We start from the raw sequence: 144,179 nt of genomic DNA on the forward strand, positions 1-144,179 counted from the left end.
TATTCATTGATGATATCCTGGTATACTCTCGTAGTCAGGAGGAGCATGCCCAATATTTGCGAAATATGTTGCAGCGATTGAGGGAGGAGAAGCTTTATACTAAGTTCTCCAAGTGTGCATTTTGGCTTAGTTCAGTGGCGTTCTTGGGGCACGTGGTGTCTAGTGAGGGTATTCAGGTGTATCTGAAGAAGATAGAGGCGATCTAGAGTTGGCCCAAACCGTCGTCAGCCATTAAGATTCGTAGCTTTCTTGGTTTGGCGGGTTATTATTGCTAGTTCGTTCAGGGTTTTTCCTCTATTGCATCACCCTTGACCAAATTGACCCAAAAAGGTGCTCTTTTCAAGTGGTCGGATGAGTGTGAGGAGAGCTTTCAGAAGCTCAAGACTGCCATGACCACAGCTCCAATGTTAGTTCTACTGTCAGCTTCTGGTCTTATTCAATATATTGTGATGCCTCTCGGATCGGTATCAGGTGTGTTTTGATGTAGGAGGATAGAGTGATTGCTTATGATTCGTGTCAGTTTAAGCCCCATGAGAAGAACTACCTTGTTCATGATTTGGAGTTGGCTGCCATTGTTCACGTGTTGAAGATTTGGAGGCATTATCTCTATGGTATGTCATGTGAGGTGTTTACTGATCATCGTAGCCTCCAGCATTGTTCAAAAAGAAGGATCTTAATTTGAGGTAGCGGAGATGGTTGGAGCTTCTAAAAGACTATGATATTACCATTTTGTACCATCCGGGAAAGGCCAATGCGGTGGCCGATGCCTTGAGTAGGAAGGCAGTGACTATGGGTAGTCTTGCACCCCTGCATGTTGGGGAGAGACCTCTTGTAATTGATGTTCAGAATTTGGCCAATCGGTTTGTGAGATTGGATAATCCAGAGCCCAGTCGAGTCCTAGCTTGTGTGGTTTCTCGGTCTTCCTTGTTTGATCATATCAGGGAGCACCAGTATGATGATCCTCATTTGCTTGTCCTCAAGGAAAAGGTTCTACATGATGATGCCAGAGATATGACTATTGGTGATGATGAGGTATTGAGGATGCAGGGTCCGATATGTGTTCCCAATGTGGATGGGCTATGGGAGTTGATTCTAGAGGAGGCCCATAGTTCGCGGTATTCCATCCATCTAGGTGTCGCGAAGATGTATCAGGATTTGAGACAACACTATTAGTGTAGAAGAATGAAGAAACATATAGTTGGGTTAGTAGCTCGGTGTCTCAACTGTCATCAGGTGAAATATGAGCATCAGAGGCCGGTTGGCTTGCTTCAACAGATAGAGATTCCAGAGTAGAAGTGGGAGCAGATCGCCATGAATTTCATAGTTGGGATCCCACGGACTGCGAGGAAGTTTGATGCTATTTGTGTGATTGTGGATCGGCTGACCAAGTCCGTGCACTTCATTCCTGTGAGCACTACCTATTCTTCAGAGCGGTTGGCTAAGATTTACATTAGAGAGATTGTTCGCCTGCACGGTGTGCTAGTTTCCATCATTTCAGACCGAGGCACATAGTTTACATCGCAGTTCTGGGGGGCTATGCAGCGAGAGTTGGGCACTAAGGTTGAGTTGAGCATAGCATTTCATCCTCAGACGGATGGACAGTCCGAGCGCACTATTTAGATATTGGAGGACATCTACGTGCTTGTGTCATTGATTTTGGGGGTTCATGAGACTAGTTTTTGCCGCTCACGGAGTTTGCTTACAATAATATCTATCAATCGAGTATTCAGATGGCTCTGTACGAGGCTTTATATGGGAGGCAGTGTATATCTCCAAGGGGTTAGTTTGAGCCAGGTGAGGCTAGGGTTTTGGGCACAAACTTAGTTCAGGATGTATTGGATAAGGTGGAATTGATTCAGGAGCGGCTTCGCACGACGCAGTCAAGACAAAAGAATTATGCCGACAGGAAGGACCGTGATGTGTCTTACATGGTTGGGGAGAAGGTTTACTGATGGTTTCACCCGTGAAGGGTGTTATGAGATTTGGGAAGAAGGGCAAGCTGAGTCCTCAGTTTATTGGGCCGTTCGAGGTGCTTCGGAGGATTGGGGAGGTGGCCTATGATCTTGCTTTGCCACCTAGCTTGTCGGGTGTGCATACGATATTTTATGTTTCTATGATTCAAAAGTATATCGGTGATCCATCTCATGTTTTGAATTTCAGCACAGTTCAATTGGAAGGTGATTTGACTTATGATGTGGAGCCAATGGTTATTTTGGAGCATCAGGTCTGAAAGTTGAGAACAAAGGACATGGCTTCAGTAAAAGGGCAGTGGAGAGGTCAGCCCGTGGAGGAGGCTACTTGGGAGAATAAGCAGGAGATGCAAGGCAGATATCCACACCTATTTGACACTTCAAGTATGTTTCTATACCCGTTTGAGGACGAACGTTTGTTTAAGAGGGGGAGGATGTAACGACACAGCCGGTCATTTCAGAGTTATAGCCTCGTTTCCCCATTTCCTGCTCTTTTGTGTTGTTCAGCTATATTTTGACTTACCGGGTTAGTTGGTTCGGGTCCGGAGTGGATTTGGAGTGAATTGAGACACTTAGTCTCTTATGAGTAGGTTTAAGTTGGAAGAGTTGACCGGATGTTGACTTATGTGTAAATGACCTCGGATTTGGATTTGGATGGTTCTGTTAGCTCCATTAGGCGATTCTGGACTTAGGAGCGCATCCGGGATGTGATTTAGAGGTCCGTAGTAGAATTATGCTTGAATTGGCAAAAGTTGGAATGTTGGCAATTTTGGTCGGTAGTAAAAATTTTGATATTAGGGTTAGATTGGATTTCTGGAAATTGGAGTAGGTTCATGGTGTCATTTTTGACTTGTGTGTAAAATTTGGAGTCAGTCGGACGTGATGTGATAGGTTCGACACTCTAATATTGATTGGATGCTCTTGGGAGTGCGGACCGCACCAAAATGGTGCAGACCGCAGGAGAGGAGTGCGGCCGCAGTAGCATTGTGTGGAGCGCAGTGGAGGAAGGCTAAGGAGATGAGGCCGCAATAGAATTTTGCGACCACATATATTGGCAGAGTGCACCCGCAACAGAATTATGCGGATCGCACAGTGGAGGTTCAGAGGGCACTATATAAGCAAGGCTTAGGGTTTTATTTCACCTCTTGGACTTTGGGAGCTCGGTGTGTGGCGATTCTCAAGGGTTTTTAAATAAATTTATCAGAGTAAGTGATTCTAACTCGGATTTGGCTAATATACGTGAATATATCATTGATTTTATCATCCGATTAGTGATTTGAGATGGAAATTTTGGGGAAATTGTGGGAATTTCATAAAATGAATTTTTGGGATTTGAATGTCGATTCGAAGTCGGATTTGAGTGAAACTAGTATGACTGATCTCATAATCGAATGGGTTGTCACATTTTATGAGTTTGTTGGATTTTGAGACGTGGGCCCGGGGCCCAACTTTTGAGTTGACTTTCTGACTTTTGAGCTAAAGCTTAGTATTTGCTTATGGAATTGATTCCTTTAGCTCGTGTTGATTGTATCAAATTGTTTGTGGCTAGATTCGAGGCATTCAGAGGCCGATTTGAGAGGCAAAGGCATTGCGGAGTAGGAGTTTGCATGGTTTGAGGTAAGTAACCCTTTCAAACTTGGTTCTGAGGGTTCGAAACCCCGAACTACGTGTTATAAGGTTAGTATTGAGGTGACGCACATGCCAAGTGACGGGCGTGCGGGAGTGCACCGTGAGAATAGTTTGGACTTATTACTTACTGAGTTGGTGTACTCACGTTACCCCCAGCACGTTGTGTGCAGATCCAGGCACTTTTGATCCTAGTGGCAGTCGTTGATCGAGGCTTTAGGTGACTATCGAGGTATCTGCATGGCGTTCGTAGGCCTTGACTCTCCATCTGTATCTCTATATGTATTTTAGTTTGTTTCCTTGAACGTTATAATAGACAATGTTTTCCTTTAGACGCTTATGCACTCAGTGACACCCTAGTTTTGGGCTGGATTTTATCTTATCTTGGAATTTCTTATGTTCAAACAGTTTCTTTAAATGTTAAAGGCTTCCGTTAAACATTTTTAAAATTATTGTTATTGTGTTGGTGTGTTGAGTTTAGGCTGGCCTAGTTCCACGATAGGCACCATCACGACGGGTTGAGTTTTGGGTCGTGACACCTTCAACCATCCAAACCCTAAAAATATGAAAATGATGACACGCAATACAGTAGCAAGCAAAGAACAAGCCACGAAGTTGAATGAGAAATTGAGAGCTAGTCAAGCAGAAGAACCTCAAAAATCTGTTGATTCTTTCCGGTCTGTGACTGAGGGGGGAGAACCAGTTTCATCTAAAACTGAAAAAGTAACTTCTGGGTTAAAATCTTCTACTGTTGGTTCTGAAAGTGTAGAAAATCTTGAGACTAGGTTTGTGTTGGTTGGTTCTATTACTGGTGTAGAAATCATTCGTACTAAAAATATTGGTGGTAAAAATGAAAAAGAAAAAGAAAAAGAGAGTGAGAGTGTTGAAGTAGATATGATGGGAAGGGAAGAAGAAAAAGTGACTGGATTTGATTCATCCTATTAGGTATGGATGACATAAGGAGACAGGTGCAATGGTGGTCTGGAGTGAAGAGATTAGTGATAATGAGGAGACCATGGATGAAAGAATAGGGATAGAATCACAACAGATAGGTGATGGTTCTGGTGATAGAAATGCAACAGAGGGGCTGGTTAGGTTAAGGAAATGGTTTCATGAACCAGTTTCTTCTTTTACTAAAATTAGATAAGAGCCCCTTTATGACCTGCTGTAAAGGTGTCAGATAGTTACAATCCAAAGAAGAAGAGCAAAATTGGAAAGACTCTAGGAAAGGGCATGGGTGGAACTAATAGATAGGCTGCTCCTTCTATCCCTATACCAAATCCTCCCACAAGAGGAAGAATTACAAAGAGCCAGAAGAACTAGAGTGAGGTCAATATAAAAACGACATTAGCTGAGAGTGTCAAGAAAGTCACTTCAAAAGGAAAGAAAGGGCTGATAAGCCAAGTGGAGTAGTCCAGATTGAGGAGATGAACCTGGTTCTTGAAGATGTAGATAAAGATGTGGAAGTACCCCCACCTAGTGCCAAAAAGATAAAGACTTCTCAAAAAATTCTCAAGAAATAGAGGCTGAGGAAGAGGGCTCGGTTGTGTCTAAAAGAACCAAGTCTGCCAAAAGGATCAAGAAGGATCAAATAGTGAAAAAATTAGTGAAAGATGTTGAGATTGAGAAGCTATAGAAAAGGCTTGTTGAAGTAGAAGCTGAAAAGGAATGTCTCAAGGCCGAGTTAGAAAGAAAGAATGAGAAGAATGATGAAATATTTCAAGATATGCAAAAACTGCTTCAAGCCAAGAACCAAGAACATGGTCCTTCCCAATCTTAAACCCTTCATATCCAAGTAGTAACTAGTTCTTTCTAAGACCCAAGTGGGATATTTTTCTATTTTGCTCATGGTTTTATGTTTTTATTTCTTTTCATGCTTTGTGATAGGATCTTTTTATTGATCAATGAAATTTACTGCTTTTGCCCTAATTGTTTGTTAGTATTTCTTAGATGGCTAATATTCTTAGATTAAAAAAGAAAAAATTGAATCCATGATTACATTTGAAGTAGCCCCAGTAGCCATGAGTGATATCTTTTAATATCTGGTTACTTAACTTAATTATGCAACTTTTCAATGATGCCAAAAGGGAGAAGATAAGGTGTACTTTTGCTTTGGACTATGATGTTTATAACCTAATGAACCTGGTCTTTGAAAATTTGTGACTTTAAATGGATAGTGTTCTGACAGTGTGTTTGATGTTGAGCTGAGTTGAAACAGGTTCCATGTTTCCATGCTTTTGAAAAGTATAGAGTTTGTCGTCATCAAAAGGGGGTAATTTATTAACTTGAGCAGCTTTGATTTTGATGATTGGCAAAATAACACAAGCATGAACCAAGTCTATGGACAGTGTACTATAACGACTCGACCGGTCGTTTCATGAGTTACAGGCCCGTTTCCCCCATTTCTACTTCTTTATGTGTTGTCCAGCTGTGTTGCATAGTATCAAGTTGATTGGCTCGGGTTCAGAGTGGTTTTGGAGAGGAATGAGACACTTAGTCTCTTATTTAGAAGCTTAAGTTGGAAAAGTCAACCGGATGTTGACTTATGAGTAGATGATCTCGGATGTGAATTCTAATAGTTTGGTTAGCTCTGTTAGGTAATTTTGGACTTAGGAGCATGTTCGGAATGTAATTCGGAGGTTCATGGTAGATTTAGGCTTGAATTGGCGAAATTGAAATTTTGGCGTTTCTCGGCCGACTGTGAAAATTTTGATATCGGGGTTAAAATAAAATTCTAGAAATTAGAGGTCTATAGGGTCATTTGAGACGTGTGTGCTAAATTTTAGGTCATTCGGACGAAGTTTGATAGGTTTCGGCATCGTTTGCAGAATTCAAAAGTTATGGAGCTCTTATGCTTGAATCCGATGGTGATTTGGTGTTTTGATGTTGTTTGGAGTGTTCCGAAGGTTTGAATAAGTTTGAATAGTGGTATATGACTTGTTGGTATTTTTGGTTGAGGTCCCGAGGGCATCGGAATGAATTCGGACAGATAACGGAAGGATTGGAACTTGGTTTGAGCAGCTGAAGCTGTTGCTTCTATCATTTCCGCACCTGCGGATTGGGGACCGCAAGTGCGATGTCACAGATTCAAGAGGGAGGCCGCAGGTGCGCACAAGTGACCTCACCTGGGATACCGCAAATGCGGGTGTTTGACTGCAGAAGTGGGATCTTGAGTTTAAGTGAAAACCGCACCTGCGAGGGACTTTTCGCTTACGGCATCACAGAAGCGACATGGTGACTGCAGATGCAGAAAATGATGGGTTGAAAGTATAAAAGGTTTCCTTCACGAATTTTGCCTAATTCCTCCATTTTTAAAGATGGGTTTTGAGCTTTGGGCAGTGATTCTCAAGAGGAATCAAGGATTTTCAGTTGGGTAAGCTACTTGGACCTTATATTTTGTGCTTGTGATAATTTTTTCACTGTTTAATCATGGAATTTGTGGGAAATTGGAGAGAAGTTGAAGGGGTTAGGCTTGAGTTTTGGAGAGTTTTGATTAAGGATTTGAGGGACCATTTGAGGTCGGATTTTGATAATTTTGGTATGTATAGACTCGGGAGTGAAAGGAGTTTCTAGTTTTTTAATTTTTGTCGGATTCCGAAACGTGGGCTCGGGGGCCGGGTTTGGGTGAATTTCAGGATTTTGGGTTGAATTGCTAGTTTTTCATTTGGAATTGATTCCTTGGCCTATATTGATTGCATTGTATTGCTTTTGGTTAGATTCGGGACGTGTGGAGGCCGATTCCAAAGGCAAAGGCATAGCGGAGTAGGATTTGGCATGGTTTGAGGTAAGTAATGCTTCCAAATTTTGTTCTAAGGGTTCGAAACCCCGAGCGATGTGTTATGTGATTAATATTGAGGTGACGCAAATGCCAAGTGACGGGCGCGTGGGCATGCACCGTGAAAATTGTGGCCTAGTTCATTCCAAGGCACCACTTAGTGACTCTTTCTTGTTGATATCTATGTTGTGATTATATGATTAAGGAAATGAACTGTAAATCATGCTAATTATCATGGTAGAGCTTCACTCCAACACTATTGAGACCCGAGTGGTCGTTTCTTGTTTTCATCTTATTAATTTCATTGATATTCTGTACTCAGTCTTGTTCATGCATAACATGTCATGTCTCAGCCTCGATTATTAATATTTGACACATTATATTATTGTTTCGGGATAGTTTCATGGCATTGTGAGCCCGTGTGTGTGATACTAGAGAGTGATGACTGAGTGAGGTCGAGAGCCTGATTATGAGTAACAATTATGGGTTTGGCCTGCACGCCGCAGCAGGTTGTTGATTATGCCTTCGTTGGCTTGTTATAGTGATTGGACTGAAAGGAGCCCCTCCGAAGTATATACACCCCCAGTGAGCGTGGATGATATTATTGAGGGATGGATTTCCCTGGACATGGATTTGTCCAAAGTATTGATACCTGGAGATGGATTTCTCCTCAGGGTTGGATTACCCTTCTTCCTCGGTACTGGTTGACTTGAAGTCAGTGTTATATATATTCTGGGATGGATTTCCTTGGGCCGGATGGCCATATGCGGTACCGAGTGGTTGATCACTCGAGAGTGGGAGCACATGGTGCATTGTCATACATTTTTGGCATTTACATGTAGAGATTTACTGAGCTTTATACTTCACATTGTTCGGATTGGTGTTTTGCTTTACTGTTGAGTTGAATAATTAAACTGCCAGCATGCCTATTTTACTATTCCATTTAAATGTGTTATAACTGTTGAGGTTTAGTTCGTCGCTACCTATCAGTCCATAGTTTGGACTTGTTACTTACTGAGTTGGTGTACTCATGTTACCCCCTGCACCTTGTGTGCAGATTCAGGTACGTTTGGATCTAGTAGCGATTGTTGATCAAGACTTCAGGCTTAGGAGATCTTTGAGGTATCTGTATGGCATTCGTAGGCCCTGGCTCTCCTTTTATTCTTTAGTTGTATTTCAATTGCTAATTTAGCCATTATAAAATATTATGTATTTTCCCTAGATGCTCATGCACTAAGCGACACCCTGGTTTTGGGCTGGGTGTATCTGTTCTTGGAATTTCGTATGTTTCAAATAGTTTTTATAACTGTTAAAGGCTCCCGTTAATGTTTTCAAACTTATTGTTATTCTGTTGGTTGTTCAATTGAGGCTGGCCTAGTTCCACGATATGCGCCATCACGATGGGTCGGGTTTTAGGTCGTGACAAGTTGGTATCATAGCCTAGGTTACATAGGTCTCACGAGTCATAAGCGGGTTTAGTAGAGTCTTGCGAATAAGTACGGAGATGTCTGTACTTATCTTCGAGAGGCTGCAGAACCTTTAGGAAAAACTTCACATTCATGAATTCTTGTCGTGCAAATCTGTTGATTCTAGTACTAAACTTCTGTTATCCCATTCTCTCACAGATGGTGAGGACACATGCTACTGGTCAGGACGAACGGCCACCAGTACCACCAGTTGGGCCACTAGAGGTCGAGGTCGCAGTCAAGGCCGTGGTAGGGGCAGAGGTGTAGCCCGCACAGCAGCTAGGGCAGCACCTGCAAATATACCAGCCGCCTCAGTTCATGATCAGGTCCCAATTGTGGACGCTCCATCAGGATAAGCTCAGGCACCGGCTGCACCGATTGTTATCCCAGGTCTTCAGAAGACCTTAGCTCAGATCTTGACCGTGTGCACCAGCCTTGCTCAGGCGGTCGTTCTTTCTACTACAGCAGCTACTTCTCAGGCCGAGGGAGGCACTCAGACTTCTGCGGCTTGATACCCGAGCAGGTTGCTTAGGGACTTCAGACATCGAAGGCACCAACAGCCCAACCGATTGCACCTGCTCAGGATTTTGTGGTACCAGTCATGCTTGATAACAAACAGCGTCAATTGGAGAGGTTTGGTAGACTTCAGCTTCCGACTTTCAGTAGTGCAAAGGACGAGGATGCCCAGGGTTTCTTGGACAAGTGTCAGAGGATTCTACGTACAACGGGTATTCTGGAGACCAGTGGAGTCTCATTTACTACATTTCAGTTTTCTGGAGCTGCCTTCACTTGGTGGGAGGCTTATGAAAGGCGTGGGCCTGTTGGTATAGTTCCCCTTACCTGGCATTAGTTCTCCATTCTCTTTCTGGAGAAGTATGTACCCCATTCCCGTAGAGAGGAGTTGCGCAGGCAGTTCGAGCAGTTGCGTCAGAGGGATATAACCATGACGCAGTATGAGATGAAGTTCTCTGAGTTGGCCCATCATGTTATTTGGATAGTTCCCATAGATAGAGAGAGGATCAAGAGTTTCGTTGATGGCCTCACTTATCAGCTACAGATTTTTCTGACCAGAGAGAGAGTATCTGGCACTTCTTTTGAGAAGGTAGTGGACATTGCCAGAGAGATAGAGTCAGTTCGCCGCCAAGAGAGAGTTGAGAAGGAGGCTAAGAGGCCTCTGGGATCTCGCAGCTTTGGTGGTGTTCCTTCTGGAGGTCAGTTCCAACATGGCAGAGGCCGTCCATTTCGACATGCTCAACTAGCTCATTCGGGTCACCGTGGTGGATCATCTAGCTATGGTTCTCATAGTTCACATCGGGGTCACTCATCTCTCAGTGCCCTTCCAGCTCAGAGTTCGACTCATGCACCATCGGTTCAGGGTTCATCTATGCCTGGTTCTTCTAGTAGGTATCCCAGTGCTCGGGGCTTCCTTCAGTCCCCGTTGCTAGTAGCCGATAGAGGTTTCTTTGAGTGTGGAGATTTGGGTCATATAAAGAGGTTTTTTCCCTATCTAACGGGAGGTTCATCCTAACAGAGGAGTCAGCCTACGACTTTAGCACCAGTTACTTCCCCACCCGCCCAGCCAGCTCGGGATGGAGGTCAGTCAGCTAGGGTTTGCCCTAGAGGGGGAGGTCGATCAGGTGGTGATCAGTCCCGTTTCTATGCACTCCCAGCCAGACCAGATGTTATTGCTTCAGATGCTGTGATTACATGTTGTGATTACATGCTGTGATTACAGGTATTGTTTCAGTATGCCATAGAGATACCTCTGTATTATTTGACCCTAGTTCCACTTTTTCATATGTGTCATTATATTTTGCTCATTATTTGGATACACCTCGCAAGTCTCTTGTTCATTTCTTTGTGTATCTACTCCGGTAGGTGATACTATTGTTGTGGACTGCATATATCGATCGTGTGTGGTGACTATTGAGGGTTTGGATACCTGAGTGGATCTCTTGTTGCTTAGTATGGTTGATTTTGATGTGATATTGGTCATGGATTGGTTATCTCTATGTCGTGATATTTTTTACTATCATGCTAAGACTGTAACGTTGGCTATGCCGGGGGTGCCATGGATTGAGTGGCGAGGTTCGACAGATTATGTTCCCAGTAGGGTGATTTCATACTTGAAGGCCCAGCGGATGGTTAGGAATGGTTGTCTTTTTTATTTGGCCTTTGTAAGGGATGTCAGTGCAGAGACTCCTAGTATCGATTCAGTTCTGGTTGTAAGGGACTTCCCGAATATGCTTCCTACAGACCTGCTAGGCATGCCACCGGATAGGGATATTGAATTTAGTATTGATTTGGTGTCGGGCACTCAGCCCATTTCTATTCTACTGTGTCGTATGGCACCGGCAGAGTTGAAGGAGTTGAAGGAGCAGCTTCTCCTTGAAAAGGGGTTTATTTGGCCTAGTGTGTCGCCTTGGGGTGTGTCTGTCCTATTTGTGAAGAAGAAAGATGGTACGATGAGGATGTGAATTGATTACAAGCAGTTGAACAAAGTCACAATCAAGAACAAGTATCATTTGCCTCGTATTGAAGATTTATTTGACCAGCTTTATGGAGCGAGAATGTTCTCCAAGATTGATCTCCGGTCAGGGAATCACCAGTTGAAGATTAGGGACTCAAACATCCTTAAGACATCTTTTACGACCCGATATAGTCATTATGAGTTCCTTGTGATGTCTTTCGGGCTGACAGTGCCCCAGCAGCGTTCATGCATTTGATGAACAGCATGTTTCGGCCTTATCTCGACTCGTTTGTGATTGTATTCATTGATGATATTCTAGTGTACTCGCGTAGTAAGGAGGAGCACGATGAGCATTTGAGAGTTGTGTTGCAGTGGTTGAGGGAGGAGAATCTTTATGCAAAGTTCTCCAAGTGTGAGTTTTGGCTCAGTTTAGTGGCGTTCTTGGGGCACGTGGTGTCCAGTGAGGGTATTCAGGTTGATCCGAAGAAGATATAGGCAGTCTAGAGTTAGCCCAGTCCGTCCTCAGCCACAGAAATTCGTAGTTTTCTTGGTTTGGCGGGTTATTACCATCGGTTCGTTCAGAGATTTTCATCTATTGCATCACCCTTGACTAAGTTTAATCAAAAGGGTGCTCCTTTTAGGTGGTCGGATGAGTGTGAGGCGAGCTTTCAGAAGCTCATGACTGCCTTGACCACAGCTCCAGGTTAGTTTTGCCATTAGCTTCAGGTTCATATATAGTATATTGCGATGCTTCTAGAGTTTGTATTGGGTGTGTGTTGATGGAGGAGGGTAGAGTGATTGCTTATGATTCTCGCCAATTGAAGCCCCATGAGAAGAACTACCATGTTCATGATTTGGAGTTGGCTACCATTGTTCACACATTGAAGATTTGGAGGCATTATCTCTATGGTGTGTTTTGTAAGGTGTTTACTGATCATCGTAGCCTCCAGCACTTGTTCAAGCAGAAGGATCTCAAATTGAGGCAGTGGAGGTGGTTAGAGCTGCTAAAGGACTGTGATATTACTATCGTGTACCATCCGGGAAAGGCCAATGTAGTGGTCGATACTTTGAGTAGGAAGGCGGTGAGTATGGGCAGTCTTGCACTCATACCTATTGGGGAGAGACCTATTGCAATTGATGTTCAGGCCTTGGGCAATCGGTTTGTAAGGTTGGATATTTTTTAGCCCGGTCGGGTCTTAGCTTGTATGGTTTCTTGGTCTTCCTTGTTTGATCGCATCAGAGAGTGCCAGTATGATGATCCTCACTTGCCTGTCCTCAAGGACAGAGTTTAGCACGGCGATGCTAGAGATGTGACTATTGGTGATGATGGGGTATTGAGGATGCAGGGCCGGATATGTGTGCCCGATGTAGACGAACTTTGGGAGTTGATTCTTGAGGAGGCCCATAGCTTACGGTATTCCATCCATCCGGGTGGCGCAAAGATGTATCAGGATTTGAGACAGCACTATTGGTGGAGGAGAATAAAGAAGGATATATTGGGATTTGTAGCTCGGTGTCTCAATTGCCAGCAGGTAAAATATAAGCATCAGAGACTGGGTGGCTTGCTTTAGCAGATGGATATTCCAAAGTGGAAGTGGGAGCACATCACCATGGATTTCGTAGTTGGGCTCCCACGGACTTTGAGAAAGTTCAATGCTATTTGGGTGATTATGGATCAGCTGACCAAGTCCGCAAACTTCATTCCTTTGTGTGCTACCTATTCTTCAGAGTGGCTAGCTGAGATTTATATCCGAGAGATTGTTCGCCTGCATGGTGTCCCAGTTTCCATCATTTCAGATAGAGGTACTCAATTTACATTGCAGTTTTGGAGAGCCGTGAAGCGAGAGTTGGGTACTCAGGTTGAGTTGAGCACAAATTTTCACCCTCAGACGGACGGGCAGTGCAAGCGCACTATTCAAATATTGGAGGACATGTTACGCGCTTGTGTCATTGATTTTAGGGGTTTATGGGATCAGTTTCTACCGCTCGCAGAGTTTGCTTACAACAACAGTTATCAGTCGAGTATTCAGATGGCTCCATATGAGGCTTTATATGGGAGGTGGCGTAGATCTTCAGTAAGATGATTTGAGTCGGGCGAGGCTAGGATTTTGGATACATACTTGGTACAGGATGCTTTGGACAAGGTGAAAGTGATTTTGGAGCGGTTTCGTACGGCGCAGACAAGACAGAAGAGTTATGCTGACAGGAAGGTCCGTGATGTGTCTTACATGGTTGGGGAGAAGGTTCTACTTAAGGTCTCACCCATGAAGGGTGTTATGAGATTTGGGAAGAAGGGAAAATTGAGCCCTCGGTTCATTGGGCTTTTTAAGGTACTTCAAAGGATTGGAGAGGTGGCTTAAGAGCTCGCTTTGCCACCTAGCTTGTCGGGTGTGCATCCAGTATTTCATGTTTATATGATCTGGAAGTATATTGGTGATTCGTCTCATGTTTTGGATCTTAGCACAGTTCAGTTAGACGGTGATTTGACTTATGATGTGGAGCCAGTGGCTATTTTGGAGCGGCAGATCCGAAAGTTGAGATCAAGGGATATAGCTTCAGAGAAGGTGCAGTGAAGAGGTCGACCCATGAAGGAGGCTACTTGGGAGACCGAGCGGGAGATGCGGAGCAGATATCCACACCTGTTTGAGGCTTCAGGTATGTTTCTTGACTTGTTCGAGGATGAACGTTTGTTTAAGAGGGGGAGGATGTAACGACCCGGCCGGTTGTTTCGTGAGTTACAACCTCATTTCCCCCATTTCTGCTACTTTATATGTTGTTATGCTATATTACGTAGTATCGAGTTGGTTGGCTTGGGTTCAAAATGATTTTGGAGAGAAATGAGACACTTAGAGCCTGTTTGGATTGGCTTAAAAAAGTAGCTTTTAAGCACAAGTGCTTAAAAGTACTTTTTAAGTGCTGGAGCTGATTTTATAAATAAGCAGTTATGCGTTTGGATAAAAGTGATAGAGCTGGAAAAAAAGCTGTTGAAATGTTTTCAAGATTGGGTTGGTGTTCCGATAAGCGAGAGGTGTAAGCACCGCGAGGTGTGAAGCCAGATCGTACTAAAGACAATGAAAAAATTTAGAAAATGAGAGATTTAAAAAAAATAAGTAAAAGCAGAATGAAAGACAGTCCTATATTGACAAGGACGAGCTTTTTCACGAAGAAAACTTCGCCTTCGGGTAGCACCACTAGATCTTCAACAAGGTGGAAATTCTCGTATTCCGTATGTACATGTTCCTACGGCTCGGATGAGTATTCTTGTTTATATCGCTTCCCTCTCCCCTTCACTTATTAATTAAGTGGAAAATAGTCGTCCGCATTCTATAAGCGACTTGACCGAGTCTACGAAGCTTTGCTTTTCTTGTAGTCGGCCCGTAATGCCTCCCTTCATTTTCTTGCCTCCTTTCAGCTCAGAATGCCTAATGCCTATTATTTAGTGCTAGAAGCTAACCGCCATAAGCTCGCCCTTCGGGTCTCGCTACCAGCGCAGGAGGCCAAATAAAGAAAAAGAAGAAGGCCCTCTATATTATTATATATTAAGGCTGTGTAAGGGTGTGTCTATTTTCTTTCTCTTAACTCAGAAGTTCTTTTTTTTTAGTAAGATAGTAGTGGATCGAGAAAGCAAAGCTTAAAAGGCGAAAGTGCTCTACCTACCCTCTCTTGTTTCAGGTATTCCACTCGTTCTCAAAGTATATAGCTCTAGTAGTCCTTTCTGCCTATTACACTCCTTCGCTCTAGTGATCGCTTCGTATACTACGCTTCTTATCCAGCGTATTGAACTCGTTTATTCCACTCGCTCCCTAACTCTAAGAGCAACTCCTCTTTTTAGAATTGTTGAAGAAACTACTAACTCTAACTATCTAACTGCACTGATTGAGGTCGATCTCACTGACCCCTTGCTTCACCACGCCCAAGCCGGAGGCTAAGGAGAGCAGAATAAGGTGAAGGTGGATACCGCTCATCAAGAGGGAGCCCCTTTGCTTGCTTTTTGGGACATGTAAGATAGCCTAGCAGATCCTTTTGAATGTCCATCAAAGGCGAGGTGGGAAATGCCCCGCACGAACTATCTGATCAAGTTTTCTTTTTCCTATCACAGGCAGCTGGCAAAGCCGTGTTTGATCGTCGCGTACATGCTCCATTACAGCTTCGTTTATGAGCCAATCAATTGACAGTGAAGCAGAGAAGGAAGAGTTTTGATCACCGTGTGGGTAATCTCTATTAGGGTTTCCGTTTCATGTGCACTAAAAAGGAAGGAAGACTGGTGTGACTATAGTAATGCCAAGCATACGAGCAAAGGACTCTACCTACTCCATACTGACGAATGAAAGACCAATCCAGGGGCTAAGGGACCCAATTCTTAAGACTCAAGATGCAACTTACGGCAGTCTTTGATCTAGCTATAAGGCTTCGAGTTGGCTCAGAATACCAGGCTTTAGATCTTGATGCAGTCAAACTTGACCCTATTTCAAGGTTGCCGCTAAGCAACATTTTCTGATGATGGTGAAGCGCAGAAGCTGCACGAAGTTGCTTCTTAGGGCATATCCGTTTTCTTGCTCATTAGCGCTTGACTAATTTCCTATCTAACTAATAAGAGGAAAGGGGCAAGCCAAAACTGACTCCTAACAAGTTGCTGGCTCTTTAAGATCACATCTTTGGAATAAAATCCAGTTAGAAAAGGAAATTCAATTAGAGAGAACTGTCTCACGACATTCTAAACCCAACTCACGTACCACTTGAATCGGCGAACAACCGAACCCTTGGGACCTTCTTCAACCCCAGGATGTGATGAGTCGACATCGAGGTGCCAAACGACTCTGTCGATAAGAGTTCTTGGGAGTCATCAACCTGTTATCCCCGACGAACCTTTGATCCATTGAGCGAGAGCCCTTCCACACGGGACTCCTGGATCACTATGGCCGACTTTCGTCTCTGTTCGACCAGTCGGTCTCACAGTCAGGCAGGCTTATACCATTACGCTCACGAGCAGAATCTTAGCTTGAGCCTACCTTCGCTGATGGGTTAAGTGAAGAGAAAATGGTACTCATACCAGAGTAGTGATCAATAGCACCGCTATCAATGATACACTGTCCACTACTCGAGGCTAGAAGGGTGGAATCTTTTCTACCTCTTTGCACAAAAAGAGACTGAGATGACGAAGTGGATGCGCCTTGATTTCCTCCAACTCCTTACTTAATGCCGCAATGGAGTCCTCACCCCTGCCTTTAGAAGATCCTCTTTTCGAATAGGAATTGATTCAATCTTATTATTAGAATATGAAGATTCAACTGAATATACTGTTTTTCAAGAAGGAATCGCCATCACCAGTGGAAGTTGAACTCGGCGATCTCTTCCTCCTGAAGTATGGAAAAGGAAGAAAAAGCAGTCAACCACAGGGAAGGAAGGAGGTATAGCTCGGCTTTTTAGGAAGAACATTGTTTGCAAGATCCGGTCTTAGTGAGAGAATTGGGATTGAGCTTTCACTAATACTAATAGAAGAATTTTTAGTAAAGGGAGGAAAGAGCTAGGTCTCGTATAGAAGAAGGGGTTTTTTCGCCCCGCGATTGGTAATGGCACAACCAGAAGAGAGTAGGGGAGGTTCGGCATCTGCTTGAGCAGGAAGAAGAAAGGTTTGATCCGCTCGGTTTAGATAATTTCCATGGGCCAATAAGACGGTGTCTAGGATGGCAGCCAACTATCTTTCCGTAGGGATTATCATTTCCAGTCTGGCTCTCGAAGACTCAATATCAGAGGAAGGTTTTTTGCAAATTAGTCCTGTTTAGTTGCCTTAAGGCTTGTCTTTCTTTCAGAACCTTGTTACTTTTAAGCTGTCTTTTCGCCTGAGGCTTTCGGACAAGACTACTTACTCCAATAGGTTAGTAAGCTACCTCTTCCGCTTTCAGGCAAGGGTAGCTCTGAAGGGAGATTTGAGCGGAACCACTTCTGGATAGAGTATAAAATAAAGTGGTAGGAGATGAAAGCATTCTTATCCAGTGGAGGGCGGCTTATTTTGCAAACATGTTCTTTTCTCGATGCCTATACACCTTCTTGCAGGTATTCCAGTTTCAAAGGGAGTTCTTGACCAGTTGGAAAAAATGTTAGCTAACTTTTGGTGAGGCGGGTTCCGAGACGGAGCTTAACCTAAGTCTCGGTTAAGAACGGCGATGATATACGTTTCACACGGCGCACGATTCCATGGATAGTTTCATTCGAGATCGCGATGGAGGACATAGCTTACGATCATCGGCTTTGATCATGCCACTAGGCATTTGAGTAAGACATTGCACAATGATCTGAACACTTTGTCGCATCTCTTCGATACGAATACAGTAACGATCATAGCGATCTCCTCTGGTACCTACATCATAGAGGGATCAGCGTGTAAACTTGAAGGGCTAGGGAACTCCTTTAGCTCAATAATGAAAGTTAGGGCCGATCGGAGGAGGCCTTACCTCTTAGATGACCCAAGCAAGTCATTAAGCTATTGGATGGATCCACCGAATATAAAAAACCTTAGAGCTGCCTAACATGCTGACATCCCGGCGAAGAGAGTCATTATTTATGTTACATCTTCAAATTCGAGAGAGGGCTTTCCTCTTACTCTCAAATTATAGGCATTGAAGCGATCGAGAGAAAGTAAGAAAACTATTGCACACGCCCCCCATTCGCGTACTAGCCCTATAACGGAGTCATACCCAACCACACTCTCTTAGTATAAAGCGGAGCAGGACCGTTGGCCTGATCTGACTCCCCACCCAACCGCCCTGGTGTATGTTTCCGAATCAACTGCATCTTTCCTAGAGCTTGCAGCCATTATCTTCGCTTTTCAGATATGGTGACATAACTTGTATGGGGGGAAGTGCCAGATCTTTACGGATCATAAGAGCTTGAGGTACTTGATGACACAGAAGGAGTTGAACCTTCGCCAGGATGGCACACTTCTATTCCTGGGACGAGTATGTGTTCCTCAGGACAGTGACCTGTGTCATGATATCTTGGAGGCAGCTACTACCAATTCCAGCTTGCTTTTGTTCCTGCTTACACTCCTAAGCCAATACTCTGAAACCTCTTATTCTGGCTTTCCCAAAGTGGCGAGGGGGATGAGCAGAAAAAGAATTCTGCTCTTTTGCTTAGCCTCACTTGGGGACTTCTTACTCCAGCTGTTCCAAGAGTCTCCGCTAGTTGAACCGCGTCCAGTAGACTCCCTATTCCGCTCATCCCCTTCGTCAGCTCTTTGATCGGGATCGCGACTGTTGTATTTTAGTCGGTCAGGTGAAGCGGTAGCTTCATGCTCCGCTTCTCTCGCGCTTGCTTGCGTGAAGGCTTAGAGCCCTTTTCGCTAGGTCCAAAAGCTTCCCAAAAGATCTGATCCAACAGAAATCCCGCATTGAGCGTAGCTGATATGCGGCTACGGCTAGCCGATCATATCATTCCTTAAAAAAAATCTCATAAAAAGCATACCGCGAGTAGGAAGTGGAATTAATACAATGGATTCAAAAGCATCAAACCTCTCTTGTTCGAAAGAATTGAAACACATCGAAATGGTACCAGCCGTACTTAATAATAGAAGGATTTGGTAGAAATATGTAACATTGTCCCTCCTAAAAAGATTATTCCAGAATAAATGGGCAATAGTTAGGAGAGGTGCGCCAGCGGCCAGAGAGAAGGGCTCATTCAACTAATCAGTGATCCCTGGGCCTACCTAACACAGATGTCCCTTAAATAGGGGATTGGTTGATCGGAAAGCTCAGGCAGGAGTAGGACATTCCATACAAATCTTTCTGATCTGCTAGCTGATGGTCCTCTCCTTAGAGTCAAGTGGATTTCAGCTCCTCTCAAATCCCATTTTTTCATTGACAGGTAGGGTGATCAGACTCGTTAGTTCCGCAGCTGGGGGAGAAAGTTCCATAATTCAATTCAAGATAGATAGAAGGGAGAATGCCGCTTTAGAAAAAAAGAAAAGTCATAAGGAAACATTATGAAAAGAAAAATCTATCTAAAGAGAGAAGTATATTAGATAATTAATAAAGAAAAGAGAGCCAAAGAAGGAAGAGAGATTCCAAAGCTGGAATTCGAATTAGAACAGAAAATAAATTGAAATGATGATGATAAAAAGTGAAAAGAGGAGTGGATAGCTAGTGCAAGGAAATGGCAAAGGGATATCCGCTTGAGAGAACCATGTCGAAGGAACTCGGCAATATGACCCCGTAACTTCGGGAGAAGGGGTGCTCTCCTATCTTTTGATTAGGAAAGCGGCACATACCAGGGGGTAGCGACTGTTTATTAAAAACACAGGACTCTGCTAAGTGGTAACATGATGTATAGAGTCTGACACCTACCCGGTGCTGGAAGGTCGGAAGGAGAAGAATTATAAGCTTTGAATGGAAGCCCCGGTAAACGGCGGCAGTAACTCTAACTGTCCTAGGTAGCCTCTTCTTCCCATTCGGGTTGGGTTGACCCAGAAGTACAGTAAGAAGGAATGGAACCACTGGAGAGTCGTCTGCAATTCACACTTGGTCAAAGACGACTGACTTTGGAAGCGGAACACGAACCTATTTCCGCTATTCCAGGTTCTTATTGAGCGTAGCGAAATCAACGTTGAACGCTTTTATTTTTGCTCCGCGAGCAAGGAGCGAGCTAAGTAAATCTTACCTGAAAATGAGTGAGATTCGATTATTTTTCCTTTGTAGTTTTTGTTTTGTCATTTTTTTTTCCTTCTTCTCTATGATCCCAAAACTTCACATAATACGTATCATTAAATTCTCGTCTCGATTTTTTTTTCAATTTCTAAACAACTATCGTTTGTGAATGTAGGTTGTGTCGGGGATATACTGTGTCGAAGTGAAATCCCCTAGTATTATTGAACGTAAATCTGTGTACGAGCCTATGCAAACAGGGTTAAAAGCGGTAGATAGCATGGTTCCTATAGGTCGTGGTCAACGAGAACTTATAATCGGGGACCGACAAACTGGAAAAACTGCTATTGTTGTTCAAGCATTGACAAACCCACCTTCCTTCTATCTTCAGGATGGAGACTCTTTCTGCTTTTGTCGAACTGCCTTGACGCCTTGGCAGGCTTTGACCTGCTTTCCTTCGCTTACCGAAGAGCGGATGCTCGGTACTTTAAGGTGGGGAAACCAATCCTCCTTGCTCGTTCCTAGGTCTTTTCTTTCATTTTTTATCGCCTTATTTCATTCACTGATTTCTTTAATTCATTTCTCTTTTATGAATAGTTGGTTGTGTTGGATGATTGATGGGTAGTTTGAAGGACGAATGCTGGAGGGCAGCTTTTCAGAACGGGCAAGGGAAAGAAAGGGTAAGACTTTGGTCAGGCAATTGTTGCAGTTTCTCATTTCGTAGATCATCCAATCCTTCTTCTTGAGCCTTTTAGAGGGCTTTCGGATAGTTCGATACCGGCTATCGGTAAAGGAAGCATATGCCTCTAACTCAGTTCATTCCCTATATGGTAATGGTAGGTACGCTGGTACCCCTTTTTTGGTTCAACCAAGGTAGGCTCGTGCCCGGGTTCACTCGTGAAAGGAAGGTTCTAGCGGTAAAGTAAAGAAAATCCGGAGTTATCCGGGGCTTCTTCCTCGAGTCCTATCATGATCGCGCACTCGACGAAAGAGCTTTACAAGCGGCATTGCCCTTCTTCACTCACGTGATATTGCTGGATCGGGATTTCGTCCATTGTCCAAGATTCCCTACTGCTGCCCCCTGTGGGAGGCTATTTTTGGGCTATTTGGATAGATTAAGATCCTTTCATGTAGGAGAGTCTTTGATGGACTCAGATCCTTTGCATGATTTCATGTGAGGAGCCACCTTTGACAGGCTTTGAATTTGGACAGATCCAGCGGGCCTTCTTGCATGGACTTGGGCTTGCTTTGATGATGGGTAGAAAAAATTCCTGATTTTCTTTCCTCGGTGAATGAAGTTTCTGCCCTTGTTGAGTGAGTAAGGCCCGATCAAGCTTATGTGCTTGCCAGGTCTTTCACCATCTGCTTTTCCTGGAGAATGTGAGACTAAAAACGAAATAAGAAATGGATTCTTAAACCTATGTAGTGAGTCGTGTAGGTGGCGTGTTTAAATTAGGACCATACATTGGGATTCTTTTCTCCTCATCGCTATCCAGTCGGGATGCTATCTCTCTTCTCCTTCGTCACTCAACCATCAAAATATGGTATATAATTAACAAACTCTTTTTTGATATTTACTTAAAACTATACTGAACCACCTATCTATTCGTTTTTTGGCGTTGTCCCAACACTGATGAGCATCACTTAGGCCGTGACATTTTTTACCCAAAACAAAGGCGCTACCAAACTGCGCTACATCCCTTTCAATTGGTCTACAACAGTGTCATTGTAGAGAATCCCTGCCCACTACTCTCCCTGTAGGTCGAGCCTCTTTTTCAGTCGCCCTCTACATCGTTATTTTATCCATAGATATCTAATTTATCATGCCATTTATTATTTTTTGGTCTTTATTGATTTATATGCTCATCATCATCCCGCCGCTCCTACCAACGCTTACTTACAACTAAGCAAAAAAAAGGGTTCTAAATAAGAAGCAGGTGCACGATTTAGTTTGCACGTTCCATCCTTCAGCCCTTCGCCTATCGGCTTGGCAGGCAAGCTACCTTGATCCGTCTTCAGCTTCGATTCGTTACGCTCAGAAGCTCCAACAAGCCCTAAAGTCTCTTGTCGCCTAAAACTCTGCCAAGAGAGCGCTGCTTTACGTTTGATCCTATGGGTTCTTTCCCAAGCATCTGGTAATTCTGGTTGCCTTTCCACTCCTCACTTCTGCCTCTTGTGCTCTTATATAATCTTTGGCCTCTCTCTGCTTCTCGACTTTACCGATCTTTTTGACATTCCATATAAGGACCTTCATGTGGAACTATTGTTATTTTTACATTCCCCTCGCACCTTAGCGCTACCTCTGGTTTTTCGTCTTGTGTCAAGTGGAGAAACGGATTCGTCCAGTTCTACTACTACTATAATTATAAGATCATCCCATACAAATTCACTTCCAGTAAGGCCTCTACCAGTCTCTCCTTTTTTTTATTCCATCAAAGGCCAGTTCTAATTTCTCCTGAGAGATTTCATCCATAAGCCTTTTATAAAGCAAGCTCCGGTGGGTCCCCTGGTTCTCTATTTGCTTAAGGTGGTCCAAGTACGTATCCAATGAGAATGCCCTACCAAAAGGATAGAAGAGCATCCAAACTTCTTTGTTCTTTCTAAGTCTTCTTCGCCCGCCCCCTTATGTTATAGAAGAATTGAGATTATTGCTGGGCTGGTTATTCATAGCCAGCAATTGGCTGTCGGATTTCGTCCCGCAACTAGAAGAAGATCGCTTCGGGGTCTGAACCCATTGAGATGACCCAAGAATTTCTCTATTTCGATTTTGCTAGTCCTCGGGAACAGTGTAGTGACGGATAATTCAGAATCAGAATAGGTCCATTCCAGGGGACAAATCAATAGGAAATGCTATTTGCTTCATAAGAATAAGAATTCACTTCTATGAAATGAAAGAGTTTCACGGGAATTGTCTTGATCGTCAGATATCATTGAGAAAGAAATAGGAAGAAGTGTTATCAAACGATTTCCTGTAATTCTTCCCAGTATGGAATGAGACTGGTTAAGGCTAAGCACCAGAGACCAGCAGGACCCTTACAGCCAGTTCAGATACCACAGTGGAAGTGGGACGAGATAGCCATGGACTTTGTCTCTAGATTGCCGAAGACTGCGAGGCAACATGACGCCATTTGGGTGATTATTGATCGGCTGACCAAGTCAGCTCACTTCCTACGCCCGAATGAATTAGTTGGTACTAGAAATGTTAGAAAAAGTGAACGAAAGTAGTAATAAGAAGTGAAAAGGACAGAGACGCCCAACATGATCACGAATGAAGACAGAGAATTGTGTAGATAGGAGGACGAAACGAACCACTTGTCCTGATCGGAACGATTGAACAAAGAAAGAGAATGGTGGCTCCTTTTGCCCAGGGGACATCGTCGGAGAACAATGTCGGGGACAGGGTGAGAACCTTCCGTTGGTTACGCCCTTGTTGTGTCGGTTCTTCCATATTTAGATATGGATATAGATCCATATAGAGATCTGACTCTTTATTCTCATGACCTCAAAGTGATTGACTACATTCAATATAAAGGAGAAAAAAGGATTTATCCCCCCATTCAACTACCCATCTGTAGACGCTTCTCCAGCTCTCGCAAGAATTGTATGGGAGTCGCCCTCGGAGGGACTTCCCGAATGACCGTCCTGTCTATTCAAGCCTTGCATCAGTCTAAAATCTATTGGTAATTGATATTTAGGAAGAAGCCCCGTTAAAGCCTAAGTGTAATTCAAAGTAAAGGCTGAACATCTCGCTAGAACCTTCCTTTCACGAGTGAACCCGGGCACGAGCCTACCTTGGTTGAACCAAAAAAGGGGTACCGGCGTACCTACCATTACCATATAGGGAATGAACTGAGTTAGAGGCATATGCTTCCTTTACCGATAGCCGGTACCGAACTATCCGAAAGCCCTCTAAAAGGCTCAAGAAGAAGGATTGGATGATCTGCGGAATGAGAAACTGCAACAATTGCCTGACCAAAGTCTTACCCTTTCTTTCCCTTTCGACTGGCATTATCACACCGCCATCACCAGATTCAATAGCTGCTCCTAGCCTGATTCCAAGACCTGACCAGGTTTGAAAGTTCAAGCAGCCTTGATCAACTATAGGAAAGTACCAGTTTTCCACAGTGACAAGGACTTCGCGCGAAAGCATTGATTTCCGGTCTCATGGTGGCAAAGAAAAAGAAAGAGGAAGCGCTCTTGTTCTTGTTGCGTCAGGGAGGCTTTATCCCAGCAAATAGAAGATACTCAGCTCCGCACAACATAGGGATTAGCACACTTTCGGGAAGAACATAGAATAGTAGAAGATCCAGCATGCAGAACACGGCGATCATTATAAATTCAGGAATTAGAAATGCTGTAATATACTCTTTCCCATAACTTCTCATACCAGACCAACCCACTAAAATGCAAATAGGGATCAGAAATGTGGTCAATATCACAAAGAATAAAGAGATACCGTCTATACCCGTCTTCATGGGGCCTCAACGATCCCGGTGGCGATGTCCAAAGCGTGACGGACCGGGTCAAATTGGCGGGGGTGACTAACCGTGGTTCGGCTGTCGCCCTAAGGTTACGATCCGTTGGGTTGGGAAACCAACCTGGATCCACTTTCCTCCAAGATCCATACCGATTGAGAAGGAGATAAAGTTGAAAACAACCGAGATCGGATCTCTCACGGAAATTGTGAGGCCCCAATGTGGTCATTACTGATGTCTTTATCATTGGGTCAATAATGCTAATCCCTCTTTTTGTGCTACTCCTAGGGCGGGAAGAAGATAAGAAAACGCGAAGCGTTCTCTTGCTTTCCCAACCTGTTGTTTCTAAAGACTGCCCTCTCTCGGCTGGATCTTGGTCCAGCCTACTACGAGGATCCCGAAGGAACTCGGAAAAATGACCCCGTAACTTTGGGAGAAGTAAGCTGCTAGGTGAATCCCTAAAGTAGATTAGTTCCGCCCCTTGTCCCCGAATATGGGGAACATGTTCTCATAAAATATTGCTCCAATCTGACCTAGCTGGCGAGCGATCCCAGTTCGCGACAGAGAACAAGACAGCAAGCGAGCGTACTTTTGTTCGCTTCTTCTCCACCAAGCACAGAAGTTTAAGAATAACTGTAGGTCGGTGGCTGGTAAACAAGTGTTGGTAAGACTTCGCATGTATATCAGTTTTATTAATTTATACATTTTTTTATAAAGATTTACAGATGATTATTATATAAATAAATGTTTAATCATTTTTATACTAATATTTAGGACTATTTTTCCTTCCTTTTAGGTTTAGGAGTCCTATTTCCTATCTCATGTTTTAATTATTTAGTAAGAAAACTTCATTAGGTAAATGTCGTATTCACCTTTCAAAGCAAAGCTAAACTTCAAAGTAAGTTCACGTTATGACAAATTTTAAAAGTTTGAGTTGGATATTATAATTATTTCAAAAGTTTGTGAAGGACACTTTTGGAATAATAAATATTATTAGGGACAAGAGGGTAAAATACTTGGTCAAAGATAGTTGGTTTTTAAGCTGGAAAAAAAAAGTTGGGATCAGCCAACTTGTGGCTTTTAGCTTTTTTTAAGCCAGTTTTAACTTTTTTTAAGTTGTTTTCTTTTTTCCCAAACACTCCCAACATCTAAAAATGGCTTAAAAGCTGGTCAATCCAAACAGGCTCTTAGTCTCTTATTTAGAAGCTTATGTTGGAAAAGTCAACCGGATGTTGACTTGTGAGTAGATGATCTCGGATGTGAATTCAGACGGTTTGGTTAGCTCTATTAGGTGATTTTGGATTTAGGAGCGTTTCAGAATGTAATTCGGAGTTTCGTGATAGATTTAGGCTTGAATTGGCGAAATTGGAATTTTGGCGTTTCTCCGTTAGCAGTGAAAATTTTGATATCAGGGTCGGAATGAAATTCTAGAAATTGGAGTAGGTTCATAGTGTCATTTGAGACGTGTGTACAAAATTTCAGGTCATTCGGACGAGGTTTGATAGGTTTCGGCATTGTTTGCGGAATTCGGAAGTTTAGGAGTTCTTAGGCTTGAATCCGAGGGTGATTTGGTGTTTGATGTTGTTTGGAGTGTTCCGAAGGTTTGACTAAGTTTGAATAGTGGTATATGACTTATTGGTATTTTTGGTTGAGGTCTCAAGGGACTCGGGATGAATTCGGACGGATAACGGAAAGATTGGAACTTGGTTTGAGCAGCTGAAGCTACTACTTCTGTCATTTTCGCACATGCGGATTAGGGACCACAGGTGCGATATCATAGATGCGAGAGGGAGGCCGCAGATGCTGAGAATTGGGAAGATGAGGAAGGCCACAGGTGCGCACAAGGGACCGCACCTGCGATACTGTAGATGCGGGTGTTTGACCGTAGATGCGGGATCTGGAGTTTAAGTAAAAACCACACCTGCGAGGGACTTTCCGCAGGTGTGGCATCACAGAAGCGACATGGTGATCCCAGATGCGGAAAATGCTGGGAAGAAAGTATAAAAGGTTTCCTTCGCGAATTTTGCCTAATTCCTCCATATTTGAAGATGGGTTTTGAGCTTTGGGCAATGATTCTCAAGAGGAATCAAGGATTTTCAGTTGGGTAAGCTACTTGGGCCATAAATTTTGTTTTGTGATAATTTTTCACTGTTTAATCATGGAATTTGTGGGAAATTGGAGAGAAGTTGAAGGGGTTAGGGCTTGAGTTTTGGAGAGTTTTGATTGAGGATTTGAGGGACCATTTGAGGTCGGATTTTGATGAATTTGGTATGTATAGACTCAGGAGTGAAAGGAGTTTCTAGTTTTCTTATTTTTGTCGAATTCCGAGATGTGGGCCCGGGGGCCGGGTTTTAGTGAATTTCGGGATTTTGGGTTGAATTGCTAGTTTTTCATTTGGAATTGATTCCTTGGCCCATATTGATTGCATTGTATTGATTATGGCTAGATTCGGGACGTGTGGAGGCCGATTCCAGAGGCAAAGGCGTAGCGGAGTAGGATTTGGCTTGGTTTGAGGTAAGTAACGCTTCCAAACTTGGTTCTGAGGGTTCGAAACCCCGAATGATGTGTTATGTGATTAATATTGAGGTGATGCAAATACCAAGTGACGGGCGCGTGGGCGTGCACCATGAAAATTGTGGCCTGGTTCATTTCAGGGTGCCGCTTAGTGACTCTTTCTTGTTGATATCTGTGTTGTGATTATATGATTAAAGAATTGAACTGTAAATCATGCTAATTATCATGTTAGGGCTTCACGCCAATACTGTTGAGACCCGAGTGGCCGTTTCTTGCTGTCATCTTATTAGTTTCATTGATATTCTGTACGCAGTCTTGTTCATGCATAACATGTCATGTCTCAGTCTCGGTTGTTGTTATTTGACACATTATATCATTGTTTCGGGCTAGTTTCATGGCATTGTGAGCCCGTGTGTGTGAAACTAGAGAGTGATGACTGAGTGAGGCCGAGAGCCTGATTATGAGTGATAGTTGTGAGTTCGGGCTGCACGCCACAGCAGGTTATTGATTATGCCTTCGTTGGTTTATTATAGCACTCGAGCTGAAAGGAGCCCTTCCGGAGTCTATACCCCCCCCCCCCCTCCCCAGTGAGCGCGGATAATATTATTGAGGGGTGGATTTCCCTAGACATGGAATTGTCCGAAGTATTGATACTTGAAGATGGATTTCTCCTTAGGGTTGGATTACCTTTGTTCCTCGGTATCGGTTAGCTTGAAGTCAGTGTTATATATATATATTCTGGGATGGATTTCCCTAGGCCAGATGGCCATATGCGGTACCGAGTGGTTAAGCATTCGAGAGTGGGAGCACATGGTGCATTGTCATACATTTTTGGCATTTACATGTAGAGATTTACTGAGCTTTATACTTCACATTGTTCGGATTGGTGTTTTGCTTTACTGTTGAGTTGAATAATTAAACTGCTAGCATGCCTACTTTACTATTCCATTTAAATGTGTTATAATTGTTGAGGTTTAGTTCATCGCTACCTATTAGTCCATAGTTTGGACTTGTTACTTACTGAGTTGGTGTACTCACGTTACCTCCTGCACCTTATGTGTAGATTTAGGCACTTTTGGATCCAGTGGCGGCTGTTGATCGAGACTTCAGGCTTAGGAGATCTTTGAGGTATTTGCACAGCGTTCGCAGGCCCTGGTTGTCCTTCTTATTCTTCAGTTGTATTTCAGTTGCTTCTTTAGACATTATAAAAGACTATGTATTTCCCTAGATGCCCATGCACTCAGCGACACCCTGGTTTTGGGCTGGGTTATATTTGTTCTTGGAATTTCTTATGTTTCAAATAGTTTCTATAACTGTTAAAGTCTTTCGTTTATGTCTTCAAACTTATTGTTATTGTGTTTGTTGTTGAGTTAAGGCCAGCCTAGTTTCACGATAGGCGCCATCACGACGGGTCGGGTTTTGGGTCGTGACATGTAAATAAGTCACATTCAAATTCAAGCAAAAGGCATGCACGTAAAAGGGATAAGTGTAAGTGGTTATGTCTGATAATTCGTGAACGAAAAGATTGCATATTTGGTTAGTAGCAGGACTCCTTACTTGAAGAGAACTCTATCAAAGATAAGGAAATAGTTAGAAGTTGAAGTTAAGTAGTTAATTAGAACTCTTCCACCAAGAAAGAGTAAAGTCTTAGACTTTTAGTTAATCCTTATTCTACTAACTCTATAAATATCAGTTTTGTTCTCTTTTACAGGTGACACACATGTAGAAGTAAAAGTAAGAATTGAAAGCAAAATAACAAGGCATTTTGTGAGCAATTCCTGTGAGATTCAAGAGTGTGATCCTGAAGCTACACGAACCAGATTGAAGAATCAGTCCCATAAAGAGTTTTATGTGTCTTTCTTTATTTCTGGTTTAAAGTGTAGTAGGCGTTTTGAGTTATACCTTTCAGCTTTTCTTAGAAGCAAATTGTATTAGGTACTTCAGTTATATTGTTCAAGTTAGAGTTAACTTGAGTCAGTTGCAACAGCTTGTGGTTTGTTGCTACAAGGGTTAGAGTTAATCCTTAGGTTTGCAAGATGTTGTAAACGTGTGTTGTATCTTTCAAGTTAGAGTTAACTTGGAGTAGTCGCAACAACTTGGGGCGTGTTACTACAAGGGTTAGAGTTAATCCTTAGGTTTGCAAGAGTTTGTAAACTTTATTGTTGGCTCAGAGTTGTAGTAAAGCTTTTGGGAAAAATCCTACTAGGTAGTAGGTCATGATTTTTTCACCTTTTGAGCCGGATGTTTTCCACGTAAAAATCTCTTTATTTTCTATATTATTTATTCTGCAAGTATAATGTAAGGAACGCATAGAAGACCCAGGTCCCTCAATAATCTAGTGCACGCAAGAATTGGGTACCACACAAATTCTTCCCTCCCCTCCCCCCTCCCCATCCCCTCTTGTGTGGTATTGAAGTATAAAACATCAGAAGAGTTCTGGGTACTTAAGGAGCTTGGGTAAGGGGGCGGTACTGATAGGGGGAGGGGGGAAGGGGGATTCCTTAAGGTGACTATGGTTAAGGGGAATTAAGGGTACGGGGTAAGGGAATTTTTGGGGATACAGTACCAGTACCACTACCAGTCCTAAGGGAAAGGGGATACTTAAGGGTGCGGTAAAGGTACTTAGGGATATTTTTAAATTAAAATTTTAAAAATTAGTATATTTAAACACGCACAAACTTTTAAGGGATGAAAAAAATTCAAAGCTATGAAGTGCCTTTTATTTTATTTAATGCAATATAAATATTAAATTTTTAATACAAGTTACAAGTATTTATTTGTATTTTAATACTTGTAAAAATAAAATTACATATTTTCTTTAAACAACTTACGTAATTTTTCCAATAATTTTGTGTGGTTCTTCGTTTGGAATTGGTAGCTGATACGTAAAGTTGTAAATTATGGAATGGTATGATTTACTGTGAAATAGAAAGAGACTCAGCTGAAATTGCTACCCGATTTAGGCAAATCATAAGTTGAAATACTTATCAAATAAAAGTAATCAGTTGAAGTAATGATCTAGTAAATATAAATGCTTTAAAAGGAGCCATCTATTTCTACAGAAGCACTAATTTAAACATGTTTGGTAGGAGAAGATAAGAGAGTTATGGTTTTGTGAAGGATATGTTAAGAAAAACGTTAAGGGTATCAGTGCGGTACTGGACTGGTACCTTAAGGGTATCAACCGGACCGATTCTACTGATACTTTATCAGTACCCTCCAACTTCCACTCCCCGTTCTCTTTGCCTAAATCCCTTACCCCTACCCCCAATCGGACCAGAACAGAGAGGTACCGGTACAAACTGGACCGGTTCCAGATACCCCCCCCCCCCAAAACAGACCTATTGTAAATACGACAATAAATTTGGCTACCCATTGTCACACCTCCTTTTTACCCGAGAAGGATATAAGAGAGTTTTTTCAATTAAAGTGACATTAATCGAAATGGAATTATTTTATTTATTTTTCAGAGTTGCCATTTGAAATAGTTTTTTTGGTGTTCCAAGTCACCGATTTATTTTTTAAAATCTCAAATCGAGGAAAATCGACTTTATTTAAAAGTCTGCGAAATCAGAAATTCTAGGTAAAGAATTCTGTTAACCTGGGAGAAGGTATTAGGTATTCCCGGGTTTCGTGGTTCGAGCACAGTCGCTTAAACTATTAATAATTGACTTAAATATCTGATTAATTATATGTTTTAAACCTATTATGCATTTTTAACTTTATAACCGCTTTTTAGGATTTATGGAATCATTTCTTGAACAAGTTACGATTGTCGTACACTTGTCGTTTTGGAACTCACCGCAAACCACGCTACATGAAATGCACCCGCGATTCGCGATATGTTTATTTTATTATCGTTCGAAGTTGTTATGATCGGGTCACATGAAATGTACACCCGAATTGGAGATTATGTATCATGACTATGCCACGAGAACCATACCCATAATCACGATAATTTATTTAAACGTGTCTAAAACAAACTAAGCGAATGTTCATGGGTTGCAGTAGCGGTGATATAAAGATATAAGACTACTAAGCTACAAACAAATAAGTTGCAAGAATGCACGACATTTAAATAGGCAGTCTGTAACTCAGTATTGGAAATCTTACTCCTTAAATACCATTAGCAATTTTCACTTAGCACTCTTATGCTATGTTGTAAATTTTGGCTAATATTTCCAATCCCTGAATCACTTCCACAATCACTACCAATATCAGCAGGACAAGTTGGTGGAGCAGAAGCAGTCACTACATTTGAGACAACACTTAAACAAAGAAGGAGCAACAAACATTTTCCAAGATTCCTTTCAATGATCTTTGTCAAACAAATAAAGATTTAGAGATGGGTTTAAGTTTTTTCCATTCAACAGAGAATAAAACTCTAGCTTCAAATACACTAAGTAAATCAAAAGAACAAACAAAGCAATTGAAGGAGAATAACCAGAAAAATAATATTTTAACAAATCATAAAAGAAAATGTCTAACTAATGAGCAACAGCAATTAAGATAGAAGTTCATAGAGTAAGGTGAAGAAAATAAACCTTTGAGTGAAATAAAGTTCTTTCATTTGATTAAAATTTACAGCATCTAAAATCAACGGCCGATGAGCTCGAACCGAGAAAGTTGAAAACTTTGACCGAAACTAGATCGAAAACTTCAAACGACATCGCCGGACCTCGGACCGGCGAACTCGAACATCGCCTCACTTTAAAGATGGTTTCAGAACTGAGTTTGGACTGATTTTGAACTTGTTTGGCTGGGTGATTTCCAACTGCGTTTCTGGCTATTTTTGAATTGGATTTTGCTGGGTTTTGGGTATTTTTTGAGCAGAAAACAGAGCTCATTTGGGGTGGTTTGAGGTGGTGTTTTGGTGTTGATTTTGGGTGGAAAAGGGAGCAGCAATTTGGACTGTTTTGCAGCTAATTTTCGCTGCTCTTCCTAGCTGCAATCACAGGTTGTTTTGTTGCGATTTTGGGGTGGATTATTCAGCTGAAGTTTGGAGTTTGCTTGGTGAAGAAAGTGACTTTTGGGTGGTTTCCATGGCTGAAGCAATGAGGGTTTGGACGGCTCCTGCTATTTGCTCTTAGGATGGAGGAATTCAGAGAGGGGTGAGGCGGCTCCTTTCCTCTTTTGGGTGGTGTCCGCTATTTAGGGGTGTTGATTGATTGGTCCGATGGCTTAAGGTTGAAGATGAAGAATATCTCTTAGGGTGTAGGTCTTTTTGTTTTAGCTAGGTCTAGTTTCACTGGGAGTAGGAATTGCCTTATATCAAATGGGGAATAGATATGAGCTTGAATTTAGTAAATTGGGTTGGACCATGTCTTATTGGGTTTTAACCTTGGGGTAGGAAGACTAAGCAACATAATGTATTTATAAAATATAATAACCAATCTTAATTAAAATAAGTTATTAAAATAAAATTAAATACTAGAAGTGAAACTATTTGTATTTTTTAATTTTATGAATGGTGGATAAATTAAAAGTAACTAAATAAAATATCAATTAGCTAAATAAAGAAAATATTATTTATTTATTTTTATTTTTATTTTTTGTGATATAATAAAGTAAAAGAGTCAAAAATAGTTGAAATAACTATCATAGACCTAAATTAAATATTTATGCTAAAAATGTATAAAAAATCTTGAGAATGGTCAAAAATTACATGTCTACCCCACATCTTCGCTTCAAGCTCCTTAAACCCAAATAAACATTATCCAGAATTTAGGATGACTCCACAAAGCAATTTTTACATTCCTATGTCATATATGAAACTATATTACCCTCAATGTTTAAGGTTTGATATAATTATATTAGTATACCTAATTACCAATTATATACCATTAGTGGTTTTTAAGGGTATTAATTACACTCCTAATTTAATGGTACCGTATATTCCTTCTAATACCACTCCTCCCATGTTTCTCTCTCCAATTCCCACACCTTCACCCATGTTTCCCTCCCACACCCACGATTTCTGTATCAAAATCCCATTATTTCTTCCATAGCCAAAGCTTTGAATTTGAATTTGGGTTTTCAAAAAATATTGTTTATTTGGATTGGATATTGTTGCAAAGAATTGAGAATTCTCTCTACGTCTCTCTCTATCTCGCAATCCCAAATTTCAGTAATATAAGAGAAAAGGAAAAGAGAGCAGCAATTCCATCATTGACAGCCATTAAAAACCTTTGAAGCTTTGAATTCTATTTTGGGTTTTCAAAAATCATTATTTATTTGGATTGGGTGTTGTTGTAAATAATTGGGAATGTGATTTGGAGTTTATATCTCAATTTTGAGGGGTTTTGGTAAAGATTAGACTTGGTTTTGGCTGAATTTCAGATTGAAACCCGAAAAAGAAGAAGAAGAAGACATGACATACATTATATTGCAGAAATTGTAGAAAAATTGTAGATTGTTATTTATTTATTTTTGAGCTTTGTGTTTTGTATTAAAAGTTTTGATGGGAGCCTGTTATTCCACTTCGTCTATTTTGGAGCTAACTTGTGCAGAGGAGAAGATGTTTTTTAAGTTATATATATTGTTATACCTTTAAATTCAAGAAAATATAGTTATATTGTATTTATAGAGGCGTGAATTTGTAGAATAGGTTGAATGTGAGGAATGAGTCAAATAAGACTTATAATGGCTTGTTTTCTACATTTAATCTACAACAAAACTACATATTATTTGAAAAATTAATATGAAAATACAGAATTTCAATGTTTCTACAAATTATCTACAAAATTTCTTAGGAAGATCTATCCCTTCAGCATATTTTTTTGGATTCCATATTTAACATAGCAGTTTCATAAGGAGTAACAAGAGCATATAGGAGAATCATAGAATTGTAGCATAATCGAAATTTTTGACATAATTACATTTTTTGCAGAAGATTTGTAGAAGTTTTAGTTGTTTTTGATTTGTAAAAACAGAAAACAAAGCATCTACAATCATAATACAAATAATTTATAATTTATCTATAAAATATCTACAAAGTGGGTACATTGAATTTTAATATCCCAATTCCTATTCAATTGTAGCATAATTGAGTTTTTGACATAATTGTATTTTTTCAGAAGACTTGTAGAGGTTTTAGTCATTTTTTATTTGTGAAAACAGAAAATAAAGCATCTACAATCAGAATATAAATAATTTATAATTTATCTACAAAATATCAACAAACTGGTACATATTTGGACTCGACATGCTTCCCCTTGAATGTATGTTTCACATTTTTTATACATATTTTTATCCAAAACAGTACTAAATCATCTACTTAAATACAATTTTTATACAATGTTGTTCAACTTTCATACAATAGGTAAATGAATAAAAGAAAAATAAATAAACAATAGTCTACAATTTTTCTTTAATTTATCTACATTTTTTCTACAATTTCTGCAATATACGTCTTCTTCTTCTTCTTCTTCGAGTTTCAATCTGAAATTCAGTCAAAATCAAGTCTAATCTTCACCAAATCCCCTCAAAATTGAGATATAAACTCCAAAACATATTCCCAATTATTTTCAACAACATTCAATCTAAACAAATAATGATTTTTGAAAACCCAAATTTGAATTCAAAGTTTTCAAGCTTTTTAATGGTTGTCAATGGTGGAATTGCTTCTCTCTTTTCCTTTGTTTTGTATTACTGAAATTTGGGATTGAGAGATAGAAAGAGATGTAGAGAAAATTCTGAAAACAGAGTGTATCGCAAAAACAGAGTATGGAGAATCTTGATCTGCATTGTGAAAGATCAGAGTGAAGCCGACAATAATTATGAATGTGTGTGATCTGCGTTGTGGAAGATCTTGAAGAATATTTAATTCCCCAATTTTAACGCGCCTAAATAAGGAATCCTACAGCTATAATAATTGTTTATTTAATGCATTGTCTATATTTTGTAGGAATACTATTAGCATGAAGGGTAATATGCAAACTATGAACATATTTGATAATATAGTTTCCTATATGATATAAGAATGAAAATTTTCCCTCGACAAAAATCATAGGGCCGTCTTTGAAGGTGTTGGTTTTGAATCCTTTTGTCTGTTTTATTGGTGATTGCGGGGGAAAACAGATATTATATAAATTGTTTAACTATATGATGCTTTTAAATTCCTTGGAACGTTAGCACTGCATGATGCCGACGGTGGATCCAATGCAATGAAGACGACCTATACATACGTTTTGTGTTGTCTATTAAAAGTCAACTAATTTTTGGGGCTGTTTGGCTTCAACTTAAATTCGATGCCTAATATGGTCGGCAAGGAACTATTTTAAAGTGCTTTACTTTTAGGGAGGTAAGGTAAAAGGTGTAGCTTAATAATATTTTTTAAAAATTATTTTCATTGAAAATAAAAGCGAAAAGAAAAAAAAATTAACACTTATACAATTGTGTACGGTCAAAATCGGGCTTGCCCTTTTTCGCATAACTAATCGAGACGGGAACGTGGCAAGCCAAGGTTCGACTTCATGTTATATCGGACCATGATATAAAGATTGCCGATCTCATGCACCAGAGATCGATCGAGACCGAGATCGGCCAAGATCGAGGAGGATAGAGATGGAGCAAGATCGAGGGAAGCTTTCCGAGCCGAATAACGAAAAGCCGAAATATCCGCGATCGGATGAAGATCACGGCGAAAATCTCGGCACGTATCAAGAAGAGGCCGAGTAATTAGCTAATCATGGGATTTCTTGTTGTATTTAGAATTGTAATAGTGGTAGGATTCTCCTACTATATAAAGGGGATCTGATCATTTGTAAAGGGCATCATATTCACGTAATACCAAGCAATATACTACCTTACTCTTAGGCTTTCAATACTCTATTGCTCTGTTCATATTTTCCAGTAGAATATTCTTTGGTTCGAGAGCGACCCAGATCGAGGGCCAAAGCTATACGTTTATTTCGGTTTACTTTTATTTGCAGTCAATTTCAATATCAATTTACATATTTTCTCAGTTTGTGCCAAGTAAAATCACGTCCTTAAAACCACGTATAAATTCAATTGTTATCCATTTTTAGGGTAAACGATTTGGTATCGACCGTGGGGCTAAGGATAATAGTGATTGCCTGGTATTAGCTTTCGTGGCACACTCTATTTTATACTTGTTCTTGTAAGTACCTTTGATTCCAGGATCAGCATGTCAAACTCTCAAGCAGCACCCACACACACAGATAATGGTCTTGGTCTCCATGGCGAAAATGACAACATAGCAGCCCCAAGGAATGAAGTACCTCCAGTTGACCTCGATGGAGTCTCGATCGTAGACCCAATCGACATAAGTTCCCATGTTGTCATCAATGGAAATTTGGCCATCGATCCTAAGAGTAGCATCCGTTGAGACGTTCGATTAGCATGTTAGAACGCACAGGGTGGTGAAGAAGGCGGGATCAGCCTTCGAGTGATATTCGAAATGTTGCAGGATCAACAAGATGCAATAGCACAACTCCAAAATCACAACCATGCACCGAGCATGATTGAGCCCGAGCCATCATAGGAAGTTGTTTGTAGGGTCGAATCGGTGCCAAAGAGATCAAATGGAGATGAATCAGGGAATGATCCCGCAATCATGAAGATGCTAGAGGAACTAACAATACGGATTGAATTGGAGGAGAAGAAAATTGAAGTAAATGACAAAAAGGTGGAAACCTATAATTCCAGGGTTGATCAAATTTAGGGGGCACCACCGATTTTGAAGGGTTTGGATTCAAATAAGTTCGTGCAAAAACCTTTCCCCCTGAGCGTGTCTCCTAAACCAATTCCCAAGACATTTTGCATGCCAGAAATTCTCAAGTATAATGGAACGACCGAACCCAACGAGCATGTCACTTCTTACACATGTGCAATTAAGGGAAATGATCTAGAGGACGATAAGATCGAGTCCGTATTGTTGAAGAAATTTAGGGAGACCCTGTTGAAAGGAGCGATGATATGGTACCATAACTTGCCACCCAACTCCATTGATTCTTTTGCTATGCTTGCAGATTCCTTCGTCAAAGCACACGCTGGAGCTATAAAGGTCGAGACTAGGAAGTCGGACCTCTTCAAGGTAAGGCAGAAAGATAACGAGATGCTCAGATAGTTTGTGTTTTGATTCCAAATGGAACCTATGGATCTACCATCGGTCACCGTTGATTGGGCCGTTTAGGCATTCGCCCAAGGATTAAATGTATGAAACTCGATGGCTTCACGACAACTAAACCAGAACTTGATCGAATACCCAGCTGTCACTTGGGCCGATGTGTATAATCGGTACTAATCAAAGATTACGGTCAGAGATGATCAGCTGAGGACTCTTTCCGGGTTTGTTTATCCTATCAGGCCCGTCGACAGAGTCAAAAGGGACATTGACCGAGAGCCACGATCGAGCAGGGATCACTACCAGCCATACAACGAAGATCGGAGAGGCAACGGGCCTGGGCACTACCTTGTTCGAGGTGAAAGGAGAAACGATCGAGGTCAGGGCTCGTGAGCAAGAATGGTTTCAATAGGGATTCCAGACCCAAAGAAGCACCGCGACTATCAGAAATATAACTTCAAAATTGATGCATCCGGCATCGCATCAGCCATCGGACGTATCAAAGATACTAGGTGGCCTCGACCTCTGTAAACCGGTCTAGCCTAGAGAAATCCAAACCAAATGTGCAAGTATCATGGAACCATGGCCATAGAATAGAATATTACAGGCAGCTAAGGGAGGAAGTAGATCGGTTATTCAATGAGGGGCACCTTCGTAATTCTTAAGCGATCGGGCCAAGAATCACTTCAAGAACAGAGATTCAAACAGATAGAACAAGCAAAAAGAGCCACTACACGTGATTCGCATGATTGTTGAAGGGGTCGATATTCCTCAAGGACCAGTATTAAAATGCACCAAGGTGTCGATCACAAGGGAAAAGCAAACTCGGGATTACATACCAGAAGGAACCTTGTCTTTCAATACCGAGGATGTAGAGGGGATCGCACAACCCTATAATGACGCCTTGGTAGTATCCGTACTTATGAATAAGACTCAAATTAAACGTGTTTTAATTGATCCAGGTAGCTCGGCCAACATTATTCGATCGAGGGTCATAGAACAGCTCGACCTGCAGGATCAGGTTGTGCTTGCGGCCCGAGTGCTAAACGACTTCAACATGGCGTGTAAAACCACTAAAGGCAAAATAACTTTGCTAGTGAACGTGGCTAGGACCGTCCAAAAGGCAAAGTTTCATATGATCGAGGGCGATATAAGGTATAACTCCCTATTCGGGAGGCCATGGATCCACAACATGAGGGCGGTGCCCTCGACCCTTTACCAAGTTCTAAAGTTCCCGACGGTAGAGGGAGTCAAAATGGTCTACGGGGAGCAATCCGCCGCCAAGGAAATGTTTGTCGTCGACAAAGTAATGCCAATATCGGCACTCTCATCAACGAAGGGGTCAAATTTGAAGGGAAAATAGGAAGTCAAATAGAAACCATAGGCACCGGCCTCGACCCAATCAGAGAAGCAGGGGACTGATGAGGATGACGACTATGGGGTTCCTCGACCTTTCATAGTCCCCGATGATTCCGACGCCACCAAGTCAATGGTCGAAGAGCTGGAACAAATCATACTGATCAAACACCAGCCTGAACGAAAGGTATACCTGGGCACGGGGCTAGCCCCCAAGCTCAGGGGAAACTTATTCAATTCCTTAAAACTAATATGGATTGCTTTGCTTGGTCCCATCTCGATATGACAAGGATCCCACCGGAAATCACCACCCATAAACTAAGCCTGGACCCGAAGTTTTATCTAGTGAAAGACCCCAATCCGAGGTCAAACACGCTTTCATCAAAGACGAGGTAACCAAACTTCTCAAAATAGGGTCCATCCAGGAGGTAAAGTATCCCGAATGGTTAGCAAACGCAATGGTAGTCCCTAAAAAGGGGAACAAACTTAGAATATGTGTAAATTACAAAGACTTAAATAAAGCATGCCCCAAGGATTCTTTTCCTTTGCCTAATATCGATCGCATGATCGATGCTACGGCCGGCCACGAGATCATTAGTTTTCTCGATGCCTATTCCGGGTACAAACAAATATAGATGAACCCAAAAGACCAGGAAAAAACCTCATTCATCACTAAGTATAGGACCTACTGCTATAATGTAATGCCATTTGGATTTAAAAATGTTGGTGCAACTTATCAACGCCTAATAAACCGAATGTTCAAAGAACAAATAGGTAAATCTATGGAAGTTTATATTGATGACATGCTAGTTAAGTCCCTGCGAGCAGAGGACCATTTGAAGCATTTGCAGGAAACTTTCGGTACACTGAAAAAATACAACATGAAGCTCAACCCCGTAAAATGCGTATTTAGGATCAGCTCTGGAAAATTTCTCACCTTCATGGTATCCAATCGATAAATCGAGATCAACCCCGACAAAATAAAAGCTATCGAGGATATCACGGTAGTAGACAACGTAAAGGCGGTGCAGAGGTTAACGGGGCGCATAGCCTCCCTGGGGCGATTCATCTCGAGGTCCTCTGATAAGATCCATCGATTATTTCATTGTTGAAGAAAAAGAATAACTTCACATGGACCCCGGAATGCCAGCAGGCCTTGGATGAGCTTAAACGGTGCTTATCGAGCCCACCGCTACTTCACACGTCGAGGGCAGGTGAACAACTTTACTTGTATCTGGAAGTATCAGAGATAGCGGTAAGTGGAGTCCTGGTCCGAGAAGAACAAGGTTAACGGAACCTTTGAAGTTCGAGATGAACGAATGCAAAGATACTTGGACAAGCTATAAGTAACTTTACACCGATTCAAGGAATGGACTTTGCAACATGTGCCTCGAGATCAAAATAGCAAAGCCGATTCCCTCGCAAACCTAGGGTCATCGATCGAAGACAACGAACTCAATTCGAGGGCTGGCGTACAACTCATGAGGTCAGTAGTCGAGGAAGGCCACGCCAAGATAAACTCCACAAGTTTGACTTGGGATTGGAGAAACAAATACATAGAGTATTTGAAGAATGGAAAGCTTCCCTCAACTCAAAAGAATCGAGAGCCCTGCATACAAAGGCAGCATGATTCACCTTGTTCGAAGATGGGACCTTGTTCAGAAGGATGTTCGATGGCCTATTAGCAATATGTTTGGGACCAGGGAATACCGAATATGTTCTAAGGGAAGTCCACGAGGGCACTTGCGGAAATCATTCCGATGCCGAATCATTGGTCCACAAAATAATCAGAGCCAGATACTAATTGTAAACATGGAGAAAGATGCGAATGAGTTTGTTCAAAGATGCGACAAGTGCCAAAGACATGCACCGATGATTCATCAACCTGGGGAGCTAATCCATTCGGTCTTGTCCTCATGGCCGTTCATGAAGTGGGGAATAGACATTGTTGGCCCTCTTTGATGGGACCCAGGTAAAGCTCAATTTATTTTATATATGACTTATTATTTCTCTAAGTAGGTTGAAGCATAGGCTTTCGAGAAAGTCAAAGAGAAGGAAGTCATCGACTTCATTTGGGATCACATCATATGTCAATTCGGGATGCCTTCCGAAATTGTATGCGATAATGGGAAGCAGTTCATCAGCAGCAAGGTGACTAAATTTCTCGAAGATCATAAAATTGAAAGAATACTATCAACACCTTATCATCCCAGCAGAAATGGACAAGCCGAATCGACCAACAAAACCATTATTCAAAATTTTAAGGAGAGGCTAACCGACGCAAAAGGAAAGTGAAAGGAAATTGTACTCGAGGTTCTTTGGGCATACCATACAACATTTACGTCTAGTGCCAGGGCTACCCCATTCTCATTATTTTATAGCGCCGAAGCTCTGATACGGGTCGAGATCGGAGAACCAAGCACCAGGTTCCGATATGTGACAGAATAGTCAAATAACGAGGCTATGAATATGAGCCTAGAATTACTAGATGAAAGATGTGAAGCTGCCCTTGTCCGATTGGCCGCCCAAAAACAACGGATCGTGAGATACTACAATCGAAGAGACAATCTTTAATATTTCAGCATCAGGGACTTGGTACTAAGGAAAGTCACCCTCAACACTCGAAATCCGAACGAAGGGAAATTGGGCCCAAACTAGGAAGGACCATCCAGATTCTCGAAGTTACCGGAAAAGGATCCTACAAGCTCAGAACGATGAATGGGGGACAACTACCGAGCAATTGGAATGTATCTTACCTAAAACAATATCATTGCTAAGGTACGACCCTTTTCTATTTCCTTTTGTTTTAAATTAACACTTGTAGGTGGTCAACAAGAAACAACGATGGATTTATTGACATGAAGTTTAGGTGTGAAAGCACACGTTGCACTCTTTTTTCCTTTGGCGAGGTTTTTAATGAGGCAATAATGGATTATGCTAACTTAGAATCAAAGGCTGATGAATCGATATCAAAAACTATGTTCACGGTATCCGAGATTTCTTTACAATCAACCTCGAATACTAGGGGGATTACCCTCGGATATCGAATTGTTCTAGAAAGGAAATTATTTCGAAATGGAAGGGTCTCGATAGGTAGGATTTACTGTAAGGGTCAAACGTTCAAAACGAACCGTGCCAACGTAGATTGCTCGAGCTCTGACATAAAACATGTACGCATGTGTGACTATTTTTGACAATAATAAAGAGAAGTACTTTCTTTGCAACTATCTTATATCTTGGAAAAATTTCCACATTACAATCCCGTACTTTCGATCTTTTAATAAAATGGGCTCAAGGGCCGATTATAATCAAAGTTTGGATGATCACTCCCTCACTCGGGGACTGTCATTTGGAAACCAACTTCGAAATAGATTGAGCTATCAAAATATCGGGGATGTAAGACATATCAGGCAACCCCCAAATTTTAAAGGCCACGGCCATACCCACTCGGGGACTGTTATGTTAAGCAAGCTCACTTGGCTACACCCGAGCTAAAAGGCTACGGCCAGTTTAACACGGTTCGGAGATCCAAAATCCGTAACAAAAATAGGCCTTCAAAAAAGAAAAAATTCTTTCACAACCGGTTCTAAAGGCTACCCTCGGTAGAGTCTTAAACTTAAGATATTTTTGGGAGAAAACTTTGGTAACTTCGAACCCCGATAACACCTTAACCCAGAAAGGCAATAAAGCAAGGTTTTGTTCGAACCCTCGAACACACCTTATTATTTCATGCTAAGGCATTCCAACCTTTGTAAATACGAATGATAAAGCAAAGGAAAATATTTGAGAGACGATAAAGGTAAAAAGCCTTATATATGTATATAAACGTTCTTTTTACAAAGGCCAGATTGGCCAAATACAAAATTTACAATGGCCAAAATGGCCTCGAAAAAGACACAAAAGAAAGCAAAAATATAAAGGTCTAAGGGCTACTTTTACTTCGAGTTCGAGAGATCATCCTCACTCAACTAGAAAGCCTAAGGGCTACCTTATTTCGAGTTCGAGCAAGTCCTCACTCGACCATAAAGCCTAAGGTCTACCTTAAGTCGATTTCGAGGAAATCCTCACTCGGGGACTATCTATCAAGCCCAAGGGCCGCCTCGATTCAAGATCGAATTATTACCCCGAATCTAGGACTAAGTATTAAGCTTAAGGGCTACCATAATTTGAGTTCGAACATTCGCTCAGGGATTATCGTTCAAAAACGGTCGAGGGCAGTACTTACTATCAGTCATTACCATCTCGACCTTGGACCTTCGAATACAACTTCATAATTTTATGCTAAGGCGCTCTAACCTTTGTACAAATCAACAAAAAGACAATAGACTCAGAAGGCATGTAAGGGAAAAAAGTTTTATATATTCATCAAAACCTCTTACAAGGGCAACACGGCCTGATGGAAGTTCTTTACAAAGGCCGAAACGGCCTCAACAGAAATACAAAAACTATTTAAAAGCCTAAGTAGCCCAGTCTTCGTCGGAGGCGGCATCTCCATTCTCGGGATCTTCCACATCTTCGGATCCATTTAGGCTCTCAGAGTCTTCCTCAAGAAAGGCCAACCTCTAGGCACTCTGGTCTCCTCTGCTTTGGCAGTCTCGAGTTCGGCCCCAATATCGAAACCTTGAGCCTGAACTTCCTCGAGGGCTTCCCTTCGAGCTTGCCATTTCACATGATCCACCATACTCCTGGCCTTCGCCTGAATGGCCTCGACGTCGACCTTAAATTGGGCCACCTTAGCATCAACTTTAGTGTTGGCCTTGGCCACCTCAAATTTGGCCCTCTCGAGTTCGTTGGCCAAATTCACCTTATCGGAGATGGCCGAATCCAATCGGGACTGTAGCTCCTCGATTTTTATGGCATGTGCCGAGGTTTTCTCCCTTGCAGCCCGAAGCTGAGACTCAGTCAACTCCAGCTCTTCTTGGACAGCCTCCTTTTGTGAAGATAAAATGTCTATACACCCCTTGAACTTTTTAGCTTCGGCTTCTATTGCATCTATTTGTCTCTAAAGATCCTTGATCTGTTCGAGCCCCTATTGGACCTATAGAATCGGATCGTTAGTTTTTATCTCCAACTCATATTCACTATTGTGAAGCACCCGGAATACCTGCTCGGCCATCTCAGCATGCTCATCTCGAGTCATCAGCAAATCTTCCTAAAGCTTCTCACTGAGAAGCTTGTAGGTACTGTTTTTCTAAGCGAGGTCTCGAACCTCAGCCTTGAGCTCCTCTCGGATTTGAAGGAATGCCTCGTGATGCAACACTGAAGCCTACGAATAAGAAAGAAAATGTTAGAGTTATCCATAACTTAAAGTTTAAAAAAAAGATAACGGAATGGACCTCGAAGTTACCTGATTCAGAGCATGCTGGGCCTCATTGAATAGGAAGGCGGCTCCCACCGCATCTATCGTAGCTTGGTCCTTTTCGGTCACCAAGCATCTCAAGTAGCTAGCAATCCCCACGGAGGGGAAAAGAAGACTCGGGCATCCTCTAAGACAATAAGCACTATGGTACGCCTATGATTAGGGTTAACATTGGGGGCCGGGAATCAATTTACTAGTTTCGAGATCGATGAAGACCCAGCAACGTCTGATGACGGTGTTATCCTCGGCACCAATAGGTCACCAAGCCCAGTGACATCTCCCAAGGCTTCGAACTTCACCCCATTCAGGTAGTTGTGGATGTCAACTGCCCTTTGAGGACCTTCGCCAGAGCGACCTACCAAGTTGGCAGCCTCGCGGATCATGGCATCTGAAAATTGAGGGGACTCAGGGATATCAATCACTCTGAGGTCGTCCCTCGGGACATTGTCAGCTATTCAAGAAGCCTCACCTCTGGATCCTCCCTTAATCACCTCAGTTTGGGATGGAGCAGCATCGACTTTTTCTAGCTCCGAAACTTTGGCCGAAGCTCCTTCGTCAGCTTCCTCCAATTTGGAGGGCTTTTGTGTCGAAGCACCAGCCCTAGCATGGACTACCAACTAGTCGCCGTCTTCTTCCTCCTATTCTTCGGGCTCATCCCTTAATCGGTGGATTGAGTCTGAAGGCATAGTGACAGTAGGCCCTAGGCCTACGAGACCTCCTCGTTGGTCTTTTCTTCTCCGGGCCCGGGAAACTCAGAGCCTCTTTCCTCTTCTTCTCCTGGGCATGCTTTGGAGCAGGTGGTTGGAGAAGGACTTCTTCATCACCAGATAGCAGCCTCATTGTAAAGTCCTTCCCGAGAGCTACAAAGGAAAAATGATGAGTAATTTCAAGGAGGAGCATATGCAATAGCCATTCCAGGGAAGAAACCTACCATGATTACGAGCCTCCCACTGGCCCTTCGATAACTCCATCCAAGCACGTTCGGAGTAGGGTCTTTGTGACACTAAGCTCTCGACCCATTGCTTAAGTTCCGAAATTGGTTCCGGTATCTGGTCCACAACTGTATAACCGAAATATGGATGAGCAAAGGAAGAAAGAAGTAAAATAGCAGATTGAACATTCAAGGTGAAGTGTACATACATTTCATGTTCCACTTCTCAGCGAACGACATATCTTCAGCAGGGATTAGGTTCGAAGTCTTTATTCGGACAAATCGGCCCATCCAGACTCGATCCCGAGACTTGTCTATGCTGGAGAACAGGGCTCTATTGGCCCGACGGACAAGCTTAATCAGTCCCCCTCGATAGTGTCAGGGACTATAGAGGCGCATGAGGTGATCGAGGGTAAAGGGACATCCCTCGATTTTGCTTGTAAAGAAACGGAGGAGAATGACTATCGTCTAGAACGAAGGCTGGATTTGGCCAAGGGTGACATCGTATCTCTTGTAAAAGGTGAGATGATGGGGTCTAAGGGACCCATCGTGAAGGGGTAAGTGTAAACACTTAGATACCCCTCCACGTGAGTGGTGATCGATTCCTCGGGAGTAGGAACCACTACGTCCTTGTCCACCTAGTTACACTCCTATTTCACCTTTTTAAGGATGCTTGGGTGATGGTGCATATGTATCTCGAGACCGATTCACATCGGCCCAGTATCGCGGGATTCTTTTCGAGCTTGAAGTCAGCATTGGTTGGGCACCTTAGCAAAACGAATTCCTCAGGGTGGGGTTCTGCCAGAGCCTCACCACCGGCGGGTCGTGAAGAAGAAACGATTTCCTTTTGCGGCACGATTTTGGAAGTTTTAGGCATTGATGAACTAGAGAAGAAAGAATTGAGGATAGTACGCGGTTTGATTAGGGTTCAAGGAATTTGGTGTGAAGATTGTGAAACAGAGAGATTTATTGAATGAAAGCAAAGGTAGAGAAGACTTTGAGTGAAAAAGTTTGAATGGGAAAGGCTAGGGTTTTTATAGGTATGCGACGGTTCAGAATCGGTAGTGGCCGACAACAACTAAAAGAAATTTAATGCCTCAGTATCTAAACCGATGGGGCATTTCAGTATCCACCTATCTCTAACGTCATGGTCGAGTTCGTTGTTTATGTCATGGCCCATCGAGATGGGATTGGAAAAGCTCATATCATTTCTCGTCATCTTCTCTCCGAGAAACGAGGGGCTATCTGTGTACAGTCAAAATCGGGCTTGCCCTTTTTCGTATAACTAATCGAGACTGGAACGTGGCAGGCCAAGGTTCGATCCCATGTTATATCGGACCATGATATAAAGATTGCCGATCTCGTACACCAGAGATCGATCGAGACCGAGATCGGCCAAGATCGAGGCCAAGCAGGATAGAGATCGAGCAAGATTGAGGGAAGCTTTCCGAGACGACCTAGTCTAGGGACTTCTTGTAAGGGCCCCTTATTTATGGAATGGGTAATGTGTTAAAGGATAGCTTAGGTACTGCAGTTGGTTTGGAATTAGACTACCTTAATATCAGACATCAAGACAATTCCCGTGAAACTCTTTCATTTCATAGAAGTGAATTGAGCCCCTTTTCTAATTGAAGGAAGAAAGCTATTGAGCCAATCATTCAATAAAGAAAATAAGTAAAGAAAAAGAAAGGTGAACAAGAAGGGAATAAGCTCTCTCCCTACCCTACTGCGGGAAAAAGCACTTTCTATCCGCCCGTGCTACAAAACAAACAAACTTATCTAAGCACTAAAAGCAACAATAAGGAATGGAAAAGCCGAAATATCCGCAATCGGACGAGGATCACGGCAGAAATCTCGGCACGTATCAAGAAGAGGCCGATAAGCTAATCATGGGATTTTTTACTGTATTTTAGAATTGTAACAGTGGTAGGACTCCCCTACTATATAAAGGGGATATGATCATTTGTAAAAGACATCATATTCACGCAATACAAAGTAATATACTACCTTTCTCTTAAGCTTTCAATACTCTGTTGCTCTGTTCATATTTTCCAGTAAAATATTCGTTGGTTCGAGGGAGGCCCAGCTCGAGGGTCAAAGCTATACGTTTATTTCGGTTTGCTTTTATTTGCAGTCAATTTCAATATCAATTTATATATTTTTTCAGTTTGTGCCAAGTAAAATCACGTGTCGTTAGAACCACGTATAAATTCAATTGTTATCCGTTTTTAGGGTAAACAACAATGATGATAGAAGAATTTTTTTACCTATCTATATAGTTTTACTAGTCTAGTTATCATTTTTATCATGTTACTGATTATTATTAATGATAAGATTTTGTGGAAAGCCACCTTATATGCGACTTGATGTATAAATATTTCAGCACTTACAATATTTATAGAATTAAAGTTAAAAAGATGCAATATACGCGTAGGACACGGAATGTTGCGAACGTAAAGTACGGTTGAGGCGTTGACCCACAAGTATCAAGAGTAGCTGTCAGGCGCCAGATCAGATAGATATTCATTGATTTAAGTGTACATATTACGTATCCTTAAACCAATCACAACTCACTACGTTGCCAAGTTTTGCCTGATTGGTTCCTATACTTGATCTTCAATTTTCTTCAGCTCCAATCCAACGAAGGATTCCTTACCTATCCTCTAACCTAAAAGCTAAATCCAATCCCACCCCCTTGTTTTGCATCTTCTTGTGCTTCAAATATCTCTCCCAGAATCTACGAAAAGGAATAATTTAGATTCCCAAGAATGGGAAACGCTCTAAGATTCTTGTATGGTCATTGCTGCAAACCTTCAGCAGATTCTGACTCCCTCGGCCATCACGGTGTGACACATACCACCGTCGGCGTTTCAGCTCTAGCACACGATCTCTACAACTTTGAGATCACCTCCCAGGTAATTTTAATTTATGTTTGCTTGTACTGTTCCTTTAACCTGAATTTTCTGTTTTGTTCTGAAGAATGTGAATTGTCCTTCTACCAATTGCTGAATTGAGGTCCAAAACACAATTTTCAAGCAATTTTAAGATCCGGGTTGTTCAGTTTCAGTTGGATCCTGTATAAAATTATAAACTTTGTTTGTGTTTTCTCAAGGTTCCTCAAGGACTGAGTAAGCATGTTGTCTCATCCAAGAAGGCTCAAGCTAACTGGTAAAACTTCATTAAGCAATTTGGTAGTACTAGCTAGCTCCAATTATCAATATTAGCTGTTAATTTATGTGTATCTATTTTGCATTTGTGTGATTGTTTTCCTTGGCTTTGAGTACACGTACATTCTTGGTGAAAAATGAAGGTATAAGAAACTTTCAGACGCATGGAGAGAAACAAAGCCTCCCCCTAAAACACCTGAAAATGCTTCACGGCTTGTCATTCAGACCTTGAAAAGACATCAGAAAGCAGATGTTGAGGTAGTCACTCGGCGCTACATACTAATAATCTCATAAAATTTCCAACTTGTAATAATGTCTAGCTAGACTGTCATAGATTTGATATTGATTTCAGGGGTTACTGGCTTTCTATGGTCTTCCTCTTCCTCACTCCCTGGTTGAACTGAGCAGCGACGGTGCTCCTCCATCACATCCACAAGGACTCAAGTTCGAATTGCATACTCTCCCTGTAAGAATTTTACAATCTCAAAACTTGTTAAACCTCTGAATCTTCAAATAAGTGCAATGCTCCTAGTATTTATGTGCTAGGTGGATGCAAAGGCTGTGGCAGATGGAGATACAGTAACTGTATATGTAAGTACAACAGATCCTAGAGAGTCATCGTGTCTTCCAAGAGATGTGCAAGTTGCGGCAGTCCAAAGATCAAAAGCAAGAGCTCAGAAGAATTATCCCAAAGCAGATGAACTGCACAAACAAATCATAGATTCAGGATATCGGTCAGTTGCATAAGCATAGCTTCGTTTGTTTTTCCATTCATACATTCATTACTTTCAGTTCTCTGAATTGAGTTTTTGTCAACAGAGTGATACCAGTGAACAATGAGGGAGTTCTTGCTCGAAAATATAGGATCAGATTAAGGTATCAAGACACTTTCTTGGAAAAGTCTTTTCATTAGTTTTGGTATATGCATATATCAAACTGGTAATAACGAATGAATAAGAAATCAGGGGAATAGATGCACCAGAAAGCGCAATGCCATATGGTAAAGAGGCCAAGGAAGAACTAACTAAAGTTGTTCAGGGCAAGAGTTTAAGGGTCTTAATTTTTGAGGAGGATCACTATGGCCGTTGTGTAGGAGATATATACTGCAATGGCATATTTGTGCAGGTACTGAAATCCGATACAACACTTTCTTCTCCCAGTTACTCAATTAAGAGTCTTTTAGTCCTGACTTGACCTTTTTTATAGGAAGTGATGCTGAAGAAGGGCTTGGCTTGGCACTATACTGCGTATGACAAGCGTCCAGAGTTAGAAAAGGTAACTGAGAATTCATGTCGCTGTAGACCGACCAAGGCAATGTTTCTAAAGTTTTTTCCTCCATGGCTTTAGTGGGAGAAAGAAGCTCGAGCAAATCGAATCGGCTTGTGGGCAGCCAGAAATCCTGAAATGCCATGGGAATGGAGGAAGCAGAAACGTGAAAATCAACGTTCTTGAATCCAACAAAGATATACTTTTCTTGAAAAATAAGAGCTCCAACAAAGCCAAGGCATAAGGAAGCCAGAGTAACATTATATTCAAAGCTTGAACCAGATTAAATTGTGTTGATGTAGATGAGGTGCAATGGAGAAGCTACATGCCCCTAGTAATTTAAGTATTTAACCCCAAGGAAGCAATATTCGTATACTTGTACATTCCTTGTTGTATATGTATTATTTCCTTCTGAGGTCTATGCATTACCATCAGAACTTTTTTTCTATAACAACAGTTGTGCCCTAGTCAACTCATTCTCGCCTCGACTATTCTATCAGGTGTTGCGACCCCATAGCACATGTACCAAGTATCTATCCTTAAAGTCTTAGATAAACAAGAAGAAAATCTCCCATATTTACCCACTTTATTGAACGCTACATCACACCCTTGAGTGTCCACCAGAACAATCTCCACTTTTTCTAATTTTTTCCCCACGTATCGTTTCACATTTAGCTAGCGTTTGGCCATAGATTTTCAAATTTGTTTAGAAAAATCTGATTTGGGTGAAGTTTGGTTTGAAGATGAAAATGTGAGTGGACATCAGTTTTCAAAACATATTTTCCAAATTTATTTTGGAAAAACATGAAATATGACTTATACTCACAAGTTCTAAAAAGAGAAATTTTCATAAAGCACTATCTTTTAGGTGTAATTAGTAATTTTAGATACCTTTTGTTATATTACGGATTATAGATACCTTTTATGTGGTTATTTGATGTATTTAAGCTATTGTATTCATTAATACAATAGCAAAAATAGGCGTGACTTTTGGAATTCCAACTAAGCTTGAGATGTATTCAAATGTATTCACACGTCCTTATCGTGAATACAATAACGTATTTCGCGTAAAATATGGAAGGTTGAACTTGTTTAAAACAGAAAGGAAATCAATTCACTTGATATTCTCCTAATTTAACTCAACTAACACAAACTATTGCCCATAAATCTGTATTCTTCCATTCACGATTCAACAAGAAAAATAGCGAAAACCAGAGCAACATCTGAATTTTCAGTTCTCCCTTTTTTCTGTACCTAGTTCTCTTTTCAACCACGAAACAGTGCGATTGATACAATTGTATACAGAATACGGTATAATTCCATTATACATATGGCAAGTCTAACAGTGTTGTTGCGACATTCTGGCAAGTGGAACATTGAGAGCAATTTGTTCAGTTGAGGAAATACTGATAAAGGAGTATGTGTCGTATAATGACTTGGTTGCGTGAATCTCTAATCAACTGGGAATAGATTTGATCTCAACGTCCATTAAAATTCAATACAAAGTAGAAGGAAATTGCACGCCAATGGAAATACATAATGATATGGGTTACAGGATGTATGTAGAGTTGAAAAAAGAGAACAAAGAATTTGAGATGTATCCTTTGTGCATAACAACTATTGAAAAAGAACTTGTATCCGGAGGTAGTTTAAATCAAGGCGACATTGTGCAAATAGACGAAGCAGTTTAAAGGTATGATTCCGATACAGATGATAAACTTGCTCTAGATTTTGTCAATTCAGGACAAGCAATTGGGGTGTTCGAACTGGACAAGGATTTGATAATTTCAAAAACTAATCAAAGGAAGGTTATGGCTAGACAAGTATATAAGGATAAGGCTACATTGAAAGAGGTGATGGAGAATTATGCTATATCTCAAAGGTTTCAATTCCGGGTTGATAGGTCTAACACTGTCAGGTTTTAGTGTATTTAATTTTTTTAGTATATTGTATTATTGGTTGGAGTTGTAAGTTATACATTGATGTATTTATGCATATTTGTGGATTTTCACTTAATCTTCATTGATGTGTTTAACATCTGTTTGTTTATTTTCCTATTTTGTTTACTGTTTTGTATTTAATTGTATGCATATAACTATAATTGTATTCATTATATTTAAATGCATATAACTATAATTGTATTCAATTGTATAATAATTTTTATATATAGATGTCAGAATGTATTCATGTGTATATGAGTACATTTTTTGGTAAACATTTATGCTAATCATACGTATAATGATAGATTCTTTGCAGCTATGCATTATTATGTATGTCAGAAGATTGTGAATGGAGGTTTAAGGCTTCGAGCATTAACAAATCAGAACTATTCAAAGTGAGAGAGTTCATTGATAACCATACATGTCCGTTTAAGGACAAGGTGCATGAGCAGCGACAGGCAAGTAGCAGCCTTATAGGTGGTATGATTAGGCCTAAGCTTACTAATCATAAGAGGAAATACACCCCAAAGGATATTATTGATGATGTGAAATCAGATTTAGGTGTAGATATTAGCTACATGTTGGCGTGGCGGGCTAAAGAAAAGGCAATAAATTTTTTGAGAGGTGAACCGGTTGATTCATACAAAAAATTACCAGGATACTTATATACAATGGATATAACATATCCATCTTCGCACATCAGAATGGTAAAATGCCCAAAAATGAGTTCATGTATGTGTATATATCTTTGTATGCCTTTGTAAAGGGGTTTGATCATTGTAGACCCATGTGGTTGTGGATGGAAGTCACGTAAAATCTTACTACACCGGGACATTTATCTCGGCAAGCACGTTGGATGGTGCAGGTGAGTACGTGAATTATAATAAATTTTGTTAATATTTTAAAGATTGAAATACATGTTTTAAAAATAAGTATTCAATTGTCTTTACAGGTCATATATTGCCACTAGCATATGGTGTTATTGATTCAGAGAACGATGCTGCTTGGACGTGGTTCTTTGAGCAATTCAAGATAGCATACGGTGTAAAGGAAAAACATGTGCATCGTTTCAAATAGAAATGAGAGTATCATTAAATCTGTATCGAGAGTATATCCACATGTACCACATTTTGCCTGTATATGGCATCTATGGAACAACGTATATAAGAAATTCAAAAAGAGCCATGTAAAGTTGAGCGAGATATACTTCTCGATGGCGAAAGCATACACACAAGCTGAATTTGACAGTCTGATGGAGAAGATGGAGAAGGTAGATATTAGGGTGAAAGAATACTTGGAGTTAGTTGGATACGAAAAGTGGGCTAGGTTGTATGCACCTGTTAACAGGGGATGGACCATGACGTCAAATATTGCTGAGTCAATCAATGCAGCACTAGTGTCAGCAAGAGAATTTCCAATATACGACTTCCTCGAAGAAGTTAGGAAGATGTTTGGACGTTGGAATTGCAGTAACCGCAAATAAGCTACACAGACATGCACAACGCTTGGAAAAAATACCAGGAGATGCTGACTTTGAATGAGGCAATGTCTACACGCATGACTGTAAGTTTCATTTTAATGTCATTGTATCACATATTAAGCTATTTTTTTAGATAGCTTAATTGTTTTCTGAAATAACTTATACAGAATTTTTTAGATAGACGTATTCAGTTGTATTGTCATGCAGTAGACTTATAATGATATTTTAATGGCATCATTATCCTTGCAAATAACTGTTGTATTTTACTGTATTCAGATGTATTTTAAAAGTTCTCAGTAATTGCAACAAACAGATGCATATCAGTACTATGTATCTAATTGCCTCATTAGTCTTGAATAGCAACATGTATTTAAATGTATTTAGATGTATTTTCTTTTCAACTGCCTAAGGTTAAGCAGATGTTTGATGTATGTTATTGTATTCATAAGCTAAGACGTAATTATAGTTTATAGTCTGTCGGTCTACATATATGATGTATTCTTCTGTATTCAAACATTTCAGTTGTATTTAACTGAATAATTCAGCATTATACATAAAGAAATTCATTTGTATGTGCTCAAAAGTTATAGGTCTATGTTTAAATGTAGGTGGTACTATCGATTGAATACTTACATACGGTTAACTATGGAGAGAGACATTACACTGTCTGCCTGTTAGAGAGAAAATGCTTTTGTGGGAGGTTCCAAGTTGATGAATTATTATGCATACATGCTTGGGCTGTACTGAAGAGCAAGTTTCTAATGCTAGAAGATTATTGCTCTAACTATTACAAACCAAATTCTGTTGTAATGACATACGATGTGCCTGTTATCCCGCTACCGGACAGAAATGACTGGAATATACCAGCACATGTTGCAGAGGAAGTTGTATTACCACCCAAATGGAAAAGACCTCCGGAAGGCCAAAGAAGAAGTGCGATAAACCTTTCAGTGAATTGCTGCAGCCGAAAAATCAACATTCATATAGCATATGTCGGCAAGGAAGACATAACAAACGAACGTGTAGAAATGCTCCACGTAAGATTTAGTTAACACTCTGACATGTATTAGTGCTCCAACGATTTGTCATTACTTTTGATGACATTGTGAAGTAATAAATTTTGAAATTCCTTTCGCGAATAGATTTTGGATACATTTAGTTGTATTATTGTGTTGAATACATTCGAATACAACCTTGTCAACATGTACTTAGACAATTTATTATAGACAGTGCCTGTGTTGTATATACATAACTAATCAAAATACATCGGAATACAACTATATACTCAGCTATAATATAACAATTTCAATAAATACATATAACCTGAGTAAGTAAAATCAATACATCAAGTTGAGTACATATGTAAAAACCTGAAGCATACAGTTGCTGACTTTGATATTTCAATGTATTAGCAACATTTACAGTTGCCAAGGTACATTTACAGCAACATTTACAGTTGACTTTGATAAACCTGAAGCATACAGTTGCTGACTTTCAATGACTTTGATAAGCCAAGGGACTGGATATTAATACAAATTTATATGCCCTGTTTAATACGTATGAATACATCTTATAAGATACATACGAGTAGAAATTGTAGATTAAGCATGAATACTTATGAATAAAACAATGAAACATAGATTGAAAAGTTGTAATTGTCATACATGAACATTGTTGATAAAGTGATTAAAACATTGATTTTTCTAACTGAATACCATCTTCTGTCAAAAAGATATTCTAAAAAACAGTATTCACCTAAAACAACATTCCAAAACTACATTCACCTAGAGCTACTCTAACACTATCTGTAACTTTGAATCTGACTCCGTGATTTGCCTAGCAATCTTGGAGGGTGCTTCATTATCACTTATGGCATCAGCGTCTATCTTCCGCATAGCATAGTCCCAGAGGAGAGCACCATATCTTTGACAGAGTAGATTAGAATCAAATGTTGTTTGTGCAATCTCACCAAGAGTGCTCAGAAACTCTGTGTATTCCGCAACATGCACCCCACAATCCCTGAAAAATGTTGATTGAAACAATTAAAAATAATTCATACAATTAGAGTTTTAAAATGATACAAGAATGATGATTGAATACAGACAGGCTCGCAACTTTTTGTTGAGGCAGATTTGATATGAAAACAACTTCAAAGGGATCAGTATGCGACTTTTCAGTGTATGTTGAGTAAGTAGACCAATCTATGCCTTCACTATCTCTGTAAAAGCCACTGATTGATAGATACAGACGTATAAGCTTAGCTATCTTATCTATCTCAGAAGCTACATAGGCATCATGACCTGCAGATCTGTATGAGTCATACACTTTGATGCATCTCTCCTTGAATGAGACAATAGCCAATATCCAGTGTAGTTTGTCCTTCAAGTTGACTGGTATCAATACATTATCAACAGTATGCCAAGGTACATTAGCTAGCAATCTGTATCCCCTTATGTACTCACATACCACATCCTCTTCTTTGGTTACATTTGCATTACTATCTGTATCAGCATACCTGTCGAAGATTTCTGCAATTCTTGTCTTGAATATAAAATCAACAATTGTATACTTGAAGTTGCTTGTTTGGTTATATTTTCCCTTCTTTCTCAGATAGTAGAATATGACGTCAATATGCTATACACAAATTTAATTACATAGTGTTAGTGCAATGAATCAAATTAAGAAAAAGAAATTGTATATGATAAGTGAAACTCAGTTCCAGATTCAAGACATCTGAATATATTAAAATATATCTGAATACAGTAAAATACAGCAATTATTTAAGAATAATAATGCCATTAAATACATCATACAGATTCAGTTAAATACATCTGCTATTTACAACTACAGAGTGATGTTAAAATACATCTAAATACATTTAAATACATGTTGTTATTCAAGACTAATGAGGCAATTAAATACATAGTACTGATATACATCTGTTAGTTACAATTACTGAATACATTAAAATACATATGTATACAGTAAAATACAGCATTTATTTAAGAATAATGATGCCATTAAATACATCATACAGATTCAGTTAAATACATCTGTTATTTACAACTACTGAGTAATGTTAAAATACATCTGAATACAATTAAATACAGCATGTAAAAGATACATCTAAGTACAATTGAATACATAAAAGTAATGTAAGACAAATTTATGTGAGCTCAATTTGTGAATTATACAATTAGAAAAACCAATACTAAAGAAATGAATTAAGTGGAGTTGGAAGGGGTAAAACTTACGTTGTCATCCCATAGTTTATCGTCAAACGATAGAAGGTAAAATCAATTTTTTGAATTGACTTGATCAACTCCAAAATTCAATGGTATATGAAGTGTTGACTTGTTCTTCTTGTAATGATCTTCCAAATTACTTCTACAAGTATGATATAAAAAAATATTATATCCATTTTTAAAAATATAAATACGTAATAGACATACTGGGGAAAAACTCACTTATGTTCATGTCTAGCGAGAAGACCATCACAAACCCATTTGTCGTATTCATGTATGATTAATGTAGGATGTGGCCCCGTTATTGAATCATCCTCAAAGGGGTGTCTTTTTTCAAAAATGGGGGTCAACTTTATTGAAGTACTTGTTGTTCATTGAATTCGTGAATAGAGACTTTTAATTATAAAAACCATAGGGAAATAGATCATTAGTTTATAAAACACTAACCTGCGGAGTCGAAGTTAGACTCGTAAGGCGAAGAATACCATCTACTTGGTCGACGATTCCTATGAGATGGTACTGGGGTTGATTCAACTTTTTTTGCACTGTTGTGTATCACAATTCTAATTTCTGGAATTTGACTGGGAAGAAACTTGTCGTCCAGCTCAAATTGAGATACATAGTAATCTGTAGATGCACCATCTTGGCCTATAGGTGGTATGTTGCACGGCACCTCTGATGTAGTATTCCCCTCCACTCTTGACTCCACACAAAGAGCATTAACCATTATATTCTGTTAGACGTATGCATCATTGTTAGTGTAGTAACTGACTGTATGAATACAGTTAAATACATATAAATACAATAAAGCAACTGAATATGATAAGTGAAAACTCATTTAAATACATCACACAGATTCAAGAATAGTACATCTGAATACATTTAAATATATGTTGTTATTCAAGACTAATGAGGCAATTAAATACATAGTACTGATATACATCTGTTAGTTACAATTACTAAGAACTTTTAAAATATATCTGAATACAGTAAAATACAACAGTTATTTAAGAATAATGATGCCATTTAAAATACATCTGAATACAGTAAAATACAGCTTAAATGTATACAAATATCATGTTGTAATATATATATGAATACATGTAGATACAACATGAGAAGAGCACAATAATTATGTAGAAATAAAGTTAGTAAAATATAAATACATATAGGATTAAGATTTTTAAAAATACTGAATTATTCTGTATATAATTGTATTTCACAATGTTACAAAATTGGTTTATATAAGATTAATCCGAATAAGAGCAAATAGGAATATAAACATATGCTAAAGATGTTAAAAATGTTAAACCTCAACATTATCCCCGACAACTGTATCAGTCTGTCTGTGACCTTTTGGAATATCTTTCAAGTTGGCATCATATGGCATTTCAATACCATCATCACGTCTCCCTGTGGTTTCCTTTCTCTGGTGTAAGCTTTCTTTTTGTTGATTGTCTTGAAGATGGTCAGAAAGCTTCTTAAAGTTATCATTTATCAATGATCTCAAAGACTTGAACTCGCCCACAACCTTAGCAAGACAGAAATAATTAGAAAAGTGCGCCAAAAATATACGAATGTTAAGCACTAAACAGTAATGTGTAATGCGTGGATAAAAAACTCACGTATTCTTTGAATGAATTTAGATCTTTCCTCAAAGAAGATACTTCATTATTTTTGGAATCTGCCAGCTTATTGTGTTGTAAAACATTTTGTGCAATTTCAGTTACACCAACAGGAGGAATCTTGGATTTATTCTCTATATTTGAGGGATGAATAATCTGTTCCTTGCGCTTTTTATGGGGCGGTGATGAAGATGGACCAACACTTGCAGCATGTTTCTTCTTACACTGAAGATCAGGTGTCGGAGAAAAGTCATCTGAATCCTCTGCCGACTTGTCTGAATGAGTAGGAGTAGGACTGTTCTCAACAGCAACGCCTACTGGAGGAATCTGAATAACAGCAAGCTCTATATCGGTCGGGTGGATGTCCTTGTAAACAATCTGAAAAACGAAATACAATCAAAGTCTTACTACGAATGGATGTATGCAATTCTGGAATCAAACTGTAATTTGTATTCAAATGAAGGCAGCAGTAATGATTAGTAAATTATATGCAACTGTATGCAGCAGTAATAATGAATGCAGCAACAACTGTATTCAACTGCATGCAGCTGTATGCAACAATAACTGTATCCAGCATTAATGATTAGTAAATTGAAAACTAGCCACGATACAAATTGTAAATTACCATGTTTCCATTATCATTGAACATGCCGTTCATCAGATAAGCAAAGTTTGGCTGATTTCCGGTGGTTCTCCAATTGAGTATTCTGGGGACCACGTTATCAACTCGGAGAGCAATTTTGGGATCAACATTTGAACAGCACTCATAAAACCACACTTGCATAGCTAGGTGCATCCCAGCTATCATGTAGTACTTCTTCTGAGCATCCATCTTCTTGCTAATAGATTTTGTCAGGCTTTCAAATGCTTTTAAACCCCATGGATATTCAGAATAGAGCACACTCTCTACCAAGTCAAAATGTAGCCTTGGGATGGTTGTGTTGTTCTTCTCGGATGAAAAAATGAAGGTGTGTATGAAATACAAAACAGCTATCTTCAAGGCATCCCCATCGTTGTCGCCAGTTCTTGTCAGCAAAGCATTTCATCAAATCTTTCTTCTTGACAAGATTGACACCTCCAAAGTAAGTCTCAATAAGCCGGTTAGGAACCTTTTCATTGAACTCAAAATCAGCATCGTTACCAACACATTTGAGGCCAGTCACAAGCGCAAACTCCCTTATTGAGAAAGATAAGGAAGTACCAGTGATGTGTATTGCAAATACATTGTTAGGACTTCCTTCTAACTGGAGAGCCATGAAGCATCTGAAGAGTTGATGTTGGGCTTCACAATGCTTCATTTGAAGGAAATTACCAAAACAAGTATTACCCAGTTGTTTGTACTGCTCTGGAGTAAGATTTTCTTTTAGCTCGGAGACTATGTCAGTGTTAGTATATACACTGATATGAGGTGCAAATATAGGCTGTTTTTTCACAAACAACTTAATTCCATGCATTTAACAAGAATAAATACATATAAATACAACTGAATACAACACATATTTCATAGTATAACTGACATGAATACATATGAATACAACTAAATACATACTGGAAAATAAACTGGAGTAAGATATCAGTGATAGAAATATATGTACTAATATAATACATACGCATACAACAAATAAAGACATTGCAATTAGAATAAAACAGTAATTGGAACTTTGAAAATCCTTATAAATACAACTATAAGAATACATATACATATTTGTATCATTATTTTCTATAAGTACAAAAATACATTGAATATCCTTTTTGAACAGAGAATTCAACAGGTTTATACATATAAATACATATGAATACATTTATAATACAGATGAATACATCAGAAATTACCTTTTCTTCCAGTGTATCCGAGCTTTTACTTGCTTCAACCTCCTTCTCCTTGACAGAAGAAGCTTCAGGCCGGAATGGGAAGTCTTGTTTCCTTCAATGATTTCTCGACTTGGGTTTCTTTGAAATTGTCATGTCGAGATTTTGTTCTCTTCTTCAATGCCATATTTTTGGCTAAACTTGCATCCAATTCCCCTTGAGTGATTTGCAAGGAGAAAGATGGCCCGTCAAAATTGAGAATTTTTGTGGGTATACCTCTAGTAATCAACTTGCGGGGTGTATTCTCAGACATTGTGAGAATACGCTTAGGTACTGTTGATTAGAGAAAATTTGGTAAGTAGAGATGTTGAGAATAAGCAAAAATAGCGAAAATCAAAAAAATTAAATACTTATCACACTAATTATAAAAACAAATGAGTAAAATCTTGAGGAGATTAGGGTTTACGCCGATATTGGGGAAGGAGGAAGCAGTGGTGTGGGTGAGGAGGATTCTCTGGTGTTGATTGTGCTTACAGGGAATTGGAAAGAAAATAGATTGTATCAAAGTAGAGAGAGGGTGAACGTGTATTGAAAAGTTGTATGAAAAATGGTAACTATGAGAAAGAAAAATCTAAGAATGGAGGGAGGAAAATAAAACATAGCGTCTTAGTGGCTTAAGTGTACAAGATAACCAAAATTAAAAATTTTGCTATAAATCATAAAAGATATCTATAGAATATAATTTATTTAAATGGTATTTATTTTAAATAAATAGGGTGTTAACCTTTGCTATAGGATGTAAAAATTCCTTCTAAAAACTATCACAAATACTCACAGTAAAATTATCAATGACATTCATTATATTATCGCAAACCATAGTTTTAAACATAAATAAATTTGATACAAAATTATCATTTTTATAATGCACTACATAATACACTATCAGATGACCGAGAAGACGAAGCAACATTGTTACAAAATAACAAATGGTGGGCTCTTTGATAAAATACAAAAATTTGGGGCAATTTTTAAAAAAATGTAATAGTGATATTTTGGCCCAAAACCAACTATTGAGCTGGTTTTGGGATTTGGAATTTTAACGAAATATAGGCAAAATCTATGACCAAACATGTGTTTGCCAAATAAAACTCAAATTTATTTTGGCAAAATCTATGGCTAAACGGGTCCTTAGGAGCTGGTTTCAAAATAAACTACAAAATGTTATCTATGTTTGCCACAAAATGGAACAACTCTCCGGCATGCAACTACACCAAAGCAACTTGAGGTTTCAAATGTCCATTCAACAAACACGAAGACTTGAAAAGCAAAATCCACTAAAGCAGACTTGACGACGAACTAAACAAAGAATGATTGCCTTACCAGTTTTTTTCCCAGTTAAGCCAGAATTACAAGATCAAACCACCATGACACAAAGATAATAAACTAATGTAAAGAAAGTGATTTGCTATCAGTCCAGTTAGGCAAAATAACATTATGGACATGGAGTACTTCAATGAAAAACGACCATGAAGATCAGAACAGTAAGTCCAGTTCAACGTCTGTTACAAAACTGCAAAGGATTGGCAGCTGGCATAGGCATAGCACAAAAATATACTGCATAAAACAAATTATAATTAGTGCATTATAGGATATAAAGTTTCAAGCATGGAAACTATGATGTGCCCCATTGTCGGCAAAAGAAAATCGAGGACGCCATAATAAACTTGTGAGCACAATATAACGTTCACTTTATTTCTACTGAGATGATTGGATAACTCACCAGACTCCTCGAAGAAGAAATAGCCACCAACCCCCCCCCCCCCCCCCGGAAAAAAAAAAAAAGACAACCACTAAAGAAAAGAGGTTATATAGCTGACAAAAAGTTAGTTTTCCTAGCACTCTAAAGAATTGCAGGCAATAGTTGTATTTCTGTCGTCATATCCTGCACACTTCGCTTCCTAAAAATAAGCACGTTGGCTCACCTTTTACTTGGTAAGAAACAATCTCGTAAATGCCCAAAAATCAAAACCTACTCCATGTATTGAACCAATGAGTGAACCAAAATGGAAATGCATAAAATGCGTCAAAAGACAACGAGAAACTAGTGAAGACTTAACTAAAATTGCGAATGAGCAAATTATTATCTCTTACTTTGGCAGAACCAAAAAAATAGTCCCAAGTGGCGGAGCAAAAAGTAGCCACACTAAAAAATAGATTGCCATTAGGAGGACAAAATAGTCAAGTTTGTTCCACCTTCTGTGGAAAAAGTGCCATCTTAAATGCCTTTCAAGCAACTTTATATCTAGCCTTGAACATAGACAGTCATCTTATTCTGCTTCCTGTTACCTTGACATCAATCAAGGTTAGAAGGGCGTAGTCTATATCAAATACAATTATAAGTTATGCTTAGTTTCCTTTACCCTTCTAGAAACCGTATGAAATCCATTTTACTGTTCTTTTAGGGAAAATGAGAGCAGAAACTTCCTCCACTTTAGCAGTCCACAAGAAGCAAACATATTACAACTCTAATTTCCACTAACAGATAATGGAAGTTTTTGCTGATACATGCAAATCTATGATTTTCTTTTGGGTCTATTTTGGAGCAGAAGGAATAGTTATTTAGTTGTGGTGCCATAAGTTTCACCTCTCCAGGCCCTTGATAAATATTTTAACCTCAATCACTCACTTCCATGAGACGCCATTAGGAAACAGTTACTATATTAGGCAGGTCCCTCATAAGCTAGAGACAGGAAATTTTAATGCAATTGCATCGACGAACAATTGCACTCTGATAGAATGTTCAAGGAGGGCAACGAAGGATGTGACCAGTATTTTAAAAGGCATGGGCGTAAGGCGAGGCGTAAGCCCCGTGGCACGGGGCGTAGGCCCCATAGGTATTTACAATAAATGTTCTTAAATAGGTAAAATTGCATAAAAATTGAGAAAACTATAAATAAGTGAAAAAAATATATAGATATACTCTATCCCCACAAAAAACTAGTCAAAATAATCCATTATACGCCACTTAAAAGCACAAGTAACTTGAGTTGAAAAGAATAAAGTTCTCTACTTGAAATAATAAAAAGGATGACAAACCTGCAATTTGAACTTTGAACTTGTTGCTATGGAGGAAAATGAGTTTTCTCAACAAAAATAAATATCGATTGTTCGTTGCTTTTGGGAGATAGTAGCAAACTAGCAGACAAGATAAAGAATTGGAAAAGACCATAAATTAGGGGTTCTAGCAATAAAAAAAGGTCTTGACTTTTAAATTTAATGTTTCAGTTCCGTTTTAAAACTTTGAAGTACTTACAAGCTAACTTTTGAGAATTTGGGTATTATATTTTTAAGGACTTATTCAGCAAATTTTGTTTTAATTTGAAAAAGTCTCTTGAGCTTACGCCTCACTACAAAAAAAACGTGCCTCAACGCCTGGGCGTATGCCTCCTGAGACTTTCGACCCCACCATCGCCTCGTGGCATTTTTTGTGCGCCTCACCCCAAGGCTCATCCCGGGACTATCCCCGAAAATGCCTTTTAAAACATTAGGTGTGACCAAACGATAAATAAAGTAGAATGAAAATCAAGGGAGAAAATGCTAGTTGAATTCTTCCAATCCAATTAAGCTTTAGTGGTAACGTTACTTGTTACATGTGCTGATAGGAGCTAGCAAGTACATGGTGATAGTCGAGGTGCGAGCAAAATGGCTAGGACACTACCACCGTTATAAAAAGATAAATAAAATTAGCAGGGAGGTCACGGAGGATTTCTTATATTACCAGGGAGGTCACGGAGGATTTCTTATATTACCAGTTTACTAGTGGAGTCGTGATTATACCTTTATCCGGGAAAAAGTTCATGTGGATGAATAGGAGAAGAGTTTCCATAGTAGAAAGACCAGAAAGACTTTTGATACAAAACTAGGTGGGAAGAGAGATTCCTAAATTCACACGGACGAATAGGATAGCTTCTTGAGTTGCCTAAACCAATATCTGAAATTGGCCATATTTATTAGAGAACAGGATACACAGAGGGCTTTCATATTTCAGATCCGAAAATACATCATTACAGCAACAAAACTTCAAAATGATGGTTAAAGAGTAAAGGGATAGCTATTCTGTTGAAGGAGAACCAAGCTTCAAGAAGCTAAAGGCCTAAGAGCATTGAGGAATTAAAGATGTACAAAAAGTTGTTTGCAAGTGTAGAGACAAACATTGAAAATTTGTTCAAAGGAATTGAACAATCCGAAACGGAAAGACGGGAATAATGGGAAGACTTGTGATGACAAGATCAGGCAAAAAAACTAATTCCTTTCTCCAATGCAGAATTAATAAAAGAAAATACTTTCGGGAAAAAAATAATTTATTTTTCTGGCTACAGATTTATTGAAACTCACTAGTTTGAAGATGAAAAATAGATTCATGTAAATTGCACGCTGAGCTTTTGTGTATAGGTACTTCCAGAAAAGAGTAGAAGAATGGGACCTATTATGAGACATAAAATGCATTACAGACGTAAGATCATTACGTTTCAGCCGGGTTATTCTATTCCCCACTGCTTAGAAAGAAAAGAACTTTAAAAAAATACTTATAGGAAAATGTTACTCACGGGAGATATGCTGGAAACTATTCCCGCAAAAATTGGTAGAAAATGGAGATTGCACTGAACTTTTAAAGGAAAAGTCAAGTTCTTCTGGCATACGCCTAGAGCTCATAAAAGTAAGAGATATAGCTTCCTTTAAAATATATAAATTTAAATCAATGGACAGGAGCTCCTGAGGATAATGAAGTTAGGGGAAAATTTCTACAATATTTACAAACACTAAATCAGGAAAAATAATCTTAAGGCCAGTCACGGAGGTGTTGAATTAGAGTATTAGCCTAAATTGCTCGGACTCCGGTGCGTGTTATGTGTGTGGATCTTGAGGTCGGATCCTTCATGATCTAAATTTTTAGAGCTAGGGGTACTTATCTAGATTCAAATACATGTGCAAGTATTTGGCTAAAAAAAATTTAAATATCTAAAAAAAGCATTATAAAAATATGCCTAAATTTTGAGACTTATCAATATTATAAGAAATAATTTTTGCACAGTTATCTTTCATTCACAATTGAAAATTGATTTTTATACTTTTGGACTGGAACTCTAATTCTTATAGGAATAAAGCTCTTGAAGACTCATCAAATGTGTCAAGCTTTCACTACATTGATTTTCTTATATGGGAGATCAAAGGGTACAATATTTTTTACCAGGTAAACCCCAACATTAAGCCTCATTTAAGAACTCTATTACTCATACAGTTTTCCCAATTCCCGTCGTAGAGATCTTCTTTTCACAAAGTCCCTATTCGAAGTTCTCTACTCCTCTCCCTTAAAAAAGAAGAAGAAATAAAAGAAGCAAGAACTGGTTCTTTGGTTCTTGCAGGATCCATTCAAGGCCTTCCACAACGGCGGCAATACTCACATCAAAGCTACCCTAAATTTGGTTTTGATTTCAAAAACCAAACCGTATCTTGTCTCGAATTTCTCCCTAGCTTTTGGTCAAAGTACCCAAAATAGATTGACCAGATCTGATACAGATCCCACACTCACACCCATACTAGCATTAGTGCCATGCTGACACAGGTGCGGCCGAAAGTGAAGAGCGCGAGCAACTTAGGTATTAGCCACAAACAAAAGGTAGAGCTTAAGAAAACTTCTGAGCTTTGATAATGTCTAACAAGCTATAGAGAGTTGATCGGGCCTCAAATGATAAAGCACTTGGACCGAATGGTCTCACTAAAACATCTCAACATTGATTGGGAAGTGGCAAGAAATGACACAATGAATTGCATGGATCACTTCTACCAATGTGTGTTCTTTGAACGAAGCTTTAGTTACTCATATATAATCATGATAAGAGGGGGGGGGGGAGAGGGGGGCACTGGGTATTAAAAAAAGTTTACTTTGACTTTTGTATGTAGCAAAGGTGTCGTCAGTAAAGGTCTCATATTATAAGCTCACATCCAACAATCAGAATGCTTTTGTTTGGGGGAGAGAGATTTTGGATGCAAGTATGCTTGCTAATGAGACAATAGGCTAGACGTTGAGATGTGATAAACCAGGATTATCAAAATGTTCTATGACCATGTGAACTATATATGTCCTTCTCAGAATGGGCTTCGCGGAAAATAGAAGAGGTGGAAATATTTTGAGTATCTGCTGTGAGGATCTCTAGCTTGCATTAGATCAGATATCTACAGGAAAATCTTCTGGTTTAGACTTGTTTGTGTAGGGATGAGTGTGAGCTTTAGAGAATTTCTAAATTTAGATTAAAAAAACAATTTTTTTATACAGTTTGAAATTAAATATTGTAAATAAAGCGGAATATAGAGGATTCGTATAGCTACTTGGCAATCGAGATATATACATTTATTGACTAATTGAGTAGAGGTAGTAGACCTATTGACATCATTGGTGGATTGGTGGAACAACCATAGCTAGAGGTTTCTTGAGCGGCTGTGAGGTAAGCAATGGAGGAACAAGATGACATCTCTATTTCAGTCTTTTATAGAGGCATTGTCCATCTTCTGAAGCACAGACAAGACAGGTACGATTCTTGTGCAGCACATGATTTGGTTTGAAGTTGTATCTGGACTACACGTTAACCTGGGAAACTCATAATTATTACTGATTGGAGAAGTACAAAGCATTCTAGAATTAGCATCAGCTTGTGGTATAAGTTGGCTAACATACATGGGCCTACTTCTAGGAGGAAAATTTAAGGATACGGAACTGAGACTACCATGATACAGAGGATTGAATGAGATTGGAAGGATGGAATAGACAATTCTTGTTTGAGGGCAGCAAAAAAATTCTTGTAAAGGCGGCACTTATAAGTGTCCCCACATGCTTCATATCATTGTTCAAGAATCGATTAGCATGAGGACTGAAAAACTACAAAAGGACTTTTCCCGCAGTGGAGCTTATGGAGAAAGGAGCTGGCATTTGTAGGGTGAGATAAGATCATAGCCCCAATTAAAGCAGGACGATGGGCATCTGCAAAGAACATATTAGACCAAACTCTGATGAGAAAATCAGCTATGGAGATTTGCATGCTTGGAAGATGCCATGTGGAGGAAGGTATTGTTCTCATGCAACATACAGGACATGCTCGTGGGAAGGAATCATAAAGGGAAGAAAGAGTTTCTCTAAGTTCATTTGGCTTCATGGTGGGTAATAGCAACTGTATGCAATTTTGGGCTGACATCTAGCGTGGAGAATGACCCTAAAGAAAAGTTTTCAACTTTATTCTCAATCACGACTAACAAAAGAAGTTAAGTCCACCGACTAATAAGGAGAGATGGAGATCAAACACCTAAAGAAATTATCAAATATCAAGTAATCTAGTTAGAGTGACATTGTCATACACCACATGAGATTCGACATCCTAGCAAGTGCAACAATTTTCAATCAACTAAGAAATAAAGTAGATCAAGACCGTAACTTCAAAAGTTTGCACAACAAGGGTGAAAGAAATTAACGCAATTGAACTTACGATGCTATAGCTTGTTTTACCCGTGAAAAGTGCTTCAATTTTACTTTGCGTCCTCCACAGTATCATCAGAATCAGAATCACTAGCATTATAGCCTAAAAAGGAAAAAAAAGATAACAATTGGACTAATATACAACAATGCCAAACAAATATAATCAGTAAACCCAACGTCTACATACCTGGGCGTTTATCACTCACTTTCCACGCTGATGACCGACTCTTTGAAGCTCGGTTAATCCAAGCTCTTCCCTGTACCCAAATGGATCAATCGGTAGAAGCATTTCCCACATCCTCAGACACAACAAATAGAGAGAGAAAACCGAAAAACTGTCAATCTTTCAAACATACCTAGAACTCTAATTCTGGGCAGATGAAAGATTGGTGCTATTTTCTTTTTTACTTTGAAAATTTTGAGCAACTTTTAGTGAGAATAGACAAAATTGAGCGGGTACACTCTGGTTTTTCACTTCTTGAATAAGAGATAAGATAAGTAAGCACGTACATTGTTGTCTTAATTATTGTGTACCTTGATTAAGAAGAAAATAAGCACTTGAACTGAGCAGGCACACTGTAGTTTCTTTTTCTTTTTTTTCTTTTCTTGAATTATTAAAGAGTTCGAGTTCAATTCCATTGTTGTCTTCACATAGAGGACACATTCTCTTAATTATGTGTATCTTCTAGTATTACAAGGCAACCACAAGCTTGAATTTCAAATTTGAAGATATTTCATGTGCTTGACAATGATAAACATTTGCTCTCAGCCATTTTTCCCAAAGTTCAACAGTTCAACTTCACTCTATAAAAGCACAAAAGTGTCAAATGTTCAATTGTAAACTCCACGCAGACAAAAAACCCTAGGTAATTTCTTCCTATATACCTAAGTATTGGTGGACAGTGTTACCCGGTACCTGTGCTACAAAGGGATTTTTCTAGTGAACCTGTGACAAGCTTACTCTATTTTTATTTTTTGTACTTGTACTAAGGTAGATAGCAGGTACCAAGTGGAATAATCAAGCATGCAAGTGGCCCGGACACCATCCTCATCAAAACAAAAAAAGTTCAATGCAATTCTAAATTCAGAATGCTCTCCAACAACATGTTTTATGGGGTTTTCTCTTGTCAATAGAAAGCATGAATTTCTAAAGTATGTTATTTATACATCACTAAGTTTCTAGATTATAAGAAAACTACGAGCACTATATAGAGAACTAAGACAAGCCAAAAAAAAAATCAACGGAAGCAAAAAATCAATCACCTTCTGTGCATCTCTGGAAATACCATAGCCACTATAATACATCTGACCAACAAGGACCTGCATGCTAATGTCACCGGCTTTAGCCTCCTTGAGAGTATCCTGGAACCACCGCTTCACACAGTCAGCTACCACGTCAGCAAGGGGTACCCGTTGCCGCTGTTGGTTCGACGAAGAAGTATTCGAATTGGAGTTAGAGCTTGCTTCTTCCATGTTCTTCGTCCTCAACTTTAGCCGCCGCTCCGATGAATCGCCGCCGACCACCGCCCTGGACTTTGCGGATGGAACTGACCTAATTCTGGATGCGGGTGGTTTGACTTGGGTCGGGCCGTGGATCCTGTTATTGGAGCTGCTGATAATTCTGGCAAAATCTTGGATTCTATTTGGCGAAAGAACCGATTTCCCCATAAAACGTCACAGGAAAAAAAAAACCACTAGGCCTCTACTTTTTGAATTTTGAGTAATTGTAGAGTGCCTAAAAAGGAATATTTATTATAATATCACTATTTGTGAACACCCACAGAATTGATTTTTAAAATAGAAATTGGATCTTTAATGTTCTTCTCTTCTTTTTTAAAAAATCTTTTTATCTTTTTCTTTTCGTAATGAGATTTTTATTGCTTAGACGTTGGGACTTGGGACCGCACTCATTGATTTTTTTTAAATCAAGTGGCCATAGAAGATGTTTTAATATCCATAAAAATTAAGTACTCAGTAGAAGAAAAGGTTTCCCATAGCTGATTTTTGAAAGATTTGTTTATTTGATATTTGACAAGTTCATTTTGTGCATTTTTGGCGATGAGTCAAATTATGAAGATATAGCATGCTTCTTAATGGGACCAAAGCAATTTGTTGATCGTTTACTTCGCTTTTTCATTTGTTAAGAACAAATAGAGGCGGTGGTTGGTGGTGATTTTGATTGGTGGCAGTTTTGGGTAGTAGTTAGTGGTGATTGGTAGTGATAGCGATTATAATTGAGGGATTTTATATATATAAACATGGTAGTTGATGGTGGTGATGGCTAAAGGAAGTATTTGCGAGCGCCGACTAGAGACGGTGGTTTGTTGTGATTTCGGTTGATGGTGGTGGTTCTGTGTAGTAGTTGTTGGGTTTAAGCTTGTTAGAGCAAAAATAGAGTGAATGAAAAATAGAGGAAAAAAAAATTTAAATTTCCCTCTTTGACAAAGGGACATTGTCCTATATTGGAGGAGAAAAAGAGTTTTGATGGGTATACATACAATTGCGCTTTTTCTACCTGAGTTGAGAAGAAGGCAAGCCTCGCGTAGTTGTCGTCGCTCGCTCGACTTCGAATTTGATTGATTAATTTTTTGGACCAAATTTATTTGTTAATATTAAGATTAATGCAATATTATTCAATCCAAATTAGCCATTTCTATAACGGTAATTTAATTTTTCCTCCGTTTTTATTTTTCCGTTATAATTTAAATCTGGCGGTTTGCGTAAACAGCCACTTTGAGTTGCAACTCTTCAGTATACTCAACTTTTTGGCTATAAATACATGAACTTTCCCACAGATTTTCCTTACGAAAATTCTGATTTCTCCTTCTTCATTCTGCATTAGTTTTTTAATAGAAAAAAGCAGTAAGTGTGATTTGCTACTGATCTTTGAGTTCGTTGGTCACTGGGGTTTGAAGTACCGCTACACCAGTGAGGGTAATCTCTTCTATTATCGGAAAAAATAATCCTAAACCTCGGGTACTACGATGGGATTAAGTTAAGGAAACATTGTGAACTCAGTGGGCTCGAATTAATTATCTGTTTCTTCTACATTTCTGATTTTATATTGCTACTGGTTTGAATATATTTTCGAATACAGATTACTAACAAGCGTAAGGAACTTAAATATTTTTCTCTTGTATTCATCTTATATTCTGTTTGTAGGAGACTAAATCCTAGTGATTTCTACTCTCATTTTGGAGAATAAATTCTTCGAATTTTCTAGTCCTTGGTTGAGATTAAAGTCCTTGGGACTTTCTACTCAATTACGAGATTAAAATCTTTGTGATTTTCTACTAGTTGTGTATTCGTTTTGAAGATATTAAATATTCATCGTGATATTTAATATGTTTCTGTTAAAGTTTATTCGGTCGAAGATTTTAAATACTTCAACGTTAATTAATTTGATTTATGTTTTGTGACTAACAAAAATGACAGAAATAGGAACCCCCGTGGTTGGTTCTACGAGCAATGTTGTTATTTCCAGTCGTTCTGTGCCACCATCTCCGGCGGAAAAGCCCGAAAAAAATTCGGGATTGACTTCAAACATTGGCAACAAAGATGTTCTTCTATTTGACTACTTCGAGTCTACACAAGTTCATCAAGGAGGACGTTTCGGTTCTGCTGGAATCAACTCCTGAAAATGAATGTTTTATTGTGACTGAGGCATGGAAGCACTCAGATTTCTTATGCAAGAATTATATTCTTAGCGGACTAGAAGATGATCTTTACAACGTCTATATTAATGTGAAAACTTCGAAGAACTATGGGATGTATTGGAAAAGAAATACAAAAGTGAGGATGCCGGTTTGAAGAAGTTTGTTGCAGCCAAATTTTTGGACTATAAGATGGAATACAGCAAGTATGTCATTACACAAGTTCAAGAGCTACAAGTTACAATTATGATCTCCTTGATGAAGGTATAATCCGAATAAATGTTTTTGTTGAAAGTATTAATTACGAATTTTTCATTGAAGGTTTGGTTATCAATGAGGTATTTCAAGTTGCAGCAATGATTGAGAAGTAGTCTCATTTATGGAGGAACTTTAAGAACTACTTAAAACACAAGCGCAAGGAGATAAAACTCGAAGATCTCATCGTTCGATTGAGGATCGAAGAGGACAATAAAGCTGCAGAAAAGAAGACACGTGAAAACTCAATAATTAAGGGAGCAAATATTGTTGAGACTGCTCCAACTAATTCAAAAAAGAGGAAAAAGCCTTTTGGACCAAAGAACTATCCCAGCAAGAAGAAATTCAAGGAAAACTGCCACAACTATGGAAATCTTGGACACAAAGCTACAGAATGTCGCGCTCCAAAGAAAGAGAAGAAAAAGGGTAAAGAAAATATGGTTGAAACAAATGATGATATTGATGACGTATGCGCTACGTTGTCTGAATGTAACTTAGTGGGAAATCTTAAGGAGTGGTAGATTGATTCTTGAGCCACCTGTAATGTTTGTGTTGTTAAAGAAGCATTTATTTCATATGCTCCCGTTGGACCCGACGAGACCATTTTTATGAAAATTTCTGCAACAACCAAAATTGAAGGTTATGGAAAGATATTCCTGAAGATGACCTCTAGCAAGGTGGTGACTCTGAACAATGTTTGTCATGTTCCTGAAATAAGGAAGAACTTAGTTTCTATTTCACTTCTCGTAAAGAATGGGTTTAAGTGTATTTTTATTTCAAACAAATTTGTAATAAGTAAGAACGAGATATGCTTAGGAAAATGTTACCTAACTAAGGGCCTTTTCAAACTGAATTGGTTGTTGACAATAATAAAAAATTTACTTCTTCTTACTTACTTGAGTCAAATGATTTATGGCATATACGTTTGAGACTTGTAAATTATAAAACCTTGCAAAAAATGATTAATTTGAAAGTATTGCCTAAGCTTGAATGCGACAAATCAAAATGTCAAATATGTGTGAACTCTAAGTATGTTAAACTTCCTTATAAGTCAGTTGAAAGGAATTCAAATCCTTTAGACTTAATTTACACATATATTTACGACATGAAGTTAATACCATCTCATGGTGAAACGAAGTATTTTATAACTTTTATTGATGACATTACTCGATATTGCTATGTTTACTTACTTAATAGTAAAGATGAAGCAATAGATGCATTCAAGCAATATAAAAATGAAGTTGAAATGCAACTTAACAAGAAAATCAAAATGATAGACAATGACAGGGGTGGTGAATACGAATCTCCTTTTGAAGAAATATGTTTAGAATATGGAATTATTCATCAAACAACAGCCCCTTACATGCCCCAATCTAATAGGATTGCGGAAAGAAAGAATCGATCATTAAAGGAGATGATGAATGCTTTGTTGATAAGTTCTGGTTTACCATAGAACTTGTGGAGGGAAGCCATTCTTATGGCTAACCGGATACTAAACCATGTACCCAATAGCAAAACGCAATTCATTCTATATGAAAAATAGAAAGGAAGGAAGACCAACTTGAATTATTTTAAAGTGTGCGTGTTTGGTAAAAGTGCAAGTTCCTAAACTCAAACGGGTAAAGTAGGACCGAAAATTGTTGATTGTGTTTTCATAGAATATGCAACCAATAGTAAAACGTATCGATTTCTGGTTCATAAATTAGAAAATCTCGACATTCATAATAATACAGTTATAGAATCAGATAATGCTAAATTCTTCGAAAATATATATCCGTATAAAAAGGAATGTGAGTCGATTGATGAAGGATCTAAATGACCTCGGGAAGAAACAAAAGAAAGTACGTATAATCAAGAGAATCCAAGAAGTAGTAAATGTCAAAGAACGTCTACTTCATTTGGACCAGATTTTGTGACTTTTTTATTGGAAAATGAGCCTCGAACATTTAAAGAAGCTATGTCTTCTTCCGAATCATTATTTTGGAAAAGGGCAGTCAATAGTAAAATAGAATCTATACTGAACAATCATACGTGCGAATTGGTTGATCTTTCTCCAAGCAATATACAGTTGGGTTCTAAATAGATTTTTAAGAGGAAAATGAAAGATAATAGTACTATTGACAAATATAAGGCAAGACTTGTTGTCAAAAGGTATTAGACAACGAGAAGGTCTTGACTATTTTGATACATACTCTCCAGTTATAAGAATTGCGTCCAGACGAATGTTAGTAACATTAGTTGCGGTATATGGTCTTGAAATTCACCAATTTGACATTAAAACGACCTTCTTAAATGAAGATTTGGAGGAAGAAATTTGCATGGAACAACCTGAAGGATTTATGATTCCAGATAAAGAAAAAAAGGTATGTAGACTTGTTAAGTCGCTTTACGGACTAAAACAAACATCCAAATAATGGCGCGAAATTTGATCAAACAATATTGTCAAATAGTTTTAATATAAATGAATGTGATAAATGTGTGTACATTAATAATGTTCCAAATCATATAGTCATTGTTTGCTTATAATGAGTAATGATATTGCCAACACAAATGCGATTAAGTGTATGCTAACTACCAAGTTTAATATGAAAGACTTAGGAGTTGCCGATTTAATTCTGGGTATTAAGATCCATAAGACTCCTCAAGGTCTGGCATTGTCTCAATCTCATTACATTAAAATAATACTTGAAAACTTCAAGCACTTAGATTTTAAAGATGCAAAGACTCCAATTGACGTAAATCTTGCACTTGTAAAGAATAAAGGCCAAAGCATATCACAATTGAATTATGTCCGTGTGTTGGGATGTTTAATATATATCATGAATTGTACTCGACCAGATATAGCTTGTTCTATAAGTAAATTGAGTCGATACACGAGTAATCCAGGTCAATCTCATTGGATGACGATGAAACGAGTTTAAGGATATTTAAAACATACCCAAGACTTTGCTTTGCACTACAATAATCATCCTGCAGTGATTGAGGGATACTGTGATGCAAATTGGATCATAGGTTCAACTGATTATAAATCCACAAGCGTATATGTATTCACTATTGCTGGAGAAGCAGTATCTTAAAAGTCGTCCAAACAAATTTGTATTGGCAGCTCTACTGTAATGACCTGACCGGTCGTTTTACTTTTTAGAATCTCGTTCCCCTAAATAAGACTTCGCGTACTTGCTTTTACTGATTTATGATTTGTGAGGATGGTTAGTTTGGGATTTGAAAGATTTCGGGTTGAAATCGGAACACTTGGTTCCTTAAGGTTGGCTTAAAAGGCCAAGGTTGACTTTAGTCAATATTTTTAGCATGCGACCTAAGAATCGGGATTTGACGATTCCAATAGATTCATATGATGATTTCGGACTTGGGCGTATGTTTGGATCGGGTTTTGGATGACCCGAAAGCGTTTTGGCGCCAAATAGTGAAAGTTGGTTCTTTGAGAATTTTAGAAGTTCTTTAATTTTGGTTTGGAACAGGCTTTGATGATATCAAGTTCCAAACATAATTTCGAGACCAGAATAGTTCCGTAATGTTATTTAAGACTTGCACGCAAAATTTGGTGTCATTCCGAATAGTCTAAGTATGATTCGGCGCATTCGGAGCGATTAGGAAACTTGAAGTTCAAAGTTTGATTCAATTTGATTTTGGGGTGTGATTCTTGGTTTCGTTGTTGATTTTTGCATTTCGAGAGTTCAAGTAGGTCCACATCATGTTTACAGACTTGTTGGTGCCTTTGGACGGGGTTCCGAGTGGCTCGGGTGAGTTACGGACCCCTCGGAGCAAAGTATAGAAAACTAGAAAATCCCAGTTCTGGTTTATTTTTTCACGAACGTGAAAGGACCATCGCGTTCGCGTAGAAGGATGTGACGACTCGACCCGTCGTCTCATGAGTTACTGTCTCATTCGTCCCATTTACTGCTTCCTCATGTTTCATTATCGGTATTGGGTGCATTAGAATTTATTTGGAGCAATTTTGATAAGAAATGAGACATTTAGTCTCTTTTAAGAAGGTTTAAGTTGGAAAAGTCAACCAGACGTTGACTTATGAGTTAGAGGGCTCGGACGTGAATTTTGACAGTTTGGTTAGTTCCGGGAGGTGATTTGTGACTTAGGAGCAGGACCGAAAGTAATTTTGGAGGTCCGGTGTTGAATTAGGCTTGAATTGGCTAATTCCGGTTGATAGGTGAGATTTTGATCCAGGTGTCAGAATGAAATTCCGAGAGTTGTTGTAGCTTCATTGTGTCATTTGGGATATGTGTGCAAAATTTCAGGTCATTCGAACATCGTTTGGTCGGGTTTTTGATCGAATGTGTGTTTTAGAAGTTTTAAAAGAACTTAGGCTTGAATTCGATATAATTTGATGATTTTGGCGTTAATTGAGGTGTTTTGATGATTGGAGCAAGTTTGGATAATGTTTTAAGACATGTTGGTGCTTTTAGTTGAGGTCTCGGGAGCCTCGGGTGTATTTCGGAAGGTTAACGGATCGATTTAGGCACGAAAAAATAAAGCTGCTGCATTTTTTTACAGCACTGTGAACAGTAGTTATGAACAGTGCCCATGAACAATGCCCCGTAACAGTATTCGTGAATAGTGCCGTGAACAGTACCCCGTAACGGTATTCATGAATAGTGTCGTGAACAGTACCCCCGCAACAGTCCCGTAACAGTATCTGTGAAGAGTGCCCCGTGAATAGTAACACGGGGTGAACGGTAATTTCTGAAAAATTCTGGGCAGAATGTTTACATTTCATTCGCGAAAAACACCCCATTTCTCCACCATTTATAGTCATTTTGAGAGCTTTTGGACGGGGATTGAAGGGAGTTTCAACTAAGATCGATTGGAAGTAAGTTTTATGAGTTAAATACATGATTTTATTGAAGAATCATCCTAGAAATCCATGAAAACATAGCCAAATTATAACAAATTAAGGCTTGAGATTGAAATTCTAAATTTGGAATTTGAGGGGTCAAATGGACTTCGATTCTTGTGAATTTGGTATGTATAGACTCGTGGCGAGATAAGGAACATTTTGATGTAAAAATTTCTGGATTTCAATACGTGGGCCCGGGGCTCGGGTTTTGCAAATTTCGTGATTTTTGATATTTTTCGAGTCTTTTCGATTGGGTTATATTCCCTTAGCCTATTGTGATGTATTCATTGTGGTTTTGGCCAGATTCGACGCGCGAGGAGGTCGATACGAAAGGAAAGGGCATCGCGGAGTAGTATTTGGCCGGCTAGAGGTGAGTAATAGATGTAAATGCTGTTCTGAGGGTTTGAAACCCCGGAATTTCACATCGTAACGCTATATTGAAGGTGACTTACACGCCGGATAATGGGCATGGGATAGAGAACCGTTGGAGATTGTGACTTGGTCCGTCCGGAGAGATATTTTACTACATTTTTGGTTGAGACGTATACTTTATTATTGTGAATTGGGCTTGTTGCAATGCTTGGGGCCTTGTGCCGACCTGTAGAACCCTTAGGGGATTTTTGACTGGTTTTCCTCACTTATTTTGTTAAAGAATTTATATCCTCAGTCATGTTTCCAATTGTAGGCTTCTTGCCAATTATTTGAATCCTTCAGGGATTGATATCACTGCTTTCGCATATTTTGCATATCATTTGACCTCAGTCCAAGGTTTTAAATACTGTTTTGCAAACTCAGCTATCTTTCTAAGATTTGAAAACTTAAATGATATTTCTAAATGATATTTCGGGCTGAGAACTACTGTTTTACAAATGCCCAAGGGGCTTATGATGATTTCTGGACTGAGCATGGATCGGGCTGCGCGCCGCACCAGTGTTATATTGATATTGAGGCCGAGAGCCTGGTTGATTACATTGATATTGAGGCCGAGAGCCTGGTTGATTACATTGATATTGAGGCTGAGAGCCTGGGTGATTATACTGAGATTGATATGAGGCTGAGGGCCTAGATTTGATGCCACGAGATAGCTTGATATTGCGCTTGGGCTGTAGGAGCCCCTCCGGAGTCTGTACATACCCCCAGTGAGCGTCGTCGACGATAAATAAATATGGATGGCTCGGTTTGCACGCTGCAGTGGGTACCAGAGGGTACCGTCATATGCATTGCATTGCACTCATGCATTTATTCTTTATCTGCATTATCTGTCATAATAATTATGTGCTCTTATTTTATTGACTGGTTGCTTTATACTGTTCTGAGCTTGAGGGGCTGATACTGTTCTGAGATACTGAGCCCGAGGGGCAGATTTCTACTTATTATTTTGATATTGAGCCCGAGGGGCAGATTTCTAATTATTATTTTGATACTGAGCCCGAGGGGCAGATTTCTACTTACTATTTTGATACTGAGCTCGAGGGGAAGATTTCTAGTTATTATTTTGATACTGAGCCCGAGGGGCAGATTTCGACTTGTTGTTTTGATATTGAGCCCGAGGGGCAGATTTCTACTCGTCATTTTACTGCCAAATTACCTGTTTTACTGGTTTAAAAGAAATTTCACATGATGTTTCACTAAATTGTTATTTTAAATGATTTCACTGCTTCTGTATAGAATGTTGTGTGCCTTAACGTGTTTTCTTACCTTCAGTCATTATTTATATTTATTACTCACTGGGTCGGAGTACTCACATTACTTCATACACCATGTGTGCAGGTACAGGTATTCCTGAGGCATAGAGCGAGTTTTCTGTTGTTCAGTTTTCATCGGAGTTATCGAGGTAGCTGCATGGCGTTCGGAGACCCATTTTCTCCCTTATCTTCTGTTATTTATGATATCTTCAGACTTTATTCCTAATTCCATACTTTGTAGAATTTTAGTAAACTCTGTAATAGTTCATGACTTGTGACACCCCGGTTAGGGCTGAGTTGGGTTGGATTTCCGTATTTTATCTATACTTTCCGCTATTGGATATTATTAAACCATGTTTATACTATAATTATGTTAATTAATTGTCTTAAAAGGATGAATTGGGTTGAATGGCTGGCCTTGTCTTCATGAGAGGCGCCATCACGACCAGGTTCGGGAATTGGGTCGTGACAAAGGAGTTGGTACTGGGGGAAATTGTGCTACGAATTCGTGATAACTAGTCCGCGTTGGCGAAGGTCTGGGGCCGGTGACCTTCACATTCGTGTGAGGCAACTCACGTTCGCGTAGAGGAGCCTGGGTTGGGCTGGACCACTGACTTGTTCTTCGCATTCGCGAAGCATCCCTTGCGTTCGCGAAGGGTAGGCCAAGCCAGCCTCCGCGTTCGCGAGGCCTTGGTCACATTCTCGATGTAGTGTCTCTAGGGGACTTGGGCTGTTTGCCTTCGCGAACGCGAGCCCCCTTCCACGTTCGCGATGAAGGAGGCAACTGGGTAGTGAAGTTTTTAAAATGAGACTTAGGCATTAATTGGGTCATTTATTTCACTCTTGGGCAATTTGAGAGCTTTTAAGGAGGGGATTTAGACCTAGTTTTGTGAGGTAAGTAATTTCTACCTAATGTGAGTTTAATACATAGTTTATGGATAGATTATAACATGTAAAATAGTGAAAATCATGAGTTTAGATGAAAACCTTGGGTTTTAATAAAAATGGGATTTTACTATGAAAATAGTTATGGAACGTAGTGAAAATCATATATTTATGTTTCTAAGGTTATGGGTAACAACTTTTTCGAAAAATTTCAGAATCCGGGCACGTGGGCCCGGGGATGAATGTTAGGAATCTTGCATATAGAGTTGGGTAATCACTTTAATAGTTGAGTTATGAACTTTTAAACATATATTGATTAGTTTTTACACTATTTGAATAGGTTTGGATTGTTTGGCACCGAATTGAGAGTTTCGGGCATAATCAAGGACTAGAAAATAGGTCTTGAGTCGAGGTAAGTCTCCTTTCTAACTTTGTAAGAGGGAATTAACCCTATAGGTGAATTAATAAATATGTGTACCTATTTGTGGGGTCTACGTACGTACGAGGTGACGAGAGTCCGCACGTAGCTACTATTATGCTATTGCCCGAGTAGTTTAGGATTTGTATCATGCTTTATTTGAAATGTTTGCGCCCTTACTTGCTAATTTAATTACTTAAGTCATGTCGGAATTTGACAAAAAAAAAAAGCAAAAGGTTAAATTCACTTACTTGAAGATTTAATGGAATACTTGACTGTAAATGTGAAATTTGTGTTTCTTTAAAAAAATTGCTATTTGTGGATCGGACCGAACGTCTCGGTAGTAAATAGATGCATCTATGGTTCATGCCATTCGATCTTCGGCAGTGCACATTTTAAATATTATGTTGGATCGGGGCATACGACCTCGGCATGATTTGTGCATGATAAATCTTTGAAACTATTCCTATTTGATACTGCTTAATTGCCTTGGGAGATAAACTTCTTTCTTTGAGTTTCAATGTTTTTCATGTATACCATGCTTAGTATAAAACTTCGATATGTCATTATTAGCCCTAGTAAGTGTTAAATTCGACCCCTCGTTACTACTTCTTCGAGGTTAAACTGGATACTTACTGATGCTACACTTTTGTACATAATTGTACAGGATTTGAGGTGAGTGCATCTGGTTACCAGTCCGGCACACATATTTGAGCCCCGCTTCGAGACTACACGGTGAGATGCCCTTCTGAGCCGTACTACAACAGCCGAAGTCTTCCTTTTGTTATATTTTCTATTTATTTCATTTCAGGCAGTATACTAGTATTCTTTTGTATATTTCACTAGAATATCCATACACTTGTGACACCAGGTCTTGGAACACACTAGTAGACGTATGATTTTGGGTTGTATCTCTACAGTTATGATTTCATTTAGTTATCTCCGCTTAGACTGCTTTAAAAATCTGTTATTTACTTAAATTCTTTAAATGTGAGGAAAGTTAGTTGTTTGAATAACTTAATAAAAATGGAAATCACTAGATAGTTCACTATTAGCTTGCCTAGCAACGGTGCTGGGCGTCATCACGACCTAAACTAGAATTGGGTCGTGACATCTACGATGGAGGCTGAGTTCATAGCCTTAGGAAAAGCCGGTGAAGAAGCTGAATGGCTCCGAAATTTATTTGAAGATATTCCATTTTGGCCCAAACCGTTGGCCCAATATGCATACATTGCGATTGTCAAACGATAATTGGAAGGGCTGAGAGCGTTATGTATAACGATAAATCTCGTCATATACGACGAAGACATAAAATCATTAGGCAGCTACTCTTTAGGGGGATTATCACAATTGACTACGTAAAGTTAAGCGATAATGTGTCGGATCCACTTATAAATGGCCTAACTAGAGAGGTAGTTGAAAGATCATTGAGGGGAAAGAAACTATGGCCGAGGACAAGTCATTATGACGGTAACTCTACCTAGAAGACTGGAGATCCCTAGATATAGGTTCAAGGAGATCAAATAAAGTCATTAATAACGGTTCAACATTGTCAACAAAAATTTTGGTCCATTCTCGTAATGAGACAATGCTCAGTACCAAGGATAAATCATTAAGGCTTTTTTAATGATATTTAATATTATATGGGGTATATCAAAGAGTGTATCTATGAGATGACACGTTTAGGAATCAACTATGTAATTGTGAAGTATTAGCCGCTTCAAGGAGAATTTTGCAAGGCCAGTTCTCTATGCACTTATGAAACCAGGTGGTGTTCATGGCTGAAACGAACACAACAATGAGAACCAAAGACGGTTAAGGGTTGATTGTGTGACTTATGATTGTCTAGGTATACACCAAAGTTCGACGGTTCAAAGATATTAAATCTATGGATTGACCAAGTGTAGACATGTGATTTTTGACCCTCCCCGAAATTTCACCAATTTTAGCATGTAAATATTTAATTTAGGCCTAATATCGCTATTTCAACTAATTTTTACTCTTTTACTTTATTTTATTACAAGAAAATAAAAATTACAAAAAAATAGTTTCATTAATGTTTTGTAGTCATTTTTAAATCTTGAAAAATACCAAAATAGTTTTGTTTTAACGGTCAGTCTTATTTTAATAGTTATTTTACTTATAATAAATGAGATCGTATTTTTAGTCTCGTTCGCGGGGAAAGAATAAAATTTGGGCTCAAACGACCCATTTTTAGGCCTAATTTTCGGATCTAGCCCATAATTCCCAAGCCCATAATTCCTAGGTCGATACCTCCTAACCTAAAAAACCCCTATAAAACAAACAAGACCCTAGATCCCTACCTAGAGAGATCCGCCGCAGACCCCCTAAATCCTAGACCCTCCCCTAATCGTCTTCTCATTGGAAACACTTAAGACATATGCACAAAAATGAAAAGCAGCCATTACACCCGTTGAGCACACCCCCAACGTTCCCTTCCTCTCTCACACAAAATTAACACAAGAATCAACACCCCGCTGCACCTTCTCAATCCCTCTTTCTTGTTTTATAATATAAAATTAGGAATAAACAAATCTCTACAAAACAACAATTAGGAATAAGAAATGTAATCCTTAAAAGTAACAAACAGATCCATCCTCAATTCCTCATTTCCTCGCGAATATGCTGTTCTCCACCGGTGCTAGCTACTAGTTACTCTGAGTCCGACAATCTGACAACTCCACTCCATCATTGAACTGTTTAGCTAGAATTTCGAGTTGGGTTCAAGAGGTTCGAGTTTACCCGGTGAATTTTTTGGGTTGATGAGGTCCGTTCGAGGTCGTCGGCGTGGTTTCTGATCCGGTCAACATCCCACTTAGTCCATTTTTGAGGAAGTTTCAGCAATTGCAAAGGTTCACTCTCTCTTTGTCGTAATCTTTTATTTAACTAGAATAAAAATGGAAGGGATGAACGTATTTTGACATTATATTAGTGGAATTATCTATCTCAATTTCAAATTATGACATTTGGGTAATTTAAATGTTAGAATAAATTTTCAAACACGTTTTTTTGCTAATGCTTATTTCCTTTCTTTTTCTGAAATTTTGCTTGTTATAAAATTCTTGGCAGTAATACCTCTTTCAGATTCTAAGAACTTTGGTAGTCATTAAAATGGGTTAAAAATACCTTTAATTTTTCCCGTTCTTATTGTTAGCTTTTCACCTTTTCTTTCTTTATCTTTTTCATGATTTTGTCGTATTTCAAAGCAATGCTCTTCTCTAAGTGTTATGTTTTCTATCACTGTAGTTAATTAGTTTTCTTTGTAGTAAATTTATGTAAGTATTAGGGAAGCACAGTTAATGATCTATGTGATGGTTGCAGGGTTGGGCGTTAAGGTTGAAAAGTCGAAATTTTCATGTTAATTATTTACTTTACTATTTTAATCGCTAGCCGTATGTTTAGGCAACTTTTCGGCGTGTAAATAATCATCGTGATTATGGGTACGGTTCCCGTGGCATGGTCACGATACGTAATCTCCAATCCGGATGTACATTCATGTGACCCGATTCTAATTTTCAACAAGGTTAAATAGAACATGTCGTGAACCACGGGTGCATTTCATGTAGCGTGGCTTACGATGTGCTTTAAATGATCTTGAATTTTCCTAAAAAACATTAAAAGTTGTGATAAAGTTAAAAATGCACGTAAGTTTAAAATGTATAGTTAATCAGATAATTAGGTCAATTGTTAATAGTTGAGCGACCGTGCTAAAACCACAGAACCCAGAAATGCCTAACACCTTCTCACGGATTAACAGAATTCCTTACCCGGATTTCTATATTCGCAGACCGTAAATAGAATCAACTTCCTCGATTCGGGATTTTAACCGGTGACTTGGGACACCATAAATTATCCCAAGTGGTGACTCTGAATAAACAAAATAATCCTGTTTCGATTGTCACTTAAATTGGACAAGCTCCCTTATATCCCTTTTGGGGTAGTAAAAAGAAGATGTGGCAGCTTTGACGACTCTGCTGGGGATAAGAACCCAGAACTTTTGGTTCAGGGTTCAAAATTCGAGCTTAGAATAACTGCTATAGTTGGCTTTTATTTATTATCTGATTTTTATATATTTGAGCCTAATGTGCTAATTGCTGCTTTTTACCGCTTTGATGTTGTTTGGACTGTATATATATAATGTTACGAAACCCTCCTCTCTTTGAGTCTTCTAAATCATCTGGGAAATGTACACTTCATGTGACTTCTCTTCTGTTAGAGTCATATCCCAATCTTTAGAACGAGGTTCAGACAAGTTGCAAAGCCGGTGAAGCTTCTGTATTCCCGGTACGCTGCCCCCCTCGGCTCGAGCTGTCCGCTCGGGTAAGCCAGGTCTAGAACAAATAAACCCAGGTTTTTAAACCTAGAATAACATAGCCTCATGCTGGATCCCTAGTAGGAACGTTTGTTGCATCATGTGCATTTGACTTAGGGGACTTAACATAAGGGTTGGGTCCGTCTAGGACAAGTGTACCCAAAAATAAAAGACCATCCTGATGCATCCTATTGTGCTACATGTTACATTTCTTCAAGGGTAAAAGGGTCATGTGGCAGACCAATGATGGCTGAGGGTAAATGAGAAAGAAAAAAAGGGTGAAGTATGAAAGTAAAGCAAGTAGGGCGCAATTATGTTTTTCTTTCACTTTTTTTTTTTTTTAAGAAAAAGACCCAAAAAAATATATGAAAAATCCATAAAGATTTTGCACTTTCCCATCATTTTCCAAAAATAAAAAAAAAGGAAGAAGAAAATCCAAAAGATTTTACATATTTCATCATTTTTCAAGAAAAAAAGGACAAAAAATATATTTTCTCTAAATTAGTTGTTTTTTATAATTCTTGTCGTATCCAATCTGCCCGAACTACGCATACCTGATTCTCATCTTTTGGGTACGTAGGCAACCCACATAGGGTCCAGTTTTTCTAGTAAGTCTTAAGTTCTTGGCTTCGCAGGGTTTTAGCCAAATCTTGTATTTTTAGTCACTTTTAGCCACATAGGTTAATTTTAGAAAAATAGTCACAATCATGTCTTGCATGTGTCCAACAGGAAGGGTTATTGTCCCACGTAGCGTTCTAGGTCTTTAACTTTATTTGGTCTTAATTTTCTCATACATGTATGGACCTACTTACCGGAGTTTGGGTATGACCCGGGACCATCCAGTCAGGATCGCTCATTCAGGAGTGACTTAAGGAGATTTTTTTTATTTTTTATGTTTTGAGTCTGTTCTTCATTTTATGTCATCTTTTACTTTTTAGTTTTGTACAGTAATGTCGAGTCTTTTGTTATTGTACTTTCTACTTTATATTTTAAAAGGTGTGTTGTAACTCAAAAATCCAAAAAAAGAGGTTTTGTGTTTTATATTTCTGTTAGAAGTTTTCTTTAGAATACTAATTCTAGAAATAAAAAAATTCTTTTAAGGTGGTTTTCCTTTAGGAAATTAATATCTAGAACTCAAAATAAAAAAGTAATTTTATATTTCCTTTAGTATATTAAAACTAAAAATTCAAAAAAAAAAAAGAACTTCCTTTTAGTACCTTTTTAAAAGTTTTCTTTAAGATATTAATTCCAAAAATCCAAAAAGATTTTCTTTTGATGTTCTTCTTTGGGAAATTAATGGAAAATGAATAGAAAAAAATTCTTTTTATTTTTACTATAACTTTAGGACATTGTACATAAAAGAAAAAGAAAACAACATACTTTATCTTTGGTTTATTTTCAGTGTTTCTCCCTTAGGTAATCAAACTGAAATCCAAAAATATTTTTTATCTTGTTCATTTCTCGTTTCGAAATCTTTCTTCAGAGATATCAAATGAAAATTCAAAATATTTTTTCTTTGGTTTAGCCTTAAGATTTCCTTCTTAAAAAGGAAAAAAAATCAAAAAATATTTTTTCTCTTCTAGGGGTTTTTCCTTTATAATTTCTCATCACAGTATTCGTTAAAGAAAAGAAAAAGAAAAGAAAAAAAAAAAGAAAATGTTACTTTGTTTACTTTATTCCTGATCTTCCCGAACTACGCAATGATATGATTCATGCAGCATTATGATACGTAGGCAACCTACATAAGGTTCGATTGAATCATTTTTTTATTAAAAGAAAAATAAAGAAATACGAAAAAAGAGGATGAAGTTGTGGGACGTGAGAAATGAGAGGAAAGAAAAGAGCGATAATCAGTAAGAAAAAGAAAGTAAGGAAAATGAGCAAGCAAGTGCTAGAAAAGAAACGAAAAGAGATGATTGAAGGGAACAAATTGGGATGATGTCAAGTGACCTTGTGACCCTCGAAGTCATTCTAGAACCATTAATTATTGCTAGGTGCATTGCACACAATGTGATATTTTTAGCTGTTAAATGTCCTAATGCTAACAGGATGACCCCATTTTGTTCCTTTTGTTATCTTCATTAAGCAGAAGGGTGGTTGGTTTGTGGTTCTTAAGTAACTCATCCATACAACACAAGGTCAAAGAGCAAGGTAACTATGGCTAGCAAAGATTTGGACTTTATTGATCTGTCTAAGGGAATTGTTGAATCAGAATCTGAGTTGAAAGAAGAAGTTTTAAGGTTGAAAGGATAGATGACCGAAATATACCAAGCCTGGATTAGTGGGCGTCCTCCACCATCAGTTCCCACTAACTACACTAAAAGCCTTGTCACCATTCCGCCACTGTCATAAGTCCGAGATATCTCCCCACAACCTTTTCACACTCCACCCCCAGAACCACCTCATATCCCGCTCCTTTGACCACTCATATTTTTGTGGCTCATCCACCTGCTACCTTTCCTCGATCCTTTAGCGAGATTGTGTTCAAAATCTCCAATGCCCAACACTATGCTCCAGAACCAATTTTCAAGATCTCGGGTCCATACTCTTACGTTCCTCATTTTGAGCCTCCCGATGAGACTGTAAATCCTGCTAAGACAGTGGAGCAAGATGAGATATCCAGAAAGCTGAAAGGGTTTAAGATCCCAAAGTTTAATTTGTATGATGGGCGTGGAGATCCAATAGCCCATCTGAGGGGTTATTGCAGTAAAATGATAAGTGTTGGCGGGAAAGATGAGTTGCTGATGGCGTATTTCAGTGAGAGCCTGACTGGGGCAGCTTTGGAATGGCATACTCATCAAGATGTCGGTAAGTGGCATACATGAGATGACATGGCTCGAGATTTTGTACGACACTTTCAGTACAATATAGATATTGTCTCAGACCGCTCCTCCATATCTTAGATGGAAAAGAAACCCAAGGAAATTTTTAGGAAATTTTGGTTCAGATGAACGAACAAGTTGCTCGGGACAGTCCTCCCATTGATAGAAAAGACGTTGCTGAGTCCCGCCAACGACAGGATCCGGGGGGCATTCCTGCTAAACGCTTTCAGCCTCAATACTGACCCTATGAACATCCCCAAGCACCACATAATTCACCCCAGTATTATCTTCCGAACAACATTCGGTCATCTGTCCAACCACTGGGTCATTCCTCATGGCGAGCGCCAGCACCGCATAATGCACTTTTTCCTTCACAGCACTTTCGAGCATCCAACAACTCTAGAAAACTGGGGCATGAAGGGAAACAAAGACAAAGAAATAGTTTCACGCCAATAGGAGAATCCTATACAAGCCTGTTTGGAAAGTTAAAACATTCTGGTCTGATTGAGCCGCTCCTCGGCTATACGCTAGACCCATATGCAAAAGGTTTTAATCGTACTATACGGTGCATGTACCACTCTAATGTCCAAGGGCATAGCATTAAAGATTGTCGTGCTTTGAAAAGGGAAATAGAAAGAATGATTCAAGAAGGAATAATTGTGGTCCAAGGCAGTAATACCCCAAGTGTCACACATAATTCTCTACAGGTACATGACAACGCACAGATTGTTGGGATGGTTTGCAATGACGAAGGGTGTTACACCCCATATTTTCGTACATGAAAATACACCATAAATAAATTAATGAGAGCCCGGAAATGAGATGTCACGTCCCACAGTATTACATTATGGTGATGTCACGTTTCGCAGTATTAAGTTACAACGATGTTGCACCCTAAAGTATTGTACGTTAAAATTTCATTTTCAGTTAACCGATGTAAGATCGGGAATGAGATCATCTTGACGTTAACGTACTTACGCTATTTATAGCAGGCAATAAATAAGTGTTATGAAGAATAAGAGGGTATACGAATTAGAGAAAACGAGTTTCGTTGAAAGTAGTCAATTTGGAATAAAATACGGGTCGAGCGATAATACCCGATAATTATAAACTAGTACCACGCAAGGTGCCATGTGACCACAGTAGTATAATATATAAAGTATATATGAAGTATTTTAAAATAAATAGAATTTTAAGTAATTTGTGGTAATTTTTAAAATTATACGGGTAATTGATTAATTACCGAGTAACAGGACATTACCCAGTTAACTAATAAGTGGATAAAAATTAATATCCCACCCCTACCCACGTGGCAAGAAGCCACAACAATTGGAAATGACTAAGTATTCACTTTGCCAAATGGCCAAGATGTGATAACTTAAGTCTTTGTCTGATAAGATTTGATTTATCCAAGACATTTGGTCTTGAAAAGGCTTCAGAAAACAATCTGCCTTTGGGCTTAAAAAAAAAAGGCAAAGACATTCCATTAAATTAGAAACATTTTTCTTCATTAAAAACCAAACAACATTGCATTCTTTGGTTTAAAAAAAAACAAAAACGTAAAGATACAGAACCTTATTCCATCAAAGCCAAAAATGTGAATCGTTCCAAAGAAATTCAAGGAACCAGATAAAATTTCATCTGTGAATTTCTAAAGAAGCAGGGGCAAATTTAGCTTAATCAACGAAGGTTTTCCAACACAGTTTCTAATTCCGAGTTGGGTGATGAATAGGTATGTTAAGTTTATCCCTTCTTTCTTTTGGCATGATCCATACGATATGAACGGAACGTGCAAATGCACAAATTCCACGAATGACTCTATTCATAGAAGTATTAGAGATATCTGTGTTCTTGAATTTCCGTGTGTTATAATGTCTTATCATCTGTTCATGGTTCTCAGAAAAATACGAAAGTTGAAAAGAGTTTACTTTATGATATTACTCAGAGGCAAAATGGTCTTATGACATTCCGAATAATTTTATTGACGTACTTTTTATGCACTGCATTCATGTGCACTGACCCATGACCAGATGAGCGTTATATACGCGTATATATGTAAATATATGTATATGGGATATGGGAAAAGGTTACGGCGTTATATACGCATCACCACCTGATCAGCTGGTATATGATGATGATGTTGCCCACAGTGGCTGAAATATGATTCAAACGACGTTATATACGCATATATATGTATGTACTCAAACGGCGTTATATACGCGTATATATGTAAATATATGTATATGGGATATGGGAAAGGTTATGGCGTTATATACGCACCACCACCTGATCAGCTGGTATACGATGATGATTTTGCCCACAGTGGCCGGTATGATATAATGGAATGCCCTCAGAGGCTGATGATGTTATGAAACATGTACCTATGCACGACATGACATTCATACGCACATGCATGACGCTAAAAGTAATTTATGATCTACAAAGTTATTCATACTTACAGGTTGAGTCATGTACTCTATATGTTTTCCATGTCTCTTATGTATTTATTTATGTACCTTACATACTCGGTACATTATTCGTGCTGACATCCCTTTTGCCTGGGGACGCTGCGTTTCATGCCCGCAGGTCCCAATAGACAGGTCGAGAGCCCTCCAAGTAGGCTATCAGCTCAGTGAAAGATGTTGGTGCGCTCCATTTGCTTCGGAGTTGCTCATTTGGTTAGTATGATTTAGATGTGTATTGTTTGGCATGACGGGACTCTGTCCCGACCTTTATGACATTTATGTATTCTTAGAGGATTGTAGACATATGTCTTGTACGTGAAAGATTGTACGACCTTGTCGGCCTATTTTTTGAGTCTATAAATGATTATGTTAGCCTATTAGGCCCGTATGTCACGTGTATATGATGATGTAATAAGAAAGATACGTTACATTGGTACTCGGTTGAGTAAGGTACCGGGTGCCCGTCGCGGCCCATCGGTTTGGGTTGTGACAAAGGGTTGGTCAAAGGAGTCAATGAGCCACTTGGTGAAGACAACATGATTGAAGTTGGTGAAGGTCCCAGTGATATTGATGTGGAACTCAGTGGCTAAGATACCGAGCTTGGTAATTGGAAAGACGCCCCTTTCTTGGCTAGCCAGGGAGGAGTTTTGGTGGTTCATTTTGTTGTCATTTCTTTTGTCCGGGTTATTTCAGGGTTGTAATCCGGATATTGTATTGTGACTCAAACCCTTCCATCCCTTTTATTTTGCCTAGTTCCTTTAGTCGTAGTAACTTATTTAGTGTTATCTAGGTTTATTCCAGGGTTGTACCCAGTTTATTTTGCTTGTCTTGTTGTTCAAACCTTGTCAACATTTGTCTAATGTAATTTCCTGTTTTCTGTTATTTCTAGTCAGTGTTTGTTTAGTTCTCTTTTCCTTTTATAGTTCTTTTCCTGCTGACTCTAGTGACATGACATGCACGCATAATTCTAGGCCTGGTCTTAAAAGTTAGCTTAATCATGAAGCAATAAAATAATTTTGAAGATGATAGGGACATTTGAGGAAAGTAAGTAAAAGGATTTTTGAGATCACTTAAAGCTCGAATTGTGTGAAACTGGGCAGATAATTTGGAAAGTTGATAGGGTGACAAGAATTCGTTAAGGGGGAGTGCATCCTGGACGATTTGAAGCAAGCAACTTTGAGTTCAAGTGCATCTCAAGTTACAAGATAAAGTCAAGGAAGTTTTCTCTAAATTGACGGAGGATATCCATTGTGAAGAGGGAATCACCCAACGAGGGTTCTGTACTTGACAAAACACTAAAAAAAGTGGAAGGCATATCAATGATACCAATGCCGATGCTGCAAAAGAAATGCTATGCATGATCTTCATTTTCATTTTCAAGTTGTATGTGTTATACTTGGTTTTCTTAGAGATTGGGAAGCCCTCTTTTAGTTATCCAAACACTTTATACCCTTTGGTACCCCTTTTGAGCTTGTATTGATTTCTTTGACCTCCCCTCTTTTGGAATCAAGTTAGAGTCGTACTAAAAAAAAAGTTCATGTCCCCATATGTTTATTTTAGAAAGTTCATTCCAAAAGGAAAATTCAAAAAAAAGAGAAAAAATAGAGATAAAGAAAAAAGAGAAAAAGAAAAAAAAAGGAAAAAGAAAAAAAAGAAAAAAAGAAAAAGGAAAATAGTAACAAAAGTAGTCGTGTGAACTACGTTTGACCTAATTCTTGTCACCACAAGATACGTAGGCAGCCTTACGGTTCGGTCATATCAAATAAAATATTTCACAATCCCACGAAGTCGAGAGTGGGACAGTTTTTCTTAGTAAAAAGAAAGGAAAAAAAAGAGAATCAAATTCCCTTGTTTTAGAAATTGGGGCAAAGTTTTTAGAATAGATTCCAAAAGTTATAAATAAATTAACCCCATTGTCCTAGTTATTTTGAGCCTTTATGATATCCTTTCTTTCTAACCTTATCCAAAAGCCACATCACAATCCAAAAAGACCTCCCAGATAATCTTTGAGAGTGCTGAGTTTAGACATGCCAATAGTATGTGATGTATTTACCATGGTTAATGCCTTGTCATCTGCAGAATCAGAGGAAATAAGAAGAAAAGAACAAAATGAGAGACTTATTGGCGAAAACCTTCACAGACACCATAAGGCGATGGTGAGTTGAGAGAAAGAACAAAATGTGAGAGGCTTGATGGTGAAACCCTTCGGGCACTACAAGTCGAATAAGGATCATGAATCAGAGTGGATAATCGGAGCATTGAAGCCTAGTTTCACGGTTTAGGGGTATAACAAGAGTTGAACATCAGACTTGCTTGACAGATTAGGCCACAGGTTCATGTCATGGTCATTAGAGTTGGTATCCACATCTGATAAGTTTCTACTTTATAGTTTTCTTGTTAGGAATCATCTCTTTCCATTGTCCTTCACTCTGTTCCTTTTGTCTTGTTTACTTTCTCTCCCTGAGTCTGTTTGGTCAGAACAAGTGAGAAATGACTTCAAATTTTGCCACCAGCTTTCCAATTGCACAAAATGGAATCTGACTAGCATATCAAAGTGGCATAAGTCAGGAAAAAATAGCGTGCGCACTGAGTTGGTAACAATCAACGTGCTTTGGGATTCATGTGAAATACAAAGGTTTGGTATATGTCAATTCATGAACAATGCAACAGATGAATGGATGTTGGGTGAACAGATCAAAGGTATTTTCTGTGATAAGGTTGACAGAGAAAGTGGTTAACCAATGACAAGCAAGGTCTTCCAAGCGGAAATCAAAGTTATCATGGCAAGTGAAGGAGCAATAGACCTCAAGGTCAAGACTAGTGGGTTAAGTCAGGAAAGAACAGCATGCACACTAAGTGGGTGACAATTGACGTGCTTTGGGATTCATGTGAAATACAAAGGTTCAGTATATGTCAATGCATGAGCATAATACAATAGATGAATGGTATTGGGTTCGAACGGATCAGAGGTATTTTTCGTGATAAGAGTGACAGAGTAAGTGGTCAGTCAATAAACAGGCAAGGTCTTTCGAGGTGAAATCGAAGTTATCATGGGAAGTAAAGGAACAATCGCCTTCAAAGTCAAGGCCGCAAACCAACCACCATGTTTAAACTCACAAGTTTTCTTTGGTTGAAACAGGGGCATGAAATTTTGTTTGTTTTGGAGAAACCCTCCGTAAGAAAAGCAGGTGCCAGATAGGCTCGGCAGTAAGTTTCTAGTACCCTCCTGGATAACGAAATTTAGTAAGTTTTGAGATCCTCGCAAGTGACAAGGTCTGACAAGAGTTTTACTTTTGGGAAGTATAGTTTAGCATTTAAAATTTTCACTTTTGAGATGAGACTTGGTTTGAAATCTTTCAGGATAAGGGAATTTAGCTTAGTATTTATTTTGATAACAAGAATCGGTTAATACTTACAGATGTTCCCAATATCAAACTAGAGCAGAAAAATTTCTTTTGTTTTGTCTGTTTTGTTGAAATCAGGCACCCACCTGGAGAATAAGGGAAGACAACATGAGTTTCAAGAATAGAAAGAAGTTCATGTTCAAGCAATCAGGCACCCACCTGGGGAAACAAGGGAAGACAGTTCAAAAGAAAAGCAGTTTCAAGAAGAGGACAATTCAGGTTCAGTAATCAGGCGCCCACCTGGAGAATAAGAGAAAACAACTCAAGTTTCAAAGGAAAGCGGGTCAAGTTCAGCAATCAGGCGCCCACCTGGAGAACAAGGGAAGCCAGTTCAAGTTTCAAGGGAAAACAGTTTCAAAGAAAAGCAATGCAAGTGTCGGAATCAGGCGCCCACCTGGAGAATAAGGAGAAGCAGTGCAAGTTTCAAAGAAAAGCAGTGCAAGTGTTGGAAATCAGGCGCTCAGCTGGAGAACAAGGAGAAGCAGTTCAAGTCTCAAGGAAAAACATATGCAAGTGTTGGAAATCAGACACCCACCTGGAGAACAAGGAGAAGCAGTTCAAGTCTCAAGGAAAAACATGCGCAAGTGTTGGAAATCAGGCACCCACCTAGAGAACAAGGAGAAACATGTCAAGTTTCAAGGAGAAACAGTTCAAGTCTCAAGGAAAAACATGCGCAAGTGTTGGAAATCAGGCACCCACCTGGAGAACAAGGAGAAACATGTCAAGTTTCGAGGAAAATCAGTTCATATTTTGGCAATCAGACGCCTACCTGAAGAGCAAGAGAATACAGTTGAAGTTTTGGCAATCAGGCGCCCGCTTGGAGAACAAGGGAATGCAGTTAAAATTTTGGTAATCAGGTGCCCACCTGGAGAGCAAGGGAATGCAGTTAAAGTTTGGCAATCAGGCGCTCACCTAGAGAGCAAGGGAATACAGTTTAAGTCTTGGCAATCCACCTGGAGAGCAAGGGAATGCAGTTAAAGTTTGGCAATCAGGCGCCCACCTGGAGAGCAAGGGAATACAGTTAAAGTCTTGGCAATCAGGCGCCCACCCTGAGAGCAAGGGAATACAGTTCAAGTTTTGGCAATCAGGCACCCACCTGGAGAACAAGGAAAGCAATTCAAGTTTCAAAGGAAGACAACACAGGTTTCAAGGGAAAATAATTTAAGGTAACAATGGGAATACAATTCAAATTTTGGTAATCAGGCGCCCGCCTGGAGAACAAGGGAATACAGTTCAAATGTTGGCAATCAGGTGCTACCTGGAGAATAAGGGAATTCACTTCAGAATGCAATTCAAGTCAGCAACAAAAGAAGCTCGCGGCAAGAATACGAGTCAACAGTCCGAGATGATCAACGAAAGTTAGTCACAATCTATAATTAAAAAAAAGAAAGGCAAGAAGTGAATCCAAATGCAGAAGTTGATGAAAGATGTGAGCTGCTCAAGACATGACTGAAGTCACAAGCATGGTGTGAAGTCCGATTTTAATCCGAAAAGCTGGAGAAGAATGAACTAGCACCTGCAACTAGCAAGCGTCAAGGTTCAAATCCAAAGTCTGCATGTAGAACCATTCAAGACTCAAGATCAAGCTTCAGAAGACTTATAGATAGGAATCTTGTAACTCATAGTTGACAGGCTTAGTTAGTCTTTTTTTTTAATTTTTTTATTTTGATGTAATAACAGGACCGCAGACCGGAACCTCGACAGAATGGCACCTCGATCGGCTCTCCACCTCGGTATACTCCATCATCTCACTCACTTCTGAACTACACGTGGCATGATTCCTTTATAGCCAAGGATATGTAGGCAGCTCAGATACTAGGGCTCGGTCACATCCCCCTTTCTCTTAGTTTTGGTCTCTCCAAATAAGGATCGGGTCAAAAAACCTGTCTACTCGTTCTTTGTCTAAAGACTCTTCGCGTTCCCAGTCAAAGAGGGGCAGCTGTAGACATGTGATTTTTGACCCTCCCCGAAATTTCACCCATTTTAGCATGTAAATATTTAATTTAGGCCTAATATCGCTATTTCAACTAATTTTGATTCTTTTACTTTATTTTATTACACAAAAATGAAAATTACAAAAAAAAATAGTTTCATTAATATTTTGTAGTCATTTTTAAATCTTGAAAAATACCAAAAATAGTTTTGTTTTAATGGTCAGTCTTATTTTAATAGTTATTTTACTTAAGTAGGATTAATTAATAAATGAGATCGTATTTTTAGTCTCGTTCGCGGGAAAAGAATAAAATTTGGGCTCAAACGGCCCATTTTTAGGCCTAATTTTCGGATCTAACCCATAATTACTAAGCTCATACACTCTAACCTAAAAAACCCTATAAAACAAACAAGACCCTAGACACTACACCCTAGATCCCTACCTGAAGAGATCCGCCGTAGACCCCCCAAATCCTAGACCCTCCCCTAATCGTCTTCTTCATTGGAAACACTTAAGACATATACACAAAAATGAAAAGCATCCATTACATCCGGGGAGCACACCCCCAATGTTCCCGTCCTCTCTCACGCAAAATCAACATAAGAATCAAACACCCCACTGCACCTTCTCAATCCATCATTCTTGCTTTATAATATAAAATTAGGAATAAACAAATCTCTACAAAACAACAGTTGGGAATAAGAAATGTAATCCTTAAAAGTAAATAACAGATTCATCCTCAATTCCTCATTTCCTCACGAATATGTTGTTCTCCACCGGTGCTAGCTACTAGTTACTCCGAGTCCGACACAACTCCACTCCGTCATTGAACTGTTTAGCTAGAATTTCGAGTTGGGTTCAAGAGGTTCGAGTTTACCCGGTGAATTTTTTGGGTTGATGAGGTCCGTTCGAGGTTGTCGGCGTGGTTTCTAATGCAGTCAACATCCCACTTCGTCCATTTTTGAGAAATTTTCAACAATTGCAAAGGTTCAATCTCTCTTTGTCTTAATCTTATATTTAACTAGAATAAATATGGAAGGGATGAAAGTATTTTGACATTATATTAGTGGAATTATCTATCTCAATTTCAAATTATGACATTTGGGTAATTTAAATGTTAGAATAGATTTGCAAACACGTTTTTGTCTTTTGCTAATGCTTATTTCCTTTCTTTTTATGAAATTTTGCTTGTGATAAAATGTCACGACCCAATTCCCCGAACCCGGTCGTGATGACGCCTCTCGTAAAGACAAGTCCAGCCAGGCCAAAACAGACCACCTCTTTTAAATAGTTAAATATCATAAATAGTTCTAAAACGTGATATAATAACCATAATTTGCGGAATTAACGATAACAACAGTAGAAACCATCCCGACACAGCCTAAACCGGGGTGTCTCAAGTCATGAGCAACTAATAGTTCCGGATACCAGTCTACTAGGTACGAAATTCGTTACAGAAGTTCAAGAACATGAAAATAGTAAGATAAGGGAGGCACGGGGCTGCGGATGCCAACAACTACCTTGTAGTCTCCGAAAACACTGCCTGGACTGGGAGGATCAACACTCAGGAGTGGACTCTGCGATGCCTGAATCTGCACACACGGTATAAGGAGTAATGTGAGTACTCCGACTCAGTGAGTAATAATCATAAATAATGGCTGAAAGCAAGAACACACGTAAAAGCACAAAGCAATTCTATATCAATTAGTAAAATCACTTAAGGCAGTAAATCCATGAAGAAATCAAATGAAGTTCCTTTAAACCAAGTAAAACAGGTAATTTAGCAGGTGAATAACAAGTAGAAATCTGTCCCTCGGGCACAGTAACATTCACTTAGAACAGTATCAGCCCCTCGGCTCACTCTCGTACAATATCAGCCCCTCGGGCTCACTCTCAGTACAGTATCAGCCCCTCGGGCTCACTCTCAAATCATGATGAGTACCCCCGCTCACTGTGGGGGTGCAGATTCCAGAGGTGCCCCTTACGGCCCAAACGCAATATCAAGACATCTCATGGCAATAAAAAGTATCTCAGGCCCTCGGCCTCATATCACTCAGTATATCCTCACATATGGCCTTCGGCCTCACTCAGTCCGAAAATCATCACAAGCCCCTCGGGCATTAGTAAAACTGTAGTTCTCAGCCCAAAACATCATTTAGAAATATCATTTAAGATCAAGTACGAATAAAAGTGGCTGAGTTTGTAAAACACTAAATATCAACAGGATTGAGTTCAAGTAATAAGTCAAACAGTGAGGAATTAGTGATAAAAATCCCCAGAGGGTTCAAATAGTTAGCAAGAAGCCCAAATCATGACGATAGCAAATAAGTTTCAGTCAAATACGCGGTAAAATCATCAATCGGGACGGACCAAGTCACAATCCCCAGTAGTAAAAGACCCCACGCTCATCACCCAGCGCGTGTCTCACCTCAATAGAGCACTACAATGTGCAATCTGGGGGTTCAAACCCTCAGGACATCATTTACAACCATTACTCACCTCAAACCAGCTAATTCTCTAGCTCGTGACGCCTTTGCCCCTCGAATGGCCTCCATGCGCGTTGAATCTATCCAAAATCAGAACGAATATGTCACAATATGCTAAGGGAATAAAGCCCAAGCGAAAACAATCGAATTATCAAAAAATTCCAGAAATTGGCCAAACCCGACCCCGGGCCCACATCTCAAAATTTGACAAAATTCACAAACTAGAATCCTTATACTCTCACGAGTCTATCCATACGAAAATTATCCATTTCCGATACCATTTGGTCCTTCAAATCATCATTTTATATTTTTGAAAGATTTCACAATTTTCTTGCCAAATTCCATCCCAAATCACGAATTAAATGATGAATTCAATGATAGATTCATGTACTCTAGCCAAATCTGAGTTAGAATCACTTACCCCATGAATTTCTTGAAAAACCTTCGAAAAATCGCCAAAATCCGAACTCTCTAGGTCAAAATATCAAATAAAACCCAAAACCTCGTATTTATAGAGTATCCCACAGATTTCCACCTCTACGGGCTGCACAAAATCGACCACGGTCCGCACAAAACCAGCGCGGTCCGCACAAAAACGACCACGGCCGCACAAGCTTTCCTCTACAGTGACAAACTTTAGTAGTTTGGCCATAACTTTTGCTACAGATGTCCGAATTGCGATATCTTTCTGGAAACTAGACACGAAGGGCTGCAATTTTTGTTTTTGAATCATCTCAAAATTCTTTGTATATCAAAAGATATGAGCTTCCAAAGTAGGACCAGCGGAATGTTCTTCACCGTGGCCGCACACCATTTTGTGCGGTCCACACAACACCTACCGCAGCCGCACTTCATTTTGTGCGGTCCGCACAACACATACCGCGGCCGCACTTCTTTTTGTGCGGACCGCACGAGTGAGTTCTGAGGCCTGCAACCCTTCTGGACCTGCTACAACTATGATTTTCGGCCTTAAACATCCCGGAACCTACCCGGAATTCCCGGAACTTCAAACCAATTGTACCAACACATCCCATGACATCGTTCAAACTTGCTCAAAACTTCGGAACGCTCACAACAACATCAATCACCAATTTAACATAGGATTCAAGCCTAAGAACTCCAACAACTCTTAAATTATGCTTTCGATCAAAAAGTCTATCAAATCTCGTCCGAATGACCTAAAATTTTGTACACACATCCCAAATAACACAACTAAGCTACTATCACTCTCGGAATTCCATTCCGACCCCTATATCAAAATCTCGCCTATCAACCAGAACCGCCAAAATATCGACTTCGCCAATTTAAGCCTAAATATTCTCTACAACTGCAAAACCCATTCCGATCGCGCTCCTAAGTCACAAATCACTCCCGAAGCTAACCGAACCATCGGAACTCACTTTCGAGCCTTCTAACACATAAGTCAACATCCGGTTGACTTTTCCAACTTAAGCCTTCTTCAAAGAGACTAAGTGTCTGATTTCTTACCAAATCCTCTCCGAACTTGAAATAATCAACCCGACCACATAAAACATGGATAACAAAGCGTAAATAAGCTAAAATAGGAAAAAATGGAGCGGTAACTCATGAGACGACTGGCCAGGTCGTCACATAAAATTCTTGGCAGTAATATTTCTTGGCAGTAATACCTCTTTCAGATTCTAAGGACTTTGGTAGTCATTAAGATGGTTTAAAAATGCCTTTAGTTTTGCGTTCTTACTGTTAGCTTTGCATCTTTTCTTTCTTTTATCTTTTTCATGATTTTGTAGTATTTCAAAGCAATACTCTTCTTTAGGTGTTATGTTTTCTATCACTATAGTTAATTAGTTTTCTTTGTAGTAAATTTATGTAAGTATTAGGGACGCACAGTTAATGATCTATGTGATGGTTGCAGGGTTGGGCGTCAAGGATGAAAAGTCGAATTTTTCATGTTAATTATTTACTTTACTATTTTAATCGCTAGGCGTATGTTTAGGCAACTTTTCGGCGTGTAAATAATCATCGTGACTATGGGTACAGTTCTCGTGGCATGGTCACGATACGTAATCTCCAATCCGGGTGTATATTTCATGTGACCCGATTTTAATTTCCAACAAGGTTAAATAGAACATGTCGTGAACCACGAGTGCATTTCATGTAGCGTGGCTTACGATGTATTTTAAATGACCTTGAATTTTCCTAAAAGACATTAAAAATGCATGTAGGTTTAAAATGTATAATTAATAGTCGAGCGACCGTGCTAAAACCACGGAACCCGGGAATGCCTAACATCTTCTCCCAGATTAACAGAATTCCTTACCCGGATTTCTGTGTTCGCAGACCGTAAATAGAGCCAACTTCCTCAATTCGGGATTTTAACCGGTGACTTGGGATACCATAAATTATCCCAAGTGACGACTCTGAATAAACAAAATAATCCCGTTTCAATTTTCACTTAAATTGGACAAACTGCCTTATACCCCTTCCGGGGTAGTAAAAAGGAGGTGTGACACCGAGTATTTTCGATATAAGTTCACTACGGAACGTTCAAAGAAAAACCTACTTATCCAGATGCGATTAATTCTTACTTGTAAATCACACAATTTTTTATGCGTATTCCCGTGATATATCCATTACCCATTCATATGGGGGATTGTTGGGTTTAGGCTTGTTAGAGCCTAAAATAAAGTGAATGGGAAATGGAGGCAAAAATGAAATTTTTGAATTTCCCTCTTTGACAAAAGGATATTATCCCATATTGGAGAAGAAAAAGAGTTTTGATGGGTATATATACAATTACACTTCTTCTAGCTCTTAATGAGTTGAGAAGAAGGCAAGCCTCGCTCCGCCGTCGCTCGCTCGCTCGGCTTCAGATTCGAATGCAGATTTGGATTCGGATTTGGATATGGTCAAATGATTCGGCTTCGGCTCTTCCTTATGCATTGTTTTTTTAACATAAAAGAAAATAATAAGCTTGATTTTCTACTGATCTTTGAGTTCGTTGGTCACTGGGGTTTGAAGTACCGCTACACCAGTGAGGGTAATTAGTTCTATCTTGAGATAAAATAGTCCTAAACCTCGGGTACTAGGAGGAGATTATATTCCTTAAGAAAACACTGTGAATTCAGTGGGCTCGGATTAATTTTCTGTTTCTTCTACATTTTTGTTCTTAAGTTGCTACTGATTTTGAATATACTTTCGAATACAGATTACTAATAGTAACTAGTGATAGTTGGTAGCGATAGCGATTATGATTGACGATGGTGATGGTGGGTGGTGATAGTTATAATAGTGGATGGTGGTGGTTGTATGTGATTGAGAAAGGTGATGGTAGGTGGAAGTAGTTTATAATGGTGGACGGTACTGGCTATGGATATTGATGGCAATGGGGTAGTTGGTAGTGGTAGTTAAGATGGGTGAATGTGTGGTTATGATTGAGGATGATGGTGGAGGCAACTATGGTTAATGATGGTGGTGGTGATGGTTGATAATGGTAGGCGGTGGCGGCAGTTAGTAATGAATGTGGATAAAAGCATCTTAATGAGATTAAGTCTTTATAATAGATCTTAATCAGATAGACTTATTCAGATCCATTAAGTGGTTGTGAAGTATCATGATCCTAAACTCAAGCCCGTCGTGATAGCGCCTATCATTAGTACTAGGCCAACCGACTTCCACCATACTACAATAATTCATTAAAAGATTATGCCAAAAGACATCATGTTTAGCAGAATTTCATAAAAAAGAAAACAAGAGTTGAACTCAAAATAGAAATGCGGAAAATAAAGCCCCAATTATCGGAGTGTCACTGAGTTATGAGCAACCACTACAAACTGTTCTAATAATAACAAGACTAACATAGTCTGGGAAAATCCAAAATACAACTACGGGGAAGATAAAGTAGAAGAAATCAGAGTTGCGGTCGCCAGGCAGCTACCTTACTATCTCCAGTGATCAGCAACAGAAAATAATCAACAGCCGTTATCGTGGCCAGAGATATCTGGATCTGTACACAAGGTGCAGAGAGTAATGTGAGTACACCAACTCAGTAAGTAACAAGTCCAAACTATGGACTGATGGTAGTGACACACTCAACCTCAACATATATAATAGAAACAACGTACAGAAAACGTAGGCATGCTTTCAGTTAAATAGACAGCTTAAAGTAATAAGGTAAATACAGATCTGAACAGTTCAAAATATATAACTCAACTGCCTCTATATGCCAATGCACCGACTGTATGAAATGCACAGTGTACTCCCACTCTCAAGTGATCAACCACTTGGTACTGAATATGGCCATCCGGCCTAGGGAAATCCATCCCTTTGAATATATACAACACTGACTGTAAGTCACTCAGTACCGAGAAAAAATGACAATCCAACCCTGAGGAGAAATTCATCTCCAGGTATATATATAAACTCTCAACCACTTGGTACTATATATGGCCATACGGCCCAGGAAAATCCATCCCGGAACATACTCATCACTGACTATAAGTCACCCGGTATCGAGGAACAAGGGTAATCTAACCCTGTAGAGAAATCCATCTCCAGATATCAATACTTCAGGCAAATACAAGTCCAGGAAAATCCATCCCTCAATAATATCATCCCTGCCTATTGTGGGTGTGCAGACTCCGGAGGGGTTCCTATGGCCCAAACTCTATCATAATCAATATAACTGTTGCGGGATACAGTCCGACCCCATAACTGTGACTCATAATCAGGCTCTCGGCCTCACTCAGTCATCACTCTCCAGTCTCACCCATGGGTTCACAATGACATGGAAACTAGCCCGGAAATAATAATATGATGTGCCAATAATAACAACCGAGACTGAGATACGATATGATATGCATGAATATGACCGAGTACAGAATAACAGTGAAATCAGTGAATGACAGCAAGAAATGACAACTAGGGGTCCCAACAGTATCGACGTGAAGCCCTAACATGGTATCTAACATGTTTACAGCTCAATTACTTTATCACATAATAGAGACTCAGATATCAACAAGAAAGAGTCGTTAAACGGTGCCATGGAATGAACCAGGTCACGATACTCGCGGTGCATGCCGCACGCCCGTCACTTGGCATGTGCGTCACCTTAATACTAACCACATAATACGTAGTTCGGGGGTTCGAACCCTCAGAACCAAGTTTAAAAGCATTACTTACCTCAAACCAAGCAAAATCCTACTCTGCAATGCCCTTGCCTCTCGACTCGGCCTCCGAACGTCCTGAATCTAGCCACAAGCAATACAATACGATCAATATAGGCTAAAGGAACCAATTCCACAAGAAAAAAATACCAAATTATAAGCCAAATCCCGAAATTCACTCAACCCGCCCCCCATGCCCACGCCTCGAATTTCGATAAAAATCACAATACTAGAAAGCCTATTCACTCACGAGTCTAACTATACCAAATTTATCAAAATCCAACCTTATTTGGTCACCCCAAATCCTCAAAATTCACTCTCCAATTTTCAAGCCCTATATCCTCAAATTTCTAGCTCAAATTCCCAATTAGATGATGAATAAAGCCATAAATTCATGAAATTTATACCATTATAGGCTAGAATCACTTACCCCAATGTTGCTCCTGGAAATCCTTTGAAAAATCGCCTCACTCCCGAGTTCCTCAAACTCAAAATCGAAAATAGAGAACAAAACCTCGAGCTAGGGGTTTTTTGCCCAGCAAAACCGCACCCGCGGTCCGATTTTCGCTTCTGCGACACCGCACTTGCAGAATTTCCATCGCAGGTGCGGAACTCACTTAATGCACCAGGTTTCGCATCTGCAGCCAATCCACCGTACCTGTGACCTCACCTTCCGCTTCTGTGAAAAAGACCAAACTCCTCTATGTCTGCATCTGCGGCTCCCCAAGCGCACCTGCGACGTCGCACCTGCGGTCCCCACTTCGTAGGTGTGGAAACACCAGCAGCTTCAGCTTCAGCTGCAATTTCCAAGTTCCAAACTCCCCGTTGACCATCCGGAATTACCCCGAGCCCCCGGAACCTCAACCAAATATACTAACAAGTCATATATCAATATCCGAACTTAGTCGAGCCTTCGAATCACTCAAAATAACATCAAAACATCAAATTACCCTCGGATTTAAGCCTAAGAACTTCTAAACTTCCAAACTCCGCAAACGACGCCGAAACCTACCAAATCACGTCTGAATGACCTTAAATTTTACACACACGTCACAAATGACACCACGAACCTACTCCAACTCCCAAAAATTCATTCCGACCCCGATATCAAATTTTTCACTGCCGACCGAAATAGCCAAACTCCTAGCTTTTAATTCAAGCCTAATTTTGCTACGGATCTCCAAATCACATTCCGGACGAGCTACTAAGTCCGAAATCACCTAACGGAGCTAATGGAACTATCAAAATTCAATTCCGAGGTCGCTACACATAAGTCAACATCCGGTTGACTTTTTCAATTTAAGCATCTACTTTAGAGATTAAGTGTCTCAAATCCTCTTCGAAATCACTCCAGACCCGAAACAACTGATCCGACATGACATGATATAGCTGAAGAACACAAAAAGAAGCAAAAATAGGAAAATGGGGCTATAACCCTCGAAACGACCGGCCGGGTCGTTACATGAAGTAAAAATCAAACACACTTAATGATTAAGATCTAAGTGATTAAAATTCATACGTTAAAGTCGCTTTCGTGCATATAATGTAGTTTATTAGCTCAAATAAAATCCTTTGATGGACACCCCATTCCCCCGAAAAACATAGATTTTTAGATGGTTGAGAAGAGTGCTACAACTAAGGGACTATTAATCCAAAATTCAGATACCTTGATAGAGCAACTGTTGTGGTATGTGTTGGCTTTCTAAAAAAAATTAATTTTTTCAAAAAATATTCAAATGTTTGATTAAAATATATATTTAGGTAGAATAGTATATGTACATTAAAAATTTAAATTATAAAAGAAAAATTCCTTACATAAGCTGTAATGTATATATAAAAGCAATACATATATAAACGCATAGATGTACATGATTTGACATTCCACCTATGAAAATATTATTAGTGCCGAGTGCTTATTAGTCATTCCTTCAACCAATAAAGTTCAATAAATGACATAACGATGTCAAATAGAAAATGCTTTGAATTTAGATGATATTTAACTAACAAATTTTAAAATATAACATAACGATACCTTGCTAAAACGGGGAAAGAATTCATAAGAACAATATTTTCACTTCAAATAATAGTGGAACCACTAGAATAAGAAATATTTAATATACTAATTCTATTATTTTTTTAAGCAGATTCTCAAACAAGAGGAAAAATTGAAACATAAAAATTTATAGATTCAATCTAAATTTAAAGAGTAAACAAAACTAAATTGAAGAAAATAGTAATAGTGTTTGTCTGAGCCTTCGAAACAAAAAACCTCCACTTTCAGTATGCATTCTCACGATTCCTTAATTGCACATGTGGATTATCATTTTCCTTAAGGTTGACAGCAGGTCGTCCCTTTCATTTAACCTCCTATCTCTTTCTCCGGCATTTGAAACATCAAATTAGTAACAATGTGATCCTTAATCTAAACCGTGAAATATATAGTCTGTACACTTTTTATAGTTCAGAAAATTATATTTGAAGAAAATAATTTTTATATATCAACTTTACCAGCTTGTGTTCTAACAAGGATAATTCTAATATTTTCCTGCATGTTTTTTTAAAAATTCCACCCACTGAAAAAAGAGAGGATATATATTAGTTCAAAATAGTAGAGAATAAGAATGTAGAAATGAGTAATATCACTACTTACCGTTTCCTCGAAATTGAGATAGATGTCTTTTTGGATTAAAAAAAATATGTAATATCATGAAATCTGCTTGAGGGAAGTACCAGATGCATCTGTATCAGCGGCTTCATAAAGCTTTCCTCTTATTTTCATCATTGAGAAATGCATAATTTTCTTCCTAATAGTATGTTCTAACATAATAGTACTCCACATATTAAGTGACTTTTCAGTTTGATTTTCCTACAAGTTAAAAAATACAATGAACAGATGAAAAATCAAAATGAGATAGCACCAATACAAATTTGACTAAAAGCAAAAGAAATTATACTCTATGGCAGCCATGTATCTCTTTCAAAAGTTCAGAAGTTAGAACCAGAACTCCCAAAATTATACAACTAATTGAAGGTACTTCAACTTTCCCAAAATTAAATTGGAATAACAAACCAAATTCTTTATTTACATCTACCAAATAGGTTGTCAGAGATTTCTCATCTTGCTCCAATCCTCTTTCATCTTTTTTTTCGTACTTAGTATTTATAATGTAATATTCTTATAAGACATAAAACTTTTTTCTTCATATAATAATATTATTATTTATATTGACAAGGATTAATTCAAGTAATAAGATGTTAGCTATGTTTTTGCAATATATTACCTTGGATATTGTTACAAAAATTTTATTTGCAAATATGAAGATTTGAGTAGTTTAATTTAAAGTTTTAAAATACTTTTGAAAATTAAAAATTAGATAGTATTTCTTCTATACACAGATTCAGTTGAGATTAGTCATAAAAATCATACAAACCATCAGGATTTTTTTTTTTTTTTTTTTTTTTGGAAAAAGGAAATATATTACAATTTCTAGTTAAAAATATTACATACAAGAACTTGCCGAAATATTCCTAACAAAAGTTGCTCTTTTTTTATTTACGTCTAGGCTAGGCATAACAAAATATGGCAGAGCTAGTAGATGGACAAAAATAAAATAATTTACATTCTTGAGAATTTTCTTATAGCTAACACAGTCAGACCTCTCTATAGCAGCATCCTATATAACAACCATTCACTATAAAAGCCTAGTTTTTCTCAGAAATCGATTTTTTATATTATATTTTACCCCTCTATAACAACCATGCAGATTTTCTAAGATTATTACTAATAATAATTCTAAATATTTAAGCAAATATTTTATAACTTTAATGTAAAATTTATAATAGCTATATATATTATCTTAAGGATAGTAGTATATTCCATGAACATATGCACATTAAATATTTTCATAACTAAAGATCTACAAATGATATATCTTGCATTAGAAATATGCCAAAAGATACTTAAAAGATCTATTTATACTTTCTAACCTACAACTCTAATACTCGACCTCCACATGTGTAAACGTAATATATTCGTATTACCAATAATATGTAAACATAATATATTCGTATTTTTTAATTGTGTGCCTTAGAGTTTAAATATTTGTGCGTTTAGTTAAGAATTTTTTAATAATGTATTAGATTTCTTTAGCATTTAATTCGTGAAATATTTATATCTTTTGAGATTTTGAATTTAAATATTTTATATATAGTATTAAAAAGGAAAAACAATTAGTTTTTGGATAATTTTTGTCTATAACAACCAAAATATATTTAAATATCAAATGCTGTTATAGGTGTATATAAGCCAATCACTTTAAAAGCCGAAAAATTTCAAAACAAACGATGCTGTTATAGAGAGGTTTGACTATATATCTACAAATTGCATTTTTCTCACGAAAGATATGTCGGATTTCCGTCCCCCTCATTTGATGCATCATCAACCTACAATCATGAAAAATAAAGATATAAGCATCATCTTTGCGTGAGCAGATTCTAGAGTATACTTTTTGAACAAAGTTTTATGAGAGCCAACTTTTTGGACATATAGAGATATCACATAAAAGCTAGCAAGTAATTAATCAGATTATTAAAAGTCCTAAAATACTATATTTAGTGTAGTATTTGAAAACAGAAAATATATATGATCACCAAAAAGTAGATGAAAGACTTTGTAGGCGTTTGGACCTAAAAATTATAATTTTGAAAAAAAAAGAAGTAGTAGTATTGGAGTTAAGTTAAAAATTGGTATTTAAAATTTGAAATTATGTTTGGACATGCATATCACTTGAAAAATTATTACAGTTTTATGAATGAGGAAAAATATTTTTCTGAAAATTTTGAATTTTGAAAAACTCATTTTCGAAACTTTTCCAAAAACTTGTAAAATCTCATGGACAAACACATTTTAAAAACTTTTTCCTGAAAAAAAAAAGAAATTCTTTTTATGGACATAAGGGGCCAAAATTTTAAAACCTCTCTAATATATTAGTATACTATATGGTTGGTGTCCGTGCATAGTCAGACAATATTATGTTTGTATGGGGCATTTGCATATATACACGTTTTTTGTGTCACGTTTTAACTTGTGTTCTCTTTGCAAAAAAAATTGCAAGCATACCCGCTTTTTCGCATAACTTCAGCATACGGGGCTGAAGTAGCAAAGACAATCACGCAAAACTTCAGCATTCTAGTAGACGGACCTGAAGTTCAGCTCTAGAGCTGAAATAACTGGCGAACTTCAGCTCTAGAGCTGAAGTTTTTGTTTTGTAACTGACGAACTTCAGCTCTAGAGCTGAAGTTTTTGTTTTGTAACTGTCGAACTTCAGCTCTAGAGCTGAAATTATTTAGTTAACCTAGATACTAATAACTCCTTTGATTATCATGAAAATGAATGGGTCGAGTTGCAACTAGAAGCACATACGAGTTTTACTAATCCTCGTGGAAATTTAATAGCAGTCAAGAATTATTTCGATACTAATGAAGTTTTATGCGTTTCATTGCCATATATGTCAGAAGGTTCTCTTCGTTATATTCTTTCTACTCGAACACAGAAAATTTTGTCAGAGATTGTATTGCTATTGTTCTTAAAGAATCACTTCTTGGTCTAAAAGATATTCATCTTCTTCGAAGGGTTCATAGATCTTTCAACGCTGGTGATATTTTCTGTGAAAATTGTGAATATTTGTAATTTTAATTTCCATTTAAATGTCAAGTTTATGCTGTTCCACTTAGAAGGATATCCAGTTGTAATGGATCCAATATATTTTCTGCTTAGCTGAGATTCTCCTGTATATGATTCGAGAGAGTTGCAAAGCAAAGAGGAGGAGAAAGGAGACTGAAGTTATTTAAAAAGTGGGTACAAGTTAAAAGTTTAAAAAAAAAAGGGTATAGGTTAAATGGGGACGACCAAATAGGACGCCCGTGCAATTTTTACAGTTTGTATTTGTATAGCCGGAAAAGTACCAAAAAGTCTCAACACCGCGAAGATATGTACTTGTTTTAATAATTCAGTAGGTTTGCTGAAAAATGGAAGTCATAATATCGAAATAATATCAAGCGGATTAAATATTCACAGCATATCAATGCTTCATATTGTAAACATCTGTTTAGGAACAAAGTTTGTCCAGAATAACAAAAAGATTATGATAGATGTACTTGCGATAAAGTACATTCTTCAGCATGCTTCCTTGGTACATTCTTCCATACCAGACAAAAGAAAGATGAATCCCTTTTGAATTAGACAAACTTTCGTTATTAGAGAACCTGCAGTAAGAAAACTTAAGACACTCAAGAAGAAAGAATATTTCAATTAAGCAAACCATCAAATACCAGCCGATTACTAATTCAAATATATCAAATGTAGAATATCCAAAATAGAATTGCAGAGCACACTGCCATCTAACGCACAAGAGAATAGAAAAAGATGATTTCAGAGCAGCAGAATACATCAAGTATAGTGAACCGGAGAAATTTTTGAGTAACTACAGCAGGAAGAGATATCAAGGAAACAACAATACCAAAATATACTCGAAGAGAACACAAGGAGGATGCATCAGCAAAAACAATTGGCATTTGGAATTTTGCATCATTCTCATATTTCATATGCTATTATTACTGTTTGGTGCTACTTTTTTTTTCTGTTCTTTTTTTTCTTCTTCTTGGGATTAGACTCAGTTTGTGTTTGTTTTGTTGTATTTCATATGCTATTGAGTGAAACATTTCGCTTACTGTTGAGTTAAACAAGTGATGTTAATGCATGAAAAAGGGTGCTCCGACATTAGTTCCCCTTCTGAAATTCTATTTCAATACTGTAGTCAAAGAAGCTGAGATTTCAGGTGTGATTTCTATTGTTTAATTTCCTTTAGTTTCATTATTTTTCTATAAAATTTTGCAATTATGAATATGATACTGTATATTGGTTTAAGCCTTGCAGGAGTTGTTATGATATGCAAAACTGACTTTAGAGAAAGGGATTGCACATTGCTAAAATGAGATTAAACTCTTGTGACTTATGTAAACGTTTGGTTGTTCACTACTTTAGAAAAGCACAAAATGAGGCAGGCAAGTCAGTTGAATTGATCATTGGCTTGCCCCTGAATTTCAATTAGGTTAGTACATCTGAAAGGGAGAAAAACCCTCCCTTTCTACTCATTGTCCTTCCTCTCATCCCTAATGAGAAAACGAGGGATTAGCTAGTAGCCAGGTATAGTCTTATAAGAGCTCTCAAATCTCAGCTTTCCCTACCTAAGCTGGCACACGGCTTGGCATCAAAGACTGTTTACTCGGGTTACCGCAGCATACTTGGAAAGATTCGATCAAGTTAGATCATAACTCATGAAAGAAAATTATCTCTGACACCAATGATGTTTTAAGCGTCAATACCACACAAGAGGGGGGTGATTTGTGTGGTACCCAATTTTCGATCTAAAAGAACCAGGTTCTTCTAGGTGTTCTAACTATTACTATTTGCAGAATTAAAAGTACTTAAAATAAAGAACACAGAGATTTTTACGTGGAAAACACCCGGCTCAAAAGGTGAAAAAACCACGACCTACTACTCAGTAGGATTTTTTCCAACACTTCACTAAATCACTAAGTCAAAATAACATTTACAAAACTCTTTGTAAACCTAAGGATTACCTCTAATCCCGTGTAGCAACCAGCCTCTAACTGTTGCGACAACTTCAAGTTAGCCTATAACTTGAACTCTCAAAGTACCTAATACAATTGTTTCTATGAAAGCTGGAAAGGTACAAACTTTAAACCACCTATTACAATTGAACTAGAATAAGAAAAAACACAATGGAACTGGTTCTTCTATCTCGTTCAAGTAGCTTCAGGAATGCACACTCAAATCTCACATAAATTGCTTGTAAAATCGCCTTGCTCTTTTGCTTTCAATTTAGTTTAACTTCTGCGTTTGTGCGATACCTGTAAAAGAGAACAATCATTGTTATTTAATAAGTTAGTAATTAGAGTTTGATTGAGACTCAATTGCTGATCTTCCATCGAAGTTGAGTCCTTGAACAACACAAACTCCAACACTATATTTTATCCGGATTATGTTCTCTTCACATAAGGAGACTTTCTCCCCTTATCCAATATGCAATCTTTTCGATCAGATCAGGAGATATTGCTGCTTGATCAGTAGGACTTATCTTCTTCATGTGCATCTCACATGTATAGGTTTATCATGACTGTGCTTCACATGATGGACCTGGTCCATGACTGAGTTCATCTGTCATTCTTCAAAACTTCACCTGTTTTTGGGCCAACAAATTCCCCCTTTTTGATGATGACAAACTCTGTGCTTTTTACTGATTAAAAGACCTGTAAGAACTCAGCTTAACCATCAACACTAGACATAGAAAATTTACTTCTCATCAAGGACCAGGTTAATTAGGTTATAAATATCACTTATTCAAAATAATGTATAAAGCACAATATCTCTTCCCCCTTTTGGCATCATCGAAAAGTTGCATACACAGTGTGAATTCCAGATTTTAGTAAGTGCTCATGGCCACTGGGGCAACTACAAGTGAAAACATGGTGCAATTATCAATAATCAACATACATATTTAAACTATTAAGGTCAGAATCATCATAGAACAAGAGAAAACAGGTGTTGGTGATCATGATATGTTGCCATTAACAGTCCACAAAAAGAAAGAAAAACTTTCAAAACATGAGCAAAAATAGAAAAATCCCTAATCCGGGTCACTGGGGTTCACTAGGGGTACTAGACAGGTTCAGAAGACAAGTGCTAGGAGACCTAAAGCTTGGAGGAACTAGAGGGTTGAGTCTGGAGAAGGTTCAACATATTCTGAAGGATTCCATCACTCTTCTTTTCTTTTGCTAGCTCAGTTCTAAAGCCATCCCTCTCAGTTTCCAATTCAGCCACACGAGCCTTGAGCCTAGCAATTTCAGCATCCTTAGTTCCACATTCCTGAACCAAAGTCCTAACCTTGCTGTTGATGGGTGTCTTCAGAGATGAACCAGGTTCAACTGGGATGACATTGACTGGATAGTCACAAGCCAGAAGAGTCTTAATGCCAAAATGTTCCTTGCTTGATGTCATTTCCTATTTCTTCAAAGGCACGTTCAGCCTGTCCAGAACAGTGGTCAGTATGAAGCCATATGGAGTAGCATGAGCCTTGGAGCCATTGATGACCCTGTCTAGCAATTTTACAATGAGAGCATGCCAGTTGATCTGCTTTCCTCTCTCAAGGCACTCTATAAGAACTAGGTCCATGTAATTTATAATATGTCTTCTCTCTTGTCTGGGCAGTAGGCACTTGTTGACAAACTCAAACACAACCTTGTGCTCAACCCTCATCTCACTTTTCTGCATAGCCCTGGCTTCATTCACATCCTCTAAATCACAGAACCTCTTGGTGATCTCAAGAGCAGTAGGTAGGGAGTCTAGGCATGGTCACCTTTGCCTAGTGTAGTCATCAAACTCTTCAGAGGGTATATCCAGAATTTCTCCCAGTTTCGCAGCATTAAATTACACTGGGACTCCCTTCACCAAGCTACTGACAACCCCATCCTTAACATTAGCATTAGCCATGAACTTAATTAGTTCATTTCTGGCTAGTCTCCCATCCATCTGAAGGATCATGTCTTTCCAACCTTGAGCACTTAAAGAGTCAACCAACCTCATCATCCCTGGTTCCACCAGGTCCTTCAACAATCTACCTTTCAAAATTTTTCTCCTGCCAAAATGACAAACTTGTCCTGTTCCTTCTCAGATTCCTCTTCTTCTTCTTCTTCTTCTTTTCCACTCCACTCTTCATCATCTGAAACTTTTTCTTATTTAGCTTTCACTGCAAATCTTATCTTTTTGGCTAGTGAGGGTTCAGCAGACACAGGTACAGAAGAAGATTTCTTGGAAGAAGTCTTGGACTTTTTAGGTTTTGATGTAGGAACCTCCACTGTTGTACCCCTTTCTTGATGGACCAGTTCCATCTTCTCTTCCTCTACAACCTCAGAAGATTCTGCAACCTTTCCCTTTCCCTTCTCCATTTTCTTTTTCTTGCTTTCTTCTAGAGCCTTTTGTAAGTCAGCTTCACTTTGTTTTACCCTGGTTCTTGTGGCTCTTCCCTTAGGCATTGAAGAGGCAGTAGGTTTTGGGAATGAAGTTTTTCTTTTCTTGGATGACTTGGGAACGTTTGGGGATTTTGGTGTGGTAGCTTTGCGTTTCTTTGGGTCATAACTTGTCCCAATCTTTCTCAGTAGATCAACTAGGGTCTCATCAGTATATGAAATGGGTTCATCTCTCCCTTTGCTCAGATGAACCAACCCCTCAGCAGCCTCCTCAGACCCACTTCCTCCTGACTTCATGCCACTCTCTTCTAACCTCTCTTGTGCAACCCCACATGTAGCAAGAACTACTCCCTTCCCATTTCCCCTCTCTTCACCACATACACCCTCTCTCTCTTTTTCTTTTTCAGACTTCTTTTTACCTCCACTCCTACTCGTCTCAGCCAACTTAACATCCCTAATGGGTCCAACTAGAACAAACCTAGTTTCAAAGTTTTCAACAACAAATGAACTGACCTCAATAGGGAATTCTTGAGTCTTTTAAGAGTTAGAAGACACATGTCCACAGCTTTTCAAGGGTCAAATAGAAGTCTAATCAAACTGTAATTCTAGACTTTTAATGATTATTAGGCTTCCCTAGATATTAGGCAAAAATCACGGTTTTAGAGTTCTAAATGGACGAAAATGGTTCAATGCTTCAACAGATAGAATTTTCTAGGAATTTGGCAAGTATAAGACTTTTGCTCATGATTGAATTGTTAATCTTTCTAATTGTGCAAAGTATTGAAACCATACCTGAGCTTTCATATGAACTCATATTGATGAACCAAGTTCTTCATTTAGAATTCTCTTGAACATGCCTCAAATGCCATAATAGAAAAAACTTTGTAAGAGATCAGTGAGTCATATATACACATGTCACAAGAGTATACCAATTAAAGTATGAGACTGAGTAAGAATTAATCTAGATATTTACACAAAGTTAGAATCCTAGCCAATTTTTTTGTATTCTGAGCTGGACCTATTACGTGATCTTAATCATCCCTAATTCCAACCTGTTCCTCTCAAAGTTTTCTCTATTCAGTACTTTAGTAAAAATATCAGCAATTTGCTTATCAGTAGCACAGAATTCTATGGAGATCAGACCTTTCTCATAGTTGTCTCTTAAGAAATGGTGCCTAACATCTATGTGCTTAGTCCTTTTATGATGAACATGATTTTTTGTCATACTTATAGCACTAGTGTTATCATAGAATATAGGAATGCAACCTACTTCTATACCAAAATATACCAGCTGCTGTTTGATCCATAGCAATTGAGCACAATAAGAAGCAGCAACAACATATTCAGCTTCAGTAATTGACAAGGCCACAGAATTTTGCTTTTTAGTAGCCCATGACACAAAACATGAACCAAGGAAGTGTGCCATACCTGAGGTGCTCTTCCTATCCACTAGAAAACCTACATAATCAGCATCAGCATATCCTACTAGATGAAATTGCTACCTTTGGGATACCAAAGACACTGGTCAGTGGTGCTTTTCAAGTATCTTAGTATCCTTTTGACAGCAGTCAGGTGAGACTCTTTAGGATTTTCCTGAAAGCGAGCACAAATCCCTACACTGAAAACAATGTCAGGTATGCAAGCAGTAAGATACAAGAGTGAACCAATCATACCCCTATACCACTTTTGATCAACTTATGAACCAGGTTCATCAACATCCAATTTAGTGGCAGTTGCAATGGGTGTGTCTATTTCTTTAGATTCTTCCATTTTAAACTTTTTGATTAGCTCCTTTGCATATTTCTACTGATGGATCATGGTTCCATTTGGACTCTGTTTGATTTGTAAGCCTAAGAAGAAGTTAAGCTCACTCATCATGCTCATTTCAAACTCACTCCCCATTAATTTTGTAAAGTCCTTACTTAGCTTATCAGTAGTGGCTCTAAAGATTATGTCATCAACATATATTTGTACAACAAGGAGATCCTTACCTTTTTCCCTTAAGAATAAGGTACTATCAATTTTACCTCTTTTATAACCATGCTCCAGTAGGAATTTGGACAATCGTTCATACCATGCTCTTGGGGCCTGCTTGAGTCCATAGAGAGCCTTATCTAACTTGTACACATGCTTAGGACATTCCTTGCTCTCAAACCCTGGAGGTTGTTTCACAAACACTTCTTTTTTCAGGTAGCCATTCAGGAATGCACTTTTGACATCCATTTGATGAAGAGTGAATTCCATGTGTGCTGCAAAGGCTATGAGGAGTCTGATTACCTCTAGTCTTGCAACTGGAGCAAAGGTCTCATCATAGTCTATGCCCTCTTCTTTGCTGTAACCTTGGACCACCAATCTTGCCTTGTTTCTTGTAAATGTTCCATCTTCATCGAGTTTGTTTCTGAAGACCCACTTTGTACCAATGACTGATCTTTCCTTGGGTCTTGGAACTAGATGCCAAACTTGACTTCTCTCAAACTGATTGAGTTCATGTTGCATTGCAATCACCCAATCTGCATCCTGCAAAGCCTCAACAACATTTTTAGGCTCAATAAGAGATAAAAAGGCATCAAAAGCACACAGATTCTTTAATTGTGATCTAGTTTTGACTCCAAATGTTGGATCAGTGATAATGTTCTCAATAGGATGAGAACTTTGATACTTATGAGGTTTCACAACCAACTGGTTTCTGCTAGATATTTCTCCCATGTTCTATTGTTGAGGAACAGGGTCATGAACAAGTTCATTTGGGGAATTTATTTCAATTCCTCCTTGATTAGTTCCCCCTGTCAGGTTACCCTGGATGGAAGAACCTGTTCTATCACCTGTTCCTTCTTTTGGTGCCACTTTGACTTGTGCTGAGGCTTCAGTCAGATCCTTTACCAATCCAATGGCTTCATCTTCGTGTTCTTGTCTCTCAGAAAGAATGTTAGTTTCATCAAATACTACATGTACACTTTCTTCTACACATTAAGTTCTTTTATTGAACACTTTATATGCCTTGCTATGTAAATAATATCCCAAGAATACTCCCTCATCACTTCTGGGATCAAACTTACCTAGGGAGTCTTTTCCATTATTGTGCACAAAGCACTTGCAACCAAATGTCCTAAATAGGATATATTTGGTTTTCTCCCTTTAAGTAACTCATATGGAGTCTTCTCTACAAGAGGTCTAGTCATGCATCTATTGATAATGTAACATGCAGTGTTTACAACCTCTGCCCAGAAGCTATGGGGCAATTTACTAGAAAGAAGCATAGTCCTAGCCATATATTCAAGAGTCCTATTCTTTCTTTCAACTACTCCATTTTGTTGAGGTGTCCTAGGGGCAGAGAAGTTATGATCTATACCATTTTCATCACAAAATTCAGCAAATTTAGTATTCTCAAATTCAGTTCCGTGATCAGACCTAATTGATGCAAGTTGATTTCCTAATTGTTTCTGAGTTTTTCGAACAAAGGCAGTAAACATGTCAAATGCTTCATCTTTAGATGTTAGAAATAGTACCCAGGTAAATCTAGAATAGTTATCAACAAGTACTATTACATACTTCTTTCTGCCTCTGCTCATGGTTCTCATTGGACCACATAAATCCATATGGACCAGTTCCAACGACTTGGTTGTGCTTACCATTTTCTTGCTTTTGAAGGATGATCTTACCTACTTTCCCCTTGCACAAGCCTCACAAACTTTGTCTTCCTTGAACCTGATGTTAGGTAACCCTATCACCAAGTTCTTAGAGACCAATTTGTTTAGCTGATTCAGACTGGCATGACCAAGTCTTTTGTGCCACAGGAGGGGATCATTATCCAGCACACTTAGGCAGGTTAGTTCATTTTCTGAGAGAGTGGACAAATCTACAATATAAATATTGTTAACTCTTTTTCCCTGCAAAATAATCAAGTCAGTGGTAAGATTAATCACAAAGCATTTAGTAGAGGTGAATGCTACAAGGTTATCTCTGTCACACAGTTGTGACACACTAATAAGGTTATATTTCAAGCCATCTATCAAGTAGACATTATCAATGGAGTGAGAGTCTGTCTTACCTACCTTTCCAACCCCAATGATCTCACATTTCTTCCAATTTTCAAAGGAGACATTGCCTCTCTTTAAGTCTTTAAGTGAAAGGAACTGGTTCTTACTTCCAGTCATATGTTTTGAGCAGCCACTATCCATATACCATATTTGGCTGCTTCCCTTCACTTGGACCTGCAAAAAGAAATCAAGGGTTAGTCTTAGGAACCCAAATTACTTTGGGTCCCTTTCTATGGGCAAAGAGATAAATCAGATTCCTTCTAGCCCACCCAAGCAGCCTATGTTTTTCTTGAACAAAAGTTTTGTTCTTTTGACTGGCCTTTTCTTTTGCATTACATTCATTTTTGTAATGGTCAATCTTGCCACAATGTGTGCAAATTTTGTTTTCAGGAAGAGTGAGGTACTTGCTTTTAGGATCCCACTTAGGTGCTTGAGTTCCATAACCAAGTCCTCTTTTGTTGCTACTGTGATGTTCGTGTAGCCAGGAGAGTGCATCAGAAGCCTTGTTCCATTTGCAAGTTCTGTCTAGTTCATGTTTTACCTTCCCTATATCTTCTTTTAGTACTCTTATCTGCTCATCTTTCCTGTATAGATCATCCTTCATTTTTCCTAAGTTTTCTTCTAGGGTGAGATGAGTGTGATCATCTTTCTTCTTTCCTGTTCCTAGTTTCAGTTTTACGTTCTCAGACCTAAGTTCTAGAACACTAGTGTCAAATTCAAGAACCTGGTTCTTCAACTCAGTATTTTCACTTTCACTCTCATTAGCCCTAGACTCTAGATTTTTGCACTTGGCTTTTAGGATCATATATTCTCTAGACAGCTCTTCCTTTTCATTATTAATTATCTCAAACTCATTAATGAAATCCTACAATAGCCCAGACAACCTTTCTTTAGACAGGAATTTAATCTTGTCTTTGAGATGAAGAATATGTACTTCTTGTTCATCATCTGATTCTCCTATGGCCATAAGAGCTTGTTCATCTCCAGCTTCATCTTCTGATTCCTCATCTGATGTTTCTCCTCAGGAAGTAACCATAGCCTTTGTTGATCCTTTGTTCCTTTTTGGTTGAACTTGTTCCTTCTTCCCGCTCCTTTGTTCAACCCTTTCCTTTTTGGTACTTCCACTCATAAATGTAAACTGTGCGCTGCCGATGGTCGAACGACGCGAACCATAGATGCATCTATTTCCCCGCTCGCGAATCATACATGCGACACTGTCAAATATATTAAGAAATTACCCCGCTCGCGAATCACACATGCGATGCGGTCAAATATAAATTTAACAGTAAAATCATATCTCTTTCTTAATTCTTTTCAAAATGAGGGAAATTTAGCTTGTAATTCTTTTGAGGAAATTACCCCGCTCGCGAAACATACATGCGACACAGATGCACATAGATTTCTTAAGTTATTATAATATTCCTCAATTCTTTTCGAAATTACGAAGTTCAAATGAAACCTTTTAAATATTAAATTCTTCAATTTTATCTCCTTTCAAAATATTTAACAAACAAACTCAATCTTGCTCCCTCTCAAGGCAACAATGAGCATAGATCAATAACAATATCAACAAGGCATGATGTGAGCCTAAAACTACCCGGACATAAGCATAATTAATAGCTACGTATGGACTCTCGTCACCTCGTGCGTACGTAGCCCCTACAAGTAGAAGCACATAATAATTTAGTTTACCTATGAGGTTAATTTCCCCTTACAAGGTTAGAGATGAGACTTACCTCACTCTGAAGTTCCATAACTGGCTCTCAAGCCCTTCAAACACTCAATGCTCGACGCTCCAAAACTAGTCAAATATTGAGAAATTTCATAAATATATACTCTAATATTCATCATAATCCTATTTACAATAATTTTCCAACTCTGTTCGAAAAGTCGATAAAATCACCCTCGGGCCCATGTGCCCGGATTCCAAAATTTTTCGAAGATAAACTTTATCCACAACCCCACGAATTCAAATATATAATGTATTTCTAATTCCATGCCCAAAGTCGTGGTCAAAATCCAAAAATACCAATTTCTAGATTTTTCTTCAAAATCCCTAAATTTCTACAATTTTACATGTTTAAAATTCATATATAATCCTTGCATTTAACCCATAACTAAAAGAAATCACTTACCTCTTGATGACGACGGAACCCCATCTCAAATACTCTAAAAAATCGCCTAAGACCAAGTGGGAAATGAGAGAAATAGGCTAAGTCTTGGAATAAAAAGCCCTTGGTTCCAGTCGCAGATATCGCATTTGCGACAGGGAGATCGCAAATGCGATGAATGCATCGCAAATGCGACCCCTGACTGAACTGGCCCATTTCGCAAATGTGATACAGGGTTCGCAAATGTGAACCCTTCAGACCTCGCAAAAGTGACCCATTTGTCGCAAATGTGAACCATCCCCTTAACCGCCCATGTTCGCAAATGCGAACAAAACCTCGCAAATGCGATGACCGCATTTGCGACCAAAGCATCGCAATTGCGATCGCACCAGTACCATAAATCCACTTCTCAACAAAATGCTTCGAAGCTACTCTGAAACTCTCCCGAGCCCCCGGGGCTCCAAACCAAACACCCGCACAAGTATAAAAATATAATACGGACTTGCTCGAGGCCTCAAATCACATCAAACAATGCTAAAATCACGAATCACAGCCCAATTCAAACTTGATGAACTTTAGAAAATCAAACTTCTTCATTCAATGCCGAAACCTATCAAATCACGTCCAACTGACCTCAAATTTTGCACACAAGTCACATTTGACATTACGGACCTACTCCAACTTTCGAAATTGGAATCCAACCCCGATATCAAAAAGTCCACTTCCGGTCAAACTTCTCAAAAACTTTCAAATTTCTAACTTTAACCAAATGACTCCAAAATGACGTACGGACCTCCAAATTTACTTTCGATCACGCTCCCAATACCAGAGTCACCATACGGAGCTATTCCTAGACGTAGAATTCCAAACGGACATCGATAACAGTGAAATGCACTTCAACCCAAATTTATGAATTTCTTCCAAAATACCAACTTCCACTATAGACGTCGAAACGCTCCCGGGTCATGCAAACCCCGATGCGAACACACGCCTAGGTCCAACATCATCATACGAACCTGTTGGAACCTTCAAATCTTATTTCGAGGCCGTTTATTCTAAAATCCAATCTTAGTCAATTCTTCTAACTTAAAACTTTTAAAATGAGAATTTTCTTTCCAAATGAAATTCGAACTCCCCGAATTCCAATTCCGACCATGCATACAAGTCATAATACCTGAACTGAAGCTACTCATGGCCTCAAACCGCCGAACGACGCGGTAGAGCTCAAAACGACCGGTCGAGTCGTTACATTCTCTCCCACTTAAACATATGTTCGTCCTCGAACGTACTGAGAATTGCGGTGGAGTTGTCTGAAATTATTATTTAACACCTCGTGCACCTAACCGTGCTACTACAACTCAGTTGAGCACATTAGCTCGATCAAATCTGAAGATATTCTCTTTTATTCAAACAAATAAGCTTAGAACCCCATTTCCAACATCTGAATTTCTCTGTCAGGTCTGCTCCTAACATAAGAACACCGTATCAATCACCACACGATGCACCGATACATGATTTCCTACCTTTTGCTGAATTCACACTATGTACTTCATAACTCACATGGCCATAATAACATCCTCTGATAACAATAGCCGAAATTCCACGAATCTGATGCACCTCATGACATATATAAGTCTTGTCCCAACTTTTGCAATACCGCCAGGACGGAAGAGATGTGTAGAAACTCATAACCAACTGCTGAGTCAACAAATCATTGAGTCTATTCTCCTGACAGGAACCATTACCTCATTATGAACCAAATAACGATATTTGCACTTTAATATACTTAATATAATCTGATCGCACTAATCCTAGATCCAATAATCGCGTCTCACCCAGTATAAGCTAACCAGACAATAAGCCACCTCAGTCACTACTAAAAGTCTCATATGATGCCACAGTGTGCCAATAAGCTGCAAACCTGAATATGACACATAAGGAAAATGAACTCTAGAAAGGATTACTCAACCCGCGTAACTAAGACAACCGAAAGGTGTCATGAACCTTCCTCAGAAAATGGAAAACAAAACACACCAAAATAGCTATAGGGGATTGTACCCAACATCACTTTGTTGTGGCGTGCAACTCGATCCAAACAATATACCCGTGGTGTGGCACCACCCGATCCACACACAAAATCTACATAAGGAGATACTTACCGAGCTAGAACACTTATAACTACGAAATACCTAAATATTGGTCACAAGCACGCCAAGTGCATAATACCATCTTGGAGGGACAGATAGCGCCATACTCTACAAAACTCAATCACAACTAAGGTGCGATATACGATCTGCAGCTCGAGAGCCATCCTACTCACATAACACCATCGCTGCACGGAACCTCAACACATATGAATTTAACAAGTCGTTTCAAAACTCACACGACATAAAATAGTACTACATGAAGTAGCCGACGACGAAACAACATCCAACATTCGAATACTCCTCCATGAAGAGCGCTATGCTGAAATGAACACGTCTGGCCTGATATAGAACCCATATTCATATTTAAATCCATTCACAGACCTCAAGCCGATTTTGAACGCACCGTATTAGGCTAATAACCTTTTAAGGGTTCATTTTAACCCCTTCTTCCCATAACACACAAGAACAACCATCATAAACTAAACAAACTCCCACAGTCCACATCCAACTGAACCGTGCGCCCTCCAGGCATAAATTCTCAAATACGCGATATTACCACATTCTTCATACTTAGTTTAAATCTTCAATCAATCGAGTGACTACAATGGCACACTTGTACAATCTTCCCGTGAGATATGCTTCCACGACCTTCCACACCAGATAATAAGTCTGCGCATCCATACTACCGGCCGCACAAATGTCTAACCATCTGAATCCATTCCCACTCATCCGAGATCTTGACATTCTTGTCGATACCAAATTGTAACCTTGATCCTCAACTTTGGAATCCCATGCCAATCACTACACATAATCATGCCAATGGGCAAGAGCACAAGAATTTCATCTTAACTTCCAAACTACCAATAAGGTAAACACTTCATCATATAGAAACCTTTTAATTAACTCATTCCAAGAGAACCATTGCAACACGCGGCTGAATCCTCATATCCGCAGAAAATACCAACCTCAAGTAGTGGTCTAACCTGCCATAACCCTTCCGGGATCTATCTGCACATAACAGGCCATAATACTCGAAAGCCTCCAAATAAGATTAGTTACAGTAACCGTCAAACCTCGCATGTACCGTTACAAATCACATAAGTAACTCAACACGCTGAAGGAGCTGATCATTGCCATCATCATGCCGATTCAACCATTGCTAACCGATCTCACTTCTTCTAATTTACCCTGGACTTGCCTTAGGAATAATAGTAGCTCCATTCAAAACATAACGAACTCAGTCTGCACTCATCTTGAGTGACCCCATTTCACAAGACCACATTGTCTCAAAACTCACGAACCATTTCATACCCTCCTTGTGCGCATAATCACGTCTTCAACCGGTACACCCATTCTGCCAATTCTTCTATAAATCCAAAGTTACATGCTCCCATTCCTCTCATAATACCCCGTATACCAAATATAACACGGAACACTCCAAGCTCCCTTATCATAATCCGCTGCAAAATCTCGATATTCAATCATACTATGGACTCGAAATCCTTAGGCACTACACTTTAACATTTGACTCCACTAGGGCCGTTGTTGAGAGTTACCCACTCTGACTTAGTCCCTAATAATAATCAACCCCAAGGCTCTTCTAGCACATGAACACTCTCTCAATGAAGTACCTGATTGAATCACTTCCCTTGTAAATCACCTTTGTACGAAGCATAAATCCTGAATCTTCCCAAAGCCTAAACATGAGTCAATAAGGCCAATTATAGCACACAATCATCAAATCCTTTGCTCAAGTTACCATTTATGTTCTCTTCCCTTATCCGTAATAATCCACCAATACGCTGATAACCGAAAACCTCACCAGTAGATAACCATGCAACCTAAATCGTAGGCGATAGGACTCTCCCACTTAGCTTGGAGCCACCCATTATATAACTCTGGAACCCACCAAGATTCCTTCTTTATCGTCGACCTGATCTTGCACAACCAACTTGCCAAACTCCCCGAAATCCTTCTGTTTGACCTTTCATGAACAATCTGGATCACTAACCACATTCACATATTCGACCTCTTACCGGATAGCCAGTAGAATTCTTCGTATCAAGTAAGCTCTTTTCTGTCGCATCCGGTCCCCCGCCATATAATAGCCAATATTCCAAGTTAAGCCCATAGACCTAGTCATTGTCCACCATAATTCCCAAATCACTCTAAACTCTTCTCATGACATGTAATCATCCTACTACAGAACCCATGTGCTACTCTTCCACTCTCCCACTTTGGTCAAACTCACTCCGTTAAGCAACCATTCGACTCCCGTTCCTCACTCTTGACCTTACAGAAAATTTAACCACTGCAAGGCACCCCCCACAAGTACTTACTCATCCTTCGCTGCGCAGTTGTTGCCTTAAAGGAAAATCTATTTCTGTAGCACTTGAACCAATAGATTGCTACTAACTTTAAACCCCTTCAAAGGTCATCTTTCTTGAGTCATCAACAGTAGGAACACCGATTCACTCCTGAACCACCGCACACTGTGATCTCTGATAGGTGCTTCTCTGGCACTATTCACAATACTCTACCCCAAAGGCAAATTGGAGAAAACCATGATACCAGCAAACTTAACGTATTTAGCAGGGACAATGACCACCTCAGAGATGAAAATTCCACCACGCACGGAAATACCAAGTCTCGTTACTCCATCAACCCAAATTTGAACATTCTTAGTCTGATTGTCTTTCCTCTATCGGAAATAAAATATTGAACCTCTGAATCATGCACTGAGTAAATCTTTCGTTCAAGTCATTCACTGTACGACGCATAGACAAGCATCCTACCATCACACCATACTGTAAGATAACAATGCACGAATCACCATCACAATCAATGCCAAATCTCAAAACTTTAGGTAGTACTGATGCTGAGCTGAAATGATAGGGCAACCTTCCGAAAGACGACGGTAATGGCCCAATCAAATACGCAGGTAAAAACATCCTATACCATATCTGTGGTACCATGACAATTCCTCAACTCTCAATCCATAACAAGCGCTTCACGTCACATAAGATTGAATAGGAAAGAACAAAGGTACGAGCCTCAAAAGGATCAATTCGCACGATGAGGAATCAAGAAGGAAAGTACTCCTAACAGCCCCGTAGCCTCTCGAAGATAAGCACAGATGTCTCCGTATCAATCCGCAAGACTCTACTAGACTTGCTCATGACTCGTAAGACCAAAGTGAACTAGTGCTTTGATACCACGTTGTCACGACTCAAATTCCATTAAAGGTCGTAATGGCACCGGACACCACTGTCAGGCAAGCCAACATTAAATAATCGATGTAGTTCTCGTTTTAGTATTTTTGAAATCATAATTTTTTTTCTTTAATTTAACTGGTAAAAGATGGAATTTACAGAATAAATAATAATGTTTTAACAATTTCAATACTGAATAACCCATAATAATCCCAAAACCCGGTGTCACAAGTGCATGAGCAATTTCTAGGAAGTAAATGTAATATAATAACCGTCCGGAATACAAATTGGACGGTAGAGAAAATACAATACAATACTCCGAGAGAGACTCTACAGGCTGCGGGTCGTCTTGAGAGATGCAGCTCACCCAAGCCTCTGTATCCACCATGCCGCTGCGCCCAACGAGGCCACTAGACGTACATGTGCCTGTGCAACAAAAATGCACAGCAAGTGTAGTATGAGTACAAAAATAAAGCGTACCCAGTAAGTATTCTGTCTAACCTCGAAGAAGCAGTGACGAGAGATCGACTTCGACACTTACTAATGGTCCAATAATATCATAATATAAAGTTCTAATTTAACATGATATGTAGAGAACACAACCAAACTCAAAACAAGAAGAGAACTGGACAATTCTTTCATTATTATTAAGGAACCCCAAAACACTCCCTTCATTTAAAATAAATGATCTTTCAACGATGAATTTATACAAATTATAAAAAGGGTTTCCAGATATATTGTCACACATAATTTTCACCGAGGACGTTCGACCCGATCCAACATAAATATAAATTGTGCACTACCGAGGGTCGAACGGTGTGAACCATAGATGCATCTATTTCCCCGCTCTCGAATCATACATGTGACGCAGTCCCCGCTCGCGATCATACATGTGACGCAGTCAAATATAAATTTAAGAAATTACCCCGCTCGCAAATCATACCTGCGACGCGTTCAAATATAAATTTAACATTAAAATCATATCTCTTTCTTAATTCATTTTAAAATAAGGGAAATTCAGCTTGTAGCTTTTTTAAGGGAATTACCCTGCTCGCGAAACATACATGCGACGCGGATGCACATAGATTTCTTAAGCTGTTATAATATTCCTCAATTCTTTTCGAAATTACGAAGTTCAAATGAAACCTTTTAAATATTAAATTCTTTAATTTCAACTCCTTTCAAAATATTTAATAAGCAAACTCAATCTCGCTCCCTCTCAAGGCAACAATGAGCATAGATCAAAAACAATATCGAAAAGGCATGATGTGAGCCTAAAACTACCCGGACATAGGCATAACTAATAGCTACGTACAGACTCTCATTACCTCGTACATACGTAGCCCTCACAAGTAGAAACGCATAATAATTTAGTTCACTTACGGGGTTATATCCCTCTTACAAGGTTAGAAAGGATACTTACCTCGCTTCGAAGTTCCATATCCGGCTCCGAAGCCCTTCAAACAACTCAAATCAATGCTCGACGCTCCAAAACTAGTCATATATTGAGAAATTTCATAAATATATACTCTAATATTCATCATAATCCTATTTACAACAATTTTTCAACTCTGTTCGGAAAGTCGATAAAATCACCCTCGGCCCCACGTGTCCGGATTCTGAAATTTTTTAAGATACACTTTACCCATAACCCCACGAACTCAAATATATAATTTATTTCCAATTCCATGCCCAAAGTTGTAGTCAAAATCCAAAAATACCAATTTTTAGATTTTTCTTCAAAATCCCTAATTTCTACAATTTTACATGTTTAAATCCATATATAATCCTTGAATTTAAGCCATAACTAGAAGAAATCACTTACCTCTTGATGATGATGGAACCCCTTCTCAAATGCCCTCAAAAATCGCCTATGACCAAGTGGAAAATGAGGGAAATGGGCTAAGTCTCAGAATAAAAAGCCCTTGGTTCCAGTCGCAGATGTCGCATTTGCGAAAGGGAGATAGCAAATGCGATACAGGGTTTGCAAATGCGAACCCTTCAGGCCTCGCAAAAACGACCCATTTGTCGCAAATGTGAACTATCCCCTCAGCTCCCAGGTTCGCAAATGCGAACAAAACCCCACAAATGCTATGACCGCATTTGCGATCAAAACATCGCAATTGCGATCGCACCAGTATCAGAAATCCCACTTCTCAACAAAATGCTCTGAATCTACTCCGAAACTTACCCGAGCCTCCAGGCTCCGAACCAAACACTCGCACAAGTCTGAAAACATAATACGGACTTGCTCGAGGCCTCAAATCATATCAAACAACACTAAAATCACGAATCTCACCCCAATTCAAACTTGATGAACTTCAGAAATTCAAACTTCTTTGTTCAATGCCAGAACCTATCAAATCATGTCCAACTGACCTCAAATTTTGCACACAATTCACATTTGACATTACTGACCTACTTCAACTTCCGAAATTGGAATCCGACCCCGATATCAAAAAGTCTACTTCCAGTCAAACTTCTCAAAAACCTTGAAATTTCTAACTTTAGCCAAATGACTCCAAAATGACTTACGGACCTCCGAATTTACTTCCGATCGCGCTCCCAATATCAAAGTCACCATACGGAGCTATTCCCAGATTTGAAATCCCAAACGGACATCGATAACACTGAAATGCACTTCAACCCAAATTTATGAATTTCTTCCAAAATGCCAACTTCCACAATAGACGCTGAAATGCTCCCGGGTCATCCAAAACCCGATCCGAACATACGCCCAAGTACAACATTATCATACGAACCTGTTGAAACCTTCAAATCCCGATTCCGAAGCCGTTTACTCTAAAATCCAATCTTAGTCAATTCTTCCAACTTAAAACTTTTGAAATGAGAATTTTCTTTCCAAATCAAATTCGAACTACCCGAATTTCAATTCCGACCATGCGTACAAGTCATAATACCTGAAGTGAAGCTACTCATGGCCTCAAATCGTTGAACGACGCGCTAGAGCTCAAAACTACCGGTCGGGTCGTTACATTTAGCTTTCGGATTAATTTGGAATTAGAAAGATAACCCAAAATGACGAATGAGCAACTGGTGAGGAAAAAAATAAATGAGTAATAGCATCTAGCACGTGTTGTGTCTACATTTAAACATGTATGCTTGCTATTGACATGTGAATTATAGAAATGTCCTTGGTCGTACCAAGGCACTTCCACTTAAAGGAGTACCAAAAGTAAAAAAAACAAAAAAAACAAAAAGGCAACCAGAAGAAAATTAAACGGAAAGGGAGAATCACAAATTAGACAAAATGGAGAACCTTGAAACTGAGATAAAGACCCACGAAATGAAATAAACCATGAAAGTAATGCACTGATAGAATATATATAAAAGAGAAGTAGATGAATGAGAGAGAGAAACCATTGAAACCGAAGTGGTTAGAGGATCGTACCTTTTTCCAGAGAAGAGATGAAGTGGCTGGACATTAGACAATGGAAAGTGTAATAGAAAGGCAATAAATGGTAAAGTAAAAAGTTGAGCACGTGGAGAACAAAAGGACACATGTAGTCCACTTTCAATGAGTCTTGTATTAACATAATAATGGGTCAGGTTCTAGAAATATCTATGTATGAAATTATCAAAACACCCTTGGTCGTCGAAGGAACCTTTGCTTATTATATAGTTAAATACAAAAATAAATATAATAATATAATTCATAGAATTTGTATTTTTTATTTGTCTCTTTTCATATAAAAAGAAAAGAGCCATGAATTATGCTATTGATTATTTTTTTAAAAAGAAGTGGAATTGTATCTAGAAGCTTGAAATGTTATGGTTTTCTCACACTACTTCTCATTTTAAAAGAATCTTGGTATTTCAATCTTGTCATTTAGCAAGGTGCCTCAAGGCTTCGAAATATCTCCTTATTCAGATGAAGTTTCATTATTAAAATATTTCAATATTTTACAATAAAAAAATTTATTTTCTAAAAATGACTTTATGCATGCTCAAGGAAAACTTAAATGGATTTGATTTTTTTTATTTTCGATTTTCAGTCTATTATTTAGGGTCAAAGAAAATAAGTATCTTTTGATCTGGATAGTACCAGGACCTTGTACCCCGACCCTTGATCAGATAAAGATGCCCGCCTTATAATCCACTGTCACGATCCGGATTTCCCACCCTCGGAAGTCGTGATGGTGCCTACTCATGAAAGCTAAGCAAGCCGCGTAATATAGAATCACTAACCCTTTTATTTAGCTCTTTTAACAATTTAAGTTAACAATGAAATAACAGTGACATATTAACGATAAATAGATACAAGCGGAAGACTTAATTTGATAAATTAACCATAAACAGTACGACAATGCCAACATACATCTCTGCCCGGAATCCGATGTCACAATATCACGGAATCTCTATGAATACTACATACAAATGTCTGAAAAGAGAGTAAAATCTGTCTCGGACGCAAATGAAAACAGAATACACATAAAAATAGAAGAGAACGTCGGGCCTGCGGACGCCTGCAGGACTGCCTCGGGATCTCTAACTGGACTGAAGGCAGCCACCCAATGCTACTGTACAAAAGTTGCCACTCCAGGATCTGCACATAGTGTAGAGTGTAGTATTAGAATAATCGACCACATGTGCTGGTAAGTGCCTGGCCTAACCCCGGCGAAGTAGTGACGAAGCTAGGACCAGACTACCAAATAAATCTGTGCAGTTATATAATATGCAGCGGAAAAATAAAACAGGAATAACAAGTAAAGATGGGAGGGGGTACATGCTGTGGGGGGAATATCAGTACCAACAGTAAATTAAGAGAAAAACATAAGAACAATTTAGGATTTACAACAAAACAATAAGGAACTCGTAACCAATCTATAAACACTTCGTATTATCAATTGTTGCGGCGTGCAACCCGGTCCCAAAACATAATAACTCTGTTGCAGCGTGTAACCCGATCCATATCATTTATCACTATTGCGGCATGAAACCCGATCCAATTATATTACTGTTATGGCGTGCAATACGATCCAAATATAGTATTGTTGAGGCGTGCAACCCTATCCAAATATAATATTGTTGCGGTGTGCAACCCAATCCCAATATAATATTGTTGCGGCGTGCAACCCAATCCAAATATACAGTTCAACACTAATCACAACAAGAGTCCCGGTAAAGGATCAATGAAGAACAACACTATCCCGACAAGGAATCGATAGTATAAGTAACTACGTCCCGGCAAGGAAAATCAGCTATAACCAAACTTGTTCCAATATCTAACTACCTCAATTAGCTCAAATACTCAATCATAAGTACTTCCTATGAGAATAATCATAATCCTTACTCAACACAGAGAATCTAAGGGTGTATTATGGGCCGGACCCAGCCCAGACCAAACGGGCAGGTCTCTAGTGGTGCAAAAGCCCATAGCGGGCCGGTCCTTACCAAAAAGCCCGCAAGCCCGGGACCGGCAGGGGGGCCTGGGCCGGTTCAACCAGGCCAAACGAGCCCAATGACTAATTTTTAATTTTTTTTTTAAAATGGGACAACGGTCAAATATTTAAAATGTAGCCGTTGGACTGCATTTTTAGCCGTTTGGCACTTTAAAAAATAGCCATTTTGGCCCCAAAATTTGTTTTAACCCCAAACTTTTTATAATTACACTTTTCCCTATTCTCAACTATAAATATCTCCTCATTCTTTCATTTTTACTCACGAATTCATCAATCTCTCTCTAATTTTCTTCTATAATTGCTTATTTTATTATTACAATTTCGTGAAAAATTGTGAAGTTGGTCAATTGAAGTATTCAAGTCTTCAACGATATTCAATTTTCAAGAAGTTGTTCGTCAATTCGGTAAACTCGTTCCAACTCTTAAGTTTTAATATTATGGTTTTGTGTGTTTTATTTAGTACATTAATATGGACTTTTCTTTGAAAAAAATATTTGGGGGTAAGGGTAAGGGAAAATCTAAAATTGGTGAATCTAGTCGCCAAGCTATTACTCTTCCTCCGGCTCCCCAACCCAGACCTGTTACCCGTCCTCCTCCACCTGTTATTCTTGATAGTGATAACCCTTGTTTTCAATTTTTCGATAGTTAATTTTGCCATCATGTTGCACCAGGTCAACAATTAAATGAAGAAGTTATGAATGCTCTTTATCCTAATCAAACTATCTTTGAAAATATAGAGGAAAATGATGATTTAGATGAAACGCAACCGGATTTAGATGATACACCTACTAGTCCTGTTAATAACCCAACCGATGCCCCGCCTGACCCTCATGTAGTAACCTCTACTTTTAATAGACAACCTTCTAAATGACCCGAAACATCTCTTGTTTGGCACTTTTTTACTCAACTAAGAGAACAAAATAAGGCTAAGTGTAAAACTTGTGGGTCTTTGACGGCTCATAAATATACTGGAGACTGTAGCGGTACAGGTAATTTGACTAGACACATAAAGACACCCTAGAGATAAAGCTAGATATTTACAAATGAAAGTTGCGCAAGAGGGGACAAGTGTAGATAGTACGGTTAACCTTAGTACAGGGTCAAATCTAGTTCAACCGGGAATTAACACTATTACCGGTGGCATTTTATATTATGATCAAAATAAAGATAGTGAAGAATTGGCAAAAATAGTTACTGTTATGTGCTTACCCTATAGTTTTCCTTCTAACCCTCATTTTGTGCATTATATTAGAAGAGTTGTTAATGCTACTTATAAAGGATGACCTCGCACAACTGTAAAGAGCGATATTTATAAATATAAACATGAATATGAACAATATTTGCGCTATTTATTTACTCATATAGATTGTTGCATTGCTATTACTACTGATATTGGTAGAAGTGGTAATGACTGTGATTATCTAACTATTACAAGTCATTGGATAGATGAGGACTGGATAATGCAAAAGCCACACAGCTAAGTTTATTGCTAACACAGTTGCAGATATTTGAAGATATTTTTGCATTAGAGATAAAATTATGTCTGTTTCAATGGATAATGCTTCTAGTAACACTAACGCTATAGGCTTGCTTACAACTACACAAAATCCTGCATTTAATAATATTTTTCATATTAGATGTATTTGTCATATTTACCATTTAATCGTCGGTGATGGTATGAAAGTTTTAAATGTAGAAATTAAAAAGGTTAAAATGGCTCTTAATTGGCTTTTTTATTCAAACCGTAGAAGTAGACTTAGAGACTATTTTAAAAAATGTGATAAATTTGGCCTTATAGAAAGAAAGGTTCCTAAATCTTGTCCGACTAGATGAAATTACATGTATGAAAGTTTAGTTGTTGCATATGAATATAGGAACCCAATAAGCGCAACATATAATGCTCGTGTAGGTGATGATGATGATGATGATGATGATGAGTACCTTACAAATCAAGATTGAACTAATGTTAAAATGCTTGTAGACTTTTTAGAACAATTTCATATTGCTACAAATGAATTATCTGGGCAATATTATCCTACTATTTCTAACTGTTTAGTTTATATTGCAGCACTTGGAGATTTGTTTACTCAATTTTCAGAGGGTGGGGTAATTTATCAACTTGCTATTGATTCTATGAAAGCTAAGTAAAGAAAATATTTTTTCCCTATCCCCCCTATTTTTGGTGTTGCTACAGTGTTAAATCCTACAATAAAATTAGGAGGTCCTCACTTTTGGTATTCAAAAATTTATAACGCTTTATCACTTTCAGCTGAGGAATATGCTACACTTGGAGATGCAAAAACCTCAATTAAAATAAATGCTCAAACAATTTATAATGCTTATCAACTTGCCTTAGATCATACTAGACCAAATGTTCCAACTCCTACTTTGTCTAGTTCACAATCATCTAAAAGAACTGAGGGCCTAAAAGCCCTTAGTTCTTGGACGGAGTTTAGGGGTTCTCAAGGTGATAATATTGGTGATAGTTCACAACTAAATGAGCTTCAAGTTTATTTGTCGCAGGGACTTGAATCAGAGAATCCCGACGGCTCCTTCGATGTTTTGGAATGGCGGAAGGACAAACAAAAATACTATCCGGTTCTTTCAAGGATGGATCGAGATATTTTAAGTATTCAAGCTTCAACAGTTGCATCAGAGAGCGCTTTCAGTCAAGAGAGACTTCAAATCAGTGATCATAGAGCGTCTATGAGGGAGAGCTTGAAAAAATCAGTACTCTTCAGAGATTGGATCCGTTCGGAAAGAAGAAATTTTGGACTTGCAGAATCACAACCGGAGATAGATGAAGCTTATGAAGAAATGCTAGCGGAACTTGCGCAGGATGCTGTTTCGCCCAAAAGTGGTGATGAACAAGCTTCTTTTCCACCACCACCAACGGAAATTCCTCCGGACCTTGAAGGATTTATGAGATTTGTTAGAGATAATACATAGACTAATATGTAACTTATATTTTGGCACATCTTCCTTAGTTTTTTTCCTTTTAATGGTGGTATTAGTACCTTGTTGTACTCATTCCCATTAGGGGGAGGAAGACTAAGAAAGATATTGCCATTTTTTATTAATGTCGTAATAATAAAAATTATAAGACATTCCCTTGAATATTTCTTTGCAGTTTATTTTGTGTTTAAATTTGATATAGTATATATTATATATCTAATACATATAAACTCTCTCTCTCTCTCTCTCTATATATATATATATATATATACCAAGGAGAGAACCGGATCGCTTCCAAATAGGGCTCGAGAATACAAGAACACCAGTCTTGGCCTAGCCACTAATCTCTAGGGAAACCTTAAACCACGATGCTCTTCACAACCCTTCAACGGCCACCTGCCTAAACGGGTTAACGAGCACCACCGGTTAGCTTGGGACTAACCAAGGTTTACTGTTGAGACTAGTAACTGCCTAGTCTATATACTCCTTAACCCAAAACCCCATTGGGTTTGATACAGTAAACTCTTAACTACCATAAACATGAATAACAAATAACCATTGAGAACCAAGTTTAACACTTACCTGTTTAGCCTGTCATTTAGGCTAACAATATCGTATAAATGGAAGAGGGAGGGAGCAGAACAATACCAGCACAGAGACCCTGAGTTGTGGCCAAATGACCTTTTAATTTTTTTATTTCAGAACGAAAATATTACAAAGGGGAATTTTTACAGAGAGAAACTAGAGAGAAGGTAGAGCTAATGTTGGCTAAAGCCTCCCTTTAACTAAAGAAGAGTGATCCTTATATAATGGATCTGTCTACAAACAAACAAAATGAAGAAGTAAAAATGGCCGACAAAATAATTAAAACGTGGCCAAAAGAAAAACCACATTATTACTATCGGACAAACCACTTTTATAAAAGTAGATTCCTTCCGATAATGGAGGGACCCCTTACTTTATTAAAGTTGTCTGGGGGACCTATTACTTTATAAAAGTCTTTGTCTTTTTACCCCAATAATCAATTGATGGGGCCTTCTATTTCTTTATTTCTTTATGCTTTATCCTTTCCTTTGTCATTTTTCTTTACAGAAGATGCTTCTGCACTTGCTTTCAATTTGTTGATGAAGTCTTCAATTTTTGTATCACTAACTTCATCTGTATCTGATTGATTTTCTGCTTCTCCGGCTAAACACACATCTTCATTCGAAGTACTGTCAATAGAAACCATAGAGATATCATCTCCACAATTAGTACCAAGATTTTTTGCTAAATCCTTTTTTATTTCTTCAAAATATGAAGCAATGATTTCTTTATGTGAAACAACTCCCTTCTTCATTTGGAGCCTCTTGCTGATAATTTCCAAAGGACTTAGATCTTCTTCTTCATCCTTTGTATGATCGATTTGTGAATAAGCCTCTATTTTGGCCTGTATCTGTTGTATTAATTCTTCCCCATATAACTTTTCTTGCTGGTTTGACTGTAGCAATTTGGACCAGAACTTATGATAGAAAATTCTGTTAAGTCAAGGAATGTCTTCACTAGTATAACCGGCCTGTACATCCCATTTCATAATCCAGGGAATAGAAAATTCAATAAAGAAATACATGGTAGCAATATCATCATAAAAAATATGATCTTTTTGGAGAGAAATAATTTTGGGAGATATATCTACCCATTTAGAATATAATCCTTTGAAGAGAGGGTTTAACATCTCTAATGATGGTCCGTATAACTTCCACCATTTGAAAACCCAGTTCGGAATTTTGTTGTCCGAATAAATTAGGACAAAGTTTTATAAACCAAGAATGTTTTCTCGTAGGATTTTCATATAGAAAAGTTTTATTAAAACTTTCTACATAATCCCAATAATTGAATTTGACCGAAATCTTTTGGTCTGGATGTATATATTCACGATCCTTGAGTGTGCTGATTCCCCATTCATCAGAAGGTATAACCTTCTTAATTATAATCTTCGAAAAACTATAAGTTTTTCTAGTATTAGCAGGATAGAAATACTGAATATCTGCAGATCCTGTTGTTGAGAGTATAATCTCATAATGCATTCTGTATTTTTATGTAGGAGTAGCGTATGACGCTGTATCAAAGTATCTTGACATAATTTGCCAAGGATTATCCTTCCATTTAAGGTCGGATTGTTCCAAAAGAATTATTAACTCTTTGGATTCTTTTTGACTATAAGTCTCAAAATTGTCATTAGCATCCTTTGATATAACTGAGGAGTATGTAGGTACATTAGATGATGACGTACCTTCATCTTTTTTGGATTTTATAAAATCCATAAATTCCTTGTATAAGGGATGTTCGGTATTACCTTCTGTAATATTAGCGGCTATAAGCCTTTGATTTCCCATTTGGGCAAGAATATTATTCTCTCTGCTATTAGTAGCTGCCCTTCCTCTTCCTCGTTGCCGAGGAGGCTTATATATAGGTCTCATAGTCTGTAGACAAAGTAGTAGAACTATTAGTTCAGGTATTCTCTAGTAAGAAAATCAGGAAGGGTATTATCTAACCCTTTTTAGTATATAATTTCAAAATCAAAAGGGGATAATAAAGCTTGCCACCTTGCAAACATTTGTTTGGAAACATCATGCTTGAAATCTTTATTAAAGATAAATTTAGCAGCCTGACAATCAGTTTTAATAATAAATTTTTGATTATATAAGTCAGTCTAAAATTTCATCACACATTTAACAATAGCAAGGATTTCCTTAGCTACAGTCGCATAATTTTTCTGGGAGTTATTCCATTTACCAGAATAAAATTGAACAAGGTATTCCTGTTTATCTACAGGGGAACATTGTTTCAGTATTCCGCCATAACCAATATCAGAGGCATCAGTTTCCACAACTTTTTCCCAAGTAGGATTGGCGAGAGTCAAACAGGGGAGGTTATTAACCTTCTGTTTAATTCTCTTGACTACTTCATTATGACTGTCAGTCCAAGCTTTAGGATTCTTCTTTAATCTTTCAAAAAGAAGAGAAGTGTCTTAAGCAAGGTCCTTTATAAAAGGGGAAATATAATTTAACCTTCCTAAAAATCTTTGGAGCTGAGTTTTATCAGTAATAATATCGGGGAATTTGGATGCAAATTCAATACTTCTATTAATAGGGATAATCCTACCCTTCTCAATGTTATGACCCAAAAATCTAACAGAAGTTTGAAAAATCATCATTTTCGGTTTTGATATAACTAAACCATTTTGTATAATAATCTTTTTAAATAAATCAAGATGTTTGAAATGAGATTCTATATTTTTTGAAAATACTAGAATATCATACATATAAACAATTATGAAATCCGTATAAGGAAGGAAAATATCATTCATAATTTTTTGAAATTCTGAAGGTGCATTTTTCAAACCAAAGGGCATAACATTCCATTCATACTGATCCATTGGTACATTAAAAGCAGTTTTGTATCTATCTGATTCAGATACCTGGATTTGCCAATAACCTGATTTTAAATCAAAATTTGAAAATATAATGGCATCATGAAGTCTATCCAGTAAATCCTTTTTATTGGGGATAAGGTATCTGATCTATTTTAACACCTTATTAAGGGGTTTATAATTTATGACTAATCTAGGAACTCCTCGTTCCTGTTCTGCATGCTTATTAACATAAAAAGCAGTACAAGACCATTTGGAATTTGAGGGTCTAATTAAACCATTCTGCTTTAAGGAATCAATTTCCTTCTTGCATAACTCCAAATAGTCGGAGTTCATTTGACAAGGTCGGGCCTTGGTAGGGATATTATCCTCAGAAAAGTCTTCTTCATAAAGATGACTTCTATATATCACCACATATAGAAGTAGCAAATTGATTTTTGAGAAAATTAATCTTTTCTACTAGTTTGGGATTTTTTAAGTCCCGTTCTATAGTAATGGAACAAATCTCATTTTTCAAAAATTCAATCTGATTGATTTTTGAAGAAATATTATTAGAAATTACTTCGTTCAAAATTCTTTGGACTGGCTCGGTTATAAACTCAAAAGTGATACTGTTACCATTATAAGTACCAGTAAAACTCTTTGTGTCCCAATATAAAAAAGGCATCAAATTTATAAAAAATGGGACTCCAAGTATTACTTCCTGGTGGATGTATTTTACTAAAACAAAACTTTCAGGAATGCATGTATCCTGCTGACAAATATAAGCTTTAGGTAATTTATACGAAATACCCATTGTTCCACCGCTAGCATTGTTTAAACGGTGAGTGATTTTATGAAAATATCTGGAGGGTATAATTCCTTCTTTTACATAATTCAGATCTGCTCCACTATCAAATAGAGTGACAAACTCTTTTTTGAAATTGTAATAAATTAAAAGAGTTATTTTTATTAAAAATTCTTGAGTGATAAAATATTGTAATTTTTCTAAAAATTCATCTTCAGGAAAATCCATTACTGCCAATAAAGTACTAGCAGTCTTTTCTTCTGAAGGACTAGGAATATTATCTATCTCAGTAATCTTAACACCAAGATCTGTATTAATCCCCTCAGAATTTTCTAATTTTCTAATTTTTTCATCTAAAGCTATATTTGAAGCTTTTAATTCCGAGATTTCTTTCTTCAGATAACTTATCTCAGTACCTAAATCTTGGACAGTAGCAAGCCTTTCAGGCTGGGAATTATTTTTCACCATCTTTCTGATTTCAGACATGGTGTAAGGTCCTTTCTGAGATGGAATTTCTTCCACCTCTGTTCCTACCTCTGGATTTGTAGGAATTTTATCTATTAGTTGGGACCTTAATTCAGGGTCTTTAATAACCCTAAACAAATCAATCAAATTGTCATTAGACAAAACATTAATCTTTAAATCCCTAAATTGAGAGTATATATTAAAAAATTCATCGTCGATATTACAACAATGATTTGAGCATTATCCCTTATTACAGGAATCTTTCTCTTCTTCAGAAGATAAAGTATAACTTTCTTTATGAAGGACCCTTAGGTCTTCACTTGTTGATGAAGTTCCTTCATCAGTATCAGATATTTCTGGAGAAGAATTCAGAAGAATCTTACATAAAGAACCTTTGATATGATCATCTAAATCCTGTTCTTTGATCTTATCTTTGATCTTGCAGTCTTTTGCATAGTGGCCTACTCTACCGCATTTGTAACAGGCCTGAGGGTTCTTTGATTTAACAAAACCCTTTCTGGCTTTATGAAAAGCCTTTCTTTTTTGGGTCTTTTCGCGCCGTTTATCCGGCGAACCCCTTTTCCTTTTGAAATCCTTTTTATGGGATTTCTTTCTTCTGGATGGTATATAGATGGCGAATTGTTCACAGAATTCACCTAATTGTTGTCTCTCAGTGAGACGATGTTTCTTGATTTGTTGGATTAGCTTGATCTCATTACATAAAGCTAAATCTTCCTGAGTGCATACACTAAAAAGTTTACCGTATGAGTAATTATTATAATCAATACTCATTCTTGTGCCTCTAAGGACCTTTCGAATCCTTTCAGCAAATAAATGAGGGAGTCCATCTATGAATTTAGACTTCCAATGAGTACTATTACTCTCTGGTAATTCCATCACTCTGGACAAGAAAACATCTTTATACCATCTAAAAGATGTGAGGGTTTTACACCTCAAATTCTGGAGCATTGTTCTAATGGTCTCACTATTATTAGACCATCTTCCAGAAAAGTGCTCAACGATATTCATGACTAAAGAATAGACTGAGTTTTGAACAATCTTATCATCTTCAGTCTTTGTGGCATGCATTATTTGAAATCGCTGGTCTTGGGTGAGATAATTATCCCATCAGCCTTTCAGTTGACCAGTAAATCCGGCAATAATCATTTCTGCAATTGCCCTATCTATATTCTTGTTAACTTTACATATAGTATTGTACATAAGCATTCTATGTACTGTCGTATAGATTTGTCTTTCAGCAAGACCATCTCTACTCCATTCATAAATATCAGACCCACTATAACCCTGGTGGTAATGATCATTGTCCTGTTCTTCTATCAAGACATCTTGAATGGTAGGTCTTGGTTAGTAAAACATTCTTTGGTATGGTTTTCGAGCATATTTCTCAGAGATTTTATTAATCTCGTCATCTACTTTGGTACTGCTAGTAGATGCATGCTCTAAACTTAGAGGACTAGCTCTAAATTCTCCAAATTTCTTATTAAGAAGTTCCTCAATATCATCAAGACTTTTTAATTTAAAGTCTCTTACCTCAGGAGGTGGTTGGATACTAGTAGTAGCGATTTGCTCTTTACCTTTAGTATCCTTCTGTTGGATTTTTTGGACTTCAGCTATAAGCTTGTCCAATTTCTCATGAACCTTAATAACCTGTTCACCTAGAATACTCACATACATATTAGTATAATTATTTTGGATAAGCATGGTATTCAAATTCTTAGCAGTTATGGTAACAACATCATTTTCAAATATTTTTGAAAAAGCAGTGCAGTAAATGATTTTATCTTTTTCCCCTATATGAAAAGATTGTTGGGGTGGGAAAATAGAATTAACAATATTACCATTTGTGAGCGTATAATCTCTTTCCAACACAGAAACATAGTTATAAACATGCTTAGACATAAACCAAGGAACAAAAGCAATAATCTTATTATTCTTGCTAATGTCTGTATAAAAGTCATGTCTAAAAAATTGTACTAATTCAGGGGACATATTTTCAAGAAACCATTTTCTGAAAACTGCCTATCTAGGTTTTAGAAATTCTTCTAAAATCATTTTTCTTGCCGGTGAACCCGGACTAAAATCTATTTGGTTTTCAGTCATTTTTAAAACTATTTGAAAAATCCATTTCGGATGCAGTAGGTTCAAGGTCTGAATTATTATTGACCTTAACAATATTATCACTACCAATGCTGACTTCATTGATTCTATTATTTTCTCTAATTTGTGATGTGGATGATCTCGAAGGAAATTTTACCACATGATCAATTGGAGAAATATAAGAAGAATTAGATCTAGTTAATCTAGATGATAAACTGATATTATCAGTTTGATCGGGTTCATTGAACCTGATTTTGATAGTGCCATCTAAGGTTTGTTCTAGTTCTGTAATCTCAGTATTACCAGTGTTTCGAGGGGCAACAACCTCTTCTATGACCCATTCTTTTGGGAAATCAATTTCATCCCATTTAATAGGTATTCTAGTAGTTACTTTGGATTTACCAAAGTTGGTTTCTATAAAAATAGTTTCATTCTTCATATCCATTATCTTACACATAGGATTCAAAGTGTATAATGGTTTGAAATGAATCCTATAACAGATGCATATAACTTCTGTACCAGGCAAATAGTCATAACCATGTAATTTGATGCTAAGTATTAAAGGATTCAAAGAATTTTCATCATTAAGGGAAATTTGTAAATTAGGATAGGCATTAAAATAAACAGGGCCATAGGCCAAACTGGTTTGCATAGTCCCTATAAGAGACTTTTTTCAGTTTTGGTTTCTGCCATCTTTGAGTGCTGCTATAAAGCTTTCAGGTAAGCCTCTTAGAGTGAGTGGCTTGAAGACAACTTGTATTAAGCCTATATGCAAAAATCTATGTGAATCCCTATAAGGGGCTAGGTCATTTTCAGATAATAATCTGAATGTAGCATGGTCACTATCTACCGTGAGTGTTTCTTCAGTAGTTTTAACTACTTGTTTTAAACCTATTCGTTCAAAAGTACCTAATTGGTATATAACAGGCTTAACCATTAGAATAGTCCACTTATTAAGTAGGTCTAATTGTTGGGGAAGCTCATATTCTTCCTTTCTACTGTTTTTAACAGTATTCTTTTTCCTAATGATATTCATTAAGAAATTAAGTGTTAGACTTAGACTCTAGGTTTTCTACAAAACACGGCTCTGATTCCAAATGGGGTCCTTCTAAACAGGTAAGTGTTAGACTTGGTTCTCAATGGTTATCTGCTATTCATGTTTATGGTAGTTAAGAGTCTACTGTATCAAACCCAATGGGGTTTTGGATTAAGGACTATATAGACTAGGCAGTTACTAGTCTCAACAGTAAACCTTGGTTAGTCCCAAGCTAACCGGTGGTGCTCGTTAACACGTTTAGGCAGGTGGCCGTTGAAGGGTTGTGAAGAGCATCGTGGTTTAAGGTTTCCCTAGAGATTAGTGGCTAGGCCAGGACTGGTGTCCTTGTAATTCAATTCCTTAGCCCTATTTGGAAGCGATCCGGTTCTCCCCTTGGTATCAGAGCCATGTTTTGTAGAAAACCTAGAGTCTAAGTCTAACACTTAATTTCTTAATGAATATCATTAGGAAAAAGAATACTGTTAAAAACAGTAGAAAGGAAGAATATGGGCTTCCCCAACAATTAGACCTACTTAATAAGTGGACTATTCCAATGGTTAAGCCTAAGGTTATATACCAATTAGGTACTTTTGAACGAATAGGTTTAAAACAAGTAGTTAAAACTACTGAAGAAACACTCACGGTAGATAGTGACCATGCTACATTCAGATTATTATCTGAAAATGACCTAGCCCCTTATAGGGATTCACATAGATTTTTGCATATAGGCTTAATACAAGTTGCCTTCAAGCCACTCACTCTAAGAGGCTTACCTGAAAGCTTTATAGCAGCACTCAGAGATGGCAGAAACCAAAACTGGAAAAAGTCTCTTATAGGGACTGTGCAAACCAGTTTGGCCTATGGCCCTGTTTATTTTAATGCCTATCCTAATTTACAAATTTCCCTTAATGATGAAAATTCTTTGAATCCTTTAATACTTAGCATCAAATTACATGGTTATGACTATTTGCCTGGTACAGAAGTTATATGCATTTGTTATAGGATTCATTTCAAACCATTATACACTTTGAATCCTATGTGTAAGATAATGGATATGAAGAATGAAACTATTCTTATAGAAACCTACTTTGTTAAATCCAAAGTAACTACTAGAAGACCTATTAAATGGGATGAAATTGATTTCCCAAAAGAATGGGTCATAGAAGAGGCTGTTGCCCCTCGAAACACTGGTAATACTGAGATTACAGAAATAGAACAAACCTGAGATGACACTATCAAAATCAGGTTCAATGAACCCGATCAAACTGATAATATCAGTTTATCATCTAGATTAACTAGATCTAATTCTTCTTATATTTCTCCAATTGATTATGTGGTAGAATTTCCTTCGAGAGCATCCACATCACAAATTAGAGAAAATAATAGAATCAATGAAGTCAGCATTGGTAATGATAAGGTCAATAATAATTCAGACCTTGAACCTACAGCATCCGAAATGGATTTTTCCAAATGGTTTTAAAAACGACTGAAAACCAAATAGATTTTAGTCTGGGTTCACCGGCAAGAAAAATAATTTTAGAAGAATTTTCTAAAACCTAGATGGGTAGTTTTCAGAAAATGGTTTCATGAAAATATGTCCCCTGAATTAGTACAATATTTTAGACATGACTTTTATACAGACATTAGCAAGAATAATAAGATTATTGCTTTTGTTCCTTGGTTTATGTCTAAACATGTTTATAACTATGTTTCTGTGTTGGAAAGAGATTATACGCTCACAAATGGTAATATTGTTAATTCTATTTTCCCACCCCAACAATCTTTTTATATAGGGAAAAAAGATATAATCATTTACTGCACTGCTTTTTCAAAAATATTTGAAAATGATGTTGCTACCATAACTGCTAAGAATTTGAATACCATGCTTACCCAAAATAATTATACTAATATGTATGTGAGTATTCTGGGTGAACAGGTTATTAAGGTTCATGAGAAATTGGACAAGCTTATAGCTGAAGTCCAAAAAATCCAACAGAAGGATACTAAAGGTAAAGAGCAAATCGCTACTACTAGTATCCAACCACCTCCTGAGGTAAGAGACTTTAAATTAAAAAGTCTTGATGATATTGAGGAACTTCTTAATAAGAAATTTGGAGAATTTAGAGCTAGTCCTCTAAGTTTAGAGCATGCATCTACTAGCAGTACAAAAGTAGATGATGAGATTAATAAAATCTCTGAGAAATATGCTCGAAAACCATACCAAAGATTGTTTTACTACCCAAGACCTACCCTCAAGATTTCTTGATAGAAGAACAGGACAACGATCATTACCACCAGGGTTATAGTGAGTCTGATATTTATGAATGAAATATAGATGGTCTTGCTGAAAGACAAATCTATAGGACAATACATAGAATGCTTATGTACAGTACTATCTATAAAGTTAATAAGAATACAGATAGGGCAATTGCAGAAATAATTATTGCCGGATTTACTGGTCAACTGAAAGGCTGGCGGGATAATTATCTCACCCAAGACCAGCGATTTCAAATAATGCATGCTACAAAGACTAAAGATGATAAGATTGTTCAAAACTCACTCTATTCTTTAGTCATGAATATCATTGAGCACTTTTCTGGAAGATGGTCTGATAATAGTGAGACCATTAGAACAATGCTCCAGAATTTGAGGTGTAAAACCCTCACATCTTTTAGATGATATAAAGATGTTTTCTTGTCCAGAGTGATGGAATTACCAGAGAGTAATAGTACTTATTGGAAGTCTAAATTCATAGATGGACTCCCTCCTTTATTTGCTGAAAGGATTCGAAAGGTCCTTAGAGGCACAAGAATGAGTATTGATTATAATAATTACTCATACGGTAAACCTTTTAGTGTATGCACTCAGGAAGGTTTAGCTTTATGTAATGAGATCAAGCTAAACCAACAAATCAAGAAACATCGTCTCACTGAGAGACAACAATTAGGTGAATTCTATGAACAATTAGCCATCGATATACCATCCAGAAGAAAGAAATCCCATAAAAAGGATTTCAAAAGGAAAAGGGGTTCGCCGGATAAACGGCGCGAAAAGACCCAAAAAAGAAAGGCTTTTCATAAAGCCAGAAAGGCTTTTGTTAAATCAAAGAACCCTTAGACCTGTTACAAATGCGGTAGAGTAGGTCACTATGCAAAAGATTGCAAGATCAAAGATAGGATCAAAGAACTAGATTTAGATGATCATATCAAAGGTTCTTTATGTAAGATTCTTCTGAATTCTTCTCCAGAAATATCTGATACTGATGAAGGAACTTCATCAACAAGTGAAGACCTAAGGGTCCTTCATGAAGAAAGTTATACTTCATCTTCTGAAGAAGAGCAAGAGTCCTGTAATAAGGGACAATGCTCAAATCATTGTTGTAATATCAACGATGAACTTTTTAATATATACTCTCAATTTAGGGATTTAAAGATTAATGTTTTGTGACAGCTAAGGGTTATTAAAGACCCTGAATTAAGGTCCCAGCTAATAGATAAAATTCCTACAAATCCAGAGGTAGGAACAGAGGTGGAAGAAATTCCATCTCAGAAAGGACCTTACACCATGTCTGAAATCAGAAAGATGGTGAAAAATAAGACCCAGCCTGAAAGGCTTGCTACAGTCCAAGATTTAGGTACTGAGATAAGTTATCTCAAGAAAGAAATCTCGAAATTAAAAGCTTCAAATATAGCTTTAGATGAAAGAATTTTCAAATTAGAAAATTCTGAGGGGATTAATACAGATCTCGGTGTTAAGATTACCGAGATAGATAATATTCCTAGTCCTTCAGAAGAAAAGACTGCTAGTACTTTATTGGCAGTAATGGATTGTCCTAAAAATGAATTTTTAAAAAAATTACAATATTTTATCAATCAAATTTTTTTAATAAAAATAACTCTTTTAATTGATTACAATTTCAAAAAAGAGTTTGTCGCTCTATTTGATAGTGGAGCAGATCTAAATTGTGTAAAAGAAGGAGTTATACCCTCCAGATATTTTCATAAAACCACTCACCGTTTAAACAATGCTAGCGGTGGAATAATGGGTATTTCGTATAAATTACCTAAAGCTTATATTTGTCAGCAGGATACATGCATTCCTGAAAGTTTTGTTTTAGTAAAAGACATCCACCAGGAAGTGATACTTGGAGTCCCATTTTTTATAAAATTGATGCCTTTTTTATATTGGGACACAAAGAGTTTTACTAGTACTTATAATGGTAAGAGTGTCACTTTTGAGTTTATAACCGAGCCAGTCCAAAGATTTTTAAACGAAGTAATTTCTAATAATATTTCTTCAAAAATCAATCAGATTGAATTTTTGAAAAATGAGATTTGTTCCATTACTATAGAACAGGATTTAAAAAATTCCAAACTAGTAGAAAAGATTAATTTTCTCAAAAATCAATTTGCTACTTCTATATGTGGTGATCATCCGAATCAGTTTTGGAGTAGAAAGAAGCATATTATAAGTCTTCCTTATGAAGAAGACTTTTCTGAGGATAATATCCCTACCAAGGCCCGACCTTGTCAAATGAACTCCGACTATTTGGAGTTATGCAAGAAGGAAATTGATTCCTTAAAGCAGAAGGGTTTAATTAGACCCTCAAAGTCCAAATGGTCTTGTACTGTTTTTTATGTTAATAAGCATGCGGAACAGGAACGAGGAGTTCCTAGATTAGTCATAAATTGTAAACCCCTTAATAAGGTGTTAAAATGGATCAGATACCCTATCCCTAATAAAAAGGATTTACTGGATAGACTTCATGATGCCATTATATTTTCAAAATTTGATTTAAAATCAGGTTATTGGCAAATCCAGGTATCTGAATCAGATAGATACAAAACTGCTTTTAATGTACCAATGGGTCAGTATGAATGGAATGTTATGCCCTTTGGTTTGAAAAATGCACCTTCAGAATTTCAAAAAATTATGAATGATATTTTTCTTCCTTATACGGATTTCATAATTGTTTATATTGATGATATTCTAGTATTTTCAAAAAATATAGAATCTCATTTCAAACATCTTGATTTATTTAAAAAGATTATTATACAAAATGGTTTAGTTATATCAAAACCGAAAATGATGATTTTCCAAACTTCTGTTAGATTTTTGGGTCATAACATTGAAAAGGGTAGGATTATCCCTATTAATAGAAGTATTGAATTTGCATCCAAATTCCCATATATTATTACTGTTAAAACTCAGCTCCAAAGATTTTTAGGAAGCTTAATGTCACGACCCAAACCGAAGGGCCGCGATGGGCACCCGATGCTTTACTCAACCGAGTACCAACGTAACATATCTTTCTTATCATGTTATCATGAGTAAATGAGCCAGAAAACCCG

The 144,179-nt window shown here is 38.3% G+C and overlaps 5 protein-coding genes and 1 long non-coding RNA gene across 8 annotated transcripts; 4 read left to right on the forward strand and 2 right to left on the reverse strand.

Moving 5' to 3' along the window:
• Window positions 1-47,226: 47,226 nt before the first annotated feature.
• Window positions 47,227-49,546, forward strand: LOC107815927 (staphylococcal-like nuclease CAN2). The gene is made up of 9 exons (XM_016641579.2): window positions 47,227-47,580; window positions 47,778-47,833; window positions 47,976-48,090; window positions 48,185-48,298; window positions 48,379-48,566; window positions 48,652-48,708; window positions 48,798-48,957; window positions 49,039-49,107; window positions 49,180-49,546. The coding sequence occupies exons 1-9, from the start codon at window positions 47,434-47,436 to the stop codon at window positions 49,282-49,284; spliced, it is 1,011 nt and encodes a 336-aa protein (XP_016497065.1). The 5' UTR covers window positions 47,227-47,433; the 3' UTR covers window positions 49,285-49,546.
• Window positions 49,547-52,532: 2,986 nt separating this feature from the next.
• Window positions 52,533-53,978, forward strand: LOC142181955 (uncharacterized). Its single transcript, XM_075255671.1, has 3 exons — window positions 52,533-52,601; window positions 53,127-53,555; window positions 53,931-53,978. The coding sequence occupies exons 1-3, from the start codon at window positions 52,533-52,535 to the stop codon at window positions 53,976-53,978; spliced, it is 546 nt and encodes a 181-aa protein (XP_075111772.1).
• Window positions 53,979-55,649: 1,671 nt separating this feature from the next.
• Window positions 55,650-59,352, reverse strand: LOC107815925 (uncharacterized). The gene is made up of 6 exons (XM_016641576.2): window positions 59,222-59,352; window positions 58,014-58,733; window positions 57,389-57,766; window positions 57,076-57,294; window positions 56,211-56,496; window positions 55,650-55,905 (listed from the first exon to the last, which is right to left on the reverse strand). Exons 2-6 carry the CDS (start codon window positions 58,218-58,220, stop codon window positions 55,850-55,852), a joined length of 1,146 nt encoding a protein of 381 aa, XP_016497062.1. The 5' UTR covers window positions 58,221-58,733; window positions 59,222-59,352; the 3' UTR covers window positions 55,650-55,849.
• Window positions 59,353-59,378: 26 nt separating this feature from the next.
• Window positions 59,379-68,554, reverse strand: LOC107815926 (uncharacterized). 3 transcript variants are annotated; one of them, XM_075255017.1, is made up of 4 exons: window positions 67,986-68,549; window positions 66,910-66,979; window positions 66,733-66,825; window positions 59,379-59,530 (listed from the first exon to the last, which is right to left on the reverse strand). In XM_075255017.1, the coding sequence occupies exons 1-3, from the start codon at window positions 68,388-68,390 to the stop codon at window positions 66,773-66,775; spliced, it is 528 nt and encodes a 175-aa protein (XP_075111118.1). In that variant the 5' UTR covers window positions 68,391-68,549; the 3' UTR covers window positions 59,379-59,530; window positions 66,733-66,772. The 3 variants fall into 3 exon arrangements, with proteins under 3 accessions (XP_075111118.1, XP_016497064.1, XP_016497063.1); XM_016641578.2 differs by lacking the exon at window positions 59,379-59,530 and adding an exon at window positions 60,543-60,811 and having other exon boundaries at window positions 66,753-66,825; window positions 67,986-68,554; XM_016641577.2 differs by lacking the exon at window positions 59,379-59,530 and adding an exon at window positions 60,543-60,811 and having other exon boundaries at window positions 67,986-68,543.
• Window positions 68,555-80,816: 12,262 nt separating this feature from the next.
• Window positions 80,817-88,990, forward strand: LOC142181657 (uncharacterized). Its single transcript, XR_012710541.1, has 2 exons — window positions 80,817-81,364; window positions 88,233-88,990. It is a non-coding gene; the product is annotated as an uncharacterized LOC142181657 (long non-coding RNA).
• Window positions 88,991-139,282: 50,292 nt separating this feature from the next.
• LOC142181956 (uncharacterized) lies at window positions 139,283-140,053 on the forward strand. Its single transcript, XM_075255672.1, has one exon. It carries the CDS (start codon window positions 139,283-139,285, stop codon window positions 140,051-140,053), a length of 771 nt encoding a protein of 256 aa, XP_075111773.1.
• The last annotated feature ends 4,126 nt before the right edge of the window (window positions 140,054-144,179 follow it).

Source organism: Nicotiana tabacum, chromosome 6 (genome assembly GCF_000715075.1).
Source record: "Nicotiana tabacum cultivar K326 chromosome 6, ASM71507v2, whole genome shotgun sequence".
Classification (NCBI taxonomy): Eukaryota; Viridiplantae; Streptophyta; class Magnoliopsida; order Solanales; family Solanaceae; genus Nicotiana; species Nicotiana tabacum.

Coding starts and splice junctions, on each gene's coding strand:
- LOC142181955 (XM_075255671.1), top strand. CDS start 52,533: ATGCACAACGCTTGGAAAAAATACCAGGAGATGCTGACTTTGAATGAG. Junction 52,602..53,126: donor CAATGTCTACACGCATGACT/GTAAGTTTCATT, acceptor GTTTAAATGTAG/GTGGTACTATCGATTGAATA. Junction 53,556..53,930: donor AACGTGTAGAAATGCTCCAC/GTAAGATTTAGT, acceptor TCAATGTATTAG/CAACATTTACAGTTGCCAAG.
- LOC107815925 (XM_016641576.2), bottom strand. CDS start 58,220: ATGGATGCTCAGAAGAAGTACTACATGATAGCTGGGATGCACCTAGCT. Junction 57,767..58,013: donor TCAATGATAATGGAAACATG/GTAATTTACAAT, acceptor TTCGTTTTTCAG/ATTGTTTACAAGGACATCCA. Junction 57,295..57,388: donor TAAATTCATTCAAAGAATAC/GTGAGTTTTTTA, acceptor TGTCTTGCTAAG/GTTGTGGGCGAGTTCAAGTC.
- LOC107815927 (XM_016641579.2), top strand. CDS start 47,434: ATGGGAAACGCTCTAAGATTCTTGTATGGTCATTGCTGCAAACCTTCA. Junction 48,567..48,651: donor ATCATAGATTCAGGATATCG/GTCAGTTGCATA, acceptor TTTTGTCAACAG/AGTGATACCAGTGAACAATG. Junction 49,108..49,179: donor AGCGTCCAGAGTTAGAAAAG/GTAACTGAGAAT, acceptor CCATGGCTTTAG/TGGGAGAAAGAAGCTCGAGC.
- LOC142181956 (XM_075255672.1), top strand. CDS start 139,283: ATGAATATCATTAGGAAAAAGAATACTGTTAAAAACAGTAGAAAGGAA.
- LOC107815926 (XM_075255017.1), bottom strand. CDS start 68,390: ATGGGGAAATCGGTTCTTTCGCCAAATAGAATCCAAGATTTTGCCAGA. Junction 66,980..67,985: donor TTTCCAGAGATGCACAGAAG/GTGATTGATTTT, acceptor ATTTGGGTACAG/GGAAGAGCTTGGATTAACCG. Junction 66,826..66,909: donor AGTGAGTGATAAACGCCCAG/GTATGTAGACGT, acceptor TTTCCTTTTTAG/GCTATAATGCTAGTGATTCT.